This window comes from Lithobates pipiens, unplaced genomic scaffold (assembly GCF_037356315.1).
Source record: "Lithobates pipiens isolate NorthernLeopardFrog02 unplaced genomic scaffold, aLitPip1_a1.2 Scaffold_13, whole genome shotgun sequence".
Taxonomy (NCBI): Eukaryota; Metazoa; Chordata; class Amphibia; order Anura; family Ranidae; genus Lithobates; species Lithobates pipiens.
The window spans coordinates 223,658,488-223,802,666 of NW_027507718.1; the positions used below are offsets into that span (position 1 = coordinate 223,658,488).

The 144,179-nt window shown below is 43.7% G+C and overlaps 1 protein-coding gene across 1 annotated transcript; it reads right to left on the reverse strand.

The window, feature by feature from the left end:
* Window positions 1-18,227: 18,227 nt before the first annotated feature.
* On the reverse strand, window positions 18,228-117,062 carry B4GALT1 (beta-1,4-galactosyltransferase 1). The gene is made up of 6 exons (XM_077476263.1): window positions 116,445-117,062; window positions 50,295-50,530; window positions 35,600-35,787; window positions 33,326-33,448; window positions 25,793-25,897; window positions 18,228-21,322 (listed from the first exon to the last, which is right to left on the reverse strand). Exons 1-6 carry the CDS (start codon window positions 116,806-116,808, stop codon window positions 21,187-21,189), a joined length of 1,152 nt encoding a protein of 383 aa, XP_077332389.1. The 5' UTR covers window positions 116,809-117,062; the 3' UTR covers window positions 18,228-21,186.
* Window positions 117,063-144,179: the final 27,117 nt, after the last annotated feature.

The window sequence follows — 144,179 nt, forward strand, 5'->3', positions numbered from 1 at the left end:
TACGAGTGCGTTCCCGTGATAAAGCCAGCGGCCATAGCAGCTCACTGTATCACTTGGCCCCGCCCCCAGGCACGCCGCGTCATTGGATGTAATTGACCTAGCGCAAGCTAATGGCTGCGCTTTCAATCCATCCACTATAACCAATCAACGGGCAGGCTGAGCGGTGAAGAGGATGTTGGGGGTGAGCGCAGGACTTTCGAGGGGTCAGGTAAGTAAAACAGGGGGGGGGGGGCGTTGGCTGGCATTGTGGGATGTTTTTTCACCTTAATGCATAGAATGCATTAAGGTGAAAAGAACTTACCTTTACAACCCCATTAAGGCAGTTCTGAGGACAAAAGGTGGTGCAACCTTGTACTAGCAATGTCAGATAATTCCTTACATAAGTTATTGATTTGACAATAGTAGCCAGGAGATGATCAGTGTTTTCTGTTCTGCTTTTTGAGGCATAGAGGAGTTGTTCCAACCATATTATTAGATTCTCCTGAGAGGGGTTTTCAATATAAATCGGAGTTCCACTTGGGTAACTGCCATACAAACATTTTCCCATGCCAATTAGAATGCCTTCTTGGGAGGAAAAAAGTTTTAGACAATAAGGGTTAGCTTTCCAAAAGGGTTTTACTACATGGGGTTTGTAGTGATAGGGTAAAAACCAGGGATGAATGATCTGATAGACATCTTGCAGAGCATTTAATACTGGAAACATATAGTAAAAGGGTAGAACCCAATACCAAGTCAAATCTTGACAGCCATATGCGTGAGAGAAGCAAGAATAGTGTTTCTCCTCTGGGTAACTCTCCAAATGTCTACAAGACCCATTTCTTGGGTATAAAAGGCAAAGGGCATATGTGTGCTGGAGTTCTCATTCATAAAACTGAATTTGTCTAGGAAAGGGTCCATGTAATTATTACAATCCCCTAGCAATAGCCAGGGCCATTCAGGTTTGTCAGATACAAATTTCATCAAGCCCTTAAAGATGAAAAAGGTAACCCCTATAATGAATGAGAATAAATAAGGTTGTACCATCACTCAGAACATAGGAGATAAGGGGTTGGAAGCCTGGTCCCCAACAAGGCTTCCCCAAAGAAATGGGGCAATTGGACTATCAGTAGGGAAGAGGTGAATTTAGATATGTAAGCAAATGTATAAAACATTGCAAAAGTTTATTAATGCAAAAAAATTGCATGACAAATAATCAGATACAGGTTAAAAAACATGGTAACACTGAATATATCACCAAGATAATGATCCCCAGACAGGGAAAATCACAGTGGGACAGTTGATCACGGATAGCATCTCTACTAGTTTCGCAGGCAAAGCCGCTTCATCAGGAGAGTATCTGTAATTTGATTGACAAATAATCGATAACAGCGTAGTTGACCAAAAGCATAAATAGCAACAGCATTTATTACAAAATATTGATTAGGCAGTATAATTATGTAAATAAAGGGGAAAGAGCAGAGCTGCTTACACACATGCCAGCAGGCATAGGGTCCAAGGCGTCACCACGAAAGAGGGGGTCCCACGTGGCTTCAGGGGAACTAACAAAACAATGGACTGAAGTATGGATAGATGGAATAGAACAAGTGAAATTGGTAAACTATATACTTAAGGAGAATGGGAGTGAGGGAATGTGACTGTAGTGATTGAATTAACTGAAAAGCTACAAATAAAAAGGGAGGTAGGTGACAGTGAAGGTTAAGTGTAGTGAGGGGTGGTAAAAAAAAAAAAAAAAAAAAAAAAAAAAAGAAGATTTTATAGGAAGGGTTTAAAGGAATTAACTTCGTTCAGGCCCGGTGGACTGGTGGCATTGAGCCTCTCCATCCAGAGGGTCTCCCGCTGCAAGAGTAACTTGTCGCGGTCACGCCCCCCCTGATATCGGGAGACACCACCTCCAAGGCCAGGAATTTAACCACTGAGGGTTTAAATCTGTGGTAGAGGTAAGTTTGCCATTTACTGGGTGGTATAGATGATCACCAATTCTCTGGCTTAATTCCCTGGTAGTCTTCCCTACATAATGCTCTGCAACTGTAAGGAATTTTAAGTAAACAACCCCAGTGGTGCTATAATGGGCTGAGGTATGGGGAATAAAAGCTTCCCCATTAGGTAGTAAACGTGAGGATGCAAGGGCACCAGGGGCATTGCCCACATTGGAATGTGCTCCTCAAGCTCAAGGGGCAACTGGTGTCAGATCGATAATGACTGCTAGTTAAACGATCTTTGGGGGACATAGCTATACGCAAAACTACCTCAGGAGAGATGTTTATTTGGAATATGGGGGTCTGAGAAGATGCCAATGCTTAGACAGAACGTCTAAGCATTGGCAAAAGGAGACATCCATAAAAACACTTACCACCCAGATAACTCAGCAGAAATTGCACACCACCCGTCAGATCTAACAACAATGACTAAACAGTCAGTTTGGTGCGAAAAGACGGCATTCAGATAGATTGCCGGCAGGTGTGTGAACTGAGGTAATCCTCAATGAGGGGTGGTAGTCTGAGAACGTGCGATGATGTATACACGCAATCATCGAGCATGCGCCCGTTCCGTCTTCAACTCTAAAACGAAAAACTAAAACAAGTCGCACACGCAGACGGATCCAGATAACCCTGCAGCATAGATGGCCGAACGGAGGCAGGGATGAGTCTTCCTATGGAAACTCAATTTTACTGATTTATAGGCTCTGTAGATTATTTGAGATGTAATGCATGGGTAAATTCAGTAGGGATGACGTTATGATCAGCCAAGTTTTTGATACATTGGACCCTTTTTGGACAATGGCTCTCCTTTACTGTGGGGACATTATGCTGAATCACTCCCTCCCCCTTTTTTTTTTTCAACCGGGGCATACTTTGGGTTGGAGATTCTGATTGCCTTCTTGTGGAGTTCAGATTTTCTGTCTCCTGAATAGACTGGCTCACTCTCTTCGAGAGCTTGTTTTAAAGTCATATACAGGTACATCATTATATTAAATATTTTTTCAGCTAATTTTGCCCTACCTTGTATATACCTCATATATTTGGAACCTTATATTATATATAATTATTATTATTTTATAGGAGCGTGTTGGTAGTAAATGAATAAAAAATCCTCATAAGGAAGTGTCAATTATATTATTGGAACATCACTGCTTGCTCCCATAATTATCTATGATTGGGAACATTTTATAGTAAGTATACTCCATTTTTTTTATTGTGACTGATGTTATTCATACATGCATCTACTTTAAGGCACCTCTATAATTAAACTCCCTAGCAGTATGATTAGGTCAGATTTTTGCATCTCAAAGAGGTACAATTATTTTGCATAGAAATTTGGCATTTTATATTGTAGGTCTGTAATTCTTAGCAATAACACACTTAAAGCTATCCAAACAAGAGTCTAATACAGCCTCTCAACCTTTTCAACACAGAGGAACCCTTGAAATAGTTCTCCGGTCTCAGGGAACCCCTGCTAAAAATTAGAAATCTACAACTCATGATACATTAGTGTAATGGTCAGTGGGAAGAATGGTCCTAACACTTGTGGTCAATGGTGTCAGTGGAAACTTACCTGAGAGGCAGAAATTGCCCAAGGCTGAAGGATCCCCTAGCAACCTCTGGAGGAACCCTGGTTGAGAATCACTGGTCGATATACCGGGTATGATAAAGTTTGAAACACAAAATCATATATTATAATATAATAAATATTTATAAAAAGTAATAATAATAAAATTGATTTCCCACCAATCACTATCGCTCGAATCTGCAAGTGTTCAAATTTACTATCGCTGTTTTCTAGCTGGTCTAAAACCACTTTTGATGTAAAGGGAGACTTTTTGGTTGCTATGGACAATCTCCAGTTTCCAGGCAGAAAGAACAGTATATATCATATAAAACTGCATGAAGGGCATTGGACAAAGCACTGGGGACAAAAGGGATGTGAAATAATTTTATACAGTAATTTAATCTAAGATTACAGTATGTACGATTTTTCAATCTTTTGAATTTTGCCGCCAGGCTCAGGTCCCGTGCACCGCGATGCTCGCAGGGAACGGAGCCCGGCACAGAGAGGCATCAGGTGGAGGACACAGCCCGCAGACAGCGGGGGTACTGAAATTTAAACCCGAGTCACACCTGGGAAAACCACCAGGGAGGTTAAGGATTTTTTTGATATGTCTTCTTTATATAGGGACCAATCTGGTCAAGTATCCTGCATCCCCTGCGTAACATCTACCTTCCCCATAATTTATGGGCGTTTCTGATATATAATTTGCTCTGCTGGGTTTATAACATGTAAGTTGTAATGCTCTCTTTTGAATTAGGGCTATTGTAATTGCAGAGAATGAGATTATTTGTTCATTCTCTTCCCCCCTTCTGATATAGGTCATATAATCACTCTTAATGATATCCATCTTCTCTCCCTTCTCCAGTTAAGGTTTTCTTGTTACAAGTCATTAAGGAATGTGAAATGCGTCAACCATCTTTTTTGACATCTTATGTAACAATTACTGTTGAACCCTATATGAACAGCTTGATTGATTTTATAGTGTTTTGTATGTATTACATTTTGTAAAATAAATTGATTGAAAAGTATTAAGTGTATGAATTCCTGTGATGGTACTGTGATAGTCCGTCATGTTGGTTCTTTGCCATCTTTTATACTCACACGGAACTTAATTTTTGAAGATCATCATTTCCTACAAGCCCAAGGTGTGGCCATGGGCACGTCTTGTGCCCCATCGTATGCCAATATATTCCTTGGAGCCTGGGAAAGATTTTTTTCCAATGACCAAATATACTACCGTCTTACAGTCTGTGCTCTGTTGGTATAGATTCATAGACAATCTGTTTGTGATATGGACTGGTTCCCTGGACCAACTAAATTAATTCATCCAGCTATTGAATGTCAATTCTATAAATTTATACTTTACAGTCAACTTTGATGATACACTGATCCCATTTCTGGACCTGTTAATCACCAAGAACCCTGATGGAACACTGGGTACAAATCTCTATTGGAAGTCAACAGCAGGGAACACCCTGCAGCACGCTTCCAGTGCTCATCCCAAGCCTCTTGTATGCAGTATTCCTTATGCACAGTACCTGCGACTGCACAGGAACTGAACACGAGACAAAGACGTATATGTTCAGGCTGCAGCTCTGTGTGAACCTTTACTTTTGAAAGGCTACTCGGACTAACCTGAGAAGGGCCTTCAATAAAGCATCTACACGTACTAGACCAGGGATATGCAATTAGCGGACCTCCAGCTGTTGCAGAACTACAAATACCATGAGGCATAGCAAGACTCTGACAGCCACAAGCATGGCACCCAGAGGCAGAGGCATGATGAGACTTGTAGTTTTGCAACAGCTGGAAGTCCGCTATTTGCAGATCCCTGTACTAGACGCATGAGTTGCACCAACACTGACAATTATTACCAAATTTTCAGCACATCAGGGCCAGCTCTGTGATGTTCTGTCTAAGCATTACCATCTTCTAAATAAACATCTCCGCAGTACTCCTGAGCTAGTTTTGCGTAGAGCAAAGTCCCTCAAAGATCGTTTAACTAGTAGTCATGATCGATCTGACACCAGTCGCCACTTGAGGCCGAGGGGCACCTTCCAATGTGGGCAATGCCCCCGGTGCCTTTGCATCCTCACGGGTACTACCTTTTTACTACCTAATGGGGAAACTTTTATTCCCCATACCTCAGCCCATTGTGGCACCACTGGTGTTGTTTACTTAATGCTCTGCGACTGTAAGGCATTTTATGCAGGGAAGATCATCACGGAATTAAGGCAGAGAATTGGTGATCATCTATACCACTCAGTAGATGGGAAACTTACCTTCGTTGGCCGGCACATAGGCCTCTACCACAGATTTAACCCCTCAGTGGTTAAATTCCTGGCCTTGGGAGGTGGTGCCTCCCACTATAGGGGGGGGGGGGGGGGGTGACCGCGACAAGGTGCTTTTGCAGCAGGAGACCATTTGGATCGAGAGGCTCAATGCCACCATTGCACCCGGCCTAAATTCCTTTAAATCATTCTTATAATCTTTTTTTTTACATTTTACAGATACATTTCTGCACGTCCATCCATACACAATCCCGTGTTACAGTTTGTGGTCAGCTTCGCTTACATTGGTCCCATAGTGTGTGTGTGTGCCCATATAATTTTATGCTTTGTGTGATATTCCAATTGTGCCTTCTGCGACTGTATATATATACAATTGTTTGCTTATTTTACCTTTTTTGCTCTGTCCTTCAGCCTCGGGCTCCATGTACCTTTGAGCCTATGTGAATGTTAAGAATTGCATTGGCCCCTCAGGGTACTTATTCAATACCTGTACCTTAATTTTGTTTATCATACATTGCTTATTTAATTCATACATATTGAATTTCAACTGTTAGTTTTCTTTTTTGTGTTTACATTGTTGCTATTGAGCCTTGCCACTTTCCCCTCTCCCATGCACTGTTCCTCGGTGTCCTATATTTGTGTCCTGTGGCGACTCGGTGAGCTCCCTAGTGGTTGGATGGATCCTGGAACTCGGGACCACCCCCTCTACTTGTACCTGCCCTGCCTTGGGCTTTCACCATGTGGCCATAGGAAGAGTGCGCATCCGTGCTCTCATTGTGGGAGCCCTGACCTGGCGATGTCACAGGCCAGCGCTTGTGAATAGTCACCGAGTTAGGGACTATAAATAGGAGGCATCAGCCCGCTTGGTCATGCTCTGGATCCTGCGCCCAGGAATAGTGTTGCCATCAAGTACACTTCAAGATTGTATATTCTATTTTAATTATAGCCATTAAACAGCTTTCCCTGGTTTAGGGAATTGGCAATGGGCCGATCCACTTACTTGGGGCATTGTCTTTATCCATAGGATACTGACGATTTCGTGTATGATTGCTCTACCACTTTCCATCATACCCCTGTGGTGTTATACATCACCTTTACACACTAGTACCTCCCCCTTCGTTGAACTAATTTTCCCGGGACATACAAGTTTTTATACCTAGATATAATGTATACATTATGTTTTGTCCGTTCCACTCTTCCCCCATTATCACCTTACAATTTTAATCTGTACCAACATTCCATCCACCCGTCCCCATTTTTTTTTTGCCATCATTTATCTTCTTTCATGGTTCCCATTTCCTTGTCTTCTCTTCTTTTCATCCTTTCTTTTCCCCTCATCTCTTCCCTCCGCACACTTTCCTCCACTTTGTGTCTCCCCTTTTCCTTTTTTCCCCCCTTGCTCCCACACTCCTTTCCCCTCTCTTCTTTTACTGCCTTGCTCATGGTCCAACCCCCTTCATCATTCAATCCAATTTTATATTTTACATTCACCATTAATCATATTTTTTGGTGCGGCCTTTTGAATTCTTTCCCGTCACCTCATCCCCCCTTTATATTACCGCCCCTCACTACACGTAACCTTCACTACCGCCTCCCTTTTTTATTTGTAGCTTTTCAGCTACTTCAATCGCTACCGTCACATTCCCTCACTCCCATTCTCCTTAAGTATATAGTTTATCGATTTAACTTGTTCTATTCCATCTATCCGTACTTTAGTCCATTGTTTTGTTAGTTCTCCTGAGAACGCGTGGGACCCCCTCTTTCATGGTGACGCCTTGTACCATATGCCTGCTGACATGTGGGTTGGCAGCTCCGTTCTTTCAAATTTATTTACATAATTATACTGCCTAATCAATATTTTGTAAGAAATGCTATTACTATTCATGCTTTTGGTCAACTACACTGTTATTGATTATCTGTCAAATTACAGATACTCTCCTGCTGAAGCAGCTTTGCCCACGAAAGTAGTAAAGATGCTACCCATGATCAACTGTCCCACTGTGATTTCCCCCGCCTGGGGATAATTATCTTGGTGATATACAGTCAGTGTTACCATACTTTTAACCTGTAACTGATTATTCATGCAATTTTTTTGCATTAATAAACTTTGTTTTATACATTTACTTACATATCTGAATTTACCTCTGCCCTACTGTACCGAGCTAGTCCAATTTCTTTGGGAAAGCCTTGTTGGGGACTAGGTTTCCGACCCTTTAAGTGCTAAAGACCATGAGTGAATATTGGCTAGGATAAACAGCTGCTTGTACGGAACCAAGAAAAATGGGCACAATGGGTGCCTGCAGGTGAACTTCACTCCAATTACAATCAGAATGGACACATCCCTAGGGTAGGTGGAATGAAATTGAGTACAATATTGTCTAAGTTTTATCTACTGAAGTGTGTCTGGGTGGAGATGAGTTTCGGGTAGATCACAGATGGAGAAAAATGTTTAAGGGTGGTGAACATTGCTTGACTTTTGTTGGCATCACCCAAACCCTTGCTATTCCAAAAGACTACTACATCCTCTGACATATATGCTACGCTATGAGCAATGTATAATAAGGTTAACAAATCAAGACTACAAGTGGGGGGCGTGGCTTGACTATGGCGCTGTGAGGACGTGCCAAGAGGGAGCTCTGTGTCGAGACCGGCCCGATCCCCGCATCCAGTCGGCGGCTTACCAGCCTAGCTTATGTCCGCAGCAGCCCTCGCTCCCGGGACACCGACCGCCCGCAGATCTGCCGACATCGCGGCGTATTTCCTCCGCAATCCAGCCGCATTGCCTCAGGCCGCGGAAGCCAGCATGGCGCCGCCGCGCACCTCCACGGCCTCTGCATCTCACAGCAGGAAGACGGGTAAAGGATCACAGCATGCACAGGCGGGACAGCGGTCACCGGAGCCGAGAGCTGACTCCCCAATCCCCTCTCCAGACATCCTCACGGAGGGGCCGCATGCAGTGACAGGGTTCGCCTCCCAGAGCCAACCACCGCCGGAGGCCTGGAGAGAGCTGATCTCGCTTCTCCCCACGAAACAGGACATTGCAGAGTCTACTGCTACAATTGTGAGTACCCTGTCCAGGGAGATTAATGAGCTTAAGCAACATATAGACTCAGTAGATGCACAGGTGACCACTGTGGAGCAGGTTACAGGCACGCTGGAAGCCAGGGTACAGGCCCTGGAGAACGCCCAAGGATCCCATGCTCGTCGCTTGATCTCGCTGCAGTTGTCCGTGGACGATGGGGAAAACCGTAGCCGACGGAATAATGTGAGGATCCGTGGTCTCCCCGAGGCGACTACGGGCAGTGACCTGAAATCCACAGTGACGGCCATTTTGAATGCTTATCGTGATATGCCCCCGGCGGAGGAATTGGAGCTGGACCGGGTCCATCGCACACAAGGCCCTAGAGGTGGGGATCCTGCTGCCCCGAGGGATGCTCTAGCCAGGGTCCATTTTTATTCTGTTAAAGAGCAGATTATGCGTCAGGCCTGGGCTAAAGGCCAGATGGACTTCGATGGTGCCACTGTACAGGTGCTCCCAGACCTGTCTCGTCTGACATTGAAGATGCGGGGGGTGCTGCGCCCTTTGTTGGATTCCATTCCGGGGATAGGGGCTACCTACAGATGGGGGCACCCCTTTCACCTGATCGTCATTAAGGGGAGCGACTCTTTTGCTCTGAGATGGCCTGACCAACTCCCGGACCTGTTCACGTTTCTGGGGGTGCCTGCATCCCCTGTCCCGAACTGGCTGGACTGCTTACCCCTCTCGGACAGCCCCTTGACCCTTCCACCTAGGCCTCAGCAGAATGGCAGGAGACGCCGCCGCTCCAGATCTCAGCAGGCCCCCAGGGCCGACTTTGCTTCTCCAGAACCTTGAAGTACCCAGCTGGTGGACTACTGTTGATAAGTGGACTTTCTTATTATATTTGTTACACAGGATTGGGGCTCATGAGGGGGAGCCTACCCGGGTGCACCTGGGGGGAGGTTGGGACTTCTTGCTCCCCGGGGGCTGATTACAGTGAAGTTACTTTTGGGGTTTTTGTTTTTTGCTTTTTCTGCTAGTCCTAACTTAGCTGTACTAGATTTGGGCCTAGTCCCACGGGGCGGGTGGAGGGGTGCGCCCCGGCATTCTCACTGGTGGCGATTGGTGGGGGCGGGCGCAGGACGCGGGGAGGATGAGTGCCGGGGGTCGGGTGGGCGGGGTTTGCGGGTAGTCCCGGAATGGGTATAGGCTTCTGGTTTGTTATGTTCATTGTGCTCGTTAAAACCGGTGATTTGGGCTGGTCCGCACGTCTCCCAACTTTTAGACCGTGCCAGTCTCCCACACTCCACCAATAGGTTGCGCTAGTGCGCGCAAGATTTTTTCCTTTTGATTTAGAAGGGCGCCGGTGTGGTTGCCTAAGTCACCACACTTCTTTGGTGCCAGCTTTTCTTTCTCTCTTACTTACCTTCTTCTTCCTCCCTCCCCCCCCCTTTTTTTTTTTTTCTTTTCTTCCCCTCCCCCCCAATACATTCTTTCCCCAGGGTCCGCCTGGAGCAATATGCCGCCCAGGCTGCAGTCCACGATGGGGGGGGGGTCTACCCCAGGGGGTCAAATTTACGTCTTTAAATGTACGGGGCTTATCTACCCCTGAAAAACGGTCCAGGCTCCTGTCAGATCTGAAAAAGTCCCACACCCAAATAGCGTTTTTACAGGAGACGCACTTCAGGCAACGGGCGGTCCCCAAGTTGGGTAACAGAGGCTTCCCCACGGTGTACCATGCACCCTCCCCCATCTCGAAATCTAAAGGGGTTAGCATCCTTATTGCGAAGTCGGTGCCCTGGACCTTGTTGGCACAGCGGGTGGACCCGCAGGGCCGTTTCCTACTGGTGAAGGGTAAAATTAGGGATGATATTATTACCATGCTGAATGTCTACTTTCCGAACTCGAACCACTTAGGTTTTATGAGAGCCTTGGCCCCTATACTCCTGGAGGCTAGTGAGGGGGTACTCCTGATGGGTGGGGATCTCAACTACGCTCAGGAACCACTGGTGGACGTGTCCAGGGGGGCGTCACATCTTACCTATTCCTGCCTCAAAAAACTGAGGGCGGAACTGCATGGTCTGAACTTGATTGATCCTTGGAGGATCCTGCACCCGGCGGAGAGGGATTATACTTACTTCTCCCCGGTGCATCATACTTACTCCAGGATTGATTGCTTTCAGATCCGACATAAAGACCTCTCCATGGTGACTTCTGCCCAGATTGACCATATTTCTTCCTTGGACCACGCCCCAATACATTTGACTCTGGTTTGGGACTTGGACGTCCGCTCGCCCCCCACTTGGCGGCTCAATGAATCCCTGCTGCAGGACACTCGGACAGAGATAGGGGAGACACTTAAGTGTTACTTTCGGGAGAACGTAGACCCGGCCGTGAGCCCTTCGAGCGTGTGGGAGGCACATAAGTGCGTAGTGAGAGGGGTGCTGATTCGGATTGGAGCGCAGAAAAAAACGGGAGAGAAATAGGCAAATTGAAGCATTGATCAGGGAGGTGCGCTCTCTTGAACTTCTGCATAAGAGGTCTCTAGCGGCGACTCATCTGGAGGCGCTGGCCCGGGCCAGGGAGAACCTGCGGGGCCTTCTGTATCAGAAGACGGTTTCTCGGTTGGCTTGGGCGAAACGTTCATTCTTTGAATATTCCAATAAGCCCAGTGCGATGCTGGCGAGAGCACTTCGGGGTCCGAGACAGCGCACCTTTATCCCCTATATTACTAATAGACAGGGCTCTAGGGTTAATACGTCTAAGGACATGGCGAGGGAGTTTTTTGACTATTATCATGACCTTTATAATCTCCACCGGGGGGAGAGCGCAGAAGCAATCGCGTCTAGACAAGTGGCGGCAGGTGGGTACGTCGGGGCCTCTGGTATGCCGACCCTTCCTGCGGAGGTCCGTGACTCCCTGGAGGTGGACATTTCCGCAGAGGAATTTCAGGTGGCATTGGCTCAGATGGAGCCCCGGAAGGCACCAGGTCCTGACGGCCTCACTTTGTCGTACTACCGCACTTACACGGACCTTCTGGCACGGCACTTCCTGCGGGCGTTTAATGCAGCGAAGGGGGGCGATGGACTGCATATGGACTCGCTTAGGGCATACATATCCTTGCTGCCCAAGGAAGGCAAGGACTTGTCGCAGTGTGGGAGCTTCCACCCAATTGCACTCCTGAACGTTGATTTGAAGCTTTTCGCAAAGATCCTGGCCAACCGACTAGCACCTCATATCCCGAATTTAATACACTTCGATCAAGTGGGGTTTGTCCCCATGCGAGAGGCCCGAGACTATACGACCCGGGTCATCAACTTGATTCATGCAGCTCGAGTGGGGGGGGAGGCCCTTTCTACTGCCTTCCACCGACGCGGAGAAGGCCTTTGACAGAGTGGCCTGGCATTTTTTGCGGGCCACTCTGTCACATATAGGCCTGGGCCCATGCATGCAGGGCTGGATATCGGCGTTATATTCCAAACCCTCGGCGGCTGTGCGCGTGAACGATTGGCGCTCTGACTTTTTTCCAATTACGAATGGGACGAGGCAGGGTTGCCCCCTGTCCCCCCTTATTTTTATTTTGACACTAGAACCCTTCATGTGCCATATACGCAATGATCCAAACATAACAGGTTTTCGGAAGCCCTCGGCCCACCACAAGCTCGCGGCCTACGCGGATGACTTAATGACTTAATTTTTTTTGTTTCCACTCCCCATGTCTCCCTTCCGAATATTTTGGAAGCACTCCGCGTGTACGGAGCCTTGTCGAATTACAAGGTCAATTGCGCCAAGTCCGCAGTCCTGAACGTCTCTGTCCCAGAAGCGGAGACTCGTGGTCTTCGCTCAGCTTTCAAATTCCACTGGGCAGCCGATTCTATTAGATATTTGGGGATCAATGTTACTTCGGACCCAGCGCAATTGTACCTGCATAATTATACCCCCTTGTTGCACCGGTTGACGTCCGACCTGGAGGGATGGCACTCCCTGGCGTTAACCTGGTTTGGGCGTTGCAGCGCCTTTAAAATGACGGCGCTGCCTAGGATCCTATATATTTTCCAGACTGTACCTATTCGCGTTCCTCCGAAATTCTTTGCGCAGTTGCAGATCCTCCTTAGGAAATTCGTCTGGGCACGGAAGCCTCCCTGGGCCAAACTCCAGACCCTTGCTAGACCCAAAGACCAAGGGGGGGTGGGTCTCCCCGATTTGTATAGGTATTACAGGGCGACTCTGCTGACCAGGGTCGTGGATTGGCATTGCCACGGTCCACACAAACAGTGGGTGAAGATGGAGATGGAAGATGCGCCCATCCCTCTCTTGACCTCCCCGTGGCTCCTGGCATCCCCACCCAGGGATCTGCGGGACCACCCGCTCATCGGGGCAACACTGGCAGTGACGAGGAGGTTATTCCGTACCACCGATATCTCGCCCCTCCCTTCCCCAATGACCCCGATAGTGGGGAACCCGGACTTTCCCCCGGGGTTCACCAACAAACGGTTGCGGCAGCTGGTGGATTCAGGTAAGCACCGATTGCGAGGGGCATGGCCTGCTGGGGATCTCCCGAGTCTACAGGCTGTGGCGAGACTTACAGAGCCACCACTCGACACGTTCAGCGCATACCAACTCCGGCACTTCTTGCTGGCGATCCAAAAGACCCCCTATGTGCCCAGAGGCCTTACCTCTTTCGAGACGTTGTGTCATGAAACGGAACCTGTGCGGCACTCACTCTCCTTGCTATATAATCTACTGGCTTCTCTAGATGGGGGGATCACCACCTGCATACATTCACCAGTGGGAAAAGGACCTGGGTACCCGCTTCACCCCACAGCAGATAGGGAAGATATTGCTTTTGACCCACAAGGCTTCCATCGCTAGTTATATTCAGGAGTCGGGATACAAAATAGTCTCCCGATGGTATAGGGTCCCATATCTCCTGAACAAGATGAACAACTCAATCCCCAACAGTTGTTGGAGATGCCAATCTGCGACGGGGTCCATGGTCCATATCTTCTGGTCATGCCCTGCATTAGGCGCATTCTGGAATGATGTGGCGGCGACAATTAAGAAACTAACGTCGGTGGACTTACGGGGAGACCCGGCGGCGTGCCTACTCCATCTGACGAATAGACCTGTGCAAAAATATAAACAGACTTTGACAATGCAACTCTTGAACGCAGCGCGGGTATGCATCCCTGCAATGTGGAGGCAATCTCGGCCCCCGTCCAGGGCCCTGTGGTTTTCCAAAATTAATTTTATCCACCGTATGGAGGAATTGACTGCCACCCTCCACAATACAGAAGAAAAATTCCGCGAGAAATGGAGACCATGGAGGTACTTTACGGGTACAACGGACTACCTGCGGGAGAGGGTATCTACTGCCGACTCGGGGGCCGATTAGAGGCTCCTGTCATTGTTAGAGCATGCGGAGATGGGTGTGCTGCCCTAGCCCTGTAGGTAGTGATGGGCTTTCGTGGGGCCCCCTAATATTTGCCCCCCCCCCTTTTTTTTTCTCCCTTTCCTCTTTTCTTTCCTCTTCTTTCTCTGTCTTTCTTTTCTGACCGACTCAATTTTGACCTGAATAGGTCCGTGGTGTGTCTTGCGGACCCATAGTGTCAATATAGCCGTTACAATGGCGAAGGTCGGTGGATGTTTACGAGAGGGGTGACGCGTGGTTCACGTACACCCCCCTCTGCCTGTTACTCTAAACGCGTAGGAGGGTATTGTTTGTCATCATAGGTTAACGACTACAAATACCTCTTATATGTGAGACTGTTTATGTACATGCATACTTCTTTCTAGTATAGGTTTATGGTCAGGATGTGCAGGACCAGGTTCATCTGCGATTGTTCTGTTTACTGTATCTGTCCTGCATTGAAAACTGAATAAAGGAATAAAAAAAAAAAAACTACAAGTGAAGTATAGTGTTGTTACCCAACCCAGAGTCCATAACTGATAGTCCTTAGATTACTGTAGCACGAAAGTGGGTCATAGCCGGAATGATTTCCACTGGTAATGGTGGGGGGGGGGGGGGGGGGGGGGGGGGCTGGGAGATGTAACAAAATAACCGGAAACTGTTCAAACTTTCTTCAGGAGCCACTACAGGGGTGCCATCGGGTAATTGAACATGAATGAGGTCTATGCAATGTGTCAAATGCAACATGTAAAGCAAAGGAAGAATGAGGGGGAGCGTTAAACCAACTTTGGATGCAGCAGGTCTCCCCTAAGACATTAAAGAAAGGCACTCCGTGGGCTCAGGCGATTAAGTCAAACTGGTTCTGAAGAGCGAAGATCGTGTTTCATGGGCATCTAGCCAAACAGGGGCTGGTGAATCGAAAAAGTGCGTTATGCCTTGAGCAACTACTCATAACTTTGTTGGGTATAGGGTAGTATAGGATCTGTCGAGTTGGTGAAGATGTTTTTTCAGATCACTATATTTTGTTTGTGGATGCTGAACCTCAGCTGAAAAATAAAATATTCACTCCAGAGATGGTGATGTCTGTACATTGTCTGTCTTTTTGTAAAATTATGTCTGTCCTTAGAGTTGAACAAATTATGGCAGAAGGGCCTAGGGGGTGTCCCAACAGGTGGTGGTCTGGCAGGTACCCAATGTGCCCACTCCCCTGCGAGAGGGATTGAAACGATCAGCCCCAAAAGTTTCCAACTAGCCTTTTATAAAATAAACCAGGGAACTCCCCTCTGAACCCTTTTGACAACCCCACAATATGGAAATGTTTTTGCATAGCCTGTTCTCCAAGCCATCCAGATGGTAATTGTGGGATGAAATTTTTAGCTGTGGATTAAGAATGCTGTAGTAATGGATTTACAGAGCCTTCAAGAGAGCTTATCTTCTCTTTGGCAGCAATGATCCTCAAGTTTTTCCTGTCTTGTCAAATGAGAAACCATCTTCCTGAAGGCTGTTAAAACCCTGGGTCAATGAAACAAAGGGTGGTATTTCAGGAGTTCACTGCTGTTAAAATATCAGCTCAGAATGATGGAGGGGAAGCCCTGACCTACTCAGTCAGGAGCATGGCTGCCTTAAATACTCACATGCCATCAGACCATCTTCATGTATCCGTACCACCTGTACAGGCCATGAGGATCATCTGGAGTATCAGACTGCGCTGGGTCTAAAGCACAGGTTGATGCAGGATCTTTGACTGGAGTCTGTGCAAACCCCTCCAGGCGGGCTCTGGTGTCAGCTTTGCCTTTGTCCCTCGCTACGGAAGTGCTCTGATGCTATTCTGAATAGACCAATCCGCCTTTGTTTTTCTTAGTCATGGCGATTTTAACCATTATAAGACAACGGTGCCAAAGCAGGGAGGCCAGGGATGTGAGAGCTTGCTGTTAGGCTGGATCAAGATGAAATATGTCCATTACAGACTGGATTATAGCAGGTTGAGATTGGAGAGCTGCTGTAGAAGTGTTCACTCACATCTCCATCCAAGCCACACACACACACTTTAATAAGCGTTTTCCATCACCTAGCAGGATTCCAGGAAAAACAGCACAGCTGACTTGTTTTGGAAGGGGCAGGCTCCAGGGTTATCATCCTATTGTTTGCTTCACTAACAAGTGAATTACTGATCTAGAACAAGCATATGCACATGTGTGTTCCAAGTGGCTGCATATACTTCGGTCATACATCAAAACTCTATACTGTGTACCTGGAATGGGAAGGACTGGTATTGGCCATTAATGCACCCTTTCTAGTTTGTGTTAGGTAAAAGTTGGGGATGGAGTTCCAAGTGCAGGATGTCGAGGTATGGAGGGGCCTTAAAGTTGCACAGAGAAGAATCTTGAACATAGCAAATATTTGCAAACACGACACACAGTATAGTAACATGATCATGGCAAACTTACAAGCTTGCTTGCAAGGGGTCCCAAGACACAATCAAAAAATAGAGGGAAAAAAAAGGAGACATCCCTCTCAGTTGATGTGGAGATAATTCTTTTGAAAGACAGAGGATTCAAATACAAACTGAAATATGAAGTAACCCGGTATTTATAGAAAAGTAAAAATGTACAAAGTTTTTTTTTTTTTTTAAGGTTATTCTGTCATTTTTAACTGCAAGTTTTAGCCTTAAGGCCATTATTTTTCAATACAATGGGATAGACTAGCTGATCAACTGCACCCCTTTGTACAAGTATTTGTGACTCACTTAATTGTTACTCTTTTCTGCACCAAGAACAGGAGACCATGCAATGTGGATGATACTTGAAGACCACCTTGAAAACAGCTTTATTAAGACCACCACAAGAAAAAAAAAAACAAAAAAAAAAAAAAAACACACGAACCCATCAATTTAATTCCTTAAAGAATAACTAAACTCAAGCACAAACAAAATGTATATAGTACGGTTTTTATAAGTCCTTAGATGTGATGTGGTGGCTGCATTTTTGTATTATGAGGGAGAGCATGTACAGAAAATATGCCATTTGCAGGGTTAACAGTTTGTAATAAAAAGGAAAAGGCCTGGTTAAAAAAAAAAAAAAAAAAAAAAGCACAGCAGCCACCCACCACATACACTATAAGGAATCGTAAGCAGAAATTAATTTTTTTTTGGATTTAGATATGCTTCAAGATGAAATTCTTTCAAATGTATTTGTTAGTGTTATCTAAAGTGCTGATGCTTCATATGCCCTATCCTTTATGAGCAGTTGGATGGTAATGAACTTGTGTCCATTTACACCTGACTGCATCAAAGTCCAATCAATTCCACACAAAAAAAAAAAAAAAAAAAGGGAAGATTTGTTCCAGATGTTCTGGCTGGACAATCCATTCTTCTCTATAGGCAGTCGGATGCAAATGGACAGTTGGTCCCTTTACATCTGGCTGCCCATAGAGCAGAGCAGGTTGTGTCCATGTCAATTCTGTATAAGCAGAGCAGGTTGTGTCCATGCTGTATAAGCAGAACAGACATGGAGTTGTCCATCTGGCCTCTTAGCTCAACAGGGGATCAGTGGGCAAATCCCCTGCTGAGAAAAACCGCCTTCTACCCATGTGAAAGTGGGCGTATTCTCTGAATGCTCCTTAAAATGCTAATTGATAAATGACGGAATTCATCAAGACAAATAAAGTAGGCAAAAGAAGCTCACAGATAGTATATCTGGTGACCAACATCATATCCCATTAAAGAGATTCCTCTTGCCATTGCTTGTCCCAGCAAAGTGCGCACAGCTGAGACGAGCTGCAGCTAATAATCAAGTCATCTCCTTCGTAGCCCTTGTCAGATTGGCTGCGCAGGAGGGGTTGGGCCTAATAACTAGGGCTAGAAAGCATTTGGAAATATGGGACAAAAACTGTAAAATAAAAAGTATAAATCATAGATCTTTAAAGTATTTCTGAAACCCAGGACAAATGCAGATAAAAACAGTTTAAAGGTGGATTCAAGTTTATTATACAACTTTATATAAAAATATGCTTTTAATGCACAGTTTACAAAAATTAATTGACAATAGTAAACTTTTGTTTGTAAATTTCTCTTGATTGTACAGTTAAATATACATTTGCACAACTTGAATTTTGCTTTATCCAAAAAGAAAAATCGGCTGACAACCATTCACACAAATGAGGATTACTGTCAGTTTCCATATGCCTTTTGTAACAAAATGTCACACTCCAAATGTAACTCTTGCTTACAAATGCTTATTAATCACATTCATAATTGCACACCTGTAGTTGTAAATACAAAAACATAAAACTGAACAGAATAAAGAAATCCCAGAGATTACTGTAATGTATTGTTTGATTGTACATCAACAGCAGTCTATAAATGTGGATCACAATCTTTTATAAATGTGTTCCTAACAGTCAATGTATAGCTGCATAAAACATTGTGAAAACAGAAGCTGAAAAGGATATAGTTATATAAATAGTTATCAAAAATCTGTGAGGATAAGGCACAAAGATATAATCCAGGGATATGCAATTAGCAGACCTCCAGTTGTTCCAAAACTACAAGTCCCATCAGGCCTCTGGGTGTCATGCTTGTAGCTGTCAGGGTCTTGCTATGCCTCATGGGAATTGTAGTTCTGCAACAGCTGGAGGTCCGCTAATTGCAGATCCCTGATATAGACAATATTGTATTTAAAAAGCCGGCAAGCCAACGAGGATCTTACTTTTAATGGTGTATGCTTTACAAGCTATTAAAAAGGAAGAATAACTAAAAAGGTGGCTTGTAAATGGCAATACCCCAAATTTGAGCATTACTTCAGACTATCCGGCCATTTCTGAGCTACTAGAGAGTATTCATGGTTTGAAACGCAATTCCAAAAGGGTTCACAATTTCCAAAACTTGTTGGAAAACCCTACTGCAAACTTAAAAAATAAAGCATCTAGGTTCCACATGCTGGGCGCTGCCAGCACTGACCAAAGGCCGCAGTAAATCTCTGCTTCAAATACACCTGTGAGGATGGCATGCATCTCCCTGCCCATCATTCTTGGCCAGCTATTTGTCAATCTATGACCACTCAAAATATATCTGTGCAGTATTTAAATGGACAAATGTCTTTGTTTTCAATTCCATTAGTCCAAGAGCAAACTGAGCTGGCAAAACACAGGTACGGTGACCACTAAAAAGGGAGTTGCCAGTACTGCAGATGGGATCACCGTGTCTTTTTGTTTAGTATCAGATAAAAGAGCAATAGATACACAGTGTGCACTGTATTATAGCCATGCTTCCAACAAAGATTTACTAGATTAATGGAGTCATCCCAGCTCCACTTACCCTGTATGGAAGGAACTGAAAACATGGGTATAGTGAAGAATGCCACGATGCACTAAGCTTCAACATTACAGTCTCTCTCAAAGTACCAGGAGTTTTCAGACACTGCTGGCTAAACATTTTTTTATAAATTTACATTTATACAATCATCGTAATAAATCAATATACACAATTCAACATAACAATGAAGGCCTGAGAAGAATATAGAAATTGAAAAAAGCATTAAAGCTGGAAACCTACCAGTTTGCCTGCTTGAGCCCAAACTTTTAAATACAAGCAAACACATAAATAATACACGTTAAAGCATTTAAATATGGCAAGGCTGCAGCTGCTTGAATACTGTGAAATTTTTGGTCACTAACATTACCACTAACATAGCAAATGCATCATTAGCATATCCACTTGTAATCAAACGGAATAACTGTACATACACTGAGGGAGATTTAGTAAGGGCTCATTCACTCAGGCTCTTGTCCCAAAATAGCATGAAGAGCCCTAGGTTTATTATTTTCTGTCCTAGCAGTGAGCTTCATGCACCTGTACAGCTGAGTCCAACAGGTACACATGGCTCTGGTTGAGCAGTTATTGGGGTATGTGCACCCATCCCTGCATACCTGTTAAACTCAGCTCTGCAGGTGAGTCCATACACCCAGCTAATGTGAGTCAATTCACCAATATCGGTTGCCTGCACAGAGCTCAGTGCTTAAACTGAAAGGTAAACAAAGGGTATGCACATGCGGCATGGAGCTCAGCTTCCATGAGCCCCAAGACTGCAGCAGACAGAATCTGGTGAAGCTGTGCACATTGCCCAATCAGCTTCTAACCTCAGCTTGGTCAGTTAAGCTTTGCAAAATAATGTTAAAAGCTAATGGTTTGCTATGCACAGCTTCTCCCGTTTTAGTAAATTCCCCTCACTGTGCACCAATTTTTTTTCCAGCAAAAAAAAAAAAAAAAAAAAAATGCAACTTGGGAGGCACCGCTGAGCTGTAAAAAGAAACCTAGAACAGCAATTTGTTAAAATGCTTATAAACAGTTTCAAACTTTAGTCACTGAGTTTGTTGGTTGAAAGAAAAAAAAAAAAAAGAAAAAATTGGTTCTTTACCTGACCAAAATCACGTTTATAAAAAGAAACTCAAAGCGCGAAGCCATATCGTATATAAATAAGCCTGTGCCTACAAGGCCATTTTTTCGATTTTAAACTGTAGAGTAACAAAAATTGCCTTTCATGTACATATTTACAAATGTGCTTTTCTTAAGCTTGGCTCAGTGCTCGTCCAGCTGGAAAGGTCACATATTTCACTGGAAGCAGGCAACTAGGTCTGTAAACACCAAAAAATATAGCAGCATTGTACAGCAATACATTCGAATGAAGATCCACTCCACTGATGTAAAAAGTAAGCCTGAAGTAAATGCTTCTTTTCTCTTCAGAGACAATTTCTAGAGAACATTCAAATGGAACAGTCTGCATGTACTGCATATAAATGCAGCACATCTGTAAAAAGTTGATAAAATCTGATCATGAAAAAAAAAAAAAAGAATTAAATTGCCACCATACCAGCATAGTAGGAATAGTCAATGAAAATGTGATTTCTTGGCCAAACTCCAAATGTTAGCTTGGCACAGGCCCTACATCCACGGTTATTTTTGTGTACAAAGGATGCTTTTCAGTCTTGACTACTTTGTAGGTGAGAGAATTTATGCCATCTGAATTCATGGTTTGTCTTGTATGTGCAATCAGATCAAACCTGCAAAATAAAGTACACATTTCCATGAGAGTGCCACTATTGACTATGTGCATTGCAGAGATCAGTGAAGGTCTAAATATTAACTCTTCTAGCCCGTTGCCTGACCTGCACCGGTTTTTCCTTATTTTTCCTTTGATTCAGTCCAATTCAACAAATTGGTTTACTGCTGTACTGGTTTGAAAGATTTGTGTCATACAAAGTTCTCTTTTTACACCAGCTTTTAGCTTTAAAAACAGACTGCTTTACACAAGGTTCTGATCTAGGCTTTATTACCGCATGAGAAATTCCCCTGTACAGCTAACTGGTTGTATATTGGTTAACGTCTCAATGTATGATTGTAACGTCTCAATTTTTTCCTATAAAAATAACAATCGTGTTGTACTTACCTGCAGTGGTTTTGCACAGAGCAGCCCAGATCCTCCTCTTCTTGGGTCCCTCTTCGGTGATCCTGGCCCCTCCCTCCTGTTCAGTGTCCCCACAGCAAGCAGCTTGCTATGGGGGCACCCAAGCCGAGTCACATCTTCCCGTGTCCATTCAGACATGGAGTCCCACTCTCCTCTCTCCCCCGATTGGTTAGCGGACTTTGATTGACAGCAGCAGGAGCAAATGACGCTACTGCTGTGTCTCAGCCAATCAGGAAGGAGGCTCTCAGACATCTAAGCCACTCGTGAACAGAGAGGGACTTCAGGTAAGTATTAGGGGGCTGCTACACACAGAATGCATTAAGATAAAAAAGCCCCAACTTTACAACCCCTTTAAAAGGAGAAGTATAGCCAAAGCTTTTTTTGGCCATACTTCTCCAGGGGATCACAGAAGTGCAGTTTGTCTGTACTCCTGTGACCCATTTTCAGCTGACAGTGTGCCAAAGGCCGCTGTCTTCACAGAGCTGGTCCAGGCTCTGAAAAGATCCTGACCATATTATAGGGATCCACCCAGATGCCTGAATCAGAAGCTGGATCAGCCTCTCGGTGAGCTGCTGAGAGCCTGGGCCAGCCGCTCGCGCCTCCTCCACAGCTCCGCACACTATTGAGTGTGTGGAGGTTTTAGCAGAGACTAATTGAGAGCTTAGTGATCAGTGGTATGTATAAATGTTTTTTTTTTTTTAAATCCAAACTTCTTTTAAATGTGTCCTGTAAGTCAACTTCAGCGTTTAACAAGTTTCATTCCTCTTTAGGATAGAGTTATATTTGGAGTACATAAATAGTCTGAGGTGTGTATGCTGTGGAAACATACAAGATCATAATAAGTGATACATTTTTAATCGTCCCCTCTTTATGCTATACAACAGAGCACAACTGGACTGCGCATTTATTTTTACAGTATATATTCGTATCTATCCCTACCGCTTGTAAAACCACATGCTTTTTAAAATACAATAGTAAATCACAACACATTATTGGCTGGTGACATCTTACTTATCTGCTCTGTGCAATGGATTTGCCCAGAGCAACCTCAAACCTTCTCAGGTTCACCGCTGGCGCTCCCAGCTCCTCCTCCCTTCTGACTGCCCCATAGCAAGCCACTGGCTATGGAGGCACTCATGCAGGCTCAACTGTCGAGACCAGGGTCGAGACGCACTGGACGCAATTTTCTCATTACAGGATTTGACTGCCAGCTGCAGGAGCCAATGGCTCCCGCTGCCTTAGCAAAGCCAGTGGGAAGGGAGAGAAGACAGAGCCGCTACAGACAGGCACGGTAAGGCAAGTATAAGGGAGGGTGAGGGGGCGATATTGCTACCTAAATATTTTTTACAAAAATGTTTAGGCTTTAGAACCACTTTAAAGACCACGGATTGGACCTGAGCCACTTGCCAGGGTTTATTATGAACTATAAAACATCACTCTGAACAGGATCTATTTGTTGGATGGACTCTGGTTATTTTGTTTCCAGGTATGCTGAATGGATTTGCTGCTTGAATCATTGTTGGACTTTGCACAGGCAATAATGGTTTTCCAAGTATAAAGCTGGGTGACAAAAAAATCCTATCAATGTTAAAGTGATAACCAGTTTCCACCCATAGGACGTCATTATCGGCATTAGGCATTATATACACAGGCATTATCCAGATATTTTTTCAGCCATTGATTCCCTACAGTGTAAAAGCCATCTTAGTGGCTGTTCAGCGATCAGGGAGCTGGCGAATGGATCCGGACCATATGGTCCCTGGCCAGCTCTATGACCCTTGGGAGGCTGAAAGAGACATCATGACATCACTTCCAGCTCTGGCAGATGTAAACACTGCCATTCTGTTTGCTGGAAAGGCAGAGATAGTTTTTGTTTTGATATCAGGCTTTTCTGGATAGACATATAGACCCCAGATCTCTCCATAAAATGACCTAAGTAGAAAAACTTTTTTTTCTTAAAGGACCCCCTTCCCCTCGTGCTCGCATGCAGAAGCAAACACATATGTAGGTTGAACACGCATATGTAAATCAGCATTCAAACTATTTCTAGCACTAGATTGCCTCTTACTGTAAACTGGTAACCTGTAAAAAAAAAATTTCAAGCGTCGCCTATGGAGATTTTTTAAGTACTGTAGTTTGGCGCCATTCCACGAGTGCACAATTTTCAAGTGTGACAATTTATATCTTTTTTGGCGTATCATCATTCTTTTACCAAAAAATTGGGTTATCTATTGTGTTTTCTTGCATTAAAATTCATAAAACTATTTTTTTCAAATCACTGCGTTTGAAAAATTGCTGCACAAACATGCGACATAAAAAATTGCAACGACTGCCATTTTATTCCCTAAAAAAAGGGGAGAAAGGCTGGTGTCATGAAAGTCAGCGAAAACATTTTATTATTACTAATCATGAGCCATGATTAGGCCTAATGGCCAAAACGCATTGGCTTTGACTGCCATTTACTTGCAATAATAAAATTACGTTCTAGAAGACCTTCATAGCACCAGCCTTTATCCCTTTTTTGCATGAATTGTACATGGAGGTTTACAGAGACTGCCACGGCTGAGTGCTGTGTTCTTGAGGCTCACCAGGCATTATACAGGAGGTAGCAGCTCAGCTGTACCCATTTTAATTTTATTCCCTAGGTCCTCTGCTAAAAATATATATACAGTTGTGCTCATAAGTTTACATACCCTGCCAGAATTTATGATTTCTTGGGCATTCTTCTCAGAATATGAAAATTTTTTCACTCATGGTTAGTGTTTGGCTGAAGCCATTTATCATAAATTGTGTTTACTCTTTAAATCAAAATGGCAACAAACTACCCAAATGATCCTGATCAAAAGTTTACATACCCCAGTTTTTAATACCGTGTCCCCTTTAAGATCAATGACAGCTTGAAGTCTTTTGTGGCATTTGTGGATGAGGCTCTATCCTCTCATATGGTAAAGTTGCCCATTTCTCTTGGCAATAAGCCTACCAGTTCCTGTAAATTCTTGGGCTGTCTTGCACGTTTTGAGATCTCCCCAGAGTCGCTCAATGATATTGAGGTAAGGAGACAGATGGCCACTCCAGAAGCTTCAACAGTCAACTGATAATAAATGGCTTCAGCCAAACACTAACCGTGAGTGGAAGAAAGGTTTGTGCTTTATCATTCTCTGAAAAATGTTCAAGAAATCAAATTCTGCCAGGGTATGTAAACTAAAGAGCACAACTAATGTTTGGGGGATTTTTATAGCAAAAGAAATTATGATTTTTACATGTAGGAGAGAAATGTTATAATTTGCTTGGACTGGAAGTGGTTAAAGATTCTCCACACTGCATGGGTCAACTGCTATTTTTTCTAGGGGTGAGCACAAAGTTCATACTCACCCGATCAGCCGTTGCTCGGCAAAACCGCACTCCCATGGTCCAGCGGTGGATTGTTCCACTCTAGGAAGCATGCTGACATCAGGTACAGTATATTTACAAGGTGGGGTGCAAAAGTGCCGGGGTGGTCTTGTGCAGGGAGGATTGGCGAGTCAGGTAAGTATATCTCCACTGCACTCTCCTCTAGAACAAAAAGGAGCAGTTTAGCAGCCCCGAACCTCCTCCCTTCTCGGTGTACCGGCATAGCTTTTTATGGGGACACAGCTGTGGGCTTGCTTAAAAGCCGAGCTGTCTATAAAATTGGCTCGGCCCTGCCCCCCACTTCTTCCTCACAAAACACAGCGCTGAATCGAGATAGAACCACTAACTGATATTTTGGTGATTTATTGCTTTAACTCTTTCGCTGCTAGGTTCGCACACCAGGATATGGGAGAAAAGAGCAGTGCACTGGCTGGCAGGGGAGTTAGGGATAAGGCAAATAAAAAGGGTTCCTTACTGGAAAATCTATCATTTAACCCTTGCAGTGGCAGGGAAAGCACCACTGCAAGGGTAGTTTTTTCATATTCCTCGAGTTGATCTTTAATGGACAAAACGTATCACCTCGCTTAAATTAAGGTAAACTTCTAACCCAAGTTGTGTCAAAATGTCTAGCCACTCAGTTTAATGCCAAGACTATATACAAAACAATAAAACATACCGTTTTGGATTTGGGTCATTTTTTTTATCTCGATCGTGACGGATCATTCTGCATTTTCCTGTAACAGCATCTGGACGAGAGATTGACATACCCCTAGACGAAATACTATAACAAAAAATAAAAAAAAAGTGAAAAACGCAGAACAGAATTTAAAAGCACACATGCATGTATTTAATTACAGTATTCTCCATTTACAGGTTACAAAAAGTGATCTCTAATAGAAAAACATTGCTTCAAGCAATTGATAATTTCATCTAGCTATCTAAACAATTTCTTATGATCGACAAATTAATGTCACCAAGGAACCCCACAAAAAACAGCAAAGAAAGAATGGCTTAGCCAGTATGCCCATTGTGGTTAAATCTTGGAAAATAAACCAAAGCTGAACTCGGGCCAGTGACCCCCAACAAAATTTTAAACCACCCCGCTTATTGCCCAACTTAAAGCAGAACTTCACTCAAAAAGTGAAGTCCGGGCTGGTTCGCTCCCTCCCCCTAGCTTGTAACAGAGCTGTAGGTTTTCTTTTGGGGTCTCGGTTTTGTTTTTTTAAATGATACCTGCTCCAATTTTTTGCACTCTTCATCTAGGCATGGATGAGGCCCCTTGCTCCGCCCCATCCTGGTATGCGTCAAATTTCCCAGGAGGCTGCAGAACCATTCCTGCATGCACAAGCTTGTGTAGGTCTAGCTTATGCATGCGTAGTGTGGTGCTGGCTGCGGTTCCACAGCGAGCCACAGCTAATGCCCGATATCCAAAGTTGTATCCTAAATTATCCAAATTCTTACCTGAATCCAGAGTCTGACACACCAGAGCCATTCTTTTTAAACTGCAGAATGAGAGGCACCTTTATCCATGTGCCCAAATTACCTAAATTCTGTGAGCATGAGGTGCTAGGTCAGGAGTTCCTCTCCTTGAGGAACAAAAAAAAGTAACTTGGAGTGATTGTAAAGTCTTTTTTTTTTTTTTTTTGTTATAAATAAGTCACGTCATACTTACTGCCCTGTTTAGGGGTTTTTCACAGAGCAGCCTGGATCCTCCTCTTCTTGGGACCCTCTTCGGTGCTCCTGGCTCCTCCCTCCTATTGAATGCCCCCACAGCAAGCAGCTTGCTATGGGAGCACCCAAGCCAAGTCACAGCTCCGTCTGTCCATTCAGACACGGAGCCGAGACCCTGCCCCGTCCCTTTCACTTCTCATTGGCTGACTGACTTTGAATGACAGCAGCGGGAGCCAATGGAGTCCTAGGAAGTCGAGACACTGCTGCAATATCGCTGGATTTCAAGGGACCTCAGGTAAGTAGTAGGGGTGCTGTTGCACACAGTTATTTTATTTGTATGCATAAAATGCATTCAGATAAAAAAAAAAAAAAAAAAAAAAACCTCCTGCCCTTAGAACCACTTTTACTGGATCTGAGCACCACAAATCGAAAAAGTTTTTTCATAAGTTTTTAGTAGTCGAAGGCCATCCATTTATGGCTCCATATTTTAGTTTGTTGCGAAAACACTCGAGAATAACACATCCCCAGCATTTCTAGCCCTACTTACTGGAATCCATTTGCCCTTATGTAATAACGCCCTAGAAAATCTTGCGCATGTGCAGCACATGGGTCAAGGTCAAGCAGGCAAGAGGGCATGCTTAGCTGAGAAAGCCCCTCCTCCTGATGAAAGGAAAAAAGTGCCCATGAAGATTGATGAGATGTATGATAATCATTTTGGCCTAGGCCAGTAACCAACTGAAGAAATGTCAAATGAAGAGGAAAAAAAAAAAAGTATCGCAATAAATATACTTTCCTATGAAGTCTAGCAGCAAAAATACCTAATGTTAAGACAGTACAGTTCCGCATAAAAAAAATAAAAAATAAAAAATTGTTTACAAGACCTCATAACTTTTCACCAAAAATTCATCAGGAATTTCTCTGAAACAGTTCTCCACACAAAGACTACAAAAAAAAGTTAAATAACTAAAAGGCAGAATACCTGAAAATGAGAATCCACTAAAAGCATTAAAATAAATCCAAGCTGTAAATGCGTAACATTTAGTTTACTAAAGAACCAGGTTTCAAAGAATGGTAATTTTTCCTTTAACCATTCCCGCCAACCTGATAATTAGGGATGAGATAAACACCCCCCTGTTCAGTTCGCAACAGAACATGCGAACAGGCAAAAAAGTAGTTTGAACACACGAACACCGTTAAAGTCTATGGGACATGAACGTGAAAAATCAAAAGTGCTAATATGCAAGTTATTGTCATAAAAAGTGTTTGGGGACCTGGGTCCTGCCCCAGGGGACATGTATCAATATAAAAAAAAAAAAAAAGTTTTAAAAACTGACTTTTTTTGGGAGCAGTGATTTTAATAATGCTTAAAGTGAAACAATAAAAGTGAAACATTACTTTAAATTTCATATCTGGGGGGTGTCTATAGTATGCCTGTAAAGTGGCAAATTTTTTCCGTGTTTAGAACAGTCCCTGCCCAAAATTACATTTCTAAAGGAAAAAAAAAAAAAAAGTCATTTAAAATTATACAAGTGAATTGTCAGACCTGAAGGGTCTAATATGGATTTTAACCACTTCCCACCCAGCCAATGTACGAATACGGCCAGGTGGGAGCTCTCTACTTCTGAGAGGACGTTCCTGAACATCCTTCAGAAGGAGAGGGATCGCCCACGCATCGGCGCAATCCCGATGTGCTCGTGTCACCTGGACACGGTGCATCTCAGATCGGCAGGAGGGCTCTGTGATTGGCCCTCCTGATCATATGACGGCCGTGTCCAATCACGGCCGTCATGTGCTGTAAAAAAACAGCCGGTTGCTAGGCAATCGGCTCCTCCTCACACAGAAGTCATCGCTGAGGAGAGCAGAGCAGATCGCTGCAGCCGGCTGATGATCAGTGAGTATGAGCGGTTTTTTACAGCTTTTTACTCACTGATCACCAGTCTAGTGTAAACACACAACACACCACACAGTATAAACACAATGTCCGCACATGTCCCCAAATAATAAAAACACATGTCCCTAATAATAAAAACATGTCCCCCACATATGTCCCACTAAAATCACATGTCCCAATGACTATCTGCACACATGTCCGTGATCACCTGCACACATATGTACATGATCATTTGCGTACATATGTCCGTGATCACACAAACCAATTATACACTTAACCAAATTTTTTTTACCAAAGACGTAGCAGAATACATTTTGGCTTAAATTTATGACAAAATTAGATTTTATTGGATTTCTTTTAAAATAGAAAGAAGAAAATATTGTTTTTTCCCCAAATTTCCGCATTTTTTTGCTTGTATCACAAAAAATAAAAAACCGAGTCGTTAATAAACAACACCAAAATAAAGCTCTATTTGTGCAAACAAAATGATAATTTAATTTGGGTACAGCGTAGCATGACCGCGCAATTGTCATTGAAATTGTGAGAACGATGAAAGCTGAAAATTGGGCTGGGAAGGAAGGGGGTGAAAGTGCCCTGTATTGTAGTGGTTAAACGGGAACCCTGTGCCAAAAAATAAATAAAAAAATTATAAAAATGGCGTGGGGGTCCACCCAAAAATCCATACCAGACCCTTATCCGAGCACGCAGGGCCTCATCCCCACAACCCTTGCCCGGTGGTTGTGGGGGACTGCGGGCAGGGGGCTTATAAGAATCTGGAAGCCCCCTTTAACAAGGGGACCCTCAGATCCCACCAACCCATTTGAAATAACTGGTACATTGAGACTTTTTGTGAAATGGTACAATGTAAAAAAAAATAATAAACACGACACACCTTTTGACAAGTCCTTTATTAATAAATAATAATAATAAATAAAAAATGTCCCACAAAGTCCATTCATCTTCTATGGCTCCAACAGACCGAAAAGAAAATAAAAAATAAAAAAACCCGCCTTATGGGGCTTCAGCGTGGGTGATAGTTCTAAGTGAGGGCAGGGCCACAGTGACATATCTGGGCGACTTCCTAAAGGCTTCCCCATGGCGTCAGAGGGGGCGGGGCCACCTGTTTATGTACCCGGGTGGCCCTGCCCCCTCTGACCCGGATGTCCAGGTGAAAGGACGCTTTGGCTGAGAGCACCAGCTTCCCATGCTAACCATCCTGCTGCTATTTCCTGGGGATACCCTAGCCATCCTGCTCTGCCAATCATTCTGCTGAATCGGGGACCTCTCCCAAAACACACCCATGCTATCTAAGTGGAGCTCAAGCAAGAAACAGCCTCCTCTCAAGCCCCACATCTCAACGGCAGAGTCTCAAGTGGCAGCCATTTTGCGCTCTGCCGGCAGTACTATACAGCGCTCTTGCTGAGCTGCCCCAGAGCGATCCGATGGAGCATAGTTAGGACACACCTAGGCCCCCTTTGGGTATGCCAGACCAGGGCCCTGGGACAGGTCCGCCTGGTTCTCCAGATGGGACTTCCACTGCCACCATCCTGGTAGCCATTGAGGTCAGCAGAGCCTCTCTAATAGGCCGCATAGACTTACTGGTCCTGGAGTGTGGTCTGATCCACGACATGGGTAAATTCAGCAGACTGATGTCGGAAGCGGAATCCAGAATCATTAGAACAAGAGCAATAATTCTAGCCCTAGACCTCCTCTAACTCAAAACTGGTAACCTGTAGAAATTTTAAACATCGCCTATGGAGATTAAGGGTAATAGTTTGTCGTCATTGCGGGCACAAATTTAAAGTGCGACATGTTGGGTATCTTACTCGGGGTAACATTATCTTTCACAATATAAAAAAAATAAAGTGGGCTAACTTTACTTTTGTCTTATTTTTTTTAAGTTAAAAAAGTGTATTTTTTCCCAAAAAGGTGCGCTTGTAAGACCACTGTGCAAATACAGTTTCACAAAGTATTGCAATGACTGCCATTTTATTCTCTAGGGTGTTAGAAAAACAATATATGTTTGGGGGTTCCAAGTAATTTTCTAGGAAAAAAAAAAAAAAAAAAGATTTTAATGTAAACAAGTGTAAAAAAGAGGCTGGGTCCTGAAGTGGTTAATACGCATAAAAATCATGTGGTTTGAGTAGCTTCAATTTGTCATGCTGCACCAAGGTTCATCAAGTTCTCCCCTGACAGTAATAACATTAAACAGTAGTCAAACTGGTTTTCTCTGATATGTAAATGCCAAAAGAATGTAAAGGTATAGGTTTCACAAATGACCTTTGTGTACATTAAATGAAAAGTACATAAATACCACCCCAGTCTTGTAAACGTGACAGGTCCCAGAAGATTACTGGTCCATTCAGTGTGCAGCGCTGCTTGATCATGTGCAGTGGGTACCCAGCTGTGAAGCAGCAAGTGATTACAGCTGGGTGCCAATAGTAAAGATGCCACCACCGGGGAGAGAGGACACAGGGTGAAAACAGCTGAGCCAAGCACAGCATTGGCTCGTGGGACAGGTGATAAAAAAAAAAAAAAAAAAAAAAAAAACAGCAGCTCCAGTTTTTGTAGCTACTGACTTCATTTTTTCATAGGAGACTGGAGCTCACCTAACATAAGAATAAAGAATTATTCTTTGTTATGGCTAATGCACACCTCCTCTAGCTGTTCTTATTTGAGCAACCTAAAACATACACAGTGTGATAAATAGAAAAGATAGCATTTTCTTTCTGTTCGTTGAGGGACACAGGAATTCAAAAAAAGACTGTCGAGTTATACAGCTATACAAAAAAGAAAGCCACTGCCCCCACCTATAAATGCCCATTGCAGCAAGTAACATTGGAAGGCAACATATGTTAGAAAAAAAGGCCAAGGAAAACTCCAAGCTCACTTACCGAGCAGCCGCGGACAACCAAATTAACCTGTCTAATACTATGCGTTAAAAACAAGGGTTTAGTCTGCACACATTTGCAAATAGATGCGTAAGCTACAGGCCCTGGCAAGGCACCCTGGTATCTCTAGTCCTATCACTAGCTTATGAGTGACTCCACAATGGAAGTGCATGCTGATGGACTGAAGGGAAATTAACCTAACAGTATGCGTTAAAGACAGAGTTTTAACGCACACTATAATACAGGTTAATTTGGTTATCCGTGGGCTGATCGGTAAGTGAGCTTGGAATTTTCCTTGGCCTTTTTTTCTAACATATGTTCCCTTCCAATGCTACTTTCTGCAATGGCCAGATATAGGTGGGAGCAGCATCTTCATATTTGCAAATACATGTGCAAGCTACAGGCCCCGCAAATGCACCCTGGTAGTCCTATCACTAGCTTATGAGTGACTCCACAATGGAAGCACATTCTGATGGATAGATGGAAGGCAGATGGACTGAAGGGAAATTAACCTGTCTAACAGTATGCGTAAAAACAGGGTTTTAATGCATACTATTAGACAGGTTAATTTGGTTGTCTGCGAGCTTGGAATTTTCTTTGGCCTTTTGCCTTCCAATGCTACTTTCTGCAATGGCCAGTTATAGGTGGGAACAGCGGCTTTCTTTTTTGTATTACTGTTATATTGGTCAGGTAACACGCTAACACCTTTGCAGCTATTGTGCTATGTGTTCTGTGTGCCCCTGTACCTTTAAGGGTGGGCTCCCTTCAGTCCATCTGCCCCCCAACTATCCATCAGCATGCGCTTCCAAGATGGTCTCCCCATTTTTGGCATGCATTTGTGGTGATGTGTCTCACCATTTAACGAGATACAAAATATCATACCCGTGGATTTATACCCAATATTGGGACAAACTTTATCAGACCTTAATATTGTATAGGTCTAATTGTGAGGTAAGAGGCCAGAGTGCGATTTAGTTGTACACTGTGGAGCAAGCTATTGTTTGGAGCACAAGATTTTGTTTACATTTTTGGAGCACGGTTTTCATGCAAGATAATTTTCTGTACATTTCACTTGAACTTATGCACAAAGGACACCCTTTGTGATATTGTACACTTTTTTGCTTATTCAAATATTTTACATACGTTCATGGACTATTAGCTTTTCAGTTTGTATCAGTATATATGCATATATTTTTCACACAACTTTTTTTGTTTGTAGATTATCACTTTTTACTTGATCCATTTATGCTATTGTAGTACGGTTGTGGTTGCGCTGCATCTCAGTGCCAGGCTGCACCACTTGTGATTGTATATGTTTGGAATATTTCGTTTTTTTTTTTAATTCATATTTGTATCCACCATAAAATACTTTTCTTGGATTTTCATGGAGGGACACAGAAGTCTTTAACCTTCGGGTTAAACTGCAATCTACAGGATTGGACACCGGCAAACTGCAAGCCATCCAAGGACAGCTATTAGTATGGGGAGGTCTCGCTGCTGTAGCAAAGCAATATCATGATCATAAACTCAGGGGGGTGGGATGTCCTGAAAGACTTCCTCTGTACCAATGGATTGCAAGTAAAAGATCTCCTCACAATTATCTGAAGGCATTCTTCCTTCACACCTGCCTAAAACGTTTGCACAGTAGTGTGTAATAATTCCATATACACACACACATATACACACACACATACACACACACACTTCAAACTGGTTTTACATATTTTTTTCATTGTTCAAAAAATAAACATCATACCGATTGTATATATCATCATCTTCTCCGCCCCATCCCCAATAATTGTTTGGAAATCCATTGATTCTTTCAAACTGATCCTTACTTAAAGCAGACACCCCTCCAAAATATTGGGTGTATGGTAACCTGGTAGAGAAAAAAAAAAAATAAAACACCCCATAAGAAAAAAAAAAAAAACACAATTTTAGATGTAGAGCATATATACATAAATAGGATTTTGAATGACATGTATATCTCAATATTTTTGTCTGAAAACCTTTAAGCAGTGTTTTAGTGTGCTAACATTTCAATAGTTTAAAATCACTGTTGGCATGTAAGACATAGTAAACAAAGCTACACCAATTATACAGTTTAGCCCTTTCTAAAGCATAAAACAAAAAGGAAAAAGATATCCAGTTTAAGGCCCCATTTACACCAGTACACTGTGTTAATGCAAGTTGCATTAGGGTAGGCTGCCAAAAGAGGAATGTAATATTTTCTGTAATGCAGTGCACTAAATGCATGGTCTGACGTAAGGTGCTTATAGGTGCCATTTAGAATGAATAGCACTGTATCACACAAATAGTATGAACAGGCCCTTTCAGCAAATTACCCTTATAAATGCTTTGAAGGGGAAAAAAAAGAAAAAAGGGAAGACTATAGTCTGCCACTGTAAATGCCCTGTATGTAACACATCTGCCTGTAGTGAGAGAATACATCAACAGGACTTGTACGCTAAGTTCACCTCTTAGGAAATTAAAAAAAAAGCAGTTTAGACTCAGCAGCAGGTTACATTGAAAAAAAGTGTCTTTGTTTGAATGCCATTTCTGGCACCCCTACAGCCAATCTAAAAAACGCTCACTGCATCCTGTGCCCTGTCAAGGACGCAAAATAAGGAAAGCCTGCACACACTGGAACAAGCCATCTTTAGCTGAATTCCACGCATGCACAATCTTCACTCTCTCCCTGAAGGGGCAGTTGCTCCTCTGCAATCTAAAATTAGCACGTGCACAGTACGCACACTATCCCGGTAGATGAAGAAGATATGCTAGCATGCATGGTGATTTTTTTTTTTTTTAAAGGGGAATTAAGCCTTTAAGTCAGATTTTATTGATATTTTGCACACCTAAAGTGAACTAGGTTCCCTACCTACAGATTTCTTTAGAGCACCCCCATGAATCCCCTTTTTGTCAATCAAGGTATGTAAACTTGTAAGGCATGTGAATCAATACGTGACCCACAGCAGGAAGCCGATATCTGTTGGATGAAACTTCATGGAATTCAAAAAGCCTTAAAGGAGCAGCATGGCTAAGCTTCTCTTGGGGATCATAGGTGTGCATGTAGCTGAATTTTGGACACGAGACCAGAACTGTCAGCAGACTAAAGCCATTGTTGGCCGACGTCACAGAGCCAGTCCAAGCCCTGCAGGGATCCACTCAGATGCCTGACTGGCAGCTGGTTCAGCCTCAGAGTGCTGAGAGTCTAAGCCAGTTGCTTCTGTCCCCTGCACAGCCAAGAACTCCAGTGAGCAGATTACCGACAGTCACTGGTTTACTTTTTACCGCGGACTGAGATGGGAGCGATCAACGTCAATGATCGCTCAGTTCTCGCTGTAGTGTCGGCAGGGGACAGCTGTAGCCATCTAGGGGAGTATGCATGTTTTTAGTAAACCCACACTTTATAAAAAAAATAAAAAAAAAAAAAAACACAAAACCTAAGGACTCCCAAAAATGCCTAGCCATGCTTTTTTCCCCACAGTGTACAGACAATATATAAAAAGCTCCACACTGAAGAAAACTTCAAGTGCAATTTCTAGGCCAAAAATAGATACATTTTGGATAACGTGAGGAAAAGTTTAACTGTCAGATACTGGTGACCATGGTCTACAAAAAGTAATGTTAAATGAAAAGACCTCAGATTCCTGAATTCACACAAGATGTTGATGCAGGGATTTCTCTGCTGTGCTATTGTATTCTGACAGTGAGGACTCCCACACTAATGACTGGCTTCTTTTGAATAGAGAGGACTACACACAAATTGAAATTCCCACTAAACCAGTCAAATTTCGATATGCGTGAACACAGCTTAAGAGGGCAAATGCACCAACTTCTTTGCGTGTCTCTGGGACGAGAACTGAAGGGAAATTTCCCCAAAAGTACACAGGGAAAATAAAAACCTGGCAGGATTTTTTAAACTTTCCCTATTCCTAGCCAAAACGAAAAAAATGTAATAAAAAACAAACTTTCATAATGTGATATTGTAAAGCACTTTAAGTCATAAAAAAGATTAAAGACTTACCCAAACCCAAACTTATCCATTGATACAGAGAGGTGTCTGGGCTGGCCGTAGCACTTGTAGATGTTTCTATCATCCATTGGAATGAGATCAACATCACTGAAGACAAAGCAGTTATAGTCATATTCTTTCAAAGCTTCAACAAAGCCAATGTTCAGCAACTTAGCACGGTTAAATGTAGAATCACCATCCTTAAAGGGTGGAAAGAAATAGAACATAAGAACAATTGCCATTTGGAAGGACCATTTTAATTATAGTCAGTATAATTTCTTCCATTCTAGTTTTCCCACATTCAAACAAGTTACATGTACTTGCACTGAAATATTTGTACTTTGAATAGAAAATCATAAATTAGAGGTTTGTAACACAACTAAAGATTAAGTAGGATAAACATTTTTTAAGGTTATTGCTCGAACAAGGTTATTGCTAGAACAGCAAGCCACTAGGTAGATATATAGTCTAAATTAAAGCCCAGCTACAGCCATCGCTGTTATTTTGACAGCGGGGCAGAGAGGTAAAATTTCTGTCTGGAAAGATTTTCCCTCGGTGTCCCCGTGATGCCTGTATTAACCTCTTGTCGACTAGGTAAGGACACACATGTGCAGCAGCAGGAAGAGTGGGCCTTAAAGTGACATTAAGGCTTAGTTTTTTTTTTTTTTTTTTGTTTAAACAGGTCATACTTACCTCCACTGTGCAGCTTGTTTTCCACAGAGTGGCCCCAAACATCCTCTTCTGGGGTGGCTCCTTCCCACATTAGATAACCCCCTGGGAGATGTGCTCTCCCGGGGGGGGTTACCTTGCGGGCACGCTCCCGAGTCATTCATTCGGCGTCCATAGAAGCTGAATTATGACTCGGCCCGGACCACAGGGTACCGATCTCAGTGACTGAGCTATCACAGACAGCTACTGGTCTCCATTTATGATCAGGACTCTGTGGGACAGGTTCCTGATCATGTGGCCAACCACAGCAATCACGTGATTGGGAGGTCCATTCTGCCTCCCGACATTAAGACCCACCAGGAAGGGGGCATGAGGGCGTTAAAAAAAAATAGCGTGCGGCTGTCACAAAGAGAAGGCAAAAAAAAACAAAAAAACTTTAATGCCCCTTTCACACTGGGGCGGTGCGGGCGTCGGTGGTAAAACGCAGCTATTTTTAGCGGTGCTTTACCGTTGTTTTTGCAGTGGTATTCAGCCGCTACCGGGGCTGTTTTACTCCCGCTAGCAGCTGAAAAGGGCTTTGCCGGCGGTATAGCCGTGCTGCCCCATTGATTTCAATGGGTAGGAGCAGTTTAGGAGCGGTGAATACACCGCTCCAAAGATGCTGCTAGCAGGACCCTAGCAGAGGACGTTTCAAACGAAAAACTGCACTTTTTTAATGCCCAGCAAATACAAGTCCAAATGAGCCCTCACTCAACAACGTACATTTAAAAAAAATTCTTCATGGTTTTGTAAAGCACAGATCTAGCATCATATGAGACATTTCCTTTGAAGGATAGGAATACTGGGCACATACTATACAATCAGGTTTGATTTGCCAGATTTTTAACACTTACAAAAGGGGTAAACATTTTAAAGCCAAATGTCACTTCAACATAGAATAGGTAGAAACTTAATGAAAACCTTTTATAATATATATTATTGGTTCAAGATTATAACAAGTAAACGGGTTTTATAGATATTTATATGCTATTATACACTGATCAACCATATCATGATGAGCCATCTAATATTGTGTAGTTCCCTTTTTTATCACCAAAACAGTCCTAAGTGGCATCAGCATGGATGCCACTAGACTTATGAAGATATGCAGTTGTATCTAGCACCAAGCAGTAGCAGATCCTTTAAATCCTATAAGTTGCGAAGTTGGACCTGCATAGGTCAGACATTTTTCCAGCACATCCAACAGATGACTGATGGACTAAGATCTGGAGAATTTGGAGGCTGAAATGCATTGTTGTGTTCCTCAATCTTGAACCATTTTTGCAGTGTGGCAGGGCACATTGTCCTGCTGAAAGGGGCCATTGCCAGCAAGAAATACAGTTTTCATAAAGTGGTGTATGTCGTCAGAAATGATGTTTAGGTACTGTAGGCGGTACATGTCAATATCCACATAAATGTCAGGACCAAGGTTTCCTGGCAAAACATTGTCCAAAGCACCACACTGCCTGCATCAGCTTGCTTTCTTCCCATACTGCATGGTGCCATCTTTTCCCCAGGTAATCTATGCACACGCACTGACATCCCCTAAACGTAAAAGAAAATGCGATTCATCAGATCAGGCCACCTTCTACCCTTGTTCCATGGTCTCCGTTCTGATGCTCGTGCCCATTATGGGCACATGACCAGTCTGGAGCTCAGCCGTCTCATACACAGCAATCTGCAATAATGCTTTCAACACATCAACTTCAGGGATGTGTTTACTCACTGCCTAATATATTCCACTGAATTTCAGTTGCGATCGTAATGGGATAGTCAATGTTATTCACTTCACCTGTAAGGGATCTTAACCACTTACAAACAGGACCATTTTGCTGGTCAAAGACCAGACCACTTTTTGCGATTCGGCACTGCGTCGCTTTAACTGACAATTGTGCGGTCGTGCGACGTGGCTCCCAAACAAAATTGATGGCCTTTTTTTCCCCACAAAGAGAGCTTTCTTTTGGTGGTATTTGATCACCTCTGCAGTCTTTATTTTTTGCGCTATAAACAAAAAAAGAGCGACAATTTTGAAAAAAAAACGCATTATTTTTTACTTTTTGTTATAATAAATATCCCCCAAAAATATATAAAAAAAAATTTTTCCCTCAGTTTAGGCCGATACGTAATCTTCTACATATTTTTGGTAAAAAAAAAAAATAAGCGATTATTAATTGGTTTGCGCAAAAGTTATAGCATTTACAAAATAGGGATAGCATTTTTATAAATTTTTTATTCGTTTTTTTTACTAGTAATGGCGGCAATCAGCGATTTTTATTGTGACTGTGACATTGTGGGGGACCCATCGGACATTTTTGACACATTTTTGGGACCATTGTCATTTATACAGTAATCACTGCTATATAAATGCAGTGATTCCTGTGTAAATGACACTGACAGTGAAAGGGTTAACCAGGGGGTGGCAGTGTAGGGGTTAAGTGTTCCTAGAGGTGTGTTACTAACTGTGGGGGGGTTGGGCTTTCATTTAGTGAACACTGATCTCTGCTCCAATCACATGGAGCAGAGATCAGCGTCACTAGTTGCTAGGCAGAATGGAGAAATGCTGTTTACATGGCATTTCCTCCATTCAGCTGTCCCGTGAGACGATCGCGGGTATGCCACCGCGACGATAGAGTCCGCGGGTCCCACGACCGGACTCACAGAGGTCCCGACCAGCGCGGGAGCGCGCCGCCGGTGGCGCGCTCCCAATGGCAGGGCGGCATTGAAGATTGGACGTACCTGTACGCCAATATGCCTGCCTGTGGCATTCTGTCGACGTACGGTTCCCATGCGCTGGTCGGGAACCGGTTAATGTTATGGCTGATTGCCATCTCTATCTATATCTCTCAAGCAAATGTAATATCATAAACACTGACATTAAAATATATAGTAACTTACAAACTTGTACTTCATGGGTGTTTTTTTCTAAAAGCCTTCCAGTGTCTTTATGTAATTTAGTTAAAAGCCAACACCAGGAAACTTGAAAATGGTCCTTGAAGTGGGGCTGGATCATAGATTTTAAGCAATCCTCCACACTGCTAGACTGGTACCTTGCACTGTACAGGGAGGTGGTTGGAATGTGACTAGGGCCAGGAGTGCATCAGAGAGGAGGCATCAAGGGAACGGTTGCAATGCTGGAGGAACTCTGCTGGAACATGGAACATGTTAAGTATTGCACCTTTATTCCAGTACCCCAAGACCAGGGGTCTCCAAATTGCGGCCTAAGGGCCAGATGCGGCCCGTTGCTTGCCTTTATTCGGCCTTTGGGACACTATTTCTCCTATTTCCATTCTACCCACTTACAACAATGGGGCACTGGTCCTCCTAATAACAAAGAGGAGACACAGTTTACTCTCACTGATGCACGGAAAAAACAAAATTTCTATTGCCCCTGGCCCCAGTCCGCCCCTTAAAGTATGAAGGATAGTAATCCGGCCCTTTGTTTAGAGAGTTTGGAGACCCCTGCCCTAGACTGAATGAGCACATCCAGTGAGGGATAGCTTGATGATCTAAACTGAGGGCAGGCACAGCAACACTGTCAAACCAACACGAGATCCATTTATAAGAAAGACAAAAACACAATCTGCCCAAAAGAAGCAACAGCAGAAAAGTAAATACAGATGACCTTATCCAGGCCCTAAGGAGAAATGACCTTGATGTGTCAAACACAGGGCTAGCAATGTGGTATCATGCATAACAACTTACAAAGCCTTCTGGAAAAGAAATGGCCCAAGAAAGGCTACCTTATGGGACACGCTAACAATTTGTCTCAATAGGTTTGAAAGGAGGTCTTTGAAACACTGACAAAAACACTATTTTTAACCCAATGGTTGGAGTGGCAGTTTAACAAGGGAGTAAACATTTATGCCCCTGAAAAGAACTAGGAATTGGTGAACGATTATCATGAGGACACTGAAAAAGAACAAGGTGCAGACCCCTGACCTAGATAGCGTTAAGGCCAAATGCAGATCTACTCTAAACTAGAGGAGGATTAGACAGCATGCTGGAAAACCTCCCAGAGAAATCAGAGCAATGTAAAAAGTCTTCTAGGCTCGATGATCATCTTGTACATATTTTTAAAGAGTCAACATGGTCAGGAGTAGGGAATCCGAAAGGTCCTCATCTCACAGAACCTGGGTTTCAACGGCCAGGTCATAATGCTAGTGACTTAGAAGCTGAATGGAAAATTGGTCTTTAACATAACAAATCTGGTAAAAGGCACAGAGTTATGAGAACCTACAAAAGTAGATGCAAAAGTCGCAGCAAAGAAAATATATTAAGGTATACTGATCTCCAGGTACTATCAGTGTATATACGGTATCCATTATCTGGTCCTACATTCTGGAATCAGCCTGTCAAATATCTAGGTAAAAATTTAGATGCCAACAAGTCTAAGCCTGCCATTCTTCAATGCAGACAGAGCAAAAGAAGGTACTCAGAGTTAGGGGTTCATAATAGAACAGCATATATTTTTTTTAAACTAGAGTTGTGTTATTTTAGCAGCCCTGCAGAAGTGGACAGAAGGGGTTATTTAAGGCAGAACTCTACTAGCATCCGCGTTGCATCACACAGGAGAGAATGTGACAAACCAGTAGATGCAATCAATAACATAAATGTCAAAGCCAGCAGCCACCAGATACTTGCTAAACAGTTTTCACCAGTCAGTCAAAATCAGGGTAAGTAGTGAGTAGGGGTTGAAGAGTAGATCATGCCAAGTGCAGCACGCTTCACGCATGTGAGGTAGGAAACCGGCTGTGAAGCTGAAAGGCCTCACTGCCGGCTTCCCTTACCAGAATGGCAGTGAGGCCTTTCAGCTTCGCAGACGGCAGCACCAGAGAGCCGATCAGAAAATCAGCTGGGGAGCAGACATTGTGGGATCCCTGGACAAGCAAGTGTCACAATTTTAAAAGTCAGAAGCTACAGTTTTTGTGGTTAACGGTGTGGTTTCAGCCTATAAAAAAAAAGAAATACATAGGATTATGCAAATGCATGACTGCAGGAAAGAAAATCACTCAATTTCCCCAACACATAGCTATTGTCTTTTCCCAGCAAGCAGTAATCACATTCTAAAAATCCAACATGCAGATTGTAACCAAGTTCATTGATGATGGATTGACTTTGGTACAATCAGCCTGTCCATAGATTGATCGAATCTGGGGCAGTCCCTGCTGAACCAGCTGATATTTGTTCCATCTATCCCCAGCTTAAGGAAGGGGGACTCTATGTCCAATAATTAAGCCGTGGTGGGAGTTTTAAGCCTTTGAACGAAAAAATAAGTTGCACGGAGTCAAGAATCCTTGTTTAACAGAACATAAAACATGTGCCATAAGGCAGGAAGAGGAAAGGGCTCCCACCAAAGAAAGTGGTGGCTGCAGAAAAAACAGTTGGAGGCAGTTCCACCTGAAATTTAAAACAACTTTTCAAATATCAAGCAGAACCTTGAACATGGTGCCAATGAGGTTCATTCACACTGTTGTGGTGCAGCAAAATGCTTGCAAATTGCTGCACGAATATAAAGTAGAAATGCCAGCCTTTCCTATGTAGTTAATTTACATCAATGCGCTGCAGTTTAGTGTGAAGAACAAAAACTTTATGGGCCCCATTTACACTTACACGGGTAGGTTGCTTAACGTGTTGCATGCACACAGAACAGTGTAAATACAGCCTAAAAGATGCAATTTTCCCTTTGTTTTGTACTAGACATATGATTAACAAGCAAAGGGGCTGTATACCTACAAGGAATAAAAGGACTACCCAAATTCCCCAGGAATACTTACAGACCCACATTAGATGCAAGAGTCCCAGGAAGATTTTAAGAGTTTAGTGATTGTAAAGTCTGTTTTTTTTCCCCTATAAAAATAACAAACATGTTGTACTTACCTGCTCCGTGGAGTGGATTTTTCACAGAGCAGCCTGGATCTTCCTCCTTCGGTCCCTCTTCTGTGATCCTGGCCCCTCCCTTCTGTTGAGTGCCTCCACAGCAAGCAGCTTGCTATGGGGGCACATGAGCTAAGTCACAGCTCCCTGTGTCCAATCAGACACAGAACTGCACCCCGAACCCACCCCCCCCCCCCAATTGGCTAGCTGACTTTGATTAACAGCAGCATCTCGGATGACTGAGGCACGCGTGGACATCGCTGGACAGAGAACATTTTCAACAGGCTGGTTGTACAGAAGTCGACCGAGAGATCAACTTCTGTACAACCAGCCTGCCCATAAATGGATCAAAACTTGAACAATCCCTGCTGAACTGTCTGAATTTCTATCCATCTATGGCTGGCCTAAGTCTACACAAGGATAGGAATTACAATTCTTACATAATTCCAATTAAAAGCGATTCCCTTTATAGTGATCAGGCCAGTAAGGCATTATTTACACAAGTTCTGAAACCAGTTTTATGCAAAACCTAACCATTGCACCCAGTTTCAGGTCTCTTACTTAGATTTTGTTTCTCCAGACCATAACGACAAAGAAAAAAAGGATACAAATACAGAACAGCATAAGTAATTGCCATTGTATATCCCAAGAGAGATTCAAACAACCCTAATTACGGAACATGTTTCTAGGAAACGATTCCCTTTGGAGTTGAAAGGCACTTGTGAGCTTTCCCAGCCTACAGCAAGTGCACCATAAATGTACCTTTTGTGTCATTTACGTCTACATTACAGGCTTACAGGTTAACACTGGGCACAATAAAAGCTACAGGCACTGCATTAGAATATACAAAGTACTGAATTTCAACATCTTTTGTGAATTACATCCGCAAATATGTTTTTGGCAGCTACTAAAGTGCAAAAAAAAAAAAAAAAAAAAAAAAAAAAAAAAAGGTTTTGTAGCAATATAATGCACAAAACATAGAAGTCTTTAGGTTAAACGTTACATAGTGATTACTACATGAAACATTCATCATGACCCCATGAGGCTATTCACAAATTATTTCTACTGTTCTAGGCCACAGAAAGTGAATTTTAAATAAAATATATATTTTTAAGGAAACTAGGTTGTTAAGACAAATGGCTATTCACATCAATAAACTAGCTGTACAACACATTTTATCTAAGGTGAACACAATTTCAAATACAAAAACAATAGATCCATACCTGTTTAACAAGGAATGTATATCAAGCAGCAGCAACATTAAAAATCTGTTAAAAATGTGCAGTCATGTGCACTACAATCTGAAGTTTATATTTCAGGTATACAGTAGAGAAAAACCATCAGCTTGAGGTTCATCTGGTGTTTCTTCATTATTTGCGTTTCTACACATTGGAAAAATCAAGTGGGAAAGCAGAAGAGAAAGACAGGAAAAATAAAGATGAGGAAACATAAGAAAGTAGAATGATGTCAGATGACAGATTTTACATGCTGCCGTCTCAAAATGTTACAAAGGGGCCAGGGACAGAATTTCTACAAAAAGTTACACGTATGATTAAAAGTTTAGTCCATGATGTGAAAAAGCAAGTGAACCCTGCTCAGGCTTTTAGTGTACAGCATTCACTCTGTAGTTTTTAAGTAAAACCAGCACAATATGTAAAAGCCCTCATCTGACATGATTTATAGGAAAAACAAAAGCAATTTACAATGCCAAACATACTTCAGAATGCAGACTACACAAGTCATATTTTAGTTTGCGCAAAAAACAGCAAAAAGCATGTATAAATATTAGGTCAGTCATCCAGTGCTAGCAATTTCAATATGTTCAGGTCCTGCTCAGTTTTTTGCGTTGCAGTAACATGCATGATAAACCCTACATTCATCGAGGGCTGTGCTGCATGGGATCCTAATACACTTTACTGATGGAGGAGTGTTGCACCAACATATGTTGGTGTGCGCTGCCAGACCTTTTGGTTGTTAAGCAGCCCAATCAAATGAACTGGCTGCCTTAATGCAACATAGCATAATACGCGCTAATGCACTGAAATGGTGCATGTGAAGATACATAACCATATACTAAAGACAAATTCAGAGACAGGTTTATAGACTATAATGGAAAGGCTTGGTTTTCTAGTTGCCCCTTTACTTTTTGTAAAGTCAAAGGTCAAATCAAAGTCTGCGATATTTAGGAGAGTACCAAATCTCAAAAGACAGGCAGCCAATGTGCCTAAAGAATGACATCTAGTGACTATACATTTTTTAGCCAGAGTATGCACATACAGTGCCTTGAAAAGCATATTCATACCCCTTGAAATTTTCAAAATTTTGTCATGTTACAACCAAAAACAAATGCATTTTATTAAAATGTGAAATGTGATAGATCAACAAAGTGGCACATAATTGTGAAGTGGAAGGAAAATGATAAATGGGTTTCAACTTTTTACAAATAAATGTGTGGCGTTCATTTGTAGTCAGCTCCCTCAGTCAATACTTTGAAGAACCACCTTTCACTGCAATTGCAGCTTTGAGTCTTTTTGGAGATGTCTCCACCAGATGTAGATTGTACGGAGTACTGAAAAAATTGGGGGGGGTGCTTTATTAGAGACCCTCTATACAAAAAGGTCAGTCGATGAGCAAGGGGCTCCAAAACAGAACAGAAAGTGTAGAAATCTGCCCTTGATATTGCCAACCGCCATGCTCTGGTCCAGACCTATCTGGAGGAAGAAGAGGATTCATCCCATAGAGAAACTCTTGAGGTGGAAGCACTGAGGCTCACTCCAAGTAAAAGTATGCCTGCCCTGTCCAATGGTAAACCTTGTCAAATTCTCAGCTTGGGAGTCACAAACTCAGATGCCCCTGTTTCTCAGAACCTGGGCTATAAAAAAAAAACAAAAAAAAAAAAAAACTTTTAAAGCCAGCAACTGTAAAGCAGGAACGCAAATCAGTTCTTGCAACATAGGATCCTGACAATCTGGCAGAGCCCATGGAGCATCTGCCAGCATTATTACCAGGTCAGCATACCAATTCTGCTTGGGCAGCCTTGAACAATGAGGACTACTGGACTGCTCTCCATCTCGATCCTGTGAAGCATAGATGTACTGATCCCACAGAGCTAGAGCTGCAAGACCTTGGTTTCCTCTTTGATAAATTTATGTTTGTGACCGCTATGTTTTTATGCACAGTGTGGCCATCTTCAGTGTGGGGATCTGAAGTTCCAGTGTCCTTCCTGAATTCCGTGGATGCTGGCTACCCAGCTTGCATCTGCTGATCTCGCGCATGTGCGGTGCAATCTTGGTCAGCTTGACATGGCATGGCTCCAGTAACATTTACACTGGCTTCTATGGGAAATCTTAGTCAGCTTGACATGGCACTGAAGCAGTGCCATGTCAAGTTGACCAAGATTTCCCATAGATGCCAATGTTAAATGTTAGTGGAGCCATGTCAAGTCAAGCTGACCAAGATCTCCCATGAGCCAATGCAAAGCCAGAACTGACATTCGGAGCTGTAGCCCCTAAAGGAGGAAGTGAAATTAGATGCAGGCATAAATCAGGTAAGTGAACAAAAAAAAATATAAATAAATTGCCAATTCATTTTAAGGATGCACATTAGTGCTGCATGGTGAGGAGTGAAAAATGCGGGTGGAACTCCACATCAATTATGACACTACAAGCTTGGCACACCTATTTTTGTGCAGTTTCTCCTATTCTTCTTTGCAGGACCTCTCAAGCTCCATCAGGTTGGATGGTGAGTCGGTGCACAGCCATTTTTAGATCTCTCCAGAGATGTTAAATCGGGTTCAAGCCTGGGCACTGGCTGGGCCACTCAAGGACATTTGTCTCTAGCCATTCCTTTGTTATCTTGGCTGTGTGCTTAGGGTCATTGTCCTGTTGGAAGATGAGCTTTTGCCCCAGTCTGAGATGCAGAGTGCTCTGCAGCAGGTTTTCATTAAGGATGTCTCTGTACATTGCTACATTAATCTTTCCCTCGATCCAGACTAGTCTCCCAGTCCATGCCGCTGAAAAACTTCCCCATGGCACGATTCTGCCACCACCATGCTTTACTGTAGGGATGGTATTGGACAGATGAGTGATGCCTGGTTTCCTCCAGACATGACGCTTGCTGGTCAGGCAAGAAAAATAAATAAATAAAAATAAATAAATAAAAGGAGTTCAATCTTTGTTTCATCAGACCAGAGCATTTTGTTTCCCATTGTCTGAGTCTCCTTTAGGTGCCTTCAGGCAAACTCCAGGTGGGCTGTCATGTGCCTTTTATTGAAGAGTGGCTTCCATCTGGCCACTCTACTATACAGGCCTGATTGGTGGAGTGCTGCAGAGATGGTTCTTCTGGAAGGTTCCTCTCTCTCCACAGAGAAACACTGGAACTCTGTCAGAGTGACCACCGGGGTTCTTGGTCCCCTCCCTGACTAAGGCCCTTCTGCCCCGATTGCTCAGTTTTGGCCAGGCGGCCTGCTCTAGGAAGAGTCCTGGTGGTTTCAAACTTCTTCCATTTACAATGGAAGGCCACACTGCTTATTGGGACCTTCAATGCTACATACATTTTTTACCTTCCCCAGATTTGTGCCTCAATACAATCCTGTCAGAGGGTCTACAGACAATTCCTTGGACTTTATGGCTTGGTTTGTGCTCTGACATGCACTGTTAACTGTGAGACCTTATATAGGCAGGTGAACTCCATTAAGTTGTAGAAACAACTCAAGGATGATCAGTGGAAACGGGATGCACCCAAGCTCGACTTTGAGCATTATGGCAAAGGCTGTGAATACTTATGTACATGTGATTTCCTAATTTTTTTTTTTTATAAAATTGCTGAGGTAATGCCAACAATGCTGGACCTGGAAAGTGCTTCAGAGCTACCATTTACCAGAAAATTGTTTACGAAACACCCCACTCAGAACTCAGTGCTGAAAGTTACTACAAGGCCATCTCCGCAATGTGAAGGCCAGTGGGGGTCTAAACATTGTACTCCAAAAACAAAGGACAACTAAGCCAGATAGCTGCAATCAGAGACAAAACTCCAGCAGCCTTCAGAGGAGAAGAAAAAAAAGATCAAGGAAAAAAGAAAAAAAACAGGCAGAGCTGAAGATATCCACCCCTCCTAAGACACTAGCAAAAAAAGGCGTGCTGACAGTAGAAGCGATTTTTTATGGGCTGGCCTACAATTATGTTTGCATCCAATCCCCCTGTAGGCAGCAATTAAACCTGAAGTTGAAAGTCTTGTGTCCCTCAAGTGACGAGAAAGAAACTTTGTACCCATATGATTTACGTGTACATACAGGTGGTCATACTGAACTACCATAATCATTCCAAAAGCAACACAGGAATGGGGGAACAATCCCTAGATAATTAATGAAATACAAAAGGAAAATAAGCCCTCATAAGTAGTACAATGGAAGTCATCATCATCATCTTGCTGAGAATTCAGAGCTTTATCTCCATCTCAATCATGCCGAACGATTTATTTTTAGAAAGGTCGCATGTGGGCCTTTATCCAAAGCCAAAAATTTATTTCACACGGAAATGAGAAAAGGATGTTGCATATGTCAATTGTATGGCAGTGAACCGGGTGAGGGAGACAACCCTTGTAAATTTTAGATCAGAAAAATATACAAAAATGTTAACAAAAAGGTCACAATTTAAAAGGAATGAGAGCACAAAGCAACATTTCACTGGGGTGCTCACTAAACCCCTGACTTGCTACTGCATATAACTAAGTTTTCACATGCCTACAGTGCTAATTATTAACGCTTGTCAATGTCAGGAGTAGAGGTCGACCGATATTTGCAGTTTTTTAATTAATCGGCATCGGCCGATTGTTCTGATAAAAAGCCGATTTAGAACTACAGCGACTTTGAAATGACTTCTGTATAGAAGTCAGTGCAAGTTGCTGAGTCGTCATAGCAACGTCTTTCCTCCTCTCTGGGCAGACTGCCAAGAAAAGAACAAAATGATACAATGTTTACACTTCAATGAATGAAGTCATCTCTGTGTGTAGAAGTTCTCAGTTTAACCATTTAAAGACTAAATCTTTTCTGATACTTGTTGCTTACAAGTAAAAATCCTGTATTTTCTGCCAGAAAATCACTTAGACCCCCCAAAAATTATATATATATTTTTTTAGCAGAGATCCTAGGGAATAAATTAGCGGTTGTTGCAATATTTTATGTCACATGGCATTTGCACAGAGGTCTTTCAAATACATTTTTTTGGGAAAAAAATACACTATTTAAAAATAAAATAAAAACAGTAAAGTTAGCCCATTTTTTTTTTCGTCCAAAAGTTTTGACTACCTGTTTTTATTTAATACATAGGTTTTTTTTTATTTATTTTTTATCTAAATCATACATACAAGTAAACTGATTGGAGGTTTGTTTTGTTTAATAAATGTTTAAATGTAAGAAATTTTCTGTATCACTTATGAAGGCTGCTTTCACACTGGAGCGTTGATGGTAAAATGCAAGTTTTAGCGGCTCTTTACCATCATTTTAGCGGTGCTATTTGGCTGCTAGTGGGGCACATATAACCCAGCTAGCGGCCAAGGAAGAGGTTAAATGCGTCCATGAAGCACTGCTGCCAAATCGCATTGCATGCGCTTCGGCAGTGGTGCCCATTCATATCAATGGGCAGGAGTGGTGGAGGAGCGGTATACACCACTCCAAACGTGCTGCTTGCAGGACTTTTTTTTAAGATCATGCCAGCGCATCGCCTCAGTGTGAAAGCACTCTGTCTTTCACACAGACTGCAGGGGAGCCATTTTGCAGGCACTTTACAGGCGCTATTTTTAGCCCAAAAGCGCCTGAAAAATGCCCCAGTGGGAAAGGTGTGTTAGATCAAGGGGGATTAAAAATAAATAAATAAATAAAAAAGGAAATAAATAAATAAATAAAATAAAATCGGCCTAACATATCGGCCCAAAAAAAAAAAAAAAAAAAAAAAAAAAAAAAAAAAAAAAATCGGCATCATATATCGGCTATCGGCCGCCATGATTTCTAAATATCGGCATCGGCCAGAGAAAAACCCATATCGGTCGACCTCTAGTCAGGAGCCTACACATTGCAAAGTATCTGCTTTTTTTCTTAGCTCGATCTATGTGCTTTAGATCAATAGTGCCAATTTAGGTTGACTAACGTCACACTAAAAATGAGATGTGTAAACACATATGATGCTGAACTAAAGAAGAAGTCTTAACCTCTTTTTTAATTTTTTTAAAAGACCCATTGGGAAGCCAAGTACATGTTGCATTTGGTCCTGCTGGAATTTGTTCTGCCAATGCCAAGCAGCACGGTTATACAGTTCCCCCGTCCTGTCTAACCACACTGCCAGAAAGGAGAATGATTTGTGAGCGACATAGGAACACCCATATATTAAGCTTTAGAATGGTGTGGAGCTATAGCCAGCAAGGGACCACTGATCCATACAAGCCCAAGTGCTACATTGCACTTGGTCCGCTTTGTGCAAAGGAAAGAAGAAAATAAAAAAACCTTTAAAAAACTATTGAGAGTTATTTAAATCTACGATTAACACTACCAGTTTAAAAAAATTCATGTTCTAAAAAGGGATGTACAATGCAAGCATACAATAGCAGTATTTTATACACTGCTTGCAATGGTGTAATGAATACCTATGGTACAAACGCAAAAAGAGTAAGAACATTTACAGTGTTAATATAAATAGCAACACATCCATTCCTATATTTTATTAAAAAAAAAAAGAGTAATGCTAGAATCCTGTATGGTTTGAAATTCAGCAACAGCTATATTACCGGAGCTGCGAGAGAAGTCATAAAGTGTACTAATCTTTTCCAAATAAGTTTCAGAATCATCAGAATTCAGTAATACGTGAATTGAGAAGAATGTTTTTTTTTTTCTCCCAGCACAAAAAAAAAAAAAAAAAAAAGCTCAACTCTCAAAAGTAGAAATTGCCCTCATTTTGGCATTTTTTTTAAGACAGCTGAAAAACATTTTCCAGGTCTTAAAAAACAAAAAAGTTATTTTTATGCACATATAGCTTTAAAAATGTGGTTCACGGCATAAAAATAATTAATAATAATAATAATAATAATAATAATAAAGGCTATCCTCCAGAGTAGGAAAAAAAAGCACATTGCTTACCTGATTTATCACATAAACGCCGTAGTCAAGTTGTTGTCTTTGTAAAATAGGGTGCAGGTAATATAACCAATACTTCAGATGTTCATCACGATTTCTGAATGGAATAATGAGGGCTACTTTCTGTACTGCCTTGCAGTCCTTTGGCTTAAATCGACCGCCTTCCTTTACATTTGGGTTGGTTTTCCTCACTTCATCTAGATTAACGGATATTGAAAACTCAATCCTTAAAGGGCCCACTGGAAAGAAAGACCAAAAATTAAATTTTGTTTCATGTATTATGTATTTTGATTTTAAAATTTGTACCAAGTTATACATTAGCAATATTTAACATTTTTAAAAACAACCACTTAAGGACCGAACCCGTCTGAGATTTGTTGTTTACAAGTTAATTTTTTTGCTAGAAAATTAATATATATACACAATATATATATATATATATATATATATATATATATATATATATATATATATATATATACACACACACACATATATATATATATATATATATACACATATATATATATATACATATACATACATATACACACACACACACACACACACACACACACACACACATTTTTTTAAAATAATGTTTGGGGTTCCAATACCCCAGAGAATAAAATGGCGGTAGTTGCAATACTTTTTCACACCGTATTTGCACAGCGCTCTTACAAGCTGACTTTTTGGAAAAAATACTTTTTGAATAAAAAAAAAAAAAAAAAAAAAACAGTAAAGTTAGACAATTTTTTTTAATATTGTGAAAGAATGTTACACCGAGTAAATTGATACCCATCATGTCACACTTCAAAATTGCACCCACTTGTGAAATAGCGACAAACTTGCCCATAAAAATCTGTATAGGCGATATTTAAAAATTTCTACAGGTTATAAGTTTTGAGTTACAAAGGTGTTCTAAGGCTAGAATTATTGCTCTCACTCTGACAATTGTGACGATACCACGCATGTGTGACTTGAACACTATTTTCATATGTGTTCGCTTCTGCGTGCGAGCTCTGCAGGAAGGGGTGCATTAATTTTTTTTTATCATATTTATTTTGTTTTCTTTTTACACTGTCCTTTGAAGAAAAAAAACATTTTGGGTCACTTTTATTCCTATTACAAGGAATGTAAACATCCCTTGTAATGGAAAAAAAAGCACGACAGGACCTCTTAAAAATATGAGCTCTAGGGTCAAAAAGACCTCAGATTTCATATTTACACTAAAATGCAATTAAAAAAAGTCAGTTGGGGAAAAAAAAAAAATTCTTTATGAGCAAAGGGTGGAAGTGACGTTTTGCATCACTTCCGCCCTCCCATGCGATGGAGCCAAGCAGGGGCCATCTTCCCCTCAGTTAGCAGCCAGCCAAGCATGGAAAAAAGCGATCTTGCGGTGAATCTGCCGCAGAGACCACTTTTATCTGAAACCGAGGTTATGGAAGCTAGCTGCTGCCATTACGACATTCCTCTTCAAAGTACTGACGTATATCATTGTGAGCCAGTCCAGAAGTGGTTAAGCAATTCATACCAATCCCAATCTGCCCCTATTAGTGGAATTGCACTATTGAAAACAGACATTGCAAAGCACATGCGATTTCTGTGCAGTGCAAATTCAGCCACACAATTGTATGACTCAACTCGCATTTGAGTCGAATGAAAAAAGGTGCAGGAATGCTTTTCCCCACGCTGGAATCTGATTGCATGGGTGCTGCCATCCATGCGATCCGATTCCTGTCTGAATCCACAGTTCGCACTGCGATTCGATCTAAGGGCGTAACTAACTTTCTACTGACATCCGCAGCAGTTCGCAGAGGGCAGTGTGAACTGCCTGCAAAGGAGTGCAAAGGAGATGAGATGCGGGAACTGGCACTGAAATAACACTGGTGCCCCCAAATCACAATAGTGTGAACCAAGGCTCAAAGATTTTCAAAATCGAATGTGTTGTGCAGTGCTGTTTTGGGCTCCAGGAACTTGGTAGTTCTAGGATTGTAATCTGTATTTTTTGAAACTGCTAAAATATCCTCAGTCTGATGACATAACCAGCTGAGTCACAAAAGTCTTGAAATAAAACTTGATTTATTTAAAATTCTTTCACCCTACAAGTATTTAGTGCCAATTTTAGTCAGACGGTGGGAAACTAACTATACTGGGGGATTTAAAGCTCATCTAAAACCAACAAAAATGTAATCTTGCAATCTACCAATCCTTGGATGAGGTGGTTGAATTAGTATTTTGTCAGACTCATTTTTACTTGGTAAGGTTGCCCCTGGATGGCTACACTCTCTTCCACTGTGTGTATGGAGGAACCCATGGTTGTCAGGCAGCTAGGCTGGAATTCAAACACGTTCTTTATTCATTTCCACTACAGGAATGTTAATGGTATTAGTAGCTTACAAAAGTAAGAATAAGGAGTTTTTGTGCTTTAAGCTCATAGGAAGGGATGATTTTTGTACTTACAGAGTATTACTGTGGCCTTTAAGAGGAAGGCATATTGCCTTCTTACAAAACCATGGGGTGGAACTGGTGTTTCTCAAAAGGCATCAAGAAAAAGCTTTCCTCATCCATTGAGGGACACACAATTCAGCAACAGTTGGGACATTAAAGAACAATCCAACAGAGGCGTGGGCAACAGCCACTGACATATGCAGAGACTAGGGGCCATTTGCAACTCAGGACTACCAGAAAGACCAGCACTCAAATCTGAACAAGATTAAATAAGGTCCCTGCCAAGACAGGGGAATTTGCCAACAATGATCAACCTGATGTTCACCCCCATCAAATCATTCTCTGCAGCCATTACCTTTTGTACCACCCCCCCCCCCCCTTTAGAATGTAAGCTCTACGAGCAGGGCCCTCCTGTACCTTTTGTATTGAACTGTACTGTAGCTGTGTTGTCCCCTCCTATACATTGTAAAGCACTGCGTAAACTGTTGGCGCTACAAATTGTGTATAATAATAATGTTCAATACCAAGAACAAAAGATCACCGCCAGCCAGAATAATGCTACCTGAATTAACACTGTGCCTGCATCAAGATAAAAAACAAAAACCAACAAAACTAGTGGAACCACATACTGTAATTATCTGATCAGGAACAAACAGACCAACAACTTGATATGAACAACAGAAAAGAACACTAGGGAAAATCCCCAGAAGAACAGATTTCCGGAGAGAACCTTGGGCAAAAAAAAGTTCAATCAGTCTACAAGCGAATGGCCTCAGCTTTACACTCACCAACCCTTGGAATTTAGGGAAGGAAGATTCCATAGAAGAAAACCAATCTTGCAACAATAATGTAAAATGCACGATAGTCAAAAGATCCCAGAGACTAGAAGAAAACCCAAGGTGCCACCCAAGACGTCTGAGTGAAGAAAGGGGTAGAGTGCACATGTAGTGTCACAATCAGGGTAAGCTAGAATAAAGGCATACCACAACCAAGAATGGTGCATGTGAACACCAGAAGAGTAAGAAGATGAGCAAAAGCCATCCATGTTAATGCCTGGAGGTATCTCTGAGGTCTGACAGAGGGACTCCGCAGGACCCATCTACACCTGACCCAGAACATGGTCTTAAGAATTATAGAACCCACTCGGATGCAGGGAGCCATCCACTGCCATACATGCATCAAGGGGCAGGAAGCCAGATGAAAGAAGAGACCACACAATTCACCCTTAAAGCAGAGTTCCATCCAAAAGTGGAACTCTAACTTATATGCTTCCCCCTTCCAGTGTCACATTTGGCACCTTTCAGGAGGAGGAACGGGGACCAATTTGACAGGTCCCAATCCCCACTTCCGGAAGACTGCCGCCCGATCTCACGTAAATTCGCGCAGCACGCTTTGCACATGTGCAGCAGGGAACCAACAGTGACTTGTCCCTTTACCAGGAATGGCTACGGCAGCACCCGGGAGTCGATCTGAACATCAGCTGGGATGCTGAAATCGTGGGCTCCCTAGACAGATACCGTAAGTGCCCTAATATTAAATTGTCATCAGCTACAATATTTGTAGCTGCTGACTTTTTTTGGGCTGGGCCTGCTCTTTAAGCTGACTTTTCGCTCGTAGAATTTCATTAAAAATTTTTGTTTGTTTTTTTTTTTATTTTTTTTTAAAATAGTTAGTTAGTGGGGTCAAATCGACATTGAATTTTCTTGTCACTGGTCAAAAACAAATGTCGTAAGATGGCAAACTTTTCTTAAACCGTATGTGGTTTCCATTTGGGAAATTACGTTTATTCCAAATTGAATGTTCCAAGCGAACAAAGCTTTGAAGTGACCTTCATACGAACATTCTTTCAAAATCTGTTTAGCCAGCTTTAAAACACAAATAGGTTGCACTAAGGACTTGGTTTATAAAGACCATCTGGACATCTCGACTCAAATCTATGCCCCCAGGAATAGGCGAGGTCGACAAAGACCAAGAGTCAACTAGAGAGGGAAGGACTGTTTGAAGGGTACATGTCTCCAGAAACTTCTGATCCCAATCTGGGCAGCTATCTGCTACTCTGCCTTTAGGCAATCCCTGAAAACTCATCTCTGTATATCCTTCAAAGGCATTACCCTTTATATCACTTGCCACTCCCTTTCACATTGTAAGCTTGGACAAGCAGGACCCCTTATTCCTTTTGTGCAAATTGTATTTAACTGTACTGTCCTGCTTTTTTCTTTTTTTTTTTTCCCCAGCAGCTGTTTTTGAAGAGCAAGAACGTGTTTGCTTTGTTGGAAAGACATTACAATTGTTTGGCTGGCCATGTCATGTTACAATAAAGCAAACAGCTAATTATAAAACAGTGTATCTGCTTTAAAGAGGAGCTCCAGGCTCCTTCAGAAAAAATTGAAAAAGTCATTAACTACAAATACTGTAGCTGCTGACTTTTATTATTAGGACACTTGCCTGTCTTGGAATCCAGCAGTTTATTCACGCCAGCCGATTTTTCAATCATCTGTCGGGTGCTGCAGCCGTCACCATTCCTTGTAAGAGAAACCGTCAGTAAAGCCTTGTGGCTTCACAGCCAACTCCCTACCGCGCATACGTGAAGCACGCTGCCCTTTGTGAGTGGCCTGGCGGCAGAAGGAGGGGGCTGAACTTCAGGGTGACTTTGCCACGGTGAGGTACACACTCCCCCCCGAAAAGGTGACAAATGTGGCAGCAGTGGGAACAAGCAGAGCTTCCCCTTTTTTTTGGTGGAGCTCTGCTTTAAGACATCTATGTTTCTGATGATCAAGTCCTAGGATTTACACAGCTGTGAATGCAATTTTTTTTTATTTTTTTTATTGTTGCACAGTAAATTTGCCATCTCATAGGTGGCTTTATGCAGCCATTCACCTCTAAGGCTGGCTGTATGCAGCACCTGTGGCTTCCCGAACACAGGAAAACAAAGGGAATTTAAAGTTAGGTATATTTTCAGCCTGTCTGCATCTCTGTTCATGAGACCCAACGTTCCATACAAGGTAATAGTCAATACAAAGCTTCCTAAGGCAAGCCTTTTCAACATATTGAATCATATGCAAATAGACCCCAAGCAGGTGGCAGTCTTTTCATGCGCGCATGCTTTTTTTTTTTTTTTTTTAAGCACTATTATTGGATTGCATTTCATATTTAAATCCTCCACACACGCGCACGATATTGAGCCAACGCGTGTGCCATTATAGGAATCGTTTTCCTATGGTGGCACACAGAAGAGGAGCAGCCAATAAGTATTATAATAAAAAAAAAAAAAAGAAGAAGAAAAGGGAACCACCAAAATCACTTTAAACCTTTTTTTAAACCGCTTCAGCCTCGTAAGATTTTACCCCCTTCCTGACCAGAGCACTTTTTGCGATTTGGCACTGCGCTGCTTTAACTATAGCGCAGTCGTGCGACGTTGCACCCAAACTAAATTGACTTCCCCCCCCCACACAAATAGAGCTTTCTTTTGGTGGTATTTGATCACCTCTGCAATTTTTGCGCTATAAAAAGTTGAGGCAGATATGTATTCTACATATTTTTGATTTAAAAAAAACTAAAAAAAAAAAAAAAAAAAAAAAAATTTGCAATAAGCGTATATTGATTGGTTTGCGCAAAAGTTATAGCGTCTACAAAATAGGGGATAGTTTTATGGCATTTTTATTATTAATTTTTTTTTATTAGCAATGGTGGCGATCTGCGATTTTTATCGTGACTGACATTATGGCGGACACATCGGACACTTTTACACACATTTTTGAGAGCAGTCTCATTTATACAGCGATCAGTGCTACAAAAATGCATCAATTACTGTGTAAATGACACTGGCACGGAATGGGTTAACCACTAGGGGGCGAAGAAAGGGTTAAGTGTGTCCTAGGAATTGATTCTAACTGTGTGTGTGTGGGAGGGAGGGTTACTACTCACATTCAGCGATCACTGCTCCCGATGACACAAGGCAGAACAGGGAAATCCCTTGTTTACATAGGCACTTCCCCGATCTGCGGCTCCATGACACAATCGCCGGGAGAGCACGTGCCCACCAATTCGGACATATATTGGCGCGCAGCGGTCGGCAAGTGGTTAAAGGTGCCTATATTTACCTGCTTTGTACAATCATTTTGCACAGAGCAGCCTAGTCATCTTCTAGGGTGCCCAGTCGGCACTCCAGACCACACAGAAAGCAGACAGGTCACTGGATTTGATTGACAGCAGCAGGAGTCAATGGCTTCTGCTATCAATCTGTCCAATGAGTAGAGAGACAGCAATGGGAGCCGCTGCACCCGTGCACATCACTGGATCGGGCTCAGCAAGAAATGGGGGGGGGGGGGGGGGGAGCTGCAGCACAGAAGGTTTTTCAACCATTTGAAGATCCAGAGACCCAGAGTTGGGGCCGGTTCACACTGCAGGCGATGCGAGGCGACACCGACTTGCCTCGCCGCGACCTGCCGCGACCTCAGCGGCAACTTGCAGATGACTTCTGTATAGAAGTCAATGCAAGTCGCCCCGAGGTCGCCCAGAAGTAGTACAGGAACCTTTTTTCTGAGTCGGAGCGACTCGAGTCGCTCCTCTCAGAACGGTTCCATTGTACAGAACGGGGGCGACTTGCCAGAGCGCGGCGAGGCGAGTCGTGTCGCCTCGCATCGCCCGCAGTGTGAAACGGCTCTTAGGTGGAAGGCTGGACTAAGCATAGAGAATAAGATGTTACATGTTTAAAGGTGTCACAGGGGCTGTTCCAAAATGTCCTTGGTCTGGAAAGTGGTGCACACTAGTCCTTGGCATCTTCAAACTAAGTGTCTTCCCTCCCCCCGTAAACATATTGCTACCAGCCTAAGGGAACTCATCTCCACTTCTCTTTGCCCAAGGCCTGATGTCCAGGGACCACTCACAAACATCTGGGGTACTGGCTCCTTCCCATAAGATTCACCAGGTGGCGACACTGTGCTTTGGTTGGTTTGTGAGTGTATACCTTCTCCCCAATAGAGGATCTTTAGGGATTAAAACTACCAGGATTCACACCGCAACTGCCATGGACCTGTAGAGCACGCTGCAGCCAACAGCACTGCATTACTGTACGGCAGGTGATTGTATAGTCTAGTGTCAGAAGCATTACAGCCCAGCCCCACATCTTCCATATGGAACATTCTGGGTACAGTTCCCCAAGGCACTGCGCAAAAGGGGCAACTTGTACGGCAACTGCAATTATATCAGTGCAGTGTTGATGCATCCAGGGGAAAAGGTATTTCCCCATGTGAAGAACCAAGTGCAGTCTTCAATCTTATAGAAATATCAGAACTACAAGCCAGAACCTGCTCTCAGAAGGGAGATTGTCCTGCAGCCAAGGACACTAGCAAAAAAACTGAGGATTAGAACTCATTCATATTGAAGGCGGTTTTTTCATTTTTGCGACTTAATCTGAAATTGCATGGTTTTCAAAGCTGCATTTCAGTGCAACCTGAAAGACATCTGTGAGGCTTGATGCACAGATGTCTATTGAAGTTGCACCCAAAATCGGCAAGAGTAGCGCAGGAACTACTTTTGAAAATTGGTGCAGCACCACAACGGCTTCACACCGATTGGAATGGTGCAATTGCCAGCAATAGGCTGTGACTTGTCATGCGATTTGACCTTTGAAATCACTCCAATTTAAACGAGGGCTTACTGGCAGTCGGAAGGAGTATATGGGCTGTTCTAACAACTTTGTGTCCTCACCAGAAGGTAGCAACATATAACCCATGGGTCAAGATTTAATAAAGCCTGTACCCTGTAATGTACTTTTTTTTATATGGGCAAAGCTAGAACCCTCCCATATCAGATATTTATTTTTCGGTTCTTGTTGTAGAGGTTCCCTAAATTACTGCCCATCTGGTAAAAAAAAAAAATATATATATATATATATATATATATATATATATATATATAAAGTGGGGGTAAACCGCTAACATTCCTACATACTATCCGGTTCTTATTGCACGTGTGCTCACTGCAGAAATTTGTCCTCACTTCCTGTGACATGACAGGAAGTGGAAATCTTCTAGTGAGGGGACTTGACAACCTTTCATTGCGGTCATCAGGTGCCCCCATATCTATTCTGGGTACAACTGTAATAATTTGGATGTCACTTTTATCACATGGTGGTGCTCTACAGTGACTCTCCTCAAGGACCCAGCAATAAACCTGACAGAGGTTCCAATTCTAACCAAGGCTAAAATTAGGGGCGATTTAGCCGCCTCAAAAGCCATGCTCCATGCAGTTCAAATGAACCGTTCTAATGGGAGCAAGTCACTCCGAATTAGAAAAAGGTCCTTGCACTACTTGGGGGAAACTTCAGAGCGGCTTGCATTGACTTCCATTAGGCAGCTTTCCCACTGAACGAGCTGGCCATCTGCGATAAATCGGCACTCGTTTTAGCGGCACTTTTGCGCAGCTTTTCAGCCACTAGCAGGGAGCTTTTAACCCCCTAAAAAAGGGTTAAAAATCTCCCATGTTGCGGTGCTTTCAACTCACTTTTCAGGGGCTTTGGAAGTGCTGCCCTTTCATTGCAATGGGTAGGCAGGTTATGGGAGAGCTGTATACAGCACTCCCAACCCGCCCCAAAGATGCTGCTTGCAGGACTTTTTCTAACATCCCACAAGCGCACTGCCGAGTGTGCAAACACTCATTGCACAGAAATGGAGACAGTTTTCAGGCACTTTACAGGCACCTTATCCAGCATTTAAAAATGCCTGAAAATTGCTTCAGTGTGAAAGGTCTTAAAGAAGCTGCTTGCAAGCCGCGCAGGGGTTGCACAATGCGGGGCTGCTTCAGAGTCGGGCGACTTAAGCCACCCCACTGTGAACCGGCACAAATGTTTATTTATAAAAACACTTTACTTTTTTTTTTAGCATTTTATAAAAAAAAAAAAAAAAAAAAAAAAAAAAAAAAAAACACGTGTTTCCAGTGAGAATTTGGCTTTTACTGCATCTTTTTGCTGTACTTATGATTGATATTTTGCTTTAGCATGTATACCCCAAAAGCACATGAAAGCAGCACTGCTTACACAAAATATGTCAGCTAGAATGAATGTGCTAAACGTTGCAAAAGCATTTCCTAATTCCTGCAATGCTCATTTCCTAAGTGAGAAAGGAAAGCAAAGGGTGGAGCACACAGAGCTGTCATGTCTAATCCAAGTACTGTACTAGAAAAATAAATATATAGAAGCACTCCAGAACACAAACTATGCTAATCGTTTAAACATTTTTGATCCCTTCACAATAAAACATGATTTTTCACTCTACAAACAAAACAAAAAAAAGGATTAAGTTGGGAGACGCCAGTTTTTAGTAACCATAGGTGTCTACACATTTTCCAATAGGACAAAAGGATAAGCTGGTCAAATAAGGACATGCATATTGCCTGCTATGGCTTGGCTATCAGCAGATATTTTATTACACGGTTCTTCCCAGCACTGCAAACAACTGCCTCCCTGTCAGTGTGTACTTCAAAAGGGATATTGCAAAGCATCTTCCTGAAAATGACAGTAGTAACAAAGTGATATAAAACAGTGGCAAGAAAAGATATGTGATCCCCTTTGAATTAACATGTTTTCTGCAGTAATCTGTCATAAAGAGTGATCTGATCCTCATGTAAGCCCTTGTTCACACTGCTGCGACTTTTTGAACTCGACCATCCCTGCACGACTTCATTGCGGCTTGCATATGACTTCTTTAACAAAAGTCAATGCAAGTTGTGTCGAAGTTGCACCAAAGTAGTGTAGGAACCTTTTTCTAAGTTGGAGTGACTTGAGTCACACCAATTAGAACACTTCCATTGCCATTAATGGGGCGCGACTTGTCTTTGGCAGTGTGAACCAGGGCTTACGCCTTGTACACACGGTACCAAAATCAGAAGGGGATTGTCGTTTGACAGACTGTTGTCCGAAGTTCTTACTGTTGGTACGCTCCTTTCAACAATTTTCAGGCAAACGTTGGGCGACAGGCTAGTAAACTTGTCAAACGACAACTCCGCCTCAGATTTTCAGATGGTCAGTACACAAATCCATCACACAAAAGTTGAAAGTACAAAAACGCATGCTCGGAATCAATGCTCAAACACGAAATTAGCAGAAGGGGCCCAAAGGGTGGCGCTCAAGAGCTGAAAATCCTTGTAGTATGTCACTATGTTCGTGTTTGGGGCACGACAATTTGTATAACGTTATTATGCAAGACAAGATCCTGGCACACGCCCTTTTGACAAAAATCAGACGCTTGATTGTCCAAAAATCACACTGTGTGTATGAGGCTTTAGGCCCCTTTCACACGGGACAGATCAGTAATGATCCGCCCCGTGATGATCCGCTTGCTCAGCGGGGATCGCTCCGTTGTCCCCGCTGAGCCGGCGGCGGACAGGGCGGTCTCTGCACACTGTGCAGGGACCGCCCTGTCAGCTCTCCTCTATGGGGATCGGATGAGCATGGACCGTCTGTCCGTGTTCATCCGATCCGATGACGGATAGAAAAATAGAATTTTCCTCTGTCTGCAGAATCGGACAATAGCGGACACCCGCTATCCCACAGTGATGCATAGACACCCGCTATCCCATAGTGATGCATGTATGTCCGTATTTCATCTGAAAACGGATGGATGAAATACGGACATACTGTCCGCATGTGTGAAAGGGGCCTAAGTCACAAAAGACAAATACAATGGGGTAGATTTACTAAAACAGGTGTACTCAGAATCTGGTGCAGCTGTGCACGGTAGCCAATCAGCGGCTAACCTCAGCTTGTTCAATTAAGCTTGGGAAATAAAACCTGGAAGCCAATTGGTTTTTATGCAGATGTGAGCCCGATTTTGCACTCTCCAGTTTTAGTAAAGAACCAATGTGCTTATGCTGATCACAGAAACTATTCAAATTTCTCATTGAATACACCCATTTAGCATCAACAGTCAGTCAAACCTCCCTTGGAAGCCATTACTTCCAAAAAGCAAAGTTTAGGACAGTTTTTGACCACAAAACTGCTTCAGCTCAGACACATTTGGAGGATTCTTGTGTGAAAGGCTCTTAAAGTCATGCCATGGCATCGCTCTAGTGAAACTACAAAACTCACAAGTGTCATGGAGGAAGGTTCTTCCAGGGTTGGAGACTCGGAGTCTTCAGGAAAGCCTTCTTTGTCCCCTGAGAGTTTAAGGTTGAAGTAATATTAAAGGCTTTCGGTTTTTGTTTTAAACATGTTATTAGGGCTGCAACTATTATTTTCAAAATCGATTCGTTGTCCATCGATTAGTTGTTTCAACCCTACATATTATACTTGCCTCCTCTGTGCAGTTTATTTTGCACAGAGCAGGCCCAATCCTCTTCTCGGGTGCCCCATCAGCACTCCTGGCCCTTCCCTCCTGCCAATTACCCCCAAGAGCAAGCAGCTTGCAATAAGGTCACCCTAGCATGCTTGTTCCTGAGCCGTGGCGCTTCGTGTCCATTCATACACACAGCTGCGCTGTCCCTCTCATTGGCTCACTGGCTGTGATTGACATCAGTGGGGGCCAATGTCTCCTGCTGCTGCCTCAGCCAATGAGGCAGGAGAGTCCTCAGAGAGCTGAGGCTTTCATGCACATCGCTGGATCGATCTGGGGCTCAGGTAAGTATTAGGGGAGCTGCATGAAGGTAAAAAACCTTAAGCCTTTAGAACTACTTTAAGTCTTTGGAAAAATTGTAAAAAAGTTTGAGTCTCAAGATTTTGCCTGTGTGGCGTCATAAATGACTGGGATGCTTGTGGGAAATTCACTTAGAGGGAACTTTAATTCTACAATTATGGGATGCACTTTGTGCAATGTCATCATATTTTGCATCAAGGAGCATGAGGCGGTGAATAACAGATAAATAAGCCTTGACCTCATGTGAAGACTCCATTTATGCAAGTGGAGCAGTCTTTAACCCTTAACTAGTGTTCACCTGAGTACAGCAGAACTGTACAGATGGGGAAAAAAATAAAGCAATAAAAAATACAATAAAGATGACATTATAGAAAGTTTAGGTTATTCTTGTATTTATCATGTTAATGCATCCAGTTGACGCAGTTATGGTGACGTTCTAAGTTGTGGCTATCGAGTTTCTTTTTAAAATGTATTCTGTGGATGTTTTGCCACCTCTCTAAACCTCTTACGTAGGGAAGGTAATCACTTAAAACTAAAAATATTTTGCATATTTTGCCTTGCATTTCTATTTTAAACTGAATAGGTTGAGGGTTTGCATATACTTCACCTACATGGTTAAAGTTGGGAGAAAAACTGATGTTCACCAAGTTCAACATATACTATAATTCTTGCAGTTTTGTCCCAGTGGACAGTAAAGCTGGCCTTACACCGTTCGTTATCCCCTTCTGAATATGTTCAAAATGTACCTTTTTATCAATTTTTTTTTACATTCTCCCTCAGAATACTTTCATATAGTTACACACCTAAAAGGCTGGAAAATGTTTTTAAAAAAAGGCATCGGGTTTTAGCTTTAAACTTCTTAAAGCGAAGCTCAAGAAAAAAAACTAAAACAAAAAAACACACATTTAAAATCAAACAGCTACAAATACTGTAGCCGCTGATTTTTAATATTAGGACACTTACCTGTCTTCACCTGAGCTGATTTTTCAATCGGCTCCTGGTTGCTGCCACCGTCATCTCAGCTAAGGGAAACCGACACTGAAGCCTTGTGGCTTCACTTTCAGTTCCCTACTGCGCATGCACAAAGCACGTCGTGCTCTGCGAATGGTCCAGCGGCGGGGTAAGGAAAAGGAACACGTGAGACACTTTTGCAAAATCTGTCTGGCCGGCTTCTTTCTGTATGCCCAAAAGAGAGTTGGTCCTAATTAAAGAGGAGGGCCGGTTTTGAAAAAAAAATTTTTTTTTTTAAGTCAGCAGCTGCAAACACTGTAGCTGACTTAATAAGCACACTTACCTGTCCAGGGCACCCGCGATGTCGGCCGCCCAAGGCTGACCCCCCCTTCGGTCTCGGCGCCGCCATTTTGGGTAAGGGAAACAGGCAGTGGAGCCTTGCGGCTTCACTGCCCATTTACTACTGCGCATGCGCGAGTCACGCAGCGCTTTGTGAATGGGACGCGCTGTGTTCTGGGACACACAGTTCCCAGAACACAGCGCGACCCTTTACCCAGAAGACGGCGCACGGAGGAGAGAAGAAAAGATATCCGTGGAGGAGGAAGAGGCAGATTAGGATGATGTGCCTAGCAACAGGCATTTCTGGAAAGGAAAAAAAAAATATATATATATTTTTTTTTTTATGATTTTTTTCAAGTTTTTAATGTATTTTCTTTTTTCAGGGTGGCCCTCCACTTTAACTCCACTTTTAGAAGATACAAACTAACAGTATTTTGCTTTGAATTTGGCACAATCATTGCGCCACGATGTAAAGGTGGCACACTTTAGAACTACCTGAATTTGGTGCACGAGTCGCGGTTTAGGTGATATCCCTGTATTTGCATGTGCCGATGTCATGTGGCACATGCGCACTTAAGTCAACTGAAGCAATGGCATGTACGTGCCGTTGCTTCAGTTGTACCGTGCTGGCCCCGGCGGCTCCCACGCATGCGCGGGAGTGACGTCATCGCGGCTCCGGCCAATCAGCGCCGGAGCCACGATACCCGGAAGTAACCGCTGGGATAAATGCCGTCTGGAGGGGGAGACTAGGATGGCTGTAATTCATAATGAGCTAGTATGACAAATTTGCTTTGAATTTAGGAGCCAGTTTTTTTTTTTTTGTATGTTGTAGTTGTATGGATTGTCAGCTCCCGGGATAAGGCCAGTCATTTTCACCCCCTATACCTCACGGAGCGGAGCACCCAGTCAATAACTCCACTGTTACATCAGGGTTATGGGCTGACCAGAAAGAGTAAGGCTGGCAACAGATGGAACTGGTTGGCTTAGGCAGGTGGCACTGGTTTGGGACTGCCAGATGGTACTGGCAGGTGACACTGGCAGGCACGTGGAACTGCCAGATGGCACTGGTTGCCACTGGCAGGCACGTGGAACTGCCAGATGGCACTGATTGCCACTGGCAGGCAAATGGAACTGCCAGATGGCACTGGCAGGTGACACTGGTTGCCACTGGTTGGCGGTGGCAGGTGGCACCGATTGGCCGTGACACTCGGCACTGGCAGGTGGCACCGATTGGCCGTGACACTCGGCACTGGCAGGTGGCACCGATTGGCCGTGACACTCGGCACTGGCAGGTGGCACCGATTGGCCGTGACACTCGGCACTGGCAGGTGGCACCGATTGGCCGTGACACTCGGCACTGGCAGGTGGCACCGATTGGCCGTGACACTCGGCACTGGCAGGTGGCACCGATTGGCCGTGACACTCGGCACTGGCAGGTGGCACTGGTAGGTTTCACACGGAGCACTCTGTTACTGAAAAGTAACAGAGGAGCTGTCAGAATTGAGCTTAATGTCGGGGGTGGGAGGGACCCAGCCGGGGTGTGAAACTGACAAGTAACAGGCGAATCTGTCAGATTTGAGCTTGATGTCAGGGTGGGCGGGACTCAGCAGGTATCAAACACCAGCCAACGATTGGGCTGCTTAAGAAAAGGGGCGGGCCACATACACGTAGCAGCCCGCCCAGATCCCATTGGCTGGTGTTTGATAGCGGCTGGTCCCGCCCACCCCGACATCAAACTGAAATCTGACAGATCCTCCTCTCAGTTGCTTGTCAGGTTCACACACTTAGCACGGCACTTGATGCTTGCCAGAGCCGCTGCATGTCTGGGGCAACAATAATGAGTGGGCTGGTGGCAGCTTAGGCACCAGGTTGCGATTTCTGGTCGCATTGGCGACCTGACGCTTGGGGTTTGTCGAGCCCTGTACTAGCTTATTATGCCTTTATCTTGCAGGGTGTTTTTTTTTTTTTCCAGGAGGGTTTACAACCACTTTAACCACTTGCCTACAGGGCACTATCAACCTCCTTCATGCCCAGGCCAATTTCAGCTTTCAGCACTCTCACACTTTGAATGACATTGCGCTGTCATGCAACACTCTACCCAAATGAAATTTTTATTATTTTATAAAGCTTTCTTTTGGTGGTATTTAAATCACCACTGGGTTTTTTATTCTTTGCTTAACAAACAAGACTGAAAAAAAATAAAAGGTTTTAGTGTTTATTACATTTTGCAAATAAGTTGTTTTTCTCCTGCACTGAGGAGGCACCAATGAGGTTGCACTAATAGAACTGGTTAAACAGCATGTTACTTTCAGTGGGTGGTACTGTGAAAAAGAATAAGGTAGTTCAATGTGGCCACCGTATGGCAATTATTGGGTTAAATCAGTTGGTAAGGAGGCAACATGTTGCCCCCCTCACCACCTCTCAAACTCCTCTAAGGCTAGAGTTGGGACGGGACGTTTTTGCAACCTCTCCTTAATGATTTAACTTGACTGATAGTAATCCACGTTTAAAACGTCTGTCTTGCAGTGCCCATTTTTTTTTTCTTCAAAATGGACAAAAATGAAAAATGCCTGTAAACGAAACGTGGCTAAATACGAGTTACCACGTTTAGCGCTAGAAATGCCTCTGAACTCAGCTTCTGAAGCCTTTTTTGCGTTCAAAACAAAAAAGCCTCTAAACTCAACTGCCTAGAAACGACCCTGCGTACATGTACTGATAAGACAACAGAGGAGAGTTCAGGGGCAGCTGAAAAAAAGGCCCAACTGCTCCTAAACATCCGTTTAGCATTAGCAGTGTACATGAGGCCTAAAGCGATTCAAGCATGGATCTTTTCAGAAGGGCAACAGTCCACACACGTTAAGGAGCCCTAAGCCCACGTACACACGGTCGGAGATTTTGCCAACCAAATCCGTCTGATTTTGCCCGTTGGACTTAGTCCGACGGATTGTGTCCGAAACTGTTGCATACACACGGTCGGGCCAAGTTGGCGAAAAATCCGATCTTTCAGAACGTGATGACGTAATTTCGTTACGATGGGACTACATTCAGGCTAGTAGCCAATAGCTTTGATGTAGGAATTTGGTCCGATGAAAATGCTCTACACATGATCGGATTAGGTCCGTCCGGCCCAGTTGGTCGGGAAATATTTCCAACATGTTGGAAAATTGGGTCGGACGGAGATTCGGACGGAATCGGTCTGATGCATACCACTCACAGTCGGATTATCTGACGACACGGTCCGATAAGACTCATTCTGACAGATTCTCCGACCGTGTGTACAAGGGCAAAGAGTAGTCCCACCATGGTGGGATCTTTGTGCTGGCAACTTGACTGATGGTAGGATTCCAAAATGAGATTTATATTCAGTAGGGTGTGTTATAAAGTGTGTTCACAACAGCTAAGTTTACATAAAATATAAAAAAGGGAGGAATCAGTGTATGACCAAGAGCATATTCTGAGTTGGAGGCAAAGCTAACCTACATATTTCCTAAATTTAGCTCCCCAGCATCAATGCTGTCTAACAGGATCAGCAAAATCTTACTGCTTCTAGTAAAAAGTATTATTGACATTTTAAACTTGGGATTATAAAGGTGAGGTGTCTCACACACCCAAGATAAAACCACACAAGTTTCAAGTTCATCTTGGACCTCCCCTTCCACAATAGCATATCTTCCAACTTTTTGCGATTGAAAAAAAAAAAAAAAGGGACTTCTATTAACAAAAAGGTATGTAGGTAAAGAACACACCACTACCACACACCTGTGATATGGAGACAAAAAAAAAAAAAAAAAAAAAAGAGAATATATACATACACACACAAATATATATACATACATACACACAGTAAGTATCTCACAAAACTGAGTACACCCCTCACATTTTTGTAAATATTTTATTAGATCTTTTCATGTGACAACACTGAAGAAATGACACTTTGTTATACAAGCTGTACACTCACTACTTTACATTGTAGCAGTGTAAATTTGCTGACCCCTCAAAATACTTCAACGCACAGCCACTAATGTCTAAACCGCTGGCAACAAAAGTGAGTACAACCCTAAGTGAAAATGTCCACATTGGGCCCAATTAGCCATTTTCCCTCCCCAGTGTCACGCGACTCATTAGTAGGCTGATTGCTTTAATAATTTAATTTTCATACCAAAAGCGGTATCCCCGAGCCAGACTCGGGACTGCATCGCTGGATCCAGGAGGAGGTTTACTTACCTTCTCCCTCGGATCCAGGGTTGTCTCCCCGCTGTACGAGCGAGCCGTGTCTCGCTCGATGCATCACATCGCCGATCTCCGTGCCCTGCGAGCGTTGCGACGCACGGGGACGGAGATCGGCGCCAAATTCAAAAAGTGAAACAAAACAGTAAACATACAGTATAATGTAATCTTACAGATTACATTGCTGTATGTAAATATTTCACATCCCCTTTGTCCCTAGTGGTCTGTCCAGTGGCCTGCATGCAGTTTTATGTAATAAAAACTGTTCTTTATGCCTGGAAACTGGAGATTGTCCATAGCAACCAAAACTGTCCCTTTACATCAAAAATGGTTTTAGACCAGCTAGAAAACAGCGATAATAAATTGGAATCACTCGCAGAATTGAGCGACATCGATTTGTGGGGAGATCCGTCATCAAATACTGAAAAGTAATGACAGTGACAATTCTGCAACTGAGCAAATTTCAGTGTTTTTGATTTGATTACATTATTGAATAATTTTTATTATTATTATATTATTATTTGGTACAATTATTTATAATTATTTATTATATTATAATTTATGATTTCATTTTTAAAACTTTATCATACCAGGGATGTCTGCTAGACTCTGGTTTGGACAGATTTATGTGAGTTATTCCTAAGAATTGCAGGACTACAATATAAAACGCCAAATTTTCATGCAAAATAATGGTACCGCATTTAGCACCTAAAATCCGAAATAATCGTACCGCCAGGGAGGTTAAAAAAAAAAGGCAATTTATTCTTAAATATCTCCTATATACAGTGGTAAATATAAATAAGCAACTATATGGTCAGGGAGTAAAATCTTTAATAGTATATACAGTATATCTCTTCTGTCTGCTATTCTCAGTGGATTAGAGGTTGAATCTGGTAAATATCAGACTCAGATGATTTTTTTTTTTTTTTTTTTTTTATTTAAAATAAAAAAAAGTTGAAAATCTGAAAAACAGTCTTTAACCACTTGCTTACTGGGCACTTAAACCCCCCTCAGTCCCAGACCAATTTTCAGCTTTCAGCGCTGATGCACTTTGAGTGACAATTACGCGGTCATACAACACTGTACCCAAATGAAATTTTTATCATTTTTTTCCCACAAATAGAGCTTTCTTTTGGTGGTATTTAGTTACAGCTCGGAGTTTTATTTTTTGCTAAACAAACAAAAAAAGATGCAAAAAAAAAAAAAAAAAAAAATCATGTTTTAATAGTTTGTTATAAAATTTTGCAAACGGGTCATTTTTCTCCTTCATTGAAGTGCGCTGATTAGGCGGCACTGATAGGCTGCATTGGTGGGCACTGATGGGCTGCATTGGTGGGCACTGATGGGCTGCATTGGTGGGCACTGATGGGCTGCATTGGTGGGCACTGATGGGCTGCATTGGTGGGCACTGATGGGCTGCATTGGTGGGCACTGATGGGCTGCATTGGTGGGCACTGATGGGCTGCATTGGTGGGCACTGATGGGCTGAGTTGGTGGGCACTGATAGGCTGCATTGGTGGGCACTGATAGGCATAGTTAAGGCGGCACTAATAGGCATAGTTAAGGCGGCACTAATAGGCACAGATAAGGCGGCACCGATGGGCACAGATAAGGCGGCACTGATGGGCAAAGATGGGCACAGATAAGATGGCACGGATGGGTGGCACGGATAAGTGGCACGGATGGGCACTGATAGGTACCACAGATAGATGGGACTGATGGGCACTGATAGGTGGCACTGATAGGTGGCTCTGCTGGGCACTGATGGGCGGCACTGCTGGGCACTGATGGGCGGCACTGCTGGGCACTGATGGGCGGCACTGGGGTGCAGCACCTTTGAGGCAGATTTTGGGTGGCACTGTGGGTGGCACTGTGGGCACTGCTGGGTGGCACTGTGGGCACTATGGGCACTGCTGGGTGGCACTGACAGGGGGCACTTACTTTATTTCAGGATGGCACTGCGGGTGGCAGGTGGGCACTGGCAGGGGGCAGGTGTCCGCTTGAATTGCTGGCCGTGATCGGGACTGATGTCCCGAACACGGCCGCCGGCGATCAGCTTTTTTTTTTTCTCCTCGCGCTGTCAGCGCGAGGAGGAATACTAGCCGATTACCGGCTCCGTTTTATCACATGATCAGCTGTCATTGGCTGACAGCTGATCACGTGATAAGGGGTCGGGATCGACCCCTTACACGGATCGGTGATCAGGCGAGTCTCACGGACTCGGCGCGCAGGCCGCTCGTAACCGGGACCACGTCAATAGACGTAGTCCCGGAAATGTAGGTCCGCGCTAATGCCGTCATTTGGCAATAGCGCGGATCTGAAGTGGTTAAAAACAGAACTGTAATATATTATATGCTGGCCATACAAAAACAATGGGCGTTATTTACGGCAAATCCACTTTGCACTGCAAGTGCACTTGGAAGTGCAATTGCTCTAAATCTAAGGCGTAGATCTGAATTGAGTGGAAGCTCTGCTGATTTTATCATCCGATCATGTGCAAGCTAAAATGCTATTTTCCTTGCATGTCCCCCTCAGATCTACAGCAACTACTTCCAAGTGTACTTGCAGTATAATATAAATATACACATACACACACACACACACACACACACTAGATTTTCTAATCATTAATGGGGTCAAATTGAGGTTCGTTTTCAACCACAGTGAAATGTAAAATTTCTTGGTGAAAGGAATTTTCAGACAGCGTATGTGGTTTTTGTTCAGAAATGACATTCATTTTAAAACAGAATGTTAAAAGCAAGTGAAGATTTCAAACTTTCACATGCAGTTTGCTTTTGATCTGTTCTGTTTTTGCAGTGATTTTTGCTGCGTTTTGATTTTAGCGTACACGATTTTGCTGCAATTTGCATTTTTTTTATGTTTTTTTTGGGCAATTTGTTGTTGGGCAGATTGAAAAACACATATTACTGCAAAAAACGCATTACATGCTTTTCTGCAGCTTTTCCATTGAAGTATATTGAACCAAATAAAAGCAGTTTTGCACTGAAAAAAAAAGCATAGATGTGAACGTTAAATGAACTGTAGTGCTTTCCTGCAAAAAACACATAGGTGTGATGAACCAGGCCTAAAAACACTTAGTAACATATAATAGGATTTAAAAAAAAAAGTAAGCCCTTTATAGTGCAAAAAGAGCAAATCTACTCAAAGCTACAGTAAGGGATTTTTTTTTTTTACTGTGCAACAGTGAAATATTTACAGTAGTGATTACTCTTTTGTACTATAAAGAGCTAATTTTGGTCTATTTAACTAATTGATTAGTTGTCGATTAATCGATTAGTTGTTTCAGCACTACTCAGTGTTAGGTCTCAGGTGTGAATGGGGAGCAGGTGTGTTAAATTTGGTGTTATCGCTCTCACTCTGTCATACTGGTCACTGGAAGTTCAACATGGCACCTCATGGCAAAGAACTCAGGATCTGAAAAAGAATTGTTGCTCTACATAAACTGAGCTGTAGCACGGTGGCCAAGACCATACATCGGTTTAACAGGACAAGTTCCACTCAGAACAGGCCTTGCCATGGTCGACCAAAGAAGTTGAGTGCACGTGTTCCGTGTCATATCCAGAGGATGTCTTTGGAAAAGACATACGAGTGCTCCTAGCATTGCTGCAGAGGATGAAGGGGTGTGGGGTCAGCCTGTCCGTGCTCAAACCATACACTGCACACTGCATCAAATTAGTCTGCATGGCTGTCGTCCCAGAAGGAAGCCTCTTCTAAAGATTATGCACAAGAAAGCCCATAAATCGTTTGCTGAAAACAAGCAGACTAAGGACATGGATTACTGGAAACATGTCCTGTGGTCTGATGAGACCAAGATAAATGCATTTGGCTCAGATGGTCATAAGCGTGTGTCAAAATCCAGAGGAGGAGTACAAAGACAAGTGTGTCTTGCCTACAATCAAGCATGGTGGTGGTGGAGGTGGTGTCATGGTCTGGGGCTGCACGAATGCTGTCGGCACTGAGGAGCTACAGTTCATTGAGGGAACCATGAATGCCAACATGTACTGTGACATACTGAAGCAGAGCATGATCCACTCCCTTCAGAGACTGGGCCGCAGGGCAATATGCCAACATAACGATCCCAAACACCTCCAAGACGACCACTGCCTTGCTAAAGAAGCTGAGGGTAAAGGTGATGGACTGGCAAGCATGTCTCCAGACCTAAACCCTATTGAGCATCTGTGGGTCATCCTCAAATGCAAGGTAGAGGAGTGCAAGGTCTCCAACATCCACCAGCTCCGTGATGATGTCATGGAGAAACAGAAGAGGACTCCAGTGGCAACCCGTGAAGCTCCGGTGAACTCCATGCCCAAGAGGGTTAAGGCAGTGCTGGAAAAGAATGGTGGCCACACAAAATATTGACACACTGGGCCCAGATTTGACATTTTCACTTAGGGGTGTACTCACTTTTGTTGCCAGCTGTTTAGACATTAATCACTGTGTGTTGAGTTATTTTGAGGGGACAATTTTCACTGTTCTACAAGCTGTACACTCACTACTTTAAATTGTAGCAAAGTGTCATTTCTTCAGTGTTGTCATATAAGATAAAATAAAAATATATTTACAAAAATGTGGAGGTGTGTATTCACTTTTGTGAGATACTGTATATCAGAGAGATGAGACTGGTTATATCTACAAGTGCATTTTGTACTATTCCTTTATACTAAGAAGGTGGTTTAGCACTGTGAAATATGTTTTATAATAATATATAATTTTATTAAATATATATATATATATATCTATCATACATACATACACACACACGGCGATGGGGGGCATTACTCCTCCCACTGACATCAATGGAAGGGGTGCTAGTCCACCCCTGAATACCAATGATGGGACACTTACTTACTCCTTCCACTGACCACCAAGCCTGAGGCCTTTTCTACTCCCAATGGCCACAGTCTGACCCCGCTAAATTCTGAAGGCTAGTACACTGGCCCTTCCTTTGGAAAATGTGGAGACCCCTGTACTAGGGCATTTAGCCCATATTCCTCCAATCCTAGAATTTTCGTGCATCTGGAGGCACAGGTGCAGCGCCCAGCCCCACTGCCTGCAGCTGGTCAAAGTCTATGGCAGGCTGAAATAAGCTGCAGCTGTACATAATGAATGCTGTACCCAGTGTTACTCACATTTATGGCCCTATACATTAAGGACATATGCCCAGAATGCAGAACGGAAAGGAAATTATACTGCAAGCTTCTCTGGAGGCAGAGAGTGATCTAAATGGTGCTTGATTGGTAACGCATAATACTGTAGCACTATAAAAGAACCCTACATCCAACTACAATAGATGGATACAACCTTTGCCCACCTATATACTCACAACAGCAATAAAAAGAAATGAGAATGGGCGTTTCCCTAAATATCATGGGGGGGTGGTCTGGGGGGTCATACAAGGTGAGGTTTATTCTGCATTATACTATATACCTACCTGCCAACTTGCTGCATTCTCTGGCAAGTAAACTGAGCTGCGAATGCGTAGCTCAGCTTACACAGTCCTTGTGTGCCGAGAAGACTTGTGCGCATGCAGATTCAGTCTTGTTCACTTTTAATAAGTCCTCCTTATACTGTTTTTCTCCTCGCAGCAGCGAAAGACACATGGGAAAGGTCGCTTACTACCTGCGATAGCAAATCATGCCAACATAAGCCAGTTCCGGCTTCCGATGATTGCTTTGGGACCTGAAGCTGTTGTGTCAGCCAGATCCTGATGATTAATCCCAATACAAAAGGAACACATACAGCGGGTAAAGTATTGAATGCGTCACCATTTTTCTAGGTAAATATATTTCTAAAAAGGTGCTAGTGACCTGAACTTGTGTTTCTTTGCATGTATGAATTGCATGGGTTGTTACCGACACGTGGTGAAAATTTCATGTCCATAGCACCTTTAGAAATATAATTTACCTAGAAAAATGGTGACGTGTTCAATACTTATTTTACCCACTGTAAATGTGGCAGCATAGCATAAGCCCAGCCTGTTTTACCATATATATGTGGGAAGGGTGTTAATGAGGCAAGTCAGCTTGATAGATTTACAAGGACGCTGGCTATGACATGCAATGTCACCCTGTCATACTTCTGTAAACACTAGAAAAGGCAATGAACTCTTGTGAAACCAGTCTTATAAAAAAGGGACATCGTTAGCAGATAATGGTCACTCAAATATGTATTCTTTTATGCCAAAATAGCAAACATTGTCCCAACATGCTTTTACAGGGCTTTAATAAGATATATTGTTGGGAACTAAAATATATAAAGGGACACTCAACTCTGGTTATGTATTCTTACCTCAAATCCCCCCCCCCCCCCAATCGCTGTGCCCGCCCAAGCGACCCACAGGCATGTCCGCTGGCTGGCCAGAGACCTGAACAAAGCTCACATCATCACTTCCAGTATACTGTAACCTTAAAAGTGCCAGATTTGAAAAAAGTCAGTGTTCAAAACAAAAACAGCCAAACTTAGTGCAAAAAGGGATTTGGGGTCCCCAGATCCCTCAAAAAAATAAAAATAAAATACCTGCCACATAACTAGTACTGCCACAAGGAATGTTTATATTCCTTTGGAAAGCAATAAAAGTGATAAAAAAAAAAAAAAAAAAAAAAAAAGGAGAAGAAGGAAGAAAGAAGGAAGAAGTTAGGGGACAGTGGAAGATGGGCCCAAAACAGGCCTTTTTACACAATGCAGAGGATTAATCCCATAGGTTCCACAGTGAGTATAAGAAGCAACTTTACTGCATATATAGATTGATTTTACGGTTGTGGGTTTAGTAACACCAAGTAGTGAATGGATATAGATTATTTTTTTTATATGGTTTTGTGTCATTTTAACCCTCAGACTTTTACAGCATGGACTACTAATCGCACACTAACTAAATGTCAACAACCATTATGCATTAAAACACAAATATTTGAATTTCTCTGTTAGCACAATATATATAGGTGACCTTTGTTCATGTTTAAACAAGGTACGATAAACCAATTTCCCAACCTTAATGAACAAAAAGGTTCCATTTTAGAATACTAATCTGCTGAAAAGCAAAGCTCACTCTTAAAAGACCTCAGCTCATACTCAGTTCATTAAAACATTACATTCAAGGGAGTGCTGAGGTACTTTAAAGCTGAATTCCAGAAGTGACAATATAATTAAGATTTTATGTAGTTTAACCACTTTCAGACCGGACCATTTTGCTGGTAAATGACCAGAGGTCTTTTTACAATTTGGCACTGCGCTGCTTTAACTGGTAATTGCGCGGTCATGCAATGTTGTACCCAAACAAAATGTGCGTCCTTTTCTTCCCACAAATAGAGCTTTCTTTTGATGGTATTTGATTGCCTCTGCGATTTTTATTTTTTGCGATATAAACGTAAAAAGACTGAAAATTTTGAAAAAAAAATGATATTTTCTACTTTTTGTTATTAGAAAAATCCAATAAACTCAATTTTAGTCATACATTTAGGCCAAAATGTATTCAGCCACATGTCTTTGGTAAAAAAAAAGTCAATAATTGTATATTTATTGGTTTGCGCAAAAGTTGTCACATCTACAAACTAAGGTACGTTTTCTGGAATTTACGCAGCTTTTAGTTTATGACTGCCTATCTCATTTCTTGAGGTGCTAAAATGGCAGGGCAGTACAAACCCCCCCAAATGACCCCATTTTGGAAAGTAGACCCCCTAAGGAAATTGATAAGTGGCATGTTGAGCCCATTGAATATTTTATTTTTTTGCCTCAAGCGATTGAATAATGACAAAAAAAAAAATTTTTTTTTTTTTTTTTTACACAAAGTTGTCACTAAATGATATATTGCTCACACATGCTATGGGCATATGTGAAATGACACCCCAAAATAAATTCTGCTGCTTCTCCTGAGTATGGGGATACCACATATGTGGGACTTTTCGGGGCCCCGTACGCGGCTAGGCTCCCAAAAACCAAGCACCGCCTTCAGGCTTTCTAAGGGCGTTACAGTTTTGAAGGCCATAAAATGCCAAGATGGCACAACCCCCCCCCCCCCAAATGACCCCATTTTGGAAAGTAGACACCCCTAAATTTAGGGGTACACTAGTGAGACTAGGTAATAAATGGCGGGTGCCCTGAAACTATAAAAAAATAACTAACCAACCAGCATCACCTGTAACAGTTATATAGTGATCACTGGTGAAAGGGTTAACTGCTGGGAGTGTCAGTGAAATGTTAATGACACCCCCAGATCAGTTCGCATATCGCAGTGCGATCTGCAAACTCGGATCGCATGGTGTGAACACCCATGCGATCCGATTCTGCTGCGGGCCAAAAAAAGGGTCCTGTGTGAATTTGCGGCGGGTGCGATGCGAATTCAGCCATACTATCTGTATGGCTGAACTCGAATCGCACAGAGATCGGATGTGATTTGCACTGCAGTGCGGTGTGAATCACATTCGTTCTCATAAACCGCTGCAATGTGAACCCAGCCTTAGTGACACTGGCGACGGGGGGTGATCACGGGGTTAAACCTTTATTGGGGGGGTTAGGGGGGTACATTAGAACTAAAGGGGGCTAACCCTAACTGCCCTAACAGTTATTACAGTCACAAATGACACCAATGCAAAAAATAAAAATAAAATGACATTGGTGTCACTGTGACTGGGGGGCAGGGGTAATTGGGGGGGTGATCGGGGGGTGTGAGTGTGCCTGGCATGTTCTACTGTGTAGTGTCGTGTTGGTGCAACTCACCGATCCTCTCTCCTCAGTGTCGGAACGAAAAATACCGACACGGAGGAGAGAATACATCACTTCCTCTCCTGTGTTTACATTACAGGAGAGGAAGTGATGTCACGGAGCATTTACATTCGTCGGGAGCGATCGCGAGGGGGTGGCCATGAATGAATGGCCGTCCCCTCGTCCGGGATCGCTCCCGAACGAATACCGACCGCCGCAGGCACCGGGCGGGGGCCCGATCGGGCCCCCGACCCGCGGGCAGGCAAGGACGTACATGTAAGCCCTTATACCTGCCCGTGCCATTCTGTCGACGTACATCGTCGTACGGCGGTCGGCAAGTGGTTAAAGAAATGAAGGCCAAGCTTTTTATTTTTTTTATACAGAATAGGGGTGGGTTATAGCCCCTGTTCAAGTTTTTTTTTGCAATCTTTGTCCCATTGGGGAGATTTTCTTGCACTTCCTTACCCAAAGCAAAAAGATCACAATATAGACCTCAATTAAAAGGGAACCTGTACCAAGATAAATGCTACCCTTGTAGAAAGGATATCTTCCTGGTTGTCTTCTTACTTAAAAAGAAAGCCGATTAGAAAGTCAAAGTAACACAAACTGATCTGCATGCATGTTGCAGGTTAGTGATTAATAAAAGTGGTAAAGCTGACTGAGGGAAATAGGCAGGCCTGCAATACACCATAAACAACAACATCTAAATTAAACAAAACTACATTACAGTACTGGGCAACAATAGGCATGTGCATTATACAACTGATTAGTTGCCATTATAAATTAGGTTCATACATCACTAGTAAGAGAAAGAAAAATCCCCAATATGGTGGACTTTTAAAAGGCACAATAGTTTTTCAAAAGATTTTAGTAGAGTATTTTCATAGTTTCAAAAATGTTTATTGAAAAATGTTTTAAATATATATATATATATATATATATATATATATATATATATATATATATATATATATAAAAGAACCCGGAATGTTTTAACACATCTAAAACTGTATACAACGTCATATACAACATGAAAAAATGCAGTCTATACTTCTTGCACCCAACGCGTTTCAGAGTACCAAGTTGCCTCCTTCTTCAGGGGTATTTAGCAAGAAGAGACTAAGTTTAAATGCTGTGACGGTATAATTAACATTCCAGTAGTTAGCCCTTGAAAGCATTGGCACTCTCGTATGGTTTTTAAGTTCTCATTCAAGAGGTCTCCAGTGGAATAGGTGTACAAATGTCAGACCCAAGAAGGAGCCCGCCGTGAACCCAACACCCCCTCCTCTGCAAAGGGAGAGATGACCAGAGGGGCAGGGGGAGCCTGGGGACCCATAGAGGTCAGGAAAAAGATGCCCTGTTGGTAGCAAGATTGTTTCCCCACAATAAGGGCGGGTAAAAAAATATATTGGACCACAGCTTGAAAAGCACAGGTTTGTTGTGACCGATTGTCTCGACATCCAACAAAGTGCAGGGGGATGATTTATCGCTAGTAAGGTTTTCACTTATTTAATCATGGTATACCTAGTGGTAGTTCATCATATTCAACCACACTGGTTCACTGTGACTAAATCCTACTGGGTGAACCATCCAGTATTCCAATTTGTACAAGGTGGCTATGGGTTGTTTTTATTGTGCTCTGTGTCCCCGCTGGGAAGATTCGCGCACTTCATCTGTCCTGTTAGCATTGTCTAGTACAGAAAACCATTAAAAATATAACTCTTTGACTTGTCACACGAACATGTGATGGAGAAATTTTCAATGGGGACATCTGGTTTAGAATTGTGCGGCTTTGAAATCTCGCTACTTCAGCGTGATTTAAAAGCTGCAGATGAGTGCACAGATCTCATTGCAGCTTGCAACTTCATTTAACAGAAGTCACCGATAGTCGCAATAAAATTTGAAAAAGTAGCGCAGGAATCATAATTGCGGCAATGTGACCTGCGGCAATAACGGTTCCATCGCCGGAAATAGGGTGGGACTTGTCATTTTGGAACTGTCAAATCGCATGACAAGTCACACTAGTGTGGTTGAGGGCTAAAGAGAGAAAGGTTGCCGCTTCTGGAACAAGAAATGGAGGTACATTTTTCAATGAGAGAGCAAAAATATATCCAAAAGGCCCTTCCCTACTCTCTCCACAACTCAAAAATAAAAGATTTCACATTTAAAAATATTATTATAAACATGAAACACTTATTGTCCTGAGTTAGGGTTAAGGCAGACATTTGCATTTAGTGAGCCGTTGCCTGCCTTGAACCACAGCACACAGCAGGAAATACCACTGTTTTGTTTTATCAAAACTACATTTGGTTTCATACTGTCAGTTGAAAGTACTGTACAGTCATTTATTAAAGCTTCCTTAAAAAGCCAAAACACGGGTCAGGATTACCGCCTCTACACATCCTATTTGAGGTATACAGTAAACCAAATATACTGAACGTGCTCCTCTGGAAGGGAGTGTGTCCATTTTAAATCCAGGTGCATGAACTAGACAAACCGCATACAACAAGTACAAAAACAAACATGTAAATCAACTAAGGACCGGTTCACACTGGTGTCACATGGGATCCAACTTGTGAGAGCAAGTCATGTGAAATTCAATGTTTCCCTAAGAGCTGTTTTAACTTATCTGACACAACTCTGACTTTAGAAAAGGTTCCTGCCCTACTTTGGTCTGACTTCAATGCCACGCATAGTGTAAAAAGTAACAGTAAGGTGGATGTAAACCCTCACATATACCCAGTGAAGTGAACAGCCTCAGAAGATACACAAGGATGAAACAAATCTCCCTACATACGTTTTACATGTGTATCTGCTGTCTTTCCCTTTCTATATTCTTTAGAATTCTTACATCGTGTTCGATTTTTCACTTCCTCATGCAGCACTAGGAGTGTAATCTTGGCTTACATTGGGAGACAGCTAATTGGAGGAAAGGCACCCCCCCCCCCCCCCCAGGTAGAACAAAGATACTTTCAGAGCTGTGCCGTGACAAGACATGCTCTCTGCTCATTTATAGCAACCTCCCTCAACACACATTTTCATCTACTTTTATCTCCCTTGCTGGAGAACTTATTTATTCCCCAAAACAAAAACTTACATTGAGCATCATATTGCCTTTATTCTGTTATATTCTCAGAGGTGGTGGTAGCAAATTGGTGGACGATACAAGTCAGATAATGTATGCCAAGAATTCACATCTAATCCCTACTAAGACCCCTTTCACACTGGGGTGCCATCAGCAGTAAAACGCCGCTAGTTTTAGCGGCGCTTTACTGCCAATTTTGCAGCGCTATTCAGCTGCTAGCAGGGTGCTTTTATCCCCCCCTCCCACTAGCAGCCGAGAAGGGGGTAAAAACCACCGCAAAGCGCTGCCCCCATTGACTTCAATGGGCAAGAGCGGTGTATACACCGCTCCAAAAGATGCTGTTTGCAGGACTTTTTTTTAACTTCCTGCCAGTGCACCACTCCAATGTGAAAGCCCTCGGGGCTTACACACTGGACACACAGCAGCGGCTCTTTCAGGGCGCTTTGCAGGCGCTATTTTTAGCGCTGTATTGCCTGCAAAGCGCCACAGTGTGGACGGGGTCTTACAGTTTACATTAATGGAGCTGTTAGATCATCTAACAAAAAGTTAAACTCAGGCATACAGGATGGAAATAATCTTTTACCTTGTCCTCTATAATAGCTCCCATAACCATGACAGGAGCCATTTCTAGAACAGTCATCTATTGGCCAGCAATTCAGTTAAAACATGTAAGCGACTTTTTCATCAAAGTTTGATTCTCGGTTCCCTTTTTCTCAGGTAATGCTGTGTGTGTGTGTGTGTGTGTGTGTGTGTGTGTGTGTGTGTGTGTGTGTGTGTGTGTGTGTGTATAGAGGTAATTGTTAAGTCACAGCGTTACTTAAGTCATCTGATTTTTACAAGTCCCTGTCAAACTGGAGCATATCAATTGGAGCTTTGGCTTTCTCTAGCTGCACCATACACTAGACACCAACTACTATACCAACAGATGGACCATGGCATTCCACAGAAACAATGAAGCCCATACTCCTTTGCCTGTGTGCCAACTAGGGTCACTACTTTCTATGGATTCTCACATAAGCACAAGCAGAGCTGTCACATGCACTTTGTTGACACAAACTACCCTACAAGAAATTCTTGTCGGCATTTCACAGGGGATTTTTGAACAGACTAGGGAGTGTAGAAGCTCAGAAAACGTAATGCTGTTTAAAGAGAACAGACAATGTTAGCAAGAGGAAATGCCACAGGAGGAAATGGCTTGTCATATTTGTGCAGTTAAAAAGAAGGTTACGATTGGTAAATGAAAGAGCACGAAATGGTGAACAGAAAGAACTATAATTACGCTGTCAAAAAGGAAAAACCGTAGAGCCAATATCTGAAAACCAGATAATATCTGGCGTATATTAAATAGGGGAGGGATTTACTTACTGTAAAATGAGTTGAGGATCGAGAAATGCTTGACAGAAAAAAAATAAAAAACCTTTTGGATTGTCATTTATATGTTAAGTAATTGATCAGAATGGCAGAATAGGATTTTTGTATTTACCATAAAGTCTTTCATTCCCCATAAAAGTCTCTGGACTTGGACTGTCTTCTTGTTCAATATATTTATTGAGTTTTGACTTGGACTGTCTTCTTAGCAAAAATCTGTAGTAAGGTAATGGTGGTACTAGGCCGCTGACCCTCCAGGGTATTACAGGACCTTAAAGCAATGGATACTTCCTAGTAAAAAAAGAGGGAGGGGAACTTCCATGCAGAATTCTCAGTTTAAAAGCAGGGGTCCTCAAGAGAGGGAATCCAAAAAGCAATTGACTCTTTAAAAAGACAGTAGGTCACAATCAACCAACTCAGTAGATCATACAATTACAAGAGAAGATCTAAGAACATTCTGAATGTGAAGCTCTTTTAGCCTCCAGATGAAGTCCAATGGAGATCATATCAAAAGACTGATGAACAGGGAGAATCGCTTGACAACTTGGGAATGGTCTGTTCTGGAGAACCAGACTCAAAAGTAGAGAAGACAATAGATACATCCATTAGAGGAATCCCGTAGGATGGAGAGAAGGCACCATTCCCTCCCTGGACAGAGCCAATAGACTAGCATCAAAACAGACCAATTTGGCACCTTGCTAAAATTACCTATGTGTGAACTGAAAAAGGACAGAATGCAGAAGAAGGGGACCATGCTAAAAGATAATTCCCCAAACAATCCCACAAACCCTGAAGGTGTATGCAGAATAAATCTGCTACAATCCAGAAAAGGATCAAAAGGTCCACTGAGGTCCTGATTGGGGACGTTGTGCAGTTTTAATGTGTACAATACAATAACACGTCATTTTAAGAATCATTATTGTTAGGGATGTGACTCAGGATATTCACTCCTGCTAAATTTTGCTTTGTAATTTTTGAACCCGGGATCCAGAACTGGGACATCACAAAATGTAAGATTTGACAGTTCTTCAGGAAGTGAAGCACATTTTCCCATGCAGATCTGTCTTGTGTGTAGACAAGGACACAATTTAAGAAAACCTAATTCATTAAGTAAATTATTTCTCCAGGTTTGAATGTACAATCTACAAGAGAATATCTAGGTAAATGAAGAGGAAAAAAAAAAAAAGCATTTTACCAGATTTTTTTTAAAAGTGTTTTAATCCCAGAGAGCCTTCCAGAATGGTGAAACATGCCCATTATTTGTAAAGCAATTCTCCTCTTCTCAAACATATATGCGATAACTGCCTTTTCAAATTTCAGGAAGTATTCAACAGAAAACTGCTATATTAAGAAAAAAAATGCATTTTGTGCGGAAACACCACATTCACCCATATGTATTTAAATTGCTTTGTTGATATGACTGCAATAAAATAAAATGCAAAATATGTCCACTCCTGCATAGGCTAATTCACACCAGATGTGTTAGGACTATGCTGGCAGCTATTTCCAGCACAGCCCTAATATGCAAGACAAAATACCTGGTTTCCTGTGGTGTTCGTTGCAATCGCAGCTTTGTTTCGTTTGGTGGAAAGTTCACACCACACAGGCAGTTGTTTCCAGCACAGCTGCAATGCACAGACTTGGCAAAAAGCCTAATTTCCTATGGTGGTGTTACTTCACACAACCTCATTGCAATGCTGCTGCAGTGTATAAAAAAACAAAACAAAAAAAAAAAAAAAAAAAACCTGTATGAAAGTTTCACTTATGACTATACAAAGTTCTGTGACAAAAAGCAAAACATGCAATGCACGCTGGTGCTTCAGCAAATGTCTCCCCCAGCATACAGCAGAAGCCATGCAATCAGTAAAGCTGGCTGGTATGAATACGCTAATGGTTCCAAGGGACACCCTAGTTCACACAAGTGAAGGCATCATTACCTTGAGAGCAATTAAGACATTAGGGGCCCAGCAAGTCCAACCCAAGAGTCTATATGCTACTTTGGTGTGCTTGTACAACAAAGACTTCCAAATGCTTTTAATAGACGACACCAGGGACTTGTAAAACACGAACGTCAGGATGCGAGTGAGTTATAAAGGTGTAGGTGGATAAAACATCTAGGAAATCTTGAGTACAAAAAAACTTGAAAGCTTGTAATCTGCTGTCACTATATAATGAGCAGATATTTGAAATGTAATGCATTTATTTTGGCACAAAGTGAGATATTCCATCTTTAAAAAGGCATTGTACATTGTCAAATTTTTGTTTTAACTAGGTTTTAGGGCAGTTCTATTGCCTTCATGGTTTGCCTTACCTTGTATTGATAGGTTCACATGTGACTGCAGTTTATAGTGTCGCAACTGATAGAGTCCGCTATTTCCATGTATTCATTCACCTAGCTTGTCGCTAGAGGGACAAGTGGCTTACTGGGTCATAATCCATGCTTTGCCAATTCCTCTGTGTTGCATCATAAATATGGTGTGTTAATTTGATAAGCTACTGCAGCCATTAACTCTGTGTGCAATTTAAGGCCCCTTACACACTGGGGCGGTGGGTGCGCCGGCAGTAAAACGCCGCTATTTTTAGAGACGCGCTTTACCATCAATTTTACTGTGCTATTTGGCCGCTAGCGGGCACTTTTACCCCCGCTAGCGGCCGAGAAAAGATTAAAACCACCGCAAAGCGCTGCCCTATTGATTTCAATGTGCAGGAGACGTGTATACACCACACCTGGGTAGTTGGAAAACTACTCCCTATTGTAAGAACAGGAGGTAATCCAGAAACATCTCTATACCCCTGCGACGTCAGACTTGTGATGAGCTGATGTCATCGCGCTTTCCTAAGTGCCGTTTGCACAGGTGTTCGTATTGTTGCCGGCCGGCCTGCTTTTTATTGCTCTTTTTACATTGGAACTTTTTAAACTTGTAAGTGATATCACTTTAAACAAAATAAATGCCACCTGGTTTTACCCATGGTGATCCCTTTTCATTTTTTCTCTGGATAAATTGTGATCATCTGCATCAAGTGTGGATTAGAATGTTTTGCTGATGACTGTGGAGATCATCAACAGTCCCCAACAATATTCGGTCTGATTGGTCACCGGAGGCATTTTGAGGATCAAAGGCCCTGGCTGGGTATTAGCCACAAGTTCAAAAGCTTGTGCAGCTGGTAAACTAGCACTCTCTGTGGTGGTGGATTCACATTGTCTGTTTTAAAGTCACAGGAGACAGTGACCATGTTGTGTCATTCGTTCACTCACCATTCCATTGGAGGACTTTCTAGGATTGCATTTTTTTGGGGTTTAATTTGATGTATCATTCACTCACCGGGACCTCCTTTCAGTTTATAGGTCATATTAATGTAGTGGTAGGTTCTTAACAGTTTTTATTTACATACATATCCCCCATTTTGTAGACGCTATAACTTTTGCACATATCAATATACGCTTATTGCGATTTTTCTTACCAAAAATATGTAGACTATATATTGGCCTAAAACTGATGAATGAATTTGTTTTTTTTATTGGATGAAATTGCAACACCCACCACTCTATTCTCTAGGGCGGCTGCTGCTTATATATATATATATATATATATATATATATATATATATATATATATATATATATATATATATATATATATATATATATATATATATATATATATATATAGTTTAGGGGTTCTAAGTAATTTCATAGTACAAAATGCTGATTCTTATATGTAAAAGGGGAATGTCACAATTGACCCAGACTGGAAGTGTTTAAGCATTTATAATGAGAGAGAAGATTGCTTAAAAAAAAAAATGGATGATGTACTATACATACACACAAAGACAGACTGCTTTAGCGTCAGATAATAACTTTTGTTTAATAAAAAATGAGCATTTTTCAGTGAATTATTATTATGTAGATCTAAAGTGATAATGCCGTGCAGTTTTGCTTGGCTCCCAACCAAATGCAATTTTTGAACAAGTGACTGGTGACCTAGCAATTTAATAATTAACAAATGCACTATAAAAAAAAACATTGCTGGTATAATGTCTAGATTCATTGGCAATAAAAACAGTTACAAGGAAATACACTCCCTGTAACCCTTTAATTGTCTTACACTCTGTAAGCCTCAAGTGGCCAGGCACTTTTTCCCCTTTTTAGTTTATTTTCCCTTACAGCTCTATAGCCACTTACACACACACACACAAAAACAAAAGCATAGGACCTGTACTGTAATGTAGCATGAGGTTGTATATTCTGCAATATTTACATTTTTGATAAACTCATTCAATGAGTCCAAGCTCTGCAAACTGAGAACAAGCACTGCATTGATGCATTCACACAATTTCACAGTAAACATGAGATAAAACAAAGTTCAGGAATATTCCTCTATCCCATAGTTTTGCAAATCTATGTGGTTCTGATATTGATGTTTTATTAACCTAACAGCTCATATTTTCTAAATGGGAAACCTTCATTTTGTTTGCAAGTATTAAAGATTCTAACTACCAGCAAGAATAATCCTCATTTAAAGAGCACCTGTCATTTCTGATCATGGCAGCACGCGTTTGGGGGCATCCACTCACCTGCTGCCACCACGTCCCTCACCTTGTGTCAGTGAATGGGACTGTCCATGAGTTAAAGCAGTGTTCCAGCCGCAATTTTTAAAAGTCAACAGCTACAAACACTTAAGCTGCTGACTTTTAATAAGGACACTTACCTGTCCAGCAAGCCCACGAATGTCAGCCGCCCAAAGCCAATCCATCCATCTGATTGGGTGTCGGCCCCACCATCTTAAAGGAAAACAGGCAGTGGAGCCTTGCAGCTTCACTGCCCGTTTCCTACTGCGCATGCGTGAGTCATTTTGTGAATCGCCCCATTTTCTGGGACACACATGTCCTAGAAGACAACGGAGCAGCTCGCTGAAGAGGAGGAAGTGCTGCGGAATAGGAAGAGGCAGACTGCCTAGCAACAGGGGTTTCTGGTAAGTAAAAACTTTTTTGTGAATGTTAAAGTGGTAGTATAGTCAATTTGTTAACTTTTACCTACAGGTAAGCCTATAATAAGGCTTACCTGTATTTAAAAAGAATATCTCCTAATTATGTACCTGTACGTTTTAGGAGATATTCCCCTCGCAATAAGCCACTGACTTCAGCGGCGCATGCGCTGCGGGGATTCTTGGCTGCAAGCCCAGTAGATGACGGACCTTGCCAGAAAGATGTCTCCTACACGCATGCATGGGATTGATCATATCCCTGCTCCGGCCACTCACAGCGCCGGACCCACGATACCTGGAAGACATATTCCCTCAGTGTGGATCGGGTGAGATACCGGCACCTCGTTCTAAGGCAAGCATTTCATAATGAGCTAGTATGCGATGCATACTAGCTCATTATGGCTTTTCCCTTACAGGTGTAGGGAAAAAAAAAAAAAAAGTCAGCGGCTTTACTACCACTTTAATGTAATTTTTTTTTTAGGGTGGCCCTCCATGTTAAACAGCGGGTCAGAGGAGGAGCCACTTCGGGACAGAGATGACAGTTCTTTAAAAATGATTTAAAATAGAGTTGATTTAAATCAAGCATTTTACTAACGATTTAAATTGACTCGATATAAATCAAATCCACCCTGTTGAGGTCTGCTGACTAAATCGGTGGACGTTCTGAAAATTTGCAAAGATGACAATAAAGGCCAGTATATCTATACAGCATATTAATGCCCTCATACATCAAATTTAGAGACACTATCAAATAGTAATCTAAAAACAAGACTGCTAGGTTTCTTTCACATAAAGTGGTTTTGAGGGTAGTTAAGAACATCTGGCTTGAAAACACAAAATTTGCTTTCGCTTATTTGTCTTATTTTCATCTACCCAGTATCTGCAAAAATTTTTTAAATGTATAAAACAGCTGGGGGGGGAGGAGAGAGGGGGGGAGGGAGAGAGGGGGGGGGAGGGAGAGAGGGGGGGAGGGAGAGAGGGGGGGGAGGGAGAGAGGGGGGGGAGGGAGAGAGGAGAGGGAGGGAGAGAGGAGAGAGGAGAGAAACACATATATACACACTTCTCATCACTCATTTCAGAGTTACAAAATGGCCAACTACCATGTTTAGAAACAATGTAAAAAGGCAGCTGCAGTGTGGCCCCCCCTGAGATGAATGCTGACCGGAGATACAATTTGTACACCTATGTCTGCTATCTTTGCAGCTTACCGGGAAGTGGTTTGGAAGGACAATAAATATACAGTTTTTACCACAAGATTACACGACACTACAAGAAAAAAAAAAAATAATGCAGAGGTATAGGACGTTCACAGAGATGAACACATTGCAGGTCATATTTAATTTAAAAAAACTGAACAAAAAAGAAGTTTTACATACCAAATTATTTGTATTTCTAGCAATCCATTTCTGAGATTTTCACAACTCTGCAATGCCACAACACAGCCCTGTCTGCCATGGATAGCAAAATGCTGATATGTCAAAAGTAAGGTTCCCACACAGTTTGGATTTACAGGGTTAGTTCAGCTTTACAAAAATAATAAAAAAGAACCCTGCCTAAGCAGATCAGAGGCGTTCGTTGGCAGATAAAAAGCTGTGCAGCTCTGACTACTGTTGAATAATGCCCCATGGAAAATTCTCAGGGCATTGCATGAACATTGCCAAGGGAGGCCGAGCCATTACTGTTCACCTTCATCACAGGAGGAGTGAGCTCTGAGCCTAGAGATACTGCAACAGGGGAGAGCAAATGCAAGCCAGGGGGCCTTAATCATAGAAAGGGCTCGCTCTCGCTCTTGTTGTTAAAGGTGAACAGTAAGTCCAGGGAGGTCAGGCTTCACACGTTACAGTGCCTTGAAAAAGTATTCATACCCCTTGACATTTTCCATTTGTCACGTTACAACCAAACCACTTACCAATTGCCCCTCTCCTCCTCCCGCTTCCTAATACTGCCCCACTTATCCATTACTCTTATTCTCTAAAGTTCCACCCATCTGACCCAATGGTTTGATCCTTTTGCGGATGAATGGTATACACTGCTAAAGAGCCTTTATGTATATTGCAATTTCTTTTATATACTGTAGTAAAATGTGTGTCTTGCCATTTTCTTTTGTATCTGATAAATAAAAGACTTTTTTGGTGATAGACCAACAAAGTGGCACATAATTGTGAAGTGGGAGTAAAATGATTTTCAAATGCATTTACAAATATGTAAAAAGTGTGGTGTGCATTTGTATTCAGCCCAACTGAGTCAATACTTTGTAGAACCACCTCTCACTGCAATTACAGCTACAAGTCTTTTTGGGAATGTCTCTGCCAGCTGTGCACAGAGTGAAATGTTTGCCCATTCTTTGCAAAATAGTTCAAGCTCTGTCAGATTGGATGGAAAGCGTCTGAACAGCAATTTTCAAATCTTGCCAAGGAGATTTAGATCTGGACTTTGACTGGGCCATTCTAACACATGAATATGCTTTGATCTAAACCATTCCATTGTAGTTCTGGTTGTAGGTTTAGGGTTGTTGTCCTGCTGGAAGGGGAACCTCCACCCCAGTCTCAAGTCTTTTGCAGACTCTAAGGCCCCTTTCACACTGGGGCGGTGCGTCGTTTTAGCAGCGGTATGCGGCCACTAGCGGGGCAGTTTTAACCCCCGCTATCGGCCGAACAAGGGTTAAAACCACCCGCAAAGTGCCGCTGCAGCAGCGCTTTGCCGGCGGTATAGCCACGCTGATTTCAATGGGTAGGAGCGGTGAATACACGGCTCCTTCACCTCTCCAAATATGCGGCTAGCAGGACTTTTTTCACCATCCTGCTAGCGCACCGCTCCAGTGTGAAAGCCGGAGGGGCCATTTTTTTCAGGTGCTACACAGGCGCTATTTTTATTTAGTGCTGTAGCGCCTGAAAACCACCTCAGTGTGAAAGGGGCCTAAGAGTCCTTTCACACTGGAGGCGTTTTTTAGGGCACTTTTGGGCTAAAAATGGCATCCGTTATGCGCCTGAAAAACACCTCCCCTGCAGCCCCAGAGCTCACACTGGGCCAGTGTGCGCTTGCAGGACGTTAGAAAATGTCATGGAAGCTGCATCTTTCAGGTGGTGCGGGAGTGGTGTATATACCACTCCTCCACCGCCCCTGCCATTGCTGCCGAAGTAAAGTGATTTAAACCCTATATTCGGCTGCTAGCGGGAGTTAAAAGTGCCCAGCGGTGCTTTACCGCTAACCCCCAGTGCCTCTCCCCCCCAGAATGAAAGTAGCCTTACAGGTTTTCTTCTAAGATTGCCCTGTACTTGGCTCCATCCATCAGCCCAACAACTCTGACCAGTTTCCCTGTCCCTGCTGAAGAAAAGCATCCCCACAACATGATGTTGCCACCACCATGTTTCACGATGGGGATGGGGTATATTCAGGGTGATATGCAGGGTTTGTTTTCATAGTATTTTGCTTTTAGGCTAAAAAGTTCAATTTTGGTCTCATCTGATCAGAGCACCTTCTTCCACATATTTGCTGTGTTCCCCAAATGGCTTCTCCCAAACCAGACTTCTTATGGCTTTCTTTTAGCCACATTTTTCCATAAAGGCCAGATTTGTAGAGTGCCCGAGTAATAAGTTGTTCTGTGGACAGATTCTCCCACCTGAGCTGTGGATCATCTCTGCAGCTCCTCCAGCGCTACCATGGGCCTCTTGGCTGCTTCTCTGATCAACACTCTCCTTGCCCGGCCTGTCAGTTTAGGTGGACGGCCAAGTCTTGGTAGGTTTGCCGTTGTACCATGCTCTTTCCATTTTTGGATGATGCATTGAAACAGTGCTCCGTAAGATATTCAAAGCTTGGGACATTTTTTAAAATCCAACCCTGCTTTAAACTTCTCCACAACTTTATCCCTGACCTGTCTGGTGTGTTCCTTGGCTTTCATGATGCTGTTTATTCACAAAACCACTGAGGGGTTCACAGAACAGCTGTATTTATACTAAGATTACATACAGGTAGACTCTACTAACGAGGCAATTGGTGCCACTATATTTTAGTTAGGGGCATCAGAGTAAAGTGGGCAGAATACAAACACGCCACACTTTCCAGATATCCATTTGTACAAAAAATTGAAAACTATTTATCATTTTCCTTTCACTTCACAATTATGTGCAACTTTGTGTTGGTCTATCACATAAAATCCCAATAAAATAGAAGTTTTTGGTTGTAACATGACAACATTTGGAAAATTTCAAGGGGTGTGAACAGGCACTGTACGTAAACGGCTACACCTATAGCAAGGGCATTATTTACTTTTAGCTACAGATTACCAAAAAGATTTTTGACTTGCCAGCAATATCAATTTATTGGATTACAGTATGGGTCACTGGATAATTAACATTGGTTATGTTTGGCTACCATCAGGTAATTGGCAAACAAGCTTCTGAGAGATCATAGGAACATAAGGGAGGAACTTTTACTCCATTTCAAGAAAACTGATTTTACTGGAAAGTCAAAAATCCTGTTTTTACAGTTGTACAGCACATGAAATGGGATCTTTAGTCTTTACAATGGGAGGCCAAAAGCTCACATAAGTTGGGAAAAACAGCAAGCAGCACCAACAAACCTATATACCCAGAGCAGGCTGTAATACCCTACACCTGAAACTGGCATCAGGTGGATGGATGGATCGATGAATTATTGCCATAAGCGTGGTCAGTTTAAAGGGATTGTAAAGTATTATTATTATTATTTTTTTTTTAAATAACAAACATGTTATACTTACCTCCACTGTGCAGCTGGTTTTGCACAGAGTGGCCCCGAACCCGCTCTTCTGGGGTCCCTCGGTGGCTGTCTCTGCATCCTCCCGCAGGTACGTCCCACGTTCATGTGAGCTCCCTCGTATGGCGAGAAGCACCTGCGGTCGCGCTCCCGTGATACAGCCGGCGGCTATAGCTGCTCACTGTATCACACGGCCCCAGCCCCCGGCGCTCCGCGTCAGTGGATGCGATTGACAGCAGCGCGAGCCAATGGCTGCACTGCTTTCCATCCATCCACTCCAGCCAATCAGCAGCCAGGTTGAGTGGTGAAGAGGACGTCGGGGGCGAGCGTGGGATTTTCGAGGGGTCAGGTAAGTAAAACGGGGGGGGGGGGGGGGGGGGGGGACTGGGGGCGCAGGCAGTGTCAATGTTTTTTCACCTTAATGCATAGAATGCATTAAGGTGAAAAAACATTTACCTTTACAACCCCTTTAAAGAGGGGAAGACAGGATCAGCCAGGTATTGTACAGCATAGAAAAGGACAATTGACATGGAAAAAGCACTGTGCTATATCTTGTGCCTTAAAAAGGGACAGGAGCATTTATTTAATTTTTATAGGATTGCACTCACTTTAACCACTTGCCGCCCGCCATATAGCAAAATGTCGGCAGAAAAGTGGTTTCAATATCCTGTCTAGACGTCATGTGATGTCTTCAGGATATCGAGCCACTGCACACACCCCGGGGCACGCATCGCGCCAATTATTGTTGCGGGGTGTCAGTCTGATGGAGACTCTTTACCATGTAATCAGCTGTGTCCAATCATGGCTGATCACAGTGTAAACAGGAAGAGCCGGCGATTGCTCCTCCGACAGGGGGGTCTGTGCTGATCAATTATCAGCACAGCCCCGAGGATGCCCACATTGGACCACCAGGGACGCCACTAGGACCACCAGGGATGTCATTTTTGTTTGGCATCCAGTGACACACATTACAGTACAACAGTGCCACCTATCAGAGTCCATCCATGCTGCCTGTCAGTGCCCCCTATCAGTGCCCATCAATGTCACCTCATCAGTGCAGCCCCATCAGTGAAGGAGAAAACTCTTATTTACAAAGTTTTGTAAATAAAAAAAATAAAAAAATAATGTTTTTCTTAAAAAATTTCAGTCTTTTGTTTGTTTAGCAGAAATGTAAAATCCCAGAGGTGATCAAATACCACCAAAAGAAAGCTCTATTTGTGGGAACAAAATGATAAATATTTAGTTTGAATGACAATTGCTACACTGTACCCAAAGTGCGACAATGCTGGAAGCTGAAAATTGGTCTGGGCACGAAGGTATATAAGTGCCTGGTATTAAAGTGGTTAAACTGATCTGGTAAAGTGTGCTTTACTTGAAGTTGAATGACTTTTTCAGGGTCTTCAAATGAAGGCCTGTAACCTGGTATGAATAGGAGTGAAATTGCAAAGGCACGTGAAGCATTTTAATCACACAGGAACACACATTGCCTTCCTGTAAGATTCATGGCCCGAGGCATGTATAAATATTAAGTAAACTTTGTATTGAGAAACAGTTTAAGAATCGAGTTAAACAAATTAACAAGGAAGAAAGGTTAATTCAATGAAACAAGTGGAGTATGATTTAATATCAGAAACTTAAAGGAAAAGTACAGCGAAAGCTTGTTTGGCTGTACTGCTCTTCGAACCCGTTCACACTGGGGCGGTGGGTGCGTTGGTGGTAAAGCGCCGCTATTTTTAGCAGCACTTTACCGCCAATTTTGCTTTTAGCCTCCGCTAGCGGCTGAGAAAGGGTTAAAATCACTGCAAAGCACTGCTGGCGCGCTATAGCTGCCCTGCCCCATTGATTTCAATGGGAAGGAGGGGTTTAGGAGCCGTGTATACACCGCTTCAAAGATGCTGCTAGCAGGACTTTTTTAATTTTTATTTTTTTTAATTGTCCTGGTAGCGCACCGCTCCAATGTGGAAGCCACGCGGCTCTTTCAGGGCACTTTGCAGGCGCTATTTTTAGCGTTATAGCACCTGCAAAGCACCCCAGTGTGAAAGGGGTATTATGGATCATAGGAGTGCAGATCGTTTTGTACTCCTGTGACCCGTTTTCAGGAGACAGCTGAAGCCTGCTGTCAGCGGACATCACCGAGCTGGTCCAAGCTCAGGAAAGATTGCGACCATATCGTCAGGAGCTGCCGAGAGGCTGAGCTGGCCACTCCTGCCCCCTCCACAGCCCAGTGCTCCAGTGAGCGCCGGGGGCATGTTTCAGAGCAGAGAGGCAGTGACTAATAGTCACCGGCTCTCTGATCAGGAAGCTCTGAGAACAGAGTGATCGGTGGTGTGTGATCACTTGTTTCTCATTGTTAGAGCCAGCGGGGGAGCAATGCTGCTTGCACATAGGTAAGTAGGATTACAAAAAAAAAAAAATCTTCTTTAAATTACACAGGAAAATGAATGTAAATTAAAATCATGTTGAAAGTCTGAAAGATCAACAGTTGACAACATGCCTGGCAAAAATAGGGGGAGAGGGATTGATTATTGAATGCAGCAGATTATAAAAGAATTGGCTGCTATATGACAGAGGAGTTCAGATCAGAATCAGATTGGTAATTATAAGAAAGCATCAATACTACGCTAATAGCAAAAGATAAGGGTCTTTAAAGCGGAGTTCCACCCAAAAGTGGAACTTCCACTCATTTGTCTCCTCCCCTCCTTGCGGGGGGCGGAGCAGCAGATACCCACCAGCCCCTCTGCCGCCCGCCCAGTTGGATAGCGCAGCAGTGCCTCGCAAATGCGCAGTAGGGACCTGGCGTGAAGCCGTAATGCTAAACTGTCAGGTTCCCTTACCCACAATGGCAGCACCTGGCAGCTGATGGAAACATCAGCTGCAGTGCCAACATCACTGGGACTCCAGGACAGGCAAGTGTCCTAGTATTAAAGTCAGCAGCTGCAGTATGTGTAGCTGCCGGCTTTTAATTTTTTCAGGGGTAGGCGGACATCCTATAACCCCTTGGTATCCAGGCCAATTCTGAAACGGTATTTGCGCAGCGGTTTTTCAAACAATTTTTACTCCTGTTTTTTGTAGAATGTGAAAGATGAAGTTACACTGAGTAAATAGATACCCAACATGTCACAAAAATTGGCTCTGCCTGTGGTATGGCAGCAAACTACAGTTCTTAAAATGCTTTGAAAGTTACTAGTTGAGGCCCCATTCAGACCTGAGCATTTTGTAGCTTGAAGCTACAAAACGCTGGAGGGGAAAAAAAAAAAAAAAAAAAAAAAAAAAAAAAAAAAAATCTATTCTCAATGGAGATGGTTCACATCTCCACTCCATGTCGCCTGAACCAAACACCTGAAGCTCCGCAAAAATCGCGGTAAAAACGCTGCAAAATCACGCGATTGTCTGCCTCAAAACGCTACGTTCAGGTGTGAATGGGGCCTTAGAGTTACACAGGAGCTCTGGTGCTAGAATTATTGCTCTGACGTTCCCAACTATACCTCACATGTGCGGTGCAACCACCGTTTACATACGCATGCACATTTGTGCCAAAGCACAGGGGGACGTGGGTGCTTTACTTTTTTTCAAATTTTTATTTTATAAAGAAACAATTTTTCACACTTCTTTTTTTGATTAACTTTATTATCACAAGGGATGAATAACATCCAATGTGACAGCATGGGCCATGACCAGTTCTCTTTATGGAGAGATCTGGGGTCTATTATGCCGTGTACACAGGACCGGACTTTGACAGCAAAGGTCTGACGGAACGAACCCGGTGGACCATTCGATTGTGTGGGCTTCATTGGACCTTTGCCGTCTAAAAATCAGACGGCCTTTAGATTTAGAATGCGTTTCAAATATTTCCGATGGACTCGAGTCCGGTCGAAAAATCCATTCATCTGTATGCTAGTCTGACGGATGAAAACCGATGCTAGGGAAGCTATTGGCTACTGGCTATGAACTTCCTTATTCTAGTCCGGTCGTACATCATCACGTTTGAATCCGTCAGACTTTGGTGTGATTGTGCGTGGCAAAGTCTGTTCGGAAAGTCCATCGGAAGTCCGCCAAAAGTCCGTCGGACCTAGTCTGCCGGAAAGTCTGGTCGTGTGTACACAGCATTAGACAGCTACAAAACAGGGGAAATATTTATGGCAATTTAATTTTATTTTTTTTTTACGAGTAACGGCGGTGATCTGCGATTTTTAATCGGAACTGTGACATTATGGTGGATCAAGGGGTTACCTGTGTTCCCTGACTGTATGCTCTAACTGTAGGGGGGGGTGGAACTGAATAGAGGAGATGACAGATCGTTGTTGCTAGCTAGTAGGAACTCATGATCGCCATCTCCTCACAGATCAGGGATTTGTGAGTTTACACACACTCACTCCTGGCTTTCGTGCCTGCGATCGCTCATGGCTGGCAGTCATCGCGGCCGTCGGCCACTCACATTGGCACCCCTGCAGTGCAACAGGCGCCTATCCCGCTTTAAAGGAGCCGATGTACAGCTACAATGGTTTGCTGGATCGTGCCGACCTGCTACAGTATGATGGCGGCTGGTCAGGAAGTGGTTAAAACACTTGCGTTATAGCTTGCTAATCATCAACAGAAAATTGCCTGTGGCAACAGCAATCACTTTGTGCTGTTCCTCGAAAGCTCCTAGGCATGCTTCACACAGGCTTCCTTCAGCTTGTATAAGAGCAGTGTGAACAGCAAACTTTTGCAAAGCACCTGCAGAGCTTTCAGCAAGCTTTATTGAAGTACCATTCAGCTCCAGTTTCTAAAATGTTGAACACTGATCCTAATGCCGATTACCACGTTAAGCTGCTAGCAGGCTTCAGAACTTCTTGAAAGCCTGCTGAAGACTGCTAGTTTAACCCCTTACGGACTGAGCCTCTTTTTCAAACTCTGTGTTTACATGTTTAAAACATTTTTTTTGCTAGAAAATTACTTAGAAAAAACCCCAATATATAATGTTTGGGGGTTCTAACACCCTAGAAAATAAAATGGCGGTCATTGCAATACTTTTTTCTTCACACCGTATTTGCGCAGTGGTCTTACAAGCGCACTTTTTTGAAAAAAATTAAAATAAAAAACAGTGAAATTAGCCCAATTTTTTTTTTATATTGTGAAGGAATGTTATGCCGAGTAAATTGATACCCAACATGTCACACTTCAAAATTGCGCCCGCTCGTGGAATGGCGTCAAACTTTTACCCTCAAAAATCTCCATAAGCGACATTTTCTACAGGTTGCATGTTTTGCGTTACAGAGGAGGTCTTCATATGCGGGCGCTACTCATGTGTTTTTTTTCCTTCTTATTTATTTTACACTGAAATAAAATTATATAATAATATATATATATATATATATATATATATATATATATATATATATATATATATATATATATATATATATATATATATATTCAGTGTAAAAATAAAATCAAGTAAAATAAGAAAAAAAAAAACACACATGAGTAGCACCCGCATATGAAGACAGTAGTCGAACCACACATTTGAGGTATCGCCGCGATCGGTAGAGCAAGAAATCTAGCCATAGACCTCCTCTAACACAAAACATGCAACCTGTAGAATTTTTTTTTTAAATGTCATCTCATTTGAAAAAATGACATTGAAAAAAGTGTTCCTTTAAAGGAGGTATGGGAGGAATTTATGTTTTGATGTCGCTTCCGCCATCCTATGATATAGAGATGAGTGGGGGTCATCTTAGCCTCACTAGTCTCCATACCCAGCAGAGAAAAGGACCCGATCGCCTCTGCTGCTACCCACGGCTCCGGTAAGCGGCGGAAGGGGTGGTGGCCCCTCTCCCACCGCCAACGGTGATCTTGCGGCGAACCTGCCACGGAGACCACCATTATCGTACACACGACCAATGCCTGAAGAGATGGACCTCTCGGTTGTGGCAGCAGCTGCTGCCGTTACCGAGATAGCACTCCTCAAAAAATGGACATACATCGTCGTGCGCCGGTCATAAAGTAGTTAAAGGGGTGGTTCAGCTTTAGCACGAGGGCTGAAACAACTAATGGATTATGAAATTAATCGATTAATCGGCCAGTAATATAATAGGTAAAAAAAAGAAAAAAAAAATGAGCCCTTTATAGTACAAAAAGAGCAAATAATCGCTATTGTAAATATTGCTTTCAGTAGTGTTTAACCTCAATATGTTACTAAACGTGTTAGATCTGGTTCACATCTATGTGTTTTTTGGTGCTTTTTGCAAAAATGCACTACAGTTCATTTACATGGTTTCCTATTGGACACGTTCACATCTGAAAGGGTCAGGGACTTTTAATGCAAAATGGGGCTTTATTGGTTCAATATTCTTCATTGGAGAAGCTGCAGAAAAGAATGTAATGCGTTTTTGCAGCAATTTGTTTTTTAATCTGCCCAAAAAAAAAAATGCAAAAATGCAGTAAAATCACGTGCGCAAAAATCAAAACGCACAGCAAAAGGCACTGCAGAAACAGATCAAAAGAAAACTGCATAGGTGTGTACCGAGCCTAATGCTGGTCACACAGATCAATTTTTGGATGAGAATATTCAGACAAAAAAAATCTTTGTACATTCGCTGCATGAAAGAATTGTGTTTGAAATTTTCACTTGTTTTTAAAATGAATGTAATTTCTGAACGAAAACCACATACACTGTCTGAAATTTCCTTTGACCAAGAAGCTTTCTATTTCTAAATTTTCCCATCACTGTGGTTGAAAATGAACGTCAATTTGACCCACTTTTTTTTTTTTTTTAAGGTTATTAACCGATTAATCGATACAATAATCAGCCAACTAATCAATTATGAAAATAATCGTTAGTTGCAGCCCTATTTAGCACAAAACTACCTATACAGATAAAGGGCATCTGTAGATAAAAACAAACAGTGCAGCTCTGACCAAAGTTGAACAAAACCCTTGCTTTTAAAGCCTGGCTGGCAGGATGTTGCCAAGTACTCCCAGAAGTTGTTAAAGGGGCTGTAAAGGCAGAAGGTTTATCTTAATGTATTCTATGCATTAAGATAAAAAGCCTTCTGTGTGCAGCAACTCCCCTCAGCCCCCCTAACACTTATCTGAGGTCCCTCTCTGTTCAGAGATGTCCACGAGTGTTTCAGCCTTCAGCGATTCTCCCTCCCGATTGGCTGAGACACAGCAGCGGCACCATTGGGCGCCGCTGATGTCAGACAGCTAGCCAATCAGGGGAGAGAAGGCGGGGCTCAGTGTCTGAAAACACATAGGGAGCTGTGACTTGGCTCAGGTGCCCCCATAGCAAGCTGCTTGCCCCTGAGCAGGAGAGAGGGGCCAGGAGCACCGAAGAGGAACCCAAGACAGAGGAGGCAAGTATAACATTTTTTTTCCCCCCCATAAAAATGACAGGAGACTTTACTAATCACTTTAAGTGAGGCCTCATCACTGCTCATCGCTAAATTCAGCAGTTTTAATCATAAGAAAATACTGACTTGCAACCGCCACCATCACAGGATTGAGGTCAGAGCTACTGCATCGGGGGGGGGGGGGGGTGGGGGGGGGGGGGGGGGGGAGTATGAAAGGGGTTTGAATCAGAAAGGGCTCACACCTGTGATCGTGAAGGTGAGCAGTGATGACTAGGCCTCACTTAGCAATGTCCTGGGAGTACAGCGATACCTCAATTCACAAAAATTTGCTTTGGTTCATGAACACGAGCTACGGCCATCTTCCCTGCTCTGACTCGTTCATATTGAAAAGAGCAGTGCAAGCTGAGTCTTAGGAGAACCAGTCCACTCAGATAGGGGTTTCTGCACCTTGACTACAATGAGGGGACTCACTTGATTGGGAATCATGGAAAAACAGTTCATATGAAATTCTACAACTTTATCCTCCCCTCAGATGATCTTTTCCTGGATGCACAGTGCTGGTTTCTGGCCCCTAGATTAGACATTTAAATTGGGGTTTGGGATGGTTTAAACAAGGATTAAAGAAGAGCTTTTTCTTTTTAGATGTACACAATGAAAAAGTCAACTTAATTTAAAAAAAGACGTAATATGTTTAAAATCTTTTTTGTACTGTACATTTTATAATTTTATATATAAAAAAAAAAGTTTAGAACAGATTAATCTGATTTACATTGCATCCTATGGGAAAATTTGCCTTGGTTCACGACCAGAGTGGTTTCACTAATTAAGTTCATGAATCGAGACATCACTGTATTCCATTCAGGCTTCATAAGATATACAAATGGCCTACACCTATAGCAAGGGTATTATTCATCTTTAGTCAGAGCTGCACAGTTTGCTTTAATCTACAAAACATCCTTTACCTGCATAGGCAGGTTCTTTTGTAAAGGTGAGCTATCCTTTTAAAGTGGTAATCAGTACTCCCATTAGGATCCGTGTTCAACATTTACAAACTGGCATTAAGCCCAGGGCCACACTGACAGCGGGAATTAAATCATACAAGTTCAGTCCCGACTTCGGGTGCAAAAAAAAATAAATAAATATATGCAGGTTGCAGAAATTCTACAGTTTTCCTGCAGCTCTGTTTCCAGATGCAGCTCAACCTTCATGTACACTGGCCTACATTTACCATGGCAGGGGGAAAGCATAAAAACGTGATTCTTCTGCGTTAAGGAGAGGGAGGTTGAAGCGCCCCTAAACACAGCAACTCCTAGACATTGTGGCTGTGCCCCCTATTGCTCTTAAAGCAGCCAACGTACACCTACGGTGATTCGCACAGCTATGCCAACCTGCCACAGTTTGACATCGTCTGGTCGGCAAGCGGTTAATAGGGGTTGTAAAGGTTAGTTTTTTTTTGCAGAGTGGCCCCAATCCTCTTCTGGGGTCCCCCATCGGTGCTCCTGGTTCCCCCCCGCATTGAGTGCCTCCACGGAGAAGCGCTTTCCCTGGGGGCACTCATGCGGGTACACTCCCATGACCTGCTGCTGCGTCCATTGACAGACAGCAGGACTCGGCCCCGCTCCCCACATCATTGGATTTGATTGACAGCAGCAGGAGCCAACAGTTCCTGCTGTCATCAATCTAATCAATGAGACACCCGAGACAGCAGCTGGAGCTGGTGAGCTCTTTGCTGCTGGAAAGACCAGACTCGGGTGAGTAAAATCGGGGGGGGCACTGCACTACATGTATGCAGCATTGAACAGTATATGGGAGAGAACTTGTTTGCCTCGAGCAAGAAAGCAGCCTCGCAGTCGAAAAAAGCATGTGGTGCCCATGATACAATGTGATTAGCACTGAGCGGGAGAATTACTAAAACTGATGCACTTGGAATACAACTCTCAATGAGAGGACACCAATTACTGCAACTTTAACCCCTAGACAATGACAGCACGCAAATATGAGGCCTCTCGGTGGGTAGGCCTTGGGGCTGCATATCTGTGTACCAATTAGCAGACACAGCTGTGCCCAGAGCATGCACCCAGAACAGTTACCAGTGGCTATCGGAAATCTCTCAGTCGCTCCTTGCGACCTGGATCTTTCCCATCACGTGATTGCTCTGACAGCCAATCACCGAGGTCACATAATCAAACCCCGCGTCCCAGCATCTCAAACCATCGAGAGGCACCAGTGCAAAGGGGTTAAATTGCTGCAACTTCAAATGGTCAGTTTTTATAACAAAAAATAAAATTAAAAAATATATATCATTTGAATCTTTCATTTATTACACCACCAGGCAATTTAAAGGGGTTGTAAATGCTCATGGTTTTTCAACTCAATGCATTCTATGCATTAAGGTGAAAACCTTCTGTAGTGCTGCAGCCCTCCAGCCCCTCTGTTTTACTTACCTGAACATGGTCATCCTCCGGCCGGGAACAAACACACCAGCTCTAGCTGGTATCTCGTGTCCCGATTGGATAGATTGAGCCATTGGCTCCCGCTGCCATCAATAAATTCCAATGACACGGCGCCGGGGCCCAAGTCCTGCCATTCTGTGTGAATGGACACAGATGCAGGACTAGGAAGCACACCCGCAAGGGTGTTCACCATAGGAGAGCGCTTCTCCAATGTGGCCATGCAATGCGGGGGGAGCCACCAGCACTGCTGAGGGACCCCAGAAGAGGCGGATTGGGGCCACTCTGTGCAAAACCAACTGCACAGTGGAGGCAAGTATGACTTTTTTTTTAAATATAAAAAAAAACCCACACACACACCACGAGGGTGTACAACCCCTTTAAGTGTAACTGAGTAAAAAAAATAAAAATAAAAACACATATAGGGTAGCATTAACATAGTAGTTTTTGTCCCCCTGCAACTTATTTTTTTTTCACCCGTTGATCCTGACAAGCAGCATTGCCAGTTTAGGATGGAAAATGTGTTACTGGCTGGATCACCAGATGTAAAAAAAAAGGAGCCGATAGCTGTACAATATTACATTTTTTCTTCTGTTTAGCTATGGTTGAAGAGTATTTCCACAAGAACAGCATGGCAACTGCTCAATCCAACCTCTGAGTGTTTTCAACAGATAAGCTTCTAAAGAAAACTACATCCCTTAGTTGAATGTTTGCAAATGGAATCAGGCAATACACATACAGGGACTTTCATCGTGTAAAATTAGCAACACAAATTATGGTAACCAAGTCAGGCTCACAATGTTTATTAAACAAAACATACCGTACTTGCAAACTCTGTTCCTGAAAATTAAAACTGGGAACTTTGGATGAAACTGGTTCCTCAAAAGCTGCATGCATCACATAGGACACAATGACCGTGACTGACACCCCCTGAAGGCCAGGGCACGTCAAAGACTGTCTAATGCAGGGCTCAAAATTTCAAGTCCTGAGCTACTAGCCAGGCCTTAAAAGGGGTTGTCCTATGCATTAAAGCGGAGTAAAATGGGTGGAACGCCGCTTTAAGGTGAAAAGCTCCCCAAATCCCCCCCCTTTACTTACATGTGCATGTTCATTCCAGCGTGGAGAACGAGCACAGCAGCTTGGATAGAATGATAGCAGCTGCTGCAAATTAAATCCAGTGACATGAGAGGCAGGGGGCGAGGCAAGTCCTGCTATCTGTCAATGGAAGCCGCAACAGGACACGGGAGCACACCCGCATAAGTGCCCCCTTGGAATGCGGCTCTCCAATGGGGCACTGGAGAAGAGGGAGGAGCCAGGAGTGCCACCGAAGGACCCCAGAAGAGGGGGGATCGAGGCCGCTCTGTGCAAAACCCTTGCACAAAGGTGGTAAGTATGACAGGTTATTTATATAACAAAAAACACAAAAATAAAAAAATAAAAAAAAATAAAAAACTTTACAACTTAAGGCCCCTTTCACACTGGGGTGGTTTTCAGGCACTACAGCTCTAAAAATACCACTGTGTAGCCCTGGATCGGTGTACCGGCAGGACAGTGAAAAAAGTCCTGCTAGTCGCATCTTTGGAGCGGTGAAAGGAGCTGTGTATTCACCGCTGCTACCCATTGAAATCAATGGGGCAGCGTGGCTTTACCGCGGCGCTTTGCGAGTGGTTTTAACCCTTTTTCGCCCGCTAGCGGGGGTTAAAACGACGGTAAAGTGCCGCTAAAAATAGTGCCGCTTTACCGCCGACGCCCGCCCCAGTGTGAAAGGGGCCTTAGAGTTACTCTCCACCAGTTGCCCCAACCAACCTCTACCCTGCCCCACCCCTAATCACGCCCTCGGAAATCTCATGTAATTACATGGCTAAAAGGTTTTATGCAGAATTAAGTTACAAAAATAAATATTAACAACTTTAACATAAAGCATTAACATTGAGAGCTGGTCCAATAACTCATTTACACTTGTAGCTTGTGAATGATAAACGTACGTGTTTGAGCCATGCTTTTACGGCTACCCTTTAAGTTGCAAACGTGGTGGCCAGGGGTATATACACAACATAGAAGCAATGCTTTTTGGACAGAATTATACTCTATCGCATTTGCTGGGCACTACCTCCCACTAAATGTAACCCATTCAAATTGATGGCATTGCCCCACAACTGAGTGCATGGTGGTGCAACATTTAGGGGGTTAAAATAGGCAGTGAGAAGGGCAAAATATATTTTCCAACATCTGTCAAGCGCCTCTGAAAAGGGAATTAAACATGGATTGGTTTTTAGGGGAGCGGCAGTCTTTGCCATAAGCGTAAACAAGCCCTTAAAGCCCTATGCATTAAGGTGAAACACCTGGCAGTGACCGGCCACCTAGCCCATTTTACTTACCTGAGCCCTGTAATTTGACCGGCGCCGTCTCTGCCCGGTGTTCTTGGCAATTGATAGCCATTGGCTCCCGCTGCCGTCAATCAAATATAATGATGCAGGCGCCCGGGCCCAAGTCATGCATTCAGCAGCCATGGACACCAAATGCTGGACTCGGAAGCACGCCCGCAAGGTAACCCCCTCGGGAGAGGGCTTCTCCTTGGGGGATATCTGATGTGGGAAGGAGCAAGAGCTGCCGGAGACCTCAAAAGAGGATGTTCGGGGTCACTCTGTGCAAAACAAGCTGCACAGTGGAGGCAAGTAAAAAAAAAAAAAAAAAAAAGTCGGCTGCAAAGCATTTCAATTCAAATTTAGGGCAACACACCAAGCACTACAGGCAGGAGCAGACAGAGCAAACAGGTTGCATTATAGTGTTTTTTTTTTTTTTAACCACTTAATGTCCTTAGGCCTTTTTTCAAACATCCTGAGCTTGAAGTGGTTAAAACATGCTCATGGCCCTGTGCTTGGCTGGCTGCACTGGATGGCAGGAAAGATATGGGGGGGGGGGGTGATGTCTAATAGACTACTTTTTCCTTAAAGAGTACCTGTAACCTGCCCATATCACATAGGGGGCTTGTTGGTCCCCTTGGGACAGCAATGTAATGTTAAAACAGAAAACGTATATATATATATTTTCACACACCTCCACGTATACAAAATGAAAAAACGTGTCTAGGTCCTGTATGTGTTTGCAAACACAGATTGCGTCACACATGTGAGGTATCACTGCGAATGTCAGAGTAAGAGCAAAAATTCTAAGGCCAGAATTCATGATTAACTTTAAACCTCAAACGGCTTAAGTGACCCCCATTATAGGTACCGCAATTTGTTCACCATTTCACTAGCACACGCAATTTTAAGTCTTGACAGGTTTTATATACCCCCATACTTTTATATTTTACCAAAACTGGGTTATATATATATGTTTGCGTGTGAACTAAAAATATTTTATATATTTTTTTCCTAAAAATATAAGTTTGATAAACAGCTGCATAAATATACAACATAACACTGTCACCATTTTATTCTACAGGGCCTCTGCTTTCAGAAAATATATACTGTAATGTTTAAGGTTCGACGTAATTTTCTAGCGAAACAATGCCGATTTTAACTTGTGTAACAACAATCTTTATTTGCCCTTGATGCGAAGTGGTTAAAACACAACAAAGAGCTCATTCATTTACAGATCATGAGCGTTGCCTTTAGGGTTGAGCCATCCATCCTAATTTACAAAAACAGTCAACTATAATGTCTGCAATTTGCATGTATGACTAACCCTGCTTAAGTTATGTCACTGCATTTACTGTATTTGCTGTTACAAGCCACAAACCCACCACTGTGACAATATAGAGCAACTTGCCTGAGACAGTACTAATAAGCAATCATTACAAAACGCTGCAGCCAACAAAAACTTGGTTTTAACAAAATAAAAAGATTTGCACTAATGGATAAAATTTGCCGGAGAAGGGATGACTGCAGAAGAAGAAAGCTTTTTCAAAATAATTGCAATTGTCACTATGGATTTCTGTTCATTGACACATCAGAGTATACCCTGTTCTGTCATAGTATCAGAGTACAGAGATAAGGTTGCATGAGGCAAATACTCCACCTACATCTATTCTATGGGATACTTTGATGGAAATCGGAGGAAAAAATACATGGGCCAAGAATATAGATAAGAAAACAGGTGTGAGGTTAGAGCTCGATATCCATACTACGCGTTCCGAGTCAGTGCCTAGGCCTGTTTCTCATGGAATTCAGCCTGTATAAAAAAGGCAGCAGGAACAGCAAGTTTTACAAAGTAATTGCAAAGCTTTGGGCAAGCTTTGTGGAAGACTTTCAGCTGCAGCTTGTGAATGTTGAATACAGATCCTAATGGCAGTGTTGATTGCCACTTTAAGCAAGCTCCAGAACTTTTTAGCCCACGTTCACATCGGGCTGATTTGACATGTCAAATCACATCCTATTGCCAGCAATGGCATTGTCCAAATCGGTGCGACACAGACTTTGTGGCGCTGCACCAATTCCCAAAAGTAGTTTCTGCACTACTATTGTCATCTTTGGGGGCTATCGCAATAGACATCTGTGCATGAACCCATACAGATGTCTATCAAACTGCCCCAGAAGTCAGACTGAAATGCTGCTTGAAATTATGCGAGTTCACACAATTTCAAACCTGCTCTGAGTTTGAACATGGGCTTAAAAGTAATTGTAAAGTATCATTTAAAAAAAAAAAAAAAAAAAAAAAAAAAAAAGAAGAAGTTATACTTACCTGCGCTGCACAGTGGTTTTGCACAGAACAGCCCAGATCATCCTCTTCTTGGGTCCCTTTTCGCTGCTCCTAACCCCTCCCTCCTGTCCAGTTCCCCCACATCCAGCAACTTGCTATGACGGCACCCAAGCCGAGTCACAGCTCCGTGTCCATTCAGACACAGAGCCTCAACCCTCTCCCGATTGGCTAACCGACTTTGACAGCCGCAGGAGCCAATGGCACCACTGCTGTGTCTCAGCCAATCGGGAAAGAGTCCTGACACACATGGACATCGCTGGAGAGACAGAGGGGGCTTAAGTAATTAGGGGAGGCTGCTACACATTTAAAAGAAAAAAAAAAATGCATGCATAGAATGCATGAAGATAAAAAAATAAATACAATAAAAATAAAACACCTTCTGCTTTTACAACTCCTTTAACCACTTAAGGACCAGGCCTCTTTTTCAGATTTGGTGTTTACATGTTTAACCACTTCCCGACCAGCGCACGACGATGTACGTCAACAGAATGGCACGGGCAGGCATATTGGCGTACATGTACGTCCAATATTCGATGCCGCCGTGCCATCGGGAGCGCGCCGCCGGCGGCGCGCTCCCGCGCTGGTCGGGACCCCCGTGAGTCCGATCGCGGGACCCGCGGACTCGATCGCCGCGGGCATCCCCGCGATCGTCTCACGGAGCGGCCGAATGGAGGAAATGCTGTGTAAACAAAATTTTTCCATTCTGCCTAGCAACTAGTGACGCTGATCTCTGCTCCATGTGATTGGAGCAGAGATCAGTGTACACTAAATGAAAGCCCAACCCCCCCACAGTTAGTAACACGCCCCTAGGAACACTTAACCCCTACACTGCCACCCACTGGTTAACCCTTTCACTGCCAGTGTCATTTACACAGGAATCACTGCATTTATATAGCAGTGATTACTGTATAAATGACAATGGTCCCAAAAATGTGTCAAAAATGTCCGATGGGTCCCCCACAATGTCGCAGTCACAATAAAAAAAAAAAAAAAAATTATTAATAAAAATGCTATAAAACTATCCCTATTTTGTAAACGCTATAACTTTTGCGTAAACCAATCAATAATCGCTTATTGTGATTTTTTTTACCAAAAATATGTAGAAGAATACGTATCGGCCTAAACTGAGGGAAAAAAATGTTTTTTTATATATTTTTGGGGGATATTTATTTATAAAAAGTAAAAAATAATGCGTTTTTTTCAAAATTATCGCTCTATTTTTGTTTATAGCGCAAAAAATTAAAACCGCAGGGGTGATCAAATACCACCAAAAGAAAGCTCTATTTGTGGGAAAAAAAAGGACGTCAATTTTGTTTGGGAGCCACGTCGCACGACCGCGCAATTGTCAATTAAAGCGACGCAGTGCCGAATCGCAAAAAGTGGTCTGGTCTTTGACCAGCAAATTGGTCCGGTCTGAAAGTGGTTAAAACTTTTTTTTTGCTAGAAAATTACTTGGAAAAAAAACTAAATATAATGTTTGGGGGTTCTAACAGCCTAGAGAATAAAATGTCGGTCATTGCAATACTTTTTTTCACACCGTATTTGTGCAGCGGTCTTACAAGCGCACTTTTTTTGGAAAAAATTCACTTTTTTGAATAAAAAAAATAAAAAAAAAAACACGCTGTAAAATTAGGCCAATTTTTTTTTATATTGTGAAAGATAACGTTACACTGAGTAAATTGATACCCAACATGTCACGCTTCAAAATTGCGCCGCTCATGGAATGGCGTCAAACTTTTACCCACAAAAATCTCCATAAGCGATATTTAAAAAAATTCTACAGGTTGCATGTTTTGCGTTATAGAGGAGGTATAGGGCAATTATTGCTCTCGCTATACCGATTGCCGCGATACCTCACGTGTGGGCTGACCGCCGTTTTCATATGCGGGCGCTACTCACGTATGCGTTCGCTTCTGTGCGCAAGCTCTTCGGGACAGGGTGTATTAAAAAAAAAAAAATAATAAAAAAAAAATTACCTTTAAGAGGTATGGGCGGAAGTGACGTTTTGACATTGCATCTGCCCTCCTATGGTATATAGACAAGTGTGGGCCATCTTAGCCTCACTCGTCTCCATACCCAGCAGATGAAAGGACCCGATCGCCTCTGCTGCTACCGACGAAGTGGTAATCAACACTGGGCAGCACAGTGGTGTAGTGGGTAGCACTCTCGCCTAGCAGTAAAAAGGGTCAAATACCAACCACGACACTACCTGCCTGGAGTTTGCATGTTCTCCCTGTGCCTGCGTGGATTTCTCCTGGTTTCCTCCCACACTCCAAAGACATGCTGGTAGGTTAATTGGCTTCTGTCCAAAATTGTCCTAGTATATAAATGTGAGTTGGGGACCTAAGATTGTGGGCTCCTTGAGAGTAGGGACCGACGTGAGTGTGCAATGTATGTGTGGAGCACTGCGTAAATTGACAGCGTTATATGGGTACCTTAAATATTATAATAGATGAGCGCATCTTAATAAGACACAATGTACAGGGATAGGGACATTTGTAGACACTCACTCAGTTCACTCAGGTTGAACTGAATAGACTGGTGTCTTTATTCAACCTTGCTAACTACGCAACACTCATTAGGGTCTGTATTTAACATTTACAAACTGGAATTGAATGTTACTTTAACCACTTAAGCCCCAGACCATTTGGCTGGCCAAAGACCAGAGCACTTTTTGAGATTTGGCACTGCGCCGTTTAACTGACAATTGCGTGGTCATGCGATGTGGCTCCCAAACAAAATTTTCATCCTTTTTCCCCAAAAATAGAGCTTTCTTTTAGTGGTATTTGATCACCTCTGCAGTTTTTTTTTTTTTGCTAGAATAAATATCCCCCAAAAATATATATATATAAAAAAAAAAAATTTTTTTCCTCAGTTTAGGCTGATACATATTCTTCTACATATTTTTGGTAAAGAAAAAAAAAAAAAAAGAAGAAAAAAAGCAATAAGCGTTTGATTGGTTTGCTCAAAAGTTATAGTGTCTACAAAATAGGAAAATAGGGGATAGTTTGCCATTTTTATATATTTTTTTTTTTTTACTAGTAATGGCGGCAATCAGCAATTTTTATTGTGACTGCAACATTATGGTGGACAGATCGGACACTTTTGGGACCATTCACCTTTATACAGTGATCAGTGCAACTAGAAAATGCCCTGATTACTGTGTAAATGTGACTGGCAGGGTTACCTAGTTAACCACTAGTTGGTTATGTAGGGTTAAGTGTGTGCTAGGGAGTGATTCAACTGTGGGGGGGAGGGGCTGGGTGTGACACTACACTGATCACCGCTCCCGATCACAGGGAGCTGTGATCAGTGACAGTGTCATTAGGCAGAATGGGGAAATGCTTGTTTACATTAGAATTTCCCCGTTCTATGATCGCGGGTATCCCCGCGGATATAGAGTCCACAGAGCTCCTGGGCCACCTCTTAAAAGGCCACATACAGGTATGTTAATCTGCCTCTACGTGCCCTTCTGCCATACTATATATGCATGAGGCAGTCGGGAAGCAGTTAAAAGCTTCAACAAAACTTGCTGAAAGCTCTGCAAATGCTTTGTCAAAGCTTGCTGTTCACACTGCTTGTATATCAACTGAAGACTGTGTGAAACATGCTTTAGTCATAGGATGAGGATGACATTATTTTCAGGAGAAGAGGTCAGCAATGGTAGCCTCCATTATTTTCTCACAGCAGGTTATCTTGTAGCTCTCTTGTGTTATGCACTGCATTTGTAAGCAATGAACCTGCCCCAAGCTTAAAAAAATTAAAAAAAATAAAACTCACACACATACTTTATTTTTTATTTTTATGGATCTTAGGATTGTAAGCTCCTTGAGGGAGGGGATGGATGTGAATGTACAACATGTATGTAAAGCACTGCGTAAACTGATGGCGCTATACAAGTACCTGTAATTAAAAATAAAGTCTCGTCATTGGGTTTATGCACAATTTTTTTTTTTTTCACTAAAAAAGATTTCATAACCATTAAACCTGTTGCATTAAGACGTCTGGGCTATATGTAGAACGAAATGCAATAAAAAAAATATATATATAAAAAAAAAAAAAAACACACCCTCGGCAAAAATTCATCAAGAATCAAGGGATTACCTATAGGCAGCAACCCCATTGAAAGCAATGGGAAGCAGACTCCACCCGCAGCTAAATATCACAGCACATGTAATTGCTCATGGAGCGAATACCTGAGAATGATCAGCCCTGGGCACATTTGTGGATTGCTTTTCAGAGGCATTCAACAGAAGACGAGGAAATTTGTCATCTCCTCACGGCTTTTTTTTTTTTTTTTTTTTTTAACAAGTGTAATGGGCCCAACCCCAGATGACAACACTGAGCAATGTACACGGTTTCAGGGCTGTTGCTACATGTTCCTGTTCAGCTGAATGGGTCACGCCGGCAGCGGTAGTGTCTGCCGACAGGGGCTTTGAAGAGGTTGTAAACCTCCATCTTCAAGTTGTGCCTATAGGTACAGTAAATATCTCCTAAACAGGCACCGTTTAGGAGGCATTTACTTTGTACTGTGCCGATGTCATTGGATCAACGGCACATGTGCTGTGAAGAAATGGCCCCCAGTGCCATTACTTTACTAGCAAGTACTGTGACAGGCGGCTCCCATGAGTGACATCACACGACTCCAGCCAGTCACAGACCCGGAGTCCGCAGCCCCAGAAGGAAGAGGGGCAAACATGGATGCGGCCTACATGCGGCCTACTGCAGGGACAGAGCAGGCTTGGTTTGCAGGTAAGGGTCATATAATGTGCTGGTATGCGATGCATACCAGCACATTATTGCTTTTAATTTGTAGGGAACAACAAAGGTAATAAAACCCATTGGGGTTTACTTCCTCTAATTGTGTACCACCCAATTTCCTTTGGAAATAAACCCAACCACCTATTTTTACCATCCCCAACTGCAAGTGTAAATGACCCTTTCAAGTGGCCATACATTAATTATAGAATTCAATTAGAAAGATCACATTGGCAAATAACTGAATAGACATAACTTCCATTCCAATCGATTTATATGGCACTTGAACAAGCTGAGACAATCAGCCTGGAAAGAAAAATTATTGGCAGCACAGAGATGCTTTTTAGGAGATCCTATTCTTGATCAAGCAAATAAGGTTGCATGGTGACAGATGTGGTTGTATTTTCCAGCTCTTGATCTAAATCCACTTTCTCTCATATCCATCATATCGACAGAATGGGTTGTTGACTATAAATCAGCCGCAATAAAAGATAGGTTGATGACTTAAATCGGAACTGCACCCACCAATTTAACAAAAATTTTCAAACCAATTACATTCAAGGCATTCCATCAATAACTGTCACATTTACTAGTGCTCTTAACAGAACGGTCATGCCACCAAATGGCTGGTGCCATAACCCAGCACATGTGCACCATAACAACTGCAACTCAAACAGAGGCTAAGACGGCAGCTTTCTCAGTTGTAATAGATAGGAGGGTTTAGCACTGCTTTACAGTGTAATAATACACAGATCATTGACTATACACAGGCTCATCCACAAAACAGAAATGAAAAAAAAAAAAAAACACAAAAAAAAGAAACTAACAGATACCGCCATCTATTTTCCCCTTTCCCTGCTAGGGGACAACTGCCTCAGATTCCAGAATAAAGTGATCATTAGCTGCAGTTGCTGATGAACAAAACTTTTCCCAGAACGTCCCTTCCACAGGTCGATGATCACCTTCTGTCGAGCAGGAATGGCCACACACTGGTTGATATTCAGAGGGTCCCTGCTGAACCATCTGTGTCCCTTGTGCTGCTGCATCCTTGTTTGGCAGAAATATTCCCATGTCCCACCCCCACAGTCTTCCAGTGAGGCAGGGGTTAACACTAAGGGAGCTGTTGCAGGTTCTCAGCAAGAGAGTGTGATTATGCTTACCTTGCCCAGCTCAGTGATTTGTATAGAAACTATACAAGAGCATGTGTAAAGACAGATGGTTAGATGATTTAACAGACTACACTACACCCTCCATGCACAGAATAGCAGAACTGGATGGAAGGGAAGTACAGCTCCCTTAGTTCTAATAACGCTTTTGCTGCCAAAGCCATTTTTGCACACAAAAAGTACTTAAAGAGGAAGTAAACTCTCCCACTCTGATAATTATTATAATGGACTAAATGAAAAAAAGTATCAAAGTATAGCCACTGTAATCCAGCCCAAATTGCATATTACTTACGGTTTAAAGAAACTTTAAAAAACGTGTTTCCAGGGGTAAGGCAGTGCCATCTTAAAGAGGAGCTGCACAAAAAAAAAAAATATTAAAAGCCAGCAGCTACTAATATTGCAGCTGCTGACTTTTAATAATATCACACTTACCTGTCCCAGGTTCCAGCGATGTCGGCGGCAGATGACGAGCGATCGCTCGTCTCGCTGCAGCCACCGCCGCCATCCTCTGTCAGGGAATCGGGAAGTGAAGCAAGAGGGCTTCACTGCCCGGTTCCCTACTGCGCATGCGCGAGCCGCGCTGCGCTGGTTCCCCGCTGTGTCTCTGGGAACTGTGTGTTTCCCAGAACACAACGGGGGGCGGAGCCATGCGGCGGTCTGGCCGGAAGTGGGTGCAGTTACCTGGATTATCCAGGTAACTGCACCCCCCTCCCCCCCGAAAGGTGCCGATTGTGGCACCGGAGGGGGGAGGGATAATACTAGCGGAACTTCCCCTTTAGGGTGAAGAACCGCTTTAAGTATTGTTTTCTGAGTCCACAGTGGAGTGCATTTCCACCCTTACATTGAGCACTTCCTGTATTGTTAACCAAGCCTCCTTCTCAATCCAATGTTTCTATGGCAACCCTGCTTCCCTGTTCATAGCTGACTTGTTTATTTCATAGTATTTACTTGCGCTGATTACCTAGTGTTTGCCTGTATGAGTCCTATCAGCTTCAGCTGATAAGACTGCAGTACTGCTGTCCCATTCCCTGGTTTACACTGTATGTGAGGTCACATGGTGTGTAGAAGGAAGCTCTGAGTGATTAGCAGCCTGCTGGGAGTTCAGTGCTGTGTGCCGTAGGAAGTCCTGATAACAGATAAGACAGAGTAAATCAGGGGAGATCTGGGCATGCTCAGTGACATCATTCTAAAGAACAAAAAGGATTACAACAATACTAAGCAGGTAAGGAGATATCTACAAGCAGTGTTCATTAGGGTTTTTGTATGCTTATTCACATGGGACAAAGTTGTAGGGGAGGGTTTACAACCACTTTAAAGCAGAAGTTCAATTTTTGGGTGGAACTCCGCTTTAAGGGCTCATTTACACTTGCTTCAGCTTCAACGCACATGAACGGCTAGTTTACATTTTCTGCAAAACAAGACTTCAGTCAGGCTTTGTTAACGCTCTCTGAACGCGGTCACTAAATAAAATGGTTAGCTTACAGTCCTGTTTACACATGTTTTTGCTTTGGCTTCTCTTCAAAAACTATACACCATGTAGCTTTAGTGGAGCATCAAAGCCTCCATAGAAGTCTATGGTAAAGCCACACCAAAGCACTAAGGAAAAAGCAAGGTGTAAACAGGACTGTAAGCTAACCATTTTATTTAGTGACAGGGGCTTTGAATGGCATTCAGAGAGCTTTAACAAGGCGAGTCCGAAGCCTTGTTTTGAAGTGTAAACTAGCTCTAAATGTGAGAAAATAATGAAACCACGCTCTAGTGCCTTATAAACAAGCAGCTCCTGCGCATGGGCCACACTCTGAACACAGGCTGTAGTTGAGTTTTCAGGATAGCTGTGAGGGAGATGTGAAGCTGGGTCTGCTCCTGCACCAGATAAGTAAATGAGGGGTTGGTCACTCAGCAGAATAAACATTCTTACTGAAAAAAGATAAGAGGATTTCTCAGAGCTGGATTAACTCTTCGTGGCAAGACTGGGCACAGATGACATGACATCCTCTCCTGTACCAGGAACAAATCCTAATAAAAAATAAAAAAAATGTGGGTTTATATCCACTTTAAGCTTAAAGTGGTTGTAAACCCACAGGGACAAAAAACAAACTGTAAACCTGTAAGAAAGCTCATTACAATATACTTACCTTAGATAGAAGCCCCCGCAGTGGTCCCAGCTCACCGCTTTGGCTGGCGACATGTCCCCCGGAGTTACTAGGCAGGAAGACTATGGCAAGTAGGGCTGCAACTAAAATTATTTTCATAATCTATTATTGTTTCAATGAATAACCTTTAAAAAGTGTGCTGTATAATTTAATATGTAAAGTTTAGAAACAAACGTAAAAAAGGCATTTTTCTTGAATATCTATATGCAGTGGTAAATATAACCAACTATATGTTAGGAAGCAAAATCTCTAATCCACTCTGAGAATAACAGACAGAAGAGATGTACAGTATATACTATTAGAGGTTGAATCAGGCAAATATTAGACTCAGCCTAGGTTCAGACTAGTGTGATGTGGGAATCAGCGCCGATTCCTGCATCGCTCCTCTCCCCACAGGCAGTTCACACTGCCTTCTGCGAACCACTGCGGGTGTCAATACTGTCTCACTTGTCCTTTTGGGTTTTATATATCCATTTAAAAGTGGACGATCGCCCACCGCTGCAAAATTTAAAAGCCAGCAGCTGCACATATTACACTTACTTGTCCTGGAGTCCAGTGCCGTCGGCACTGCAGCTGATGTTTCCATCAGCTATCGGGTGCATGCCGCCTCCATTGCAAGTAAGGGAACCCAGCAGTGTAGCCTTATGGCTTCACGTTGGGAATCCTACTGCACATGCACAAGGCTCCACTCCTCTCTCCTACTGGCCCAGCGGCCAGGGAAGGAGGGGGGGAACCCATGCAGTGACGTCAATACCCTTGCCTAAGGCTCCCAGAAGTGGTAACAGGATACCTGTGAAAGACAGGTATCCTGTCCCACCCCTCGAAAAGGTGCCAAATGTGGCACCTGGGGAGGAGTACAACGAGCAGAAGTTCCACTTTTGGGTGGAACTCTGCTTTAAGCGCTGCATAAGATCTTTCTACGATTACTCAACAATCAACAATGTTTATGCTGGCTGCCATTTTGTGTCCGAGACTGTTTTGTTATGGTCTTAATATACAAGTTGTGAGCGCAGCTATTACTATATTTTCTGTTAAGCGTTATTGTAGGCTTACCTAGAGGTAAAAAAATATATAAAACATGACATGTTAAGTATCAATTTACTGGGTATAATATCCTTTACATTTTACCAAGTATTTGGGTTTTGTGTGCAAAAGAATTAAAGCGTATTTTTTCCAAAAGAAATTGTGTTTGGAAAACTGCTGCGCAAATACAGTGCGACATAAAAAAAAAATAAAAAAAATTGCAAAGCCCATCATTTTATTTTATAGGGCCTCTGCTAATATATAACGTTTGGGGTTCTAAGTAATTTTCTATCAATAAAATGTAGATTTTTACATTATGTGAGAAGTGTCAGAATTGGCCTGGTAGGCAAGTGGTTAAACACCATTATCAGGGCTTCCCTGGAGGCGGCTATACTCCATTGGGAATCCTGGCGGTAGTTTTCACCTAATCCTTGGGATTGATATTGTACTCAGCAGCACTAGATTTTTGGATTGTGTGGTTATCAGCACTACACTCAGTATGGATTTTTGCACGATAATTTGGATTTTTTGCACAAGAGATTTATCATTTGTGTTTGTCCATATTTGTATATACGTTTTCTAGGAGATTTGAGGTATAGTATTTTGATAGCGCCACATCATATCACTTGATCCGATCAATCGACCTGTGTACAACCAACCTGTTGATTTTTTTTCTGAACGCAATACAACATAAAAAGAGGATTCCCACATCAAGATCAATTGTGTGGCTGGGGGAAATCAGCTCTTTTTTTTTTTGGTCCTTGGGGGGGGGGGGGGGGGGGGGGGGGGAACACACAACCTGATGAATGTATGTCCTGCCTTAAACCTCGTACACAACATGAGAATATCAGCGGAATGAGTGTCCGTTTTTATTTTGCGTTCTAGTCTCATCAAAAGTGAAGAGGTTACTAACATTATGAAAATTCCCGTATGACAGTGTACAACTTCGGAAGCGACATATGTTGTGTTGTATTTTTGGAAAAAAAATAAAAATACTACTTAAAAATCGTGATCAGCTTATCATACAATTGCTCCGAAAGAGGTATTTTTCCATCCAATTTTTTAATTGTGTGGACTAGGCTTTAAGGTTAAGAAAAAAAAAAATAGAAAAGATTGAAGCTCGTTGGAACATTTTTGATACAACGTTTGGGTCAAAGGTAAAGCCTGGTACACACAATTAGAATATCAGACAAATGATCGGAATTCTCGCATGACAGAATTGAAAATTCAGAAGCGTAAGCGAAATGTTCTGTTGAGTATTTGTATTGTTCTTTTGAATGACAACTGTACTGATCAAACGAAAATTGTACGATCTGTCATAGTACGAGAAAAATGAAGCCTAGGCTGAAATGATGAGCACCCACATAAGAAAAATTATGGTAAGTATAGTAACAATTCTATGTATTCCTAGGGCTAAGCAGTTCAGTCTATGAACCCTAATGATGGCAAGTATGGTAACAATTTTCCGTATATTCCTGGGGCTAAGCAGGTCAGTCTACGAACCCTACGCTGACATGAGCTCCTGGATAAGGAAAATTACGGTAAGTACAGTAACAATTTTCCGTATTCCTGGGGCTAAGCAAGTCAGTCTACGAACCCTAGGCTGAAATGATGAGCACCCACATAAGAAAAATGATGGCAAGTATGGTAACAATTTTCTGTATATTCCTGGGGCTAAGCAGGTCAGTCTACGAAGCCTACGCTGACATGAGCTCCCGGATAAGGAAAATTATGGTAAGTACAGTAACAATTTTCCATATTCCTAGGGCTACGCAGGTCAGTCTACGAACCCTACGCTGACATGATCTCCCAGATAAGGAAAATTATGGTGTGGCAACAATTTTCTGTATTTCGGCTGCTGAAATTTCAGTATATCTCTCGATAATATCGAATGAACTGTTGTGATCAGCTCTTGAAAGCCGTGTACGAATGCTCAGATTATCAGACGGTCGCTTTTCGAAAGCGGTATTTTTGGTACAATTTTGCGTACTAGGCATTAGATGGATTTTTGTTAGACCTGTGGCTGTTTTTTTCTACAGGTGTAGAGACAGTTTAATAAGAGTAGGACTGGTTCTTACCCAGCAAAGGGGAGCTTTCCGGGCAGCCTGGCACCTGAGTAGAGACCAGGAGAGGCGGCCGAGCGGTGGTCTTCAAGCCATGGACGATGGTGGTCTCCAAGCCTTGGCCTTCCGTAGCCTTAGAGATGACCTGTGTGGAGAAGTTGAGGGGTGGTGGTCCTTCTATGGCGAGGTCCCTGTTGGAGTTCTGCCGTTGTTGGTTCTCGGTAAAGTACTGGAAGAAGCCGAGATCTCCTCCGGACACATAGTAGAACAGGGTAACGGTGAGGTGAAGGGCGCAGAAGACCACCAACAACTTACAGGCTTTCTGCAGCGAGGTGCCGGGCAGTACGGCAACCGAGCCTTGTAATAACGGCTCTTTCATCCTAAGGGAGACACACACACAGAGCCAACACGGAGGACCTCTCTACACGAACCTCCTCACCGTCCCACAGGTCCCCGCGGTCACGCTGACAAACTCAAGGCGCACATTGCTCTCAGCTGACTTCACAAAATTGCAACATCCATCGCTACGTACACTGGAACCGTTCGGACTGACGTCACGGGAGGGCGTGTCTACTGAGACCCTAATTTGGTCCTTCCGAGGCCCCGCCCTCTTCCCCACCAGGCAGAGAAGGTGAGGTGTGTGCTCAGAGCTGTGAGGGTGAATCAAGTTCTACTGGTCTTTGGATGGCGGAGTTATCTATTATGTTCTATATCAAAGACAGCCAAAGGGTACAAATTTCCTGAGATAGTTCCTTCGAATAAGCCAGCAATAAAGAAAAGCCAATATGATGTCATTGTCCTGGAGGAGCTCCATGTCCCTCGTGTTTCCTTTCAGTGCTAATCATTTGTAAGGGTGGTTAATGGAGGTAATAAAGATATATCATCTCATGGTGTTTGAGGCTGATTATTAACCAAGCACCTCGCCTCTATAGTATACTGTAAGCCAATATTGTTCCTATTATTATTATATACAGCACACTACAGTCCTACAGGCTTCTAAACGTTCATATTGTCTGCCTGGAAACTCCTCTCCATGTACACTATGACGTGTCCAGACTCATCTTCCTCTTTAATCCAGGGCACATTATTTCCACAGGTTCTGTGGCTGATTAACCACTCGCTTACTGGGCACCTAAACCCCCCTCCTGCCCAGACCAATTTTCAGCTTTTAGCGCTGATGCACTTCGAATGACAATTACGCGGTCATACAACACTGTACCCAAATGATATTTTTATCATTTCTTTTCCCACAAATAGAGATTTCTTTTGGTGGTATTTGATCACCTCTGTTAAAAAACAAACAAAAAAAAAAACTGATTTAAAAAAAAATACAAAACCGTTTTATATTTTGTTAATAAATGTTGCAAACAGGTAATTTTTCTTCTTCATTGATGTACGCTGATGAGGCTGCACTGATGGGCACCGATAGGCTGCACTGATGAGCACCGATAGGCTGCACTGATGGGCACTGATAAGGTGGCACTGGTGGGCACTGATAGGTGGCATTGGTGGGTACTGATAGGTGGCATTGATAGGAGGCACTGAAGGGCACTAATAGCTGGCACTGATGGGTGGCAGGGATGGGCACCGATGGGTGACGATGGGTACTGATGGGTGGCAGTGATGAGCACTGATGGGTGACAGTGATGGGTACTGGCACTGATGGGCATTTATAGGCAGCACTGATGGGCACTGATAGGTGGCATTGGTGGGCACTGATGGGTGGCACTGATGGGCATTGATAAGCGGCACTGAAGGGCACTAATAGCTGGCACTGATGGGTGACAGTGATGGGCACTGATGGGTACTGATAGGCACTGGTAGGTGACACTGATAGGCAGTACTGCTAGGTGTCACTGATGGGCACTTATAGGCAGCACTGGTGGGCACTGATAGGTGGCATTGGTGGGCACTGATGGGTGGCACTGATGGCCATTGATATGCAGCACTGAAGGGCCCTAATTGCTGGCACTGATAGCTGGCACTGATGGGTGGCAGTGATGGGCACTGATGGGTGGCAGTGATGGGCACTGATCGGCACTGGTAGGTGACACTGATAGGCAGCACTGCTAGGTGGCACTGATGAGGCACTGATCGGCACCACTGGTGGGCTTTGATAGGTGGCACTTGTGGACACTGATAGGTGGTAGTGATGTACTGTGCGCACTGATTGGTGGGCACTGATTCGTGGCACTGATTGCTGGCATTGGCAGACAGTACTGGTGGGCACAGTGGCTCTTCCTCTTCGGGACCAGTGTCCCTGCAAACAGAATTTGGCAATCGGCTTTTTTTCTTCTCACGCTATCAGCGCGAGAAGAAAAAAAAACAATTACCAAGCCTCTGTTTACATCACGTGATCAGCTGTCTTTGGCTGACAGCTGATCACGCGTTTTGGGATTGGCCCCTTACTTGGATCTGTGATCACCTGAGTCTCATAGATCCAGGTGATCACAGCGCGTGCCGCGCGCTCCTTTCAGGGGGGCGTGGCCAGCTTTGAAAGGGGAGGACATCAATAGACGGCCTCCTGGAAAAGCAGATCCGCGCTGTAGCCTTGATTGATAGCGTGGATATGAACAGGTTAAGATGGTTAAATTAACCACTTATGGCCCGTACACACAATCCGAATATCGTACAACAGATCATACTACTTTTTCAACTTAATAGTCGCAAGTAGAAATGAATTAGGTAACTAAAGTCACGAAAATTCCCATACGACAGAAAAAAAAAAATGTCATGTGTTGTAATGTATTTCTATTGTATTTTCAGACGACAACTATACTGACTAACAAAAATTGTATGATCTGGTATCGTATGAGGAAAATCTTTGTGCTTGTCCGATCAAATAATACATCGGAAACTGTCGTGATCGGCTCTAGAAAGTAGTGTACACGTGATCCGAAAATCGTACGATTCTTCCTCGGACATCAGTTTTCGTATGATATTCAGATTATGTGTACGGGCCATTAAGGACCGTACCTCGTTCTGAGATTTGTTGTTTACAAGTTAAAAGCAGTTTTTTTGCTAGAAAATTACTTAGAACCCTCAAACATTATAAAAAAAAATTGTCTAACACGCTAGAGAATAAAATGGTGGTCGTTGCAATACTTTCTGTCAAATCGTATTTGCACAGCGGTCTTACAAGTGCACTTTATTTTGGAAAAAATACACTTTTATGAATTAAAAAATAAGACATCAGTAAAGTTAACCCCAATTTTTTTTTATAGTGCCAAAGATAATGTTACGCCGAGTAAATTAATACCCAACATGTCACGCTTAAAAATTGCACCTGCTCGTGGAATGGCGACAAACTTTTGCCCTTAAAAATCTGCATAGGCGACATTTAAAAAATTCTATAGGTTGCATGTTTTAAGTTACAGAGGAGATCTAGGGCTGGAATTATTGCTCTCACTCCACCGATCACGGCGATACCTCACATGTGTGGTTTGAACACCATTTTCATATGCGGGCGCTACTCACATATGCGTTCGCTTCAGCACACAAGCTCGGCGGGACGGGGCGCGTTTAAAAAAAAAAATGTCTTATTCATTTTACCTTTTATTTATTTCTTTTTTTTTATGTATTTAATTTTTTTACACTGTTCTTTTTTTTTTTTTTTTAAAGTGTCACTTTTATTCCTAGAAAAAAAAAGCAATAAAAGCACGACAGGACCTCTTAAATGAGATCTGAGGTCAAAAAGACCTCAAATCTCATATTTACACAAAAATGCAAAAAAAAAAGGCCCTTTTAGAACTTTGGGCGGAAGGGACGTTTTGACATCACTTCCGCCCTGCAATGGTATGGAGATGGGTGGGGGCCATCTTCCCCTCACTCGTCTCCATACCAAGGAAGGAGAAGGATCCGATCGCCTCCGTGGCTCCGGTAAGTGGCAGAGGGCACCGAAGAGTGGTGGGAGGGGGCGTCCTCTCCCCCCGTCGATAAAAGTAATCTCGCAGCGAATTCACTGCAGAAACCACTATTATCAGAAACAGGACTGCCCGCTGAAGAAGAGGATACCAGGGTTATGGCAGCAACTAGCTGCCATAACAAAGATATCTCTCTTCAAATTTAGGACGAATATCGGCGTGCAATGGTCCGGAAGTGGTTAAACTCACTTGGTGCTTTATCTGCATTAAATCAGCCTCAGAACCTGTGTAATTAATATGTGTCCTGGATTAAAGGGATGATGTGGCAACCACAGGCAGGGAAAAAAAACCTCACTAAACTTGCATTTTTGAGAGGAGCTAGTGCCCCAAAGTCATGCCTCGAGTCCTGCAGGCACACATGGGAACGCCGTTCCCATTAGCAGCCATGTCCTGAAGGACTGGCCTCAAGTATGCAAGAAAGGGAGGACGTCCGTGCCAATGGGTGGCAGTCTGCCACAAATGCAACACATTGGAGGTAGCGGTGTCATCCCTGCGCGCCCATCCTCCCCTCCTTTGGTCATCCTCTTCCAGTGGCCGCTATACGATACAGGCTCAGCAGCCTTAATTAAATGCCGGACCGCGCCCACCAATCTGCAGTGATAGATCCCAGCTGCAATACTGTCATTGGCTGCTAGAACCGCCATTGTCCTAGCAACCAATGCAATCACCTGTCCCCCCTCTTCAGTAAGTTCCTCCACCCAGCTCCTGCCCTCTGCAGCACACTCCTTCTTCAAGCTTTGCTCCTGCCCCCTGCCTGCAAGGACTTATCTGGGTAAGCTTTTCTACTCTGTGATGGCTCACAACTCTGATGAGGACAATCTGATGGGGAAACTCTGATGGGGTCATTCTTTTGGGAGCACTTTTATGGGGTCACTCTGATGAGGAGACACTGATGGGGACACCTGCTCTTTGATGGGGGGAACTCTGGGACACTCTGATGAGGACACCTGCTCTCTGATGGTACACTCTGATGGGGGAACTCTGATGGGGACACCTGCTTTCTGATGGGGGTACTCCAATAGGGACACCTGCACTCTGATGGGACACTCTGATGGGGACACCTGCTCTCTGATGGGGGCACTCCGATGGGGACACCTGCACTCTGATGGGGGAACTCTGATGAGGACACCTGCTTTCTGATGGTACACTCCGATGGGGGAACTCTGATGGGGACACCTGCTCTCTGATGGGGGCACTCCAACGGGGACACCTGCACTCTGATGGGACATTCTGATGGAGGAACTCTGATGGGGACAGCTTCTTTCTGATGGGGCACTATGAAGAGGACACTCTGATGGGGACACCTGCTCTCTGGTGGGGGCACTGATAAGGCCACATTGCTGGACACTGGTAAGACCACATTGCACTGGTGAGGCTGCATTGCTGGGCACTGGTGAGCTGCACTGGGCCCCACTTTCAAACAATCAAAACAGGCAGCCTGAGGAGAAGGGCCCCGGGCCGGCACACTCACTACTCCTGACCTAACGCCTCTGCACAGACCAATTGATGTGTGCAGACACCTTGGGGCAGGGGGGCTGCACATATTAGAGCCTGCATAGAAACATAGTGCAGGAGAGGCCCCCAGACCTCAGAAAGACCCTGCATAGAGACATAGTGAAGAAGGGGCCCCCAGTCATTGCAACTTGTTTTAAAAATTCACTGCGAGGGAACCATTTACACATTGTGGTGTTTTTTTGTTGGTATAGCATACAGGTTAAAGGGGTTGTAGACCCTCATGTTTTTTCATCTTAATGCATCCTATGAGGAAGGAAACCGATCAGTGTTCCACACACACACACACACACATCCCCGTTGTTCTGTCACGAGTGATCACAGGTGCCCGCCAGGCATGCTTTTTGTTCTGTTTATACAGTGGTTAAGAAAATACTATCTATGAGGATTGTGAAAAAAAGCTTATGCTCCAAAAAGCTCAAAGGAGCTTGAAGCTCAATAAAAACGTGCACGAGAGCACAAAAAAAGCAACATTTTTTTCAAGCGAAAATAAAAGCTCAAATGCCTGTAAAAGTTCCACCCAAGAGTGGAAGCTCAGCTGATCAGCCCCCCCCCCCACGAAAGGTGCCAAATGTGGCACCAGAGGAGCTGGTACCTGGTTTTGAAAGATACCAGTCCCCACTTTAGAGAGATCTCGCCCCCCCTCCTCCTTCCCCGGGCCATTTAGAAAGCGCAGCATGCTTCACGCATGCGCAATAGGAATGTGAACCCCGAAAGGCTTCACTGCCGAGTTCCCTTACTACGAATTGCGGCAGCAGCACCCAAGAGCTGATATAAAAATTGGCTGGGGTGCTGATTTTCCGTCGAGAAGTGCTCCCTATGGAATGGTGCCCGGTATGTACTGCACATGCACCGTACAGACCAGCACAACAGCTGAATTGCCACTCAGCTGGGCTGATGTAACCAGGGCGCATGCATCACTGCTGCTGGAGTGTGACTAGTGGCTGTGTTGAAGAGCTGGTTTTGTCTGTGTTGCAACCCACCCTTAAACAGAGGAAAACCAGCTGTTCAACACAGCAAACCTGCCCCGCAACAAAGACAAAACCGGACCATCAGCACACTGTTCAGTCGCCCCACAACAGCGAGGCACAATGTGAGAACTATGGTCTCCCCCTCTGTTTGTATAGGTTTCAGTTGTGGTCATGAAATGTCATCTCCCATTGAGAGATGCCTCCTACGATGTGCACTTGTGCCCTGGTCACGTCACTCCAGCTGATCGGAAAATCAGCTGAAGTGCAGCTCCGTCCTGTGCATGCGCGTTCACTATTCGATGGGGGGCACTTCTCGACAGAATACAGCATGACTGTATTCCAGGGCAGGCAAGTGTCCTAATATTAAAAGTCAGCAGTGTGTTACAGTATGTGTAGCTGCTGACTTTTAATATCTTGCTGGGAGGAGGGTGGAACTCTTCTTTAACCATTTCAGCCACGGAAGGTTTTTACCCCCTAATGCCCAGGCCATTTTTTGCGATATGGCACTGAGTTACTTTAACTGACAACTGCAGGATCGTGCAACGCTGTACCCAAATAAACTTGATGTCCTTTTTTTTCCCCACAAATAGAGCTTTCTTTTGGTGTCATTGGTGTCCCATTTAATACCACGGTAGTGGCAGGAGACAGACAGCCCCATATTGGGGTGTTGGTGTAAGAAAAAAAACTAAACATAACATGGAATATCTTGGGTTTTGTGGAGAGGAGGGAATGGGAGGATTTGATAACAAATGGAAGGTCTGGAGAAAGTTTAGGCAGACAAGGATATATGTAGAAATGATGGGAGCAGGTGAGAGGGAGAGGTTGGGAGACACAGTAGACGTGAAGCAATAAAAGGCGGGAAGAGAGAGGAAGGGGGGGGCGGGTCTTGGGGGGACTACTAACTGCAAATTTTGAGGGTGAAAATAAAAAAAGGAGTGAAAGTTCCAGATGGCCGAGGGATTTGTGGACATTGCTGGATGGAGATGGGGCTCAGGTAAGTATTGGGAGGCTGCTGCACGCAGAAGGATTTTTATCCAAATGCTTACAATTACAAAGATAAAAAAAAACCTTTTGCCTTTACTCCTTCTTTAAATTCCATACAAATTATTTAGCACCACAAAATGATACTTGATTCTGTATTCTCTCAGTCTGGGTTCACACTAGAACATGGAGCTGCTCACAGCAGGAGTCCGGTGCACTTTATTCACTGGTTCAGATCCGATTTCAGCCCGAATTTTTAGCTGAATTCGGACCTGAAACGGACCAAAAGATGCACAGGGCACCTATGTGATTCGTACCAGGGCCGCTCCAGAGATGTGTGAACCAGCTCCATAGAGAGCCAGGTCACAATCTCCTGCTATGGGAATTGGATGCACATCCAATTCGCAATACTGTGAACCCAGCCTAAAAGTGGAGGTGGGTGGGGGCGTGAACGGATGGCAGAGAGAGCAGAAGTGTAAAGCCACAGCTCCATCTTCCGAACGGCATCTTGCAGTCATCCTGAGCCCGATTTTCTCCAGAAAGGTCTTAAATTGTTCCCCACGGCTGTGGAAACATTCCAGGCTGGCATCCATGGTAAAATACAGGCCCCCCGTGACAGTATAGATGGCGGGACAGGCGGTCAGGCACCGAAAGCAAGATGGAGCCGAGACACAGGCAGGGCAGCATGACATGCTGCTGCAGCCATCAGTCTCTGCTCTCCACAAACAACAGGCTGCAATGGTGAGTGACTTTGCCCCTGCTACCAGAGACACACAGCCTGACCCACTGCAGTCCCAGAGCCACCACATGGACAGTGAAGATAGCTCCAGCCCAGGCTCCCCCCCACTGAACCTACCCTAGCCTCCATTATGCTTGCTATTCAGGACTGTAAAGCCTCTCTCACTGCTCAGATAGCGTCAGTATGCATGGACTTTTTTCTCCTGAAGCAGGACGCACAAAACTTAAGGGATAGGGCAGGGGAAGCAGAAGCACGCATCAGCTCCCTTGAGGATGTTGTCCATCCTCTATCTGCCACAGTGAGGGATCATACAGAAGAAATGGCGGCCCTTAGCGCCAAAATTGATGACCTGGAAAATCGTTCCCGAAGGAACAACCTGCAATTCGTGGGCTTTCCTGAACGTGCAGTGTATCCTCGCCCTGAAAAGTTCCTCTATAACTAGCTGAGGAAAATTTTTGGGTCTGACACACCATCCTTTTCCCATGTGATTGAGCGGGCACATCGCACCCCTCCGCGTCCCCCACCCTCTGGAGCACCACCCCGCTCCATTATTGCCCGTCTCCTCAACTTCCAAGACAAGGTTGCCATCCTTCGCCTTACCAGGGTGTCAGGGTCTTTCCCGAACAAAACGGGCAATCAGCACATGTGTGTGCGCCAGCATGCATCCCAGCGCGCACACAGCGCGCGCACACGTGTGCGCGTTAGTGCTGTTTGCCGCCAGTGGCCCTACTTAAGGAGGGCAGCGGCACTTGCTCAGTGCTGTTTGTCTGCAGCCCTGTATCTGAGTCTCCTGTAATCCGCCTGCTGATTGTATTCTTGACCTGGCTTTCGATTGACCTTGCTGACCTCTCCTGCCCTGACCCCGGCCTGCTTGACCTTGCTTTGGATTGAACTTCTTTTACCAACCCCCTGCCTGCCTGTACCTCGCTTCTGTCTGCTGAACGTATCTGATTGCTTTACCTGTTGTGACCCGGCCTGCCTGACTATCCCTCTGTCGTTCAAGTGTGCTGCACCTTGGTCCTGCTGCGGTTGCTCCTGTGCCTGCTGACCACTGACTGTTTATCCATTATCTACCCTGCAGTTCCAGTCTCCGGAGGACCCAGCTGCTGCTTCCAGACAGACACTCCTACCCTACTGCGCTCACGTGACCACTGTCTCCATTCCAGTGGCCCCTGAACCAGAGCTGTAAGAGAGGTCTTCTTCCGTCAAGTCAGGCTCACCACAGTACAAACAGCCATGACTGAGCCTGCGGGAGAAGCTTCTGCCATGAAGGAGATCTGCACCCACCTTGCGGCCCTTACACAGGCTGTGAAGTCACTCCAAGAGGGATATACCAGACTGGAAAAACAGGTTCAGCATCTTTCCGGTACCAATCCTTCTACCTCTGCACCACCTCCACTTCCTACTCAGCCTGTTCCCCAGCCTGCAGGGGTGATACTCCCACATGAACCAAGAGTACCTGTTCCAGAAAGATTCTCGGATCCAAGTTCCGGGCCTTTCGCAACGCCTGCCAGTTGTACTTTGCCCTTCAACCCAGGACTTTTTCACTGGAGGCAACCAAAGTGGGATTTGTGATCTCGCTGTTGCAGGGGGAACCCCAGATGTGGGCCCATCGTCTCCTGGAGGGTGACAGTGCTCTTACCCATTCCCTTTCTTCATTCTTCGAGGCTATGGTACAGCTTTACGAAGATCCCCAGCGAACTGCCACAGCCGAATCTGCTCTGTCTGCGCTCCAGCAAGGCTGCCGTGCGACAGAGGACTATGTTACAGACTTTAGACGCTGGAGCGCAGACACCCAATGGAATGACTCCGCTCTAAGACATCAGTTCCGCATGGGCCTCTCTGGGGGACTTAAAGATGAACTGGCCCATGTCGGTATCCCAGACTCTTTGGAAGAACTAATTGCCATGGCTATCCAAATAGACCGTCGGCTTCGGGAACGCCGATCTGAGCGTTTCTCTGAGCTTCATCGTCCAAGTTGGATGACTGCAAGGGTTCCAATTCCTGCCTCCCATTTTCAGCCTGCTCCTCAAGGGGACTCTGCCAGCCCTGCTTCTGACACTTCTGAGCTGATGCAGCTGGGGTTGATGCACCCCACCTTGTCTCCAGAGGAACGTGCCCGTTGTCGCCAGTTGAGCCTGTTTCTCTACTGCGGGGGGTCCGGACATTATGTTAACAACTGTCCTGTTAAGACACGTAAGTGCCTCTTTTCTATGTCTACCAATCCTGTGTCCTTGTCAGCCAGCACAACCCACCTTGCTCTCCCTCTCTCGTTGCAGTTCCAGGGAAAGACGGTCTCTACCAGCACCATCATTGATTCTGGGGCCTGCAGTTGTTTTGTTGATGCCACCTTTGCCAGTCTGCAAGCCCTTCAGAAAAAGACCCATGGACTGTCTGTGTTGTTTACTGATGGATCCCGCATCAAATCGGGACAAGTAACTCAAGAGACTCTACCTTTGGTGGCTAGTACCCTTTTCCAGCACAAGGAGCTTCTAACCCTTGACGTGATCTCCTTCCCGTTGTTCCCTGTGATCCTGGGCATTCCTTGGCTACAGGCTCTTAACCCCTGCATCAACTGGGCCACGGGGGTGATCAAGTTCCGGTCCAGCTACTGCCAAGAACACTGTTTACATGAGGACTCTGTTATGCCCACTACCCTTCTTTGTCTGGACTCTGATCAGGACTTATGCCAGCTGGTGCCCGAACCATACCATGAATTTTTGGATGTTTTTAGCAAACGAGGGGCGGACACCCTTCCACCTCACTGTCCCTACAACTGCCCCAATGAACTCCTTCCAGGGGCTGAAATTCCATTTGGGCGCATCTTTCCCTTGTCTGAGAAGGAACAGGAGGCTTTGAAAGTTTATGTTACGGAAAATTTGGAGAAGGGGTTTATTCGCCATTCTACCTCTCCGGCAGGCGCTGGAATATTCTTCGTGACCAAAAAAGACCAGTCACTCCGGCCCTGTGTGGATTATCGTGAGCTTAATATGATTACGGTCAAGAACCGCTATCCTCTACCCCTGATGCCGGAGCTCTTCCAGAAATTAAGCTCGGCCACGATTTTCTCTAAATTGGACTTGAGGGGAGCTTACAACATGGTCCGCATTCGGGCCGGGGACAAGTGGAAGACAGCGTTCCGGACTCGTTTCGGGCACTACAAGTACTTAGTCATGTCCTTTGGCCTCTGTAATGCCCCTGCCACTTTTCAGCATCTCATAAATGATGTGTTTAGAGACTTCCTGGACGTTTTTGTAATTGTCTACTTGGACGATATTCTGTTTTTCTCTGGATCCCTTGAACAGCATCGGGACCACTCCGTCAGCATGGTTTGTATGCTAAGGCAGAGAAATGAGCTTTGAGCAACGGAATATCCAATTCCTCGGGCTTGAGATCTCCCCGGCAGGCATCAAGATGGATCCCCAAAAAGTCTCTGCTGTTCTGGACTGGCCTGCACCTGTGGATAAAGAAGGAAGACAAAGATTTGTAGGGATTGCAAACTTTTACAGGAAATTTATTAAGGGATTCTCTGCTATCACCCAGTTGACGAAACAGAATGTACGCTTCCACTGGGGGTCAGAAGCCCAGGAGGCCTCAAGAGACTTTTTACCTCTGCTCCCATCCTCAGTCACCCGGATCCTTCTCTGCCATACATTTTAGAAGTTGATGCTTCCAAAGTAGCTGTGGGGGCAGTTGTGTCTCAAAGACAAGCCAGCAATGATCTGATGCACCCCGTAGGGTTCTTTTCCCGGAAACTTTCCCCTGCAGAGTGGAACTACGATGTCGGCGACCGTGAGTTGCTTGCCATCAAATCTGCATTGGAGGAATGGAGGTACTTGTTGGATTTATCTACACCGACCACAAGAACCTCGAATACCTGAGCACTGCCAAGAGTTTGAAGCCCGACAGGCCCGTTGGGTCCTGTTTTTCTTGCGGTTTTTTTTCCATATCACGTACCGCCCTGGATCAAAGAACGTGAAACCAACGCGTATGTACGATTGTCCTAAAGACTCTGCTGCTCTGGACACCATCTTACCTGCAAGTAACTTTCTGCTTCTACAACCAGACTTGCAGGCACAGATCAGGGAGGCATCGATTAATTCACCTACACCACCAGGGGCTATACTGATGCCCAGAGGAGGTCTTCTATGGAAGGAAAGCCAAGTTTTTGTTCCTGAAAGCATTGGGATCAGAGTCCTAGCCCTTCTCCATGATCACCCTAGCAGGACACTTCGGGCCTCTGAGACTTTGGAACTTGTACAGCGTACCTTCTGGTGGCCTGGCCTGAAAGAATTTTGCAAAAGTATGTCCTGTCCTGTGTGCATCCGGAGCAAGGCAACAAGAAATCGGGCCTGGGGACTACTGAAGCCTCTCCCTGCACCTGATCGGCCTTGGAGAATGATCACGATGGACTTCATTGTTGAGCTCCCATGGTCCGAAGGTTGCACGGCCATTTTTGTAGTCATAGATAGACTAAGATGGCCCATTTCTTGCCCTTGAAGGGGACTCCATCTGCTCCAGAGACAGCCCGTATCTTCATAAGGGAGATTGTCAGGTTGAATGGGGTGCCTGCTAACATCGTATCTGACAGGGGGGTCCAATTTACATCCTGGTTCTGGAGGGACCTGTGTGAGAGTTTGAAGATCGAGCTGGCTCTGTCATCCGCCTATCACCCCCAGACCAATGGACAGACAGAACGTACCAATCAGACCCCAGAGCAATACATCAGATGTTTCACGTCCTTTGTCCAGGATGATTGGGTGTCTCTGCTGCCCCTTGCGGAGATTGCATACAACAATGCCAGCCACAGGACAGTCCCCGTTTTTTGCCAATTACAGGTTTCACTTAACCTTTCTTCCTGACTTTCTTCCAGAATCACCAGTTCCAGCAGTCCAGGACACAGTGACCTTCTTCAGTCATAACAACCGGGTATTACAAGAGGCGGTATCCAAGGCCCAAGCAGACAGTAAAAAAGCCTTTGATCGTAAGAGAAGAGGAGAGCTGAACCTGCAGGTCGGAGATCAGGTGTGGCTTTCTACGAATAATCTTAAGTTAGCCTGTCCTTCTAAGAAATTCGCACCCAAGTTTTTGGGACCCTTCCCTGTAAAGAGAAGGATTAATGAGGTTTCGTATGAGTTGGTCTTACCAGACTCGATGAAAATTCACCCGGTTTTTCATGTTTCCCTGCTGAAACCCTCTGTGCCTGACCCCTTCCCGAGTAGAAGTTCCAGACCACTTGAACCCGTTCTAATTGATGGTAGCGAAGAATACGAGGTGGAGGCTGTCCTCGATTGTAGAAGGAGGCAAGGACAGAGACAATTTTTGGTTAAATGGAAGGGTTACGGTCCAGAAAGTAACTCATGGGAACCCCATGACAACCTGCATGCCGACAGACTAATCCGTGCCTTTTTCTCCGCTCATCCTGAGAAGAAGCACCTTTTGGGCACCCGGAGGTTGTCCCTTGTGGGGGGGCAATGTCAGGGTTTTTCCAGGCAAGCCAGGCATCGGCACGTGTGTGTGCGACAGCACGCATAGCGCGCGCACATGTGTGCGCATTAGCGCTGTTTGGCGCCAGTGGCCCTACTTAAGGAGGGCAGCTGCACTTGCTCAGTGCTGTTTGTCTGCAGCTCTGTATCTGAGTCTCCTGTAATCCGCCTGCTGATTGTATTCTTGACCCGGCTTTCGATTGACCTTGCTGACCTCTCCTGCCCTGACCCCGGCCTGCTTGACCTTGCTTTGGATTGAACTTCTGTTACCGAACCCCTGCCTGCCTGTACCTCGCTTCTGTCTGCTGAACATATCCGATTGCTTTATCTGTTGTGACCCGGCCTGCCTGACTATCCCTCTGTCGTTCAAGTGTGCTGCACCTTGGTCCTGCTGCGGTTGCTCCTGTGTCTGCTGACCACTGACTGCTTATCCATCATCTACCCTGCAGTTCCAGTCTCCGGAGGACCCAGCTGCTGCTTCAGGTCAGACACCCCTACCCCGCTGCGCTCACGGGACCACTGTCTCCATTCCAGTGGCCCCTGAACCAGAGCTGTAAGAGAGGTCTTCTTCTGTCAAGTCAGGCTTACCACCAGGTACCTAACACAGGGAGAAAGGCCCCTTAAAATACAATGGCAATACCATTTCAGAATACCCTGACATTTTAGTGGATGTCCAGACGCAGCACATCTCCTTCGCAGCAGTAAAGGCTCGATTACGCACAGAGGGCCTCTCCTATGCCATGCTTTTCCCTGCAAAGCTGTGCATCATTCATGATGGCAAGGTGCAATTCTACACCAACCCCAAGGAGGCCATGGCATGGCTCAATGACCGATATGGAGTTCCACCAAGATGCAGAGCAGTTTAAAGCCTAAGGCTCTAACCCCTACAATCCCCATCTACACTTGCCCTGAGCTGAATGTGGAAACACCTTTCTCCCTACACATGGGAGTTCCTCTACTATGCCCAGCCCTCTGAAGACAGAATTACGAAACGCGTCAACACGTGGTCACACAAATTGTATGGTCGGCAGCAGCAGACGAACACCCGGGACTCTACTAGTGGGATATTTAAAAGAAAAGATCGACCTGATGGTGAGACATTCGTTGTGCACTGCTGACAGGATTTTATGAGTTTTAATGATGATTTGATGTAAGCGCATTATGTAAAAAGGGGGAGAGGGCATCTGCAATAAAGGGTATAACACAATATTAGTCCCCTTGTATTTTTACACGCTTACATGCTATGAGGAGAGCAAGGTAAAGAGCGGTGGAGAAAGGAGGAGTGAAGAGAATTTATTTGATTTGGACTTTGATTGATTGTTTAGCATAACTGCGATTAGTGTGATCTAATAAGAACAATTGATCTGTACACTGGGGTAATGAGAAATTACTGATGAGAAATGAGAAAGGTTTGAGAAATCATTCAGATTATACAGTAGAGCACTGTTGGTGTTTGATACTTAGGGTCAACCACATTTTGTAAGAATGCCCAGCGGACCGTTTTGGTTTTCCATGAGGCTATCCCACCCACCCCTACAGCAGAACTCTGAACTGTTATCCTGTCATCCTCCACCCTTACAGACCAGACATCCTTCCTATCGTCAGCTCTATAGAGGCTACTGGCCTTTAACTATGCAATTTGTTCCATCTACTATTGAACTATGCTACATCCCCCATATGCAGAACCGTTCGGGGGTCACTCTAGATTCCACTACAACCCCACACCAGTTAGTGGTGAGGCCACAGGACAGTTCTCCCCCAGTTTAAAGGGGGCCCTTCAGGTTTCTTCAGTTCAGGGATCCAAGGCTCGCTATGTTGGGGTTGGCCAAACGGTGAGGGGGGCAAAGGTTTTTTTGATCTTTTTTGATCTTTTTTGTGACACTCTCATTTTTGATTTTTTTGCAGTTTATGTTTTTTTCCTGGTTTAACCACTTGCCGCCCGCCCTATAGGCAATTGACGGTGGCAAAGTGGTTGCATAATCCTGATCGGACGTCATATGACGTGATCAGGCCCGGGGGCGCGCATCGCGGCGATCGTTGTTGCGGGGTGTCAGTCTGACACCCGGCAACTACGATCTCGGTAAAGAGTCTCCGACGGAGACTCTTTACCACGTGATCAGCCGTGTCCAATCACGGCTGATCACAGTGTAAATAGGAAGAGCCGGTGATCGGCTTTTCCTCACTCGCGTCTGTCAGACGCGAGTAGAGGAGAGCCGGTTGGCTGCTCCTCTGACAGGGGGGGTCTGTGCTGTGCTCCTCTGACAGGGGGGGTCTGTGCTGATCGATTATCAGCACAGCCCCCCCGAGGATGCCCACACTGGACCACCAGGGACGCCACCAGACCACCAGGGATGCCCAGCAAAAGGTAATCCTCCCTAGACCACCAGGGATGCCAGTCAGTGCCACAATGGATGCCAATCAGTGCCCATAATGGATGCCAATCAGTGCCCACAATGGGCATCACTGATTGGCATGCATTATTGTTTGACACTGATTGGCATCCATTAGTACAGTATAACAATACAATGCGTGCCCACCTGTGCCGCCTATGAGTGCCCACCTGTGCCGCCTATCAGTGCCCACCTGTGCCGCCTATCAGTGCCCATCCATGCCACCTATCAGTGCCCACACATGCCCATCTGTGCCGCCTATCCATGCCCATCTGTGCCACCCATCCATGCCCATCTGTGCCGCCCATTCATGCCAATCTGTGCCAGCTATCAGTGCCAATTTGTGCCACCAGTGCCCATCCGTGTCGCCCATCAGTGCCACCCATCAGTGCCGCCTGTCAGTGCCCGTCAGTGCCACCTATCAGTGCCACATATCAGTGTCCATCAATGCCACCTCATCAGTGCCACTTCATTGGTGCCACATCATTGGTGCCCATCAGTGCCGCCTTATCAGTGCCCATCAGTGTAGCCCCATCAGTGCCCATCAGTTAAGGAGAAAACGTACTTATTTACAAAGTTTTGAAACTGTAACAAAAAATTTTTTTTTTTAAAGAATTTCGGTATTTTTTTATTTGTAGCGCAAAAAATAAAAACCGTAGAGGTGATCAAATACCACTAAAAGAAAGCTCTATTTGTGGGGGAAAAAAATGATAAAAATTTCATTTGGGTACCGTGTAGCATGACCGCGCAATTGTCATTCAAAGTGCGACAGCGCTGAAAGCTCAAAATTGGTCTGGGCAGGAAGGTGTTTAAGTGCCTGGTGTTGAAGTGGTTAATAACTGATAGCTCGTGCAGCTGCAGAGGCAGTTATATGCAGTATGTGAAAGATATGTTTAGATATGTTTAAAGTGGCACGGCCTACCAGGTATTAAAGAGAAAGTAAACCCTGATGTGTTTACTTCCTCTTTCATTCCCTGCAAAGGCAAAGCATAATGGACTACTATGCATTGCATAGTAGCCCATTATGTGTCACTACCTGACACAGGAGCCAGCTGTCACCGCTGTCCCCTGTAGTCCGCCGCATCCATCTTCTCGGTGGGTCTCGCAGCTCCGCCGCTGTCATTCGGCCGCTGTCATGCGACGAAGCCGCGATGACGTCACTCCCGCGCATGCGCGCGGAAGCAGAGACACGCGGCATTGCGCGGCATCTTCGTTATCGAGGATGCCACGCTCAGTGCGCCTGCGCGCCGCTGTCTACGGCGCATGGTGCCCGTCTTCGGGCAAATATCTCCTAAATCGTATAGGTTTGGGAGATATTTCTTGGACCTACAGGTAAGCCTTAATCTAGGCTTACCTGTAGGTCAAAGTGGTTTGTAAGGGTTTACAACCACTTTAAGTGTGAAGGCATTTACATTTCTGTGTGACTGTGATATGATGTATGACTTAGAATGACAAAGCCCTTGAAGATAGTGTCATGGAACACTAGAGGAATGAATGCACCCCAAAAGAGATCCCTAGTCTTTTCGGTTTTAAAAAAAATGCCGTCCCCATATTCTATGTCTCCAAGAAACTCACCTCACCGGCACTAAAGTGAGAACCCTGTGACATTTACTCTTGTGAACGTTTATATTCCTCCCCCATTTTTGGTGGAGGTACTATCTAAATTGACACTTAAGCTGCTGACTAGACCCCCTGGACTGATACTTTATATAGGGGACTTTAATGCCCTATTAGACCCAGCCATGGACCGCTTGGGAGGTGGTGGTAGATCCCCCCCCCCCCTTCTGAATTGGATTCAGGTATATGATTTTACAGAGATATGACGCTGGAAGCAACCAGACGTGAGCCAGTACTCTTGCCACTCGGATTCCTTCCACACCATGTCTCGGATTGACATGGCATTTACCACGGTGGATACCCTTCCCATTGTCACTGCAGTCTCGTACCTACCCAGAGGAGTCTCGGACCACGCTCCTCTCTCTGTGGACCTCGCTCTCCTTCCAGGTTCGGACCCTGCTATCTAGTGTCTGAACTCTTACTGGTTAGAGGATGAGGTGGTGCAGGGAGAGTGCAGAAAGGGTATTACAAGCTATTGGAAGGACAACTTGGTAACAGTAGACCCCTCCACGGAATGGGAAGCATTTAAGTCCACATTGAGGACCTTTTATGTCCATCACGGGAGTCCTACGGAAAAACAACTTACGGGGGAACTGGAAACTGCCATGGTACAAGCAGAATCTGCTTACGCCTCTAACCCGACCCCTGACACAAGAGACAAGTGGCTACAGAGACACAGGGAGTATGAACTCCGTCTGTTAGACCTTACCCAGAAACGCATATTACATGCTACTCAAAAATCAATTGAGCATGGTAACAAAGCCGGACGTCTCTTGGCATACCTGAGCAGACCTGATCACCCCCCATATCCATTCTGCGTATACTTACCACACAGGGCCAAATCAGCGACAACCCTGAGGACATCATGGAAACCTTTTTAAATTTCTACAAAGACCTATATACCTCCAGAGCTGACTACAACGGAGCCAACATACCTCTCCCCTCCCTCATGACTGAACAGAAAGATGAGCTAGATGCACCTGTCTCAGTTGAAGAAATCACAGTAGCTATCTCACAAATGCCTGCTCATAAAACTCCCGGTTTGGATGGCTATCCAACCGAATGGTACACACAATTTAAAGACATACTATCCCCATTTCTTTTACACACAAACAACAAGGCTTTAGACATAGGGATCCTTCCCCCTACTATGCGCAAAGCCTTGATTATACTTTTACTAAAACCCTGCAAGGACCCACTTAAATGCGAATCATACCACCCGATATCACTCATAAATGTGGATGTTAAGATCTTGGCCAAAGTTTTGGCAAATCGTTTAAACACTGTAGTGACGACCCTGGTACACAATGACCAGGGGGGATTTATACCCGGAAGGTCCACCAGAATGAACATCAGCAGACTGTTCCATAATCTGCAATACCCACACCACTGTCCTCCTACAAGGGCCATAGTATCCCTAGATACATGTAAAGCGCTCGACAGTGTGGAATGGCTGTACCACTTTCAGGTGTTGAAAATGTACGGCTTTGGCCCCAGAATGGTAGCGTGGATAAAACTCCTTTATGCTTCCCTGAGGGCCCGTATTCGGGTTAACTCTACAGTCACTGAGTCCTTCTCAATCAATAGGGGCACAAGACAGGGGTGTCCACTGTCCCCCCCTTGTCTTTGCCCTGGCCATGGAGCCGCTAGCAGTACGTATCCGCTCCTCTCCATCAATAAAATGTCTCCCCATTGCCACCATTTTGGAACAAATCTCGCTCTATGTGGATAACACCTTGGTGTACCTGGTGGACATTGATGTGTCACTCCAAACATTGTTATCCGAGATCAATACATTTGGAGACTACTCCGGATTCAGGGTAAATTGGGACAAATCCAGTCTTTTCCCCTGGGACCCAGACACAACTTCTCATATTCACCCAGACTCTAATCTACAGGTGGTGTCCTCCTTTAGGTATCTAGGGGTTCTGGTGCAGACACCTCCTGTCCACTAACATTGTCAATAACTTAGACCCACTACTAACTCGCTTAAAGGAGAAAACTAAACAGTAGATGGACCTGCCCCTGGATCTTATGGTGAGGGCAAATACCCTCAAAATGATCTGTTTACCAAGACTGCTATACACCTTGGCCAACTCCTCCTGCAAAATACCTAAATCTATTTTCAAATGTATAGACACAATCTGTACAATGTTCCTGTGGAATGGCAGATCCCCCAGAGTGGCACTTTAGACACTAAGGTTACGGACACATCTGGCAGAATTGGCATTCCCAAACTTCTTTCTATATTACCTAGCATCTCAACTGGTGCATATCCATGACTGGTTACACTCGATAGCAGCAAATGCATGTACTACCACTGACTACGTCCTCCATGGAAACCCTTCACAGTATTGTTTATAGGGGCAAAGTCCTGTCTGACACTAGAGGTCGACCGATATGGGTTTTTCTCTGGCCGATGCCGATGCCGATATTTAGAAATCATGGCGGCCGATAGCCGATATATGATGCCGATTTTTTTGGGCCGATATGTTAGGCCGATTTTATTTATTTATTTTTAATCCCCCTTGATCTAACACACCTTTCCCACTGGGGCGTTTTTTAAGGCGCTTTTGGGCTAAAAATAGCACCTGTAAAGTGCCTGCAAAATGGCTCCCCTGCAGTCTGTGTGAAAGACAGAGTGCTTTCACACTGAGGCGATGCGCTGGCAGGATCTTAAAAAAAAAGTCCTGCAAGCAGCACGTTTGGAGTGGTGTATACCGCTCCTCCACCTCCTTGATATGAATGGGCACCACTGCCGAAGCGCATGCAATGCGATTTGGCAGCGGTGCTTCATGGGCGCATTTAACCTCTTCCTTGGCCGCTAGCTGGGTTATATGTGCCCCACTAGCAGCCAAATAGCACCGCTAAAATGATGGTAAAGAGCCGCTAAAACTTGCGTTTTACCATCAACGTCTGCCCGCTCCAGTGTGAAAGCAGTCTTCATAAGTGATACAGAAAATTTCTTACACTTAAAGCGGAGGTCCACCCTAAAATGGACCTTCCGCTCATCGGATTCCTCCCCCCCTCTGGCGCCACAATTGGCACCTTTCAGGGGGGAGGGGGGTGCAGTTACCTGGATAATCCAGGTAACTGCACCCACTTCCGGGCTAGCTCTCTGCGGAAAGGGGCGTACATTACGCCCCTTTCCGCAAGTGCCCGCCCCCTTCCGCAAGTGCCCCGCTGCCTGCTGGGAAACACACAGATCCCAGAGGCAGCGGGGACCGTCCTCATTGCGCGGCTCGCGCATGCGCAGTAGGGAACCGGGAAATGAAGCCGAAAGGCTCCATTTCCTGATTCCCATACCCAAGATGGCGGCGGCAGCACTCGAGTGTCGATCTAGAGATCGGCTTCGGGTGCCGACATCGCGGGCGCGCTGGACAGGTAAGTGTCACTATTTTAAAAGTCAGCAGCTGCAGTATTTGTAGCTACTGGCTTTTAAAAATAAAAAATAAAAAAACGCGGAGTCCCGGCGGACTCCCGCTTTAAACATTTATTAAACAAAACAAACCTCCAATCAGTTTACTTGTATGTATGATCTAGATAAAAAAAAAAAAAAAACCTATATATTAAATAAAAACGGGTAGTCAAAACTTTTGGACAAAAAAAAAAAAAAAATGGGCTAACTTTACTGTTTTTATTTTATTTTTTAAATGGTGTATTTTTTTCCCAAAAAAATGCATTTGAAAGACCTCTGTGCAAATGCCGTGTGACATAAAATATTGCAACAACCGCTATTTTATTCCCTAGGATCTCTGCTAAAAAAATATATATAATTTTTGGGGGGTCCAAGTGATTTTCTGGCAGAAAATACAGGATTTTTACTTGTAAGCAACAAGTGTCAGAAAAGATTTAGTCTTTAAATGGTTAAACTGAGAACTCTACACACAGAGATGACTTCATTCATTCAGAAGTGTAAACATTGTATCATTTAGTTCTTTTCTTGGCAGTCTGCCCAGAGAGGAGGAAAGTGTTGCTATGACGACTCAGGCAACTCACACTGACTTCTTACAGAAGTCATTTCAAAGTCCCGCTGTAGAATCGGCTTTTTATCAACACAATCGGCCGATGCCGATTATTTAAAAAACGGCAAATATCGGCCGATATATCGGCCGGCCGATATATCGGTCGACCTCTATCTGACACCTCTATGCTGGCCACATCCCTTTCATTGTTCAAATACATCACCACCAAAATAACACGGCACACATGGTCGGTTTCCCTGAATAACCCTCTATGGTTCAATCCCACTTTGCAGGAACTTTACTCTTTATCTGACCCTAAACATTGGTACCCCAAAGGGATTAAATACCTTTGTCACCTATACACTGCACAAGGCTTTAAATCCTTCCATCAGCTCAGACTTGACTTTGACTTGCCTCACTCATACCTGTTTTACTACCATCAGCTCAGACATGCTATCAGAGCACAGTTCGGCTCCTTAGATGACCCAACTAACCTACCACCACTAGAGAAACTGCTGAGACAACCTGACCCTTCTAAACTTATATCTACTTATTACGCTGCCCTAATGACTGATTTTAACCCCAGATTTAGTAGGGCCCAGGAAAAATGGATCTCTATGGGCATCTCCCTTTCAGAGGAGGACTGGGCGGAGTTTAGTGACACATACAAAACATTGATTATTTCATCAAGAGACTGCATTATACAGGTAAAAATCTTCCATCAATCTGACCTCACCCCAACCAGTTTGAAAAAGATGGGTTTGTTGCTCAATGTTTCCAAGGCTGCGGCCAAGAAGCCAACTTCCTACACTGTTTCTGGGCATGCCCAATGGTTCAGGACCTCTGGGCAGAGGTAGGCTCCTTTATCTTCACAGCCCTAGGCCTCTTTAACATTATTCACCCCAAGAATTGTTTGCTGGGCATCTTTGATGACCTGCAAATATCGACGCCTGCCAAAAGGCTACTCCGCATTCTCTACTTTTATGTTAGAAAAGTTATATTGTTGTCATGGAAGGGAACACAGACCTCTTTAAAAACCTTATGGTTGTAGCTAATCAGCTATGCTATCTCAATGTATAAAGTTACCTTTGAACTTTGGAAACAAAGCAAAACATTACACAAAATATGGGACAGGTGGCTGGCTAGCCCCCTGACCCTTCCCTCACAATAGAAATAGATTGCAGATTTCCTGTAGGTCGTGCCACTCTATAAACTATATATATAGAATTTTACTGGTGCTAAGTAACCGACACTTTGAGTGTACTCTACATACAAATGTATGATGCTTAAACAATGTATTATCATAAGTCTCCCAAATGCACAAGCCTAGTATTTGATGCTGTATACCTATATGATTGCTTTTTGTTCTTATTTTTCTAAAGCGTATTGTTTTTCTTTTTTGTTTATTTTGGTTCATCTGTTTGTCAAAAAACTAATAAAAATATCTTTAAGAAAAAAAAAGTGGAGGGGGGTGGGGGGTTCGGGTGGAACCAAGTGACCATGTTCGGAGATTAGATAGGGGACAGAGACAAGGCATGACTCATAAAGGGAAAGTACCTGCATCTATTTTCTGAGGGAAAAAAGCCCTGGTTGACACAATGATGACAAGAAACAGAAGAGACAGAATTCCTGTACAAACCTGAATGAACATCTAATGTGTATGGCCAGTTTTTGAGACTTGTACCTACTTCTGCCCAGTGTTTCACTGATCACTATTTCATCTCACGGGAGGGAAACAATGGTTCCCTTCAAAAAAACTGCACAATCTGGTCAACTTTATCTATTATAGTGCCTTGAAAAAGTATTTATACCCCTCGTGAGCTGGATGACAAAGCGAATAGGCGCAAAGCATGTTAGTTACGGCAAACTGGAGCTTGCGGTTCACCCCTCGCACTGGCTTTCTCTCCACATCACATTCGGCAGCAGCCCTGACAACATCCAGCGCGCCCAGCTCCTGTGGCTTTCTCTGGCTCCCTCGGCTTTACTGGCTCCATCCCCAGCGGCAGACGTTCACCCTACTAACTGCGTTCCACAACTCGGCACGGTCATTACCCGCAACCAGCCCCAGCACTCCACCCCAACCAGCAGAGGGTTCTCCCACAGCTGTGGTTTTCCACCAGGGACACCATCAGAACCTGACTTCCAGCGTGTGACAGTGAACTGTAAAAAACTCCTTTCCTGTCGGGTTACTCTCGCTGTGAATGTGGTTTAGGTCGTCCATTGACCATTCTCCACGTACTACCAGCGAGCTACCAAGATAAGATTAACCCCTTTCTACCTAGATGCCAGTGTGGTACTGTTTTGCTTCTTTATCCTAATTTTTTTTAACAATTTACATGCATTTATGCTTTTATGGCTGTCTGCTGCATCCTTTTTTTACAAACTTTTGCAGTGGCTATTCACCGTTGTGTGTAATAAACTAACTGTTACCTAGCCATTGGTCTATATGTACTTTTTACTGTACCCATAGAGCGCTGCTTTTGTGTTTTATCATCCATTTTCCAGTGATTGGCAGCTGCACTGGTTTACAGTCAACTATATACCCCCAAGGGTCTTGTATCCACACACCCAACTGACAGCTTTAGCGCTTAAAGAACTTGGTGTTTGTATGGAGCGTCCATTCAGGTTCGCCTAAAAAACTGACGGGCGACCATGTGAAAAACATGCATAAAAGTAACAACAAATGAGCAAACAAACACGGTGCATATATGTCATATGTCTTGTCATGAATAAAAAGGAATTGTAAAGTCCATAGTGAGAACAAAAGACCATTAGGGTGTGTTCTTCCAACTCAGGTGTAAAGAGATCCACCACCGGCTAGGAATAATCATGTCTCTTACCAGAAAAGGTTATAATGACCAAAAGCTGATAAGGTGTTAACACAGTCTGGGCGGTTAACAAGGAAAACAATGATCATCACTCCATAGTCAATCCCAATGGAATGCCAGGAAGTCCATAATAAACATCCAAGTTCATAGAGAGTCCCGCAGCCATACACCCCTGAAGGGGGGGGGGGGGTCAGCAGAGGGACGGCATTACAGGTGCAGGGACAGCCCTGTCGCCGATTTAAGTTAGCAGCCTCGGGCCGCTTTAAGAGTAGGGGTCAGGCGGATCTGAGGGGCGGAGCTATGGCATGGTACGCGATAGCGGCGTACCATGCTTTCACTCGGAGAGCGGAGGAGGAAGGTTATATTCAGTATGTCAGGTTGGGGGTTATAGGGGTGGGCTGCAGGCGGCACTTGGGGATTTTTGAGTAGGAAAGGGGAGGTTTCAGGTAGAAAAGACTGTTGTACCCATCCATGGGATGGGGGTGGTTAATGTACTTTCACACCACTTCCTCAAACAGAATCTATCTAAAACCGGGCTCTTAATATTTCCTCCCCCACGTACCCCTTCGCCTGACTTCTCTGTCAAGATCAATGGCACATCTATCAGTCCATCCCCACATGCCAGGGTGCTAGGGGTAACCTTAGACTCCGAACTGTCCTTTCAGGCCCACATACAAGCCCTGTCTAAATCATGCCGCCTTAGCCTCCGTAACATTTCCAGAATACGCCCCTTTTTAACTAATGATACCACCAAGCTTCTAATTCACTCCCTGGTCATCTCTCGCCTTGACTACTGCAACTCCCTCCTCGTTGAAATACCTTTACACAGACTATACCCCCTCCAGTCCATAATGAATGACGCTGCCAGACTCATCCACCTTACCAGCCATTCAGTGTCCTCCACCCCTCTCTGCCAATCCCTGCACTGGCTTCCACTCACCCAATGAATAAAATTCAAAGTACTAACAATAATTTACAAAGCCATCCATAACTCTGCCCCCAGCTACATCACTGACCTAGTCCCAAAATACCAACCAAACCGCCCTCTTCGGACATCTCAAGACCTCCTGCTCTCTAGTTCCCTTGTCACCTCCTCCCATGCTCGCCTCCAGGATTTCTCCAGAGCTTCTCCAATCCTTTGGAACTCCCTACCCCAATCTGTCCGACTGTCCCCTAATCTATCCATCTTTAGACGATCCCTGAAAACCCTTCTCTTCAAAGAAGCCTATCCTGCTTCTAACTAACACTGTTTTACTTCCTCCATCAGCTCATCCCCCACAGCTATTACCTTTTGTATCAATTGCCCCTTCCTTTTTAGATTGTAAGCTCTAACGAGCAGGGCCCTCTGATTCCTTTTGTACCAAATTGTAATGTAAATGTAATGTCTGTCCTCATGTTGTAAAGCGCTGAGCAAACTGTTGGCGCTATATAAAACCTGTATAATAATAATAATAATAATAATAATAATACACCAACACACCCCCAGTGCACTGGGCGCTAGTGGCGGCTGGTGCTCAACATTTTTGGGGGGCGCAAACAAACTGAAAAATACTGAAAAAAAAAAAACATCAATTGCAGCCACTGTGCCCCATCAAATGCAGCCACTGTGCCATCACATGCAGCCACTGTGCCCCATCAAATGCAGCCACTGTGCCCCATCAAATGCAGCCACTGTGTCCCATCAAATGCAGCCATTGTGCCCATCAAATGCAGCCACTGTGCCCCATCAAATGCAGCCACTTGTGCCCATCATATGCAGCCACTTGTGTCCATCATATGCAGCCACTTGTGCCCCATCAAATGCTGCCACTGTGCCCCATCATATGCAGCCACTGTGCCATCACATGCAGCCACTGTGCCCCATCAAATGCAGCAACTGTGCCCTATCAAATGCAGCCACTATGTTCCATCAAATGCAGCCATTGTGCCCATTAAATGCAGCCACTGTGCCCCATCAAATGCAGCCACTTGTGCCCATCAAATGCTGCCACTGTGCCCCATCATATGCAGCCACTTGTGCCAATCAAATGCAGCCACTTGTGCCTCATCAAATGCAGCCCCTATGACCCCCCCCCCGTCCGCTCCGCTGTCTGCCCAGCACTTACCCCATCTTGGTGGTGGGTAAGGCAGCAGGTGATGGCGGCGAGCTGTGTGGGATGAGCAGAGCATCCTCCATTCATCCCTGCATCTCTTCTTCCATTCCGCTAGGCCTCCAATAGGATGGCCTCTGCCTTCAGCCAATCAGGTGATGGGTATTAGACCCATGCTTCCTGATTGGCGGAGAGGTGGTTCAGTGTTAGAAAAACAAATATTCATTTGCTCTTCTAACACATCTGGGTGGGCTCTAAACGTAATGCTCTGCGCTCCAAGTCCACCTTTTTTGAAGCCTATTAGGTACTTAAAAAAAACACCCCTGCCACTGTAATTTAGGTGCCCGGCATCCGAAAAGGGGGCGGACACCTGAATAGGGGGTGGCAGTGATGGCCATGGATAGATATGCATAAATCATAAAGGGAACAGACCACAGAGAGAGCTCCTAAATGGTGCCCCTAACAATATGTATATAATACTTAGTGTATATACAGATATTCACATTTGTATGAGTTTACTGTCATAATTATATTTATACCACTTGCTGAGAAACACTGGTGACAAAAAGTTTAAGGCTTTATGTTAAATATGAACTGTTATGCTGTGTACACACGACCGTTTTTTTTCCTAAGAATAAACTCTGACGGTTTTTCTGACGGAGTTCCACTGAAACTGACTTGCCTACACATGATCACACCAAAGTCCGATCGTTTGAAATGATTCCATCTGACTTTTTCTGCTGGAAAGTCCAACCGTGTGTACACAGCATAAGAGTTATGCAGGTTTATTTTATAGAGTAATGCAAGGAACAATGATAAAGTGAATTTTAATTCAAAGCAACCAGTTACATTTTGGTTTTAAGAAGAAGTCAGTGAAAGGTCAAATCTAATTCTGGTTGCCATGTATTACAGCAATTTTAACATTCCTCTTTTCTTTTAAATATGCCCCAAAGTTATATAACCTAGACTGATGCTCCTCCATAGACTTAAAAGTTATGACGCCTAACAGAGAGGCAGGGCAACTACGGAAAGGTAATTCTATGCTACTGGAGTAAGGGGTTTTTAGTAAGTGCAGGTTTGCTTCAAAATAAACCTGTGGCCAGATTATGGACACTAACATATTTACGTATTCCTTGCATATTGTCCTTCATAGCTACAGGCCATAGGCATGCGAACAGGGTGTGCCAGATGTGCCTGGGCACACCCTAATTACCCTGTGTGCATTAGCATTATCATTACTTTGCTTGT

Bases quoted from the DNA above. Each gene is read 5' to 3' on its own strand.
- B4GALT1 (XM_077476263.1), bottom strand. From the start codon at position 116,808: ATGAAAGAGCCGTTATTACAAGGCTCGGTTGCCGTACTGCCCGGCACC. The intron at 50,531-116,444 runs GTAAGAACCAGT...CTTTCTTTCCAG, and splicing joins GGAAAGCTCCCCTTTGCTGG to TGGGCCCTTTAAGGATTGAG. The intron at 21,323-25,792 runs GTATGTTTTATT...TTTATTTTGCAG, and splicing joins AATGACCCAAATCCAAAACG to GTTTGATCTGATTGCACATA.